Source organism: Gastrolobium bilobum, unplaced genomic scaffold (genome assembly GCF_033153095.1).
Source record: "Gastrolobium bilobum isolate Gb01-03AN ecotype WA unplaced genomic scaffold, APGP_CSIRO_Gbil_v1 utg5420, whole genome shotgun sequence".
In the NCBI taxonomy this organism is placed as follows: Eukaryota; Viridiplantae; Streptophyta; class Magnoliopsida; order Fabales; family Fabaceae; genus Gastrolobium; species Gastrolobium bilobum.
This window is the reverse complement of record NW_026898652.1, coordinates 134580-276521: the sequence shown is the minus strand read 5'-3', so window position 1 is coordinate 276521 and position 141942 is coordinate 134580. Positions and strand designations below refer to the sequence as shown.

Genomic DNA, 141942 nt, shown 5'->3' with positions numbered 1-141942 from the left:
ACATTTTTGGAATTTGAATTTATATGATATTAAGTATATTACATATTTTTAAATTATTTTTTTATTATATCTCTGTATTTTATACAAAAACCAAGGTAGTTAAAAATGAAATTTTACGCAGAAATGAAAAGGGGATAAAAAATCGCAAAAACATAAAAATGCTTAGAATATTGGTAAAAATGTTTTAATATTTTTACCAAAAAAACATTTTAATGAATAAAAATATAGTGTTTAATTGAGATTTTAACTACCATGCAAAAAATCGAACAAATAATACACGATATGTATTGCGATTCAACAAAGTTCGTATAAAGTATTTAAAATTAAGTATTTGTAAAAAGAAATCTCCTTATTCTTATTCTCAATTTCACATATTTTAATATTAATATTATTTTTCGGTAAAAAGAATTGATTTTAGGAGGGTGTATTGGATTAGGATTTTAAGAGAATTTTTTGAAATAAAAAATCTTACAGATTTTAAAAGACATTTTAGAATTTGAGAGACTTTATAGACTTTTTTAAAAGACTTTTTTTACAATCAAGTTTTCATAGGATTTGATTTTAAAGTATTTTAATAGAATTTATAAGATTTGAAAGGACAATATGGATTTATAAGATTTTAAAAAACTATATGAATTTTTAACAAATATTCAAAATTACACGAGTCAATAAAAACAAATAACAAAGAAATGTAATGATATTAATAAAAAAAAGTAAACTTAACAACGGGTTGAAAATTATCTCAAAAATTACTAAGCAACAACTCTTCACATATCAATAAAATTTAATATAATTTTCTCAATGAGTTTGAGTTTGATTTGCGAAAATAATAACCATATATCAACGGTTAACTTTCAAATTAAATATTAATTAATGGATTTAATTTGCGAAAGTAATAACCATTGATTGACGAAAATCAACGGTTAAGATATGATTGTAAAATGTTGTAAACAAAAATAGATTATAAGTATAATATTCCCCATAAAAAAAAAAGAAATGCAATGAAATTAATAAAAAAAGTAAAAAACTAATATAATTTTCTCAATCAGTAAAACATAATATAATTTTTAACAAACATTGAAAACTACTAAACAACAGCTTTTTACATATCTAATGGGTTGAAAATTATCTTCTTCATTTGGTATCAAAGTTGTGCATATATGATTATAAGACTCGAATTTTTTTAATTATAAAAATAATTCTAAATTTGCATATAGAACCTAAAGTTCATGATAAAATTTCGTTTAGAATTTTTTTCCAATTGATCTTGAAAACCTTGGGATTTTTGTTTTACGTTATGAGAGTTTTCTAACCATATATTATATGGATATTTTCATTGAATATTCTAAGAAAATTTTGAATCTGAAATTTTTGGTTTAATTACATGAAAGTTTAGAAAATTTCTCAAATTTTTTTCAGTCAATACATTGAAACAAGTTTTGGGGCTTTTGAGAAACAAGAAAAATTGTTTGAAATCGTTTCCTATAGTGAAGGAATTTCGTTCATGAATGTATTGTTACGAAATATAAGGTTCATAACTTCATATTATGAAAGTTTCAATCTTTCTTTAAATTGATATTGTTTAATTTCTGTAAAACGAAAATTGGTTTGAGGGTTTTAGTTCCCCTGTTATTTTTTCACTGTTTTATGTTGTTTTTAATACAAAAATCACACGTTTTTGTGCTAAAAAAATCGTGACGCATAGCTTAAAAAATCACTTTTTAAACTTCCAAAATTTCTAAAAAAATGGCTCAAAATTATGTTATTTTTGAGATAGATTATATTAAAATCTTGTTGATTTGTTGTTTCTTAGTTATTTTGTGATGAAAATCGCTCAAAAGTATGCTTTTTTTTTTTTAGTGTTGATGAAGCTCCCATGTCGGAACTCAATTTCGAGCAATTAACCTGCCAAAGGAATAAGAAAACACAGCAATAAAAGCATCGTAATTATATTTTTCACTAAAAAGTCTCGTGAAATTCACACCAATAGAAAATTCATTAAAATCGTCGGATTTTTAAATACACGATATTATGATTCCATTGTTTAAAATCTTGATTGAATACCAACGGATTTGGACAAATTCTAAAATAATCTTTTAAAATCCTAATCGAATAATACGTGACTTTTTTCAATCCATTAAAATTCTAATCGAATACCAATGGATTTTTTTTCAAAAACAATCCATTAAAATTCTTTAAAATTTCAATCCCCTTAGATTTTGTATTTGTTGAGTCGCAAGAGATTTCTTTAAATAATATATAAAAATAGTGGGTTTAATAATAATAATTTGGGGGTGCATGTGACGATGAAAAAGATGAATGGACATAGTAATAATCGGAGTGAATGAGTTTTGTAGAGGGAAAAAGGAGAAGAAGGTGCCTTCCGCAGAACCGAACAAGACAAGACAAGACAAGAGAGAGAGAGAGAGAGAGAGAGAGAGAGCGAGTCATTGTTGTTTTCAATTTGAAAATCACAACACATTGCAGAGACACAGACACAGACACAGACATGATCGTTGCAAGCAGATCGCTGCTGAGTTTCCTCCTTGCCTGCTCTTTACAATTCATTCTTGGTTCCTCTCTCTCTCTCTCTCTCTCTCTCTCTCTCTCTCTCTCTCTCTCTCTCTCTCTCTCTCTCAATTTCGCCTTATTTATTTATTTATTTACTTGCTTCCAAACATATGAATGAATCCTTTGATCCCTCCTCTCCTAATGCTTATAATTTAATTTAACTTATATTTCTCTTTCTATCTATGCTCTATGTTTACCTAAAATTTCAGACTTTCAACCTCTATCATTATTATTATTATTATTCTTATTTTTGGATTTTCACTGAAATGAATGACGACAAAATTGTTCTTCTGCAATATTTCTCCCTGCTTAAGTTGAAGATTTTGTACCCATCTTAATCATTTTAATTTCTTCACAATGTTGCTTTTACACAACAGGGACTCTACAGAATATGAATATCTGATTTTTCCCTTTTGGGTGTTTGTTTCCTCAGGCTTTTCTGATGACTCGCCTGGTTCTAAAGATGCTACAAAAACTGAAGCTCATACCCACAGCACTCGTTCTATGATTGTCATTTTGTTAATTGTGCTTGTGGTATTTTCTTTGTTATCTTTTTTACTTTTTAAGTTGTGGCGGAAGAAGAAAAGGGAAGAGCAATATGCTCGTCTTTTGAAATTGTTTGAAGAGGATGACGAGTTGGAGCTTGAGCTTGGCCTAAGGGACTGACCTACCTTTCTAATTCAATATCATTCATTGTATTGTAGTCAAGGTTCGTATTTTCTCACTCATCCAAACTTTATTTGTAAATACTAGAGACTAGAGAGGATTGAAACTTGAAACCTTAAATACATGTGTTGTGTGGCACCTGTTGGGGATCAGAATAATCAGTAAAATGGAATTTCTCCTTTGGTGGTATTTGATGCTACTTCTCAAGTTATGTCAAGTTTTTCTTTACACCATCCATCCATAGAGCCCAAAAAGCCTTTTGCTTGCTGAATGTCTGCGAACCTACTCTGGATCCAGGCTTGGGCTGAATGATCCAGTTGAAATCTGGATCTTGATTATGTCTGCTTTCCCATGGTTGACACTGGTAGCTGTAATGTGAAAAAGTAGAGGTACATGAAATAAAGGACTCCAACGCTGAAGTCAATAATTGTCTGAGTAAGTTTACAAAGGAATTAGAGTGTTTTACCTGTGAGGGGTTCATCCCCATTTATAGGCTGGATAAAAACTCTAATTCATTTGTAAACTTGCTCGGAAATTTACTGACTATCATCGACAAACTTTTCCTCATTGCAATTATCATTGTCAACCTTGGGAGAGCAAACATAATCAAGGTTCAACTCTCAACCCTTATTCAACCAAAGCCTGGATCCAGAGAAGGTTTGGAGAATGCTGAGCATCTAAATGCCACTAGTGTAAAAATACCTTCCAATGAAGAGTTTTGTTATTATATAATATTTCCAATAATCCTCCTAATACTTAATAAAGATAGTATCAAATGAAAAAGTGTATTTAAAATCTTGGGAACATAAAAAACATTCAATGCTTTCTTTACATAGTAATTAGGATTATTATTAGGAAAATTGGTTAGGAATATTTACAATTATTCTTCAATGAATCTTAACACCCCAAATTTTCCACTTATAATAATCTTTTTGCAAAAATATTTTGTCTAGTTCATGTAAGAATTGGAAATGAGATATGTTATTGGTTGCTTAGAAATAATCTTGTCCCGATGCCTTTCTTCTCTTTTATTTATATATTTATTAGGGTTTATTTTTTGAAGCACAAGAGTGGGTTATTTTTTCAGTATACATTTGTGGTAATTGTTAATCCTTTTAAATGTTCTAATTGCAGGCTTGGGTGAATTTGTTTGTTTTGAAAATTTTGCTTCTTGCATAGCCAAGATGAATATGGCATCCTATGAGGAGGTTAAGACTTTTTTGAGGAGAAGAACTATGATTGTTTGTAATGCTATTCAATGATTTTTTTTTTTTTTGCGTAGATATTTATTTGTCTACATAGTAGGTGAAGAGAGGGCAAACTCTGCACAAAATGATTGGACGTTGTCTTCTAGAGTATGATACTCTTGAAATCTGTTGATATGTATGATATTGTAGTCTTGACATGTTAAAGGTAATCTATGGTGTCCAGGAATGAGTGCCTTGTTATATGTTGAGGGCTTTTGCTTTCTAAAATGACAAAGGTGAGACGGATGAAGAGGATCTGTATTAAATAACTTGTTTGCTTTTGGTTATAGTTATGGTCTCTTGTGGAAGGATCTTTGATGCATCCATACCATGCGCAAGGCCGTTTTCATGTTTGAATTTGAAGTAATGCAAGTGACGTGACTTTTTTTCATATATATACTTAATTCAGTAGTTGCATAGCATTCAAAAGATTTGTTATTGTGATGAACTCTGGATGAGGCAAAATCCCCAATTTTAAGTAGTGGTGATGATGGTGCTTACAATACTGGATTCACAACCTTGAACCAATGTATAATTGGCAGCATTTGAATTTCCGTGGCTTCACTTGGACCTTATTTAGTAGTGGTTCATTAACAATTTTTGCGGTCATCGATATGCATAATTATATAAATGGCTCGCAGATCTTTCCTTTCAAAACTTGAGATAAAATCCCCTGTATTTTTTGAGTATAACTGCATGAATAAATAAAACTATCTCCTTGCTTTTATGTGGTATAGAGCTAGACATGGGACGAGTGCAGCGACCTATCTCATTACAATACCAATTTCTAATTTGCTAAGGACTAACATTTGCTCGTGATTTCATCAACGTTACACAACATGATTATAAAGAGAAGTAAATAAATGGACAGAAAATTCAAAAAAATTATAGTAATAGTGAATTGGCAACATGGTATCTGTATGTGGGGGGGAATACGAGCTACAGACTCATGTTGATTGCTCGACACTAAAGAAAAATTATAAGTTTCTAGCATGTCTTGATTTCACGGTAGGAAGGACCCAAATTTTCTTCTGTTTTCCTAGACTGGTCTTCCTGCGTAATGATTTATTTCAACCAATTATTTTTATTACAATATCAATAATGTCAAAGAAATTGATTCCATCGCAATTCTGGCATTTGAAACCTTGCTTCTCTCTTTTGAAATGGTACTTTATCCTTCTGGCTGTGACTATGTTAGAACTGGATTAGAATGATACGGTAAAGTACGAGATATTTTGGGCCAGAAAGAATTCGAAAAGGGAAATGACTATTACAACTCAAAGAAAGCAAAACAGAGTGCAGAAATGAAAGTACATTGACTATTCCAATTACAGAAGTATTGACTAAAGAAAGAAGAAGAAATACAGATTCAGTACTTAAGAGGTACTAATCTCTCCAAGCCTAAGATTTCCAATTCCAAGCCTACTATTCCATGTTAACCAACTCATCAGTCACCTCATCAGAAAACGTCCTTTCTCTTCTAACAATATTTCCCCTCACCACCAGTATGTTATCATTTGCAATATTCCTCTCCCTAGCTGAGTTACCACAGGTATTATTTAATCCCCTGTAGCCCCTCCTAGCATACACCTTCAAAAGAGCCTTACCAGACTAGCAAACCGCTCTTGCGAGGTTAGTATATTATAAGGATACCTAGTGCCTGCCATTTAGCAGCTTGAATTGAGATATTAACCCATAAAATAGCCTTATGACCGTATGATGATTGAGAGCGCACTTGTTTTCATAGATCATCTTCAAATTCCAGTTGAGTACATTAAACTATACACAAATCACTTGCAAACTCAATAACAAATGAAGTAACAATCATTGAACAATAATACCAAAAGTATTCATGTCGCAATATAATCAAAGACACTTATTAGGTTTTCAGAGTCAATACCATGCATTATAGATGTACGCATGTATTTTATCTAATAATTTGACCCTAAAAAAAAGAACTAGGAGTATGCTACAAAGTAGCACCCGCAAATTAGTTAATACTAAGCAAAATGACAGTGAATGTTCTAGCGGTTAATACACCAAAGAATAGACGTCAAAGCGAAATAGACAAAATTAAGTGGATAAACCATCTGTCATCCCAGCAAGCTACTTGAGGTTCAGCTCCAAAGGTGTTTCTGGTGAATGATATCAGTGAAAAGACCACCGCAAATTCTAAGAGATCAGATGCTAATAACTTAGCTTGAGAAAAATGTATGATCCACCATTCACACATTGGGGTCATCTTCCTGTCTTTGCACGTTTCATTCCAGTACTGTTAAAAGGTGACATGCTTGGACTCATACTCGGGCTCATGCTTGGACTTTCCTCCCTCAAAGTACCATTGAGCATAGCTAACTCCCTCAATTGCTGTTTCTTATAGTGATCGAGAGATTCATCCTGGCAGGTTAGTTAACAAAGATTAGCAAGACTACCTCAGAAAAAAAGGGAGAAAGGCACAATTAATGCAGTTATTTATTATAATATTTTTATATACCACAGGCTTCAAAAGATTTTCTAATATTGCCACAGCATGATCCAACCGAGAATTGATTATATCCTCTGGAAACTCTGCCTCCACCAACACATGCAATGGCTCTTTAAGGTGCTCATATCCTGGTTTATCTTTAAGCTTCTCTTCCTATAATAAAAAGTTATGAAAGTTGAAACACATCATGAAAAATGACATATGTTGTGAAGGTCTTACTTTTTAGCATGAGAACTCCAAAAGATATTGTTAGTAATTGCATAAATCGGGGAGAAGAAAATCAAATACAAAATGCCAAGGTGAAGCAAGCAACCACTCGAGTTGGACAAGAACTGGCTAAATTTATTTAGGCAATATTAAGGAAAATAATGTATCGTGTGTTCACCACATCAGTTTGTGCACATCCGTGAGGAAATTTTTTCCTATGAGTATTAGAAAGTCACTAATAATGATTAAAAACATAAATAAAAGTAGCACAACACAAGTCTTCAAAGTGTATACTTACATACCGACTTTACCTTAATAGAATCTTTCACAGAGCCACAGCCTCTGATGTAAACCCTACATTCTGTCATGGCTTCCACTCTTTTCAATGAGTTCCCACGAGGTCCCAGAATTCGGCCAACAAAATTATACTGCTGTGATTTGAGTCAAAAAACTATTAAATTGAAAAGAAAAACTGATATATACTGGAATTAAAGACAAGATTTTGACTTACATTGGGATATTTGTCTACAGGGACATCAAGCCTAATAACTCTTTTCACAATAGGAGTAGTTGGAACTCCTTGTGTCCCAGGCCAACCCATTGGTGGCGCTTGAAATGATCCCATTCTTTGGAGATTTCCGTTGTCCTGCATGAAAAAATTGGTAATGTTTGAGAAATCCGTTTTTCTAAACCCAAGTTGTGATCACAACTCTCTTGCCACCAAGTTTCCTCACAGTTCAATAGACATTTTCATTACAAATTGTATATTGCCCATTTATAAGCATTTTATTTTTTCATTGTATGCGCTAAAGCATCTAATTGTGGCGAAGCACGCTGGAGTTTAAAGGATTCACGTTAAGCCGGAGCAAGACTGAGTATATGAAGTATGAGTTTTCTTAGGTAAGAGATGTAAACCAAGATCCCGTGCATCCAATTGGTCAAGAGGTACCCAAGAAAGATGCTTTTAGATACCTAGGATCCATTTTGCAAAAAGGCGGAGAGATTGATGAGGATGTAAATCATAGAATCAGAGCAGGGTGGATGAAATGACGTAGTGCTTCTAGGATTTTATGTGACCACAAAATTCCCCTTAAGCTAAAAGGAAAAATTCTATAGGACAGCAGTAAGGCCTGCAATGTTATATGGAGCTGAATGTTGGCCAGCACATAGGCAACTTGAACATAAAATGGGAGTAGCAGATATGAGGATGTTAAGGTGGATGTGTGGTATATGAGGATGGATAAGATAAGAAATGAAGATATTCGACATAAGGTAGGAGTACTACCGGTGGCTGAAAAGATGAGAAAACATAGATTGAGGTGGTTAGGGCACGTAATGAGAAGGCCCCTGGATGCTCCCATAAGAACAAAAGTTTGTTACCAAGAGCTCGACACAAAGAAAGGTAGAGGTAGACCGAAACTTACTTGGGGAAAGGTAGTAAAACAAGACTTAATGGAGTGAGATATAGATTGGCGGACGGTGTGCCTTAGGATGAAATGGAGAAAAGCTATTAGCATGGTGGAGGGTTAGACCCGTTGTTATTCCTATGTTTTAGATGATCCTTTTTTAGTCATTTTCCTCTTCATTCCCCTCCCTCTTCTTTTCCTTTATCTCTTTTCCCCTTCCCTATCTTTCTTCTTTTATTTATATTTATATTTATTTATTATTTTATTTTATATAATTATTTATTTTGTACACCCCATTTATTTTTACTTTTATTTTTATATATACTATTATTATTTTATTTATTTTTATCCTTTCGTACCTTTCATTTGGGTTCATTTATTGCGGACCCCAATTAGTTTGGGATAAATGTGTGGTTGATGTGCTAAAGCATCTACGATTTTAACACTTCAAAGAGCCAAAATCTAGAAACAAACTGCTACCATGATTATGCCCTAATAGTGTTAAGGAGATGATTGATGTGCAGGCATATGTACTGGTCCTAGGCAGATTAGGAGAGATAACAAGATTTACCTCTAAAACAGATTAAGTTTTGAAGAATTAAGGAAAGCTAAAAACTAAGATCAAGGTTTCAAAAAATGTCATTCAAAGTGCTGAATTCCTAGTTCTTCTATGTGTAATGCACAAAACTGCCATTAACCTGCAAGTTTTTTGTGATGAAATATTCTGAAAAACAACTTGCAATTGTGCATTCCAATGCACAAAAGATTTTCTCATAAAGATACTTTGGAAATACAAAGTGAATATGGTCTTTTATGAAGTTCTTTTGAATCCCTATTTTGCTCTTTGCCATGCACTGAATGTTAACACTTGTAATAAGTCACAATAATGCAGTAAGGAAATTCTGACTGGCAGAGAAGGAATCCCTTCTGTGAGGAAAATACCACAGGACTTCCTGACAGATTAGAGTTCTTACTATATGGATCTCATCTTCATCGCTGCTGATAGGATTAAAATCTGAAAATACTATTTCTCCAATAATGGTATAGAGTAAGCTTCAGGAAAGAAGACTATTGCTCTGGTAAGTGTCTCGATTCCAGTTGTTCACAAATTTTCAAATATGAATGAGCCAACCATATAAACAATTCTATCTAATAATTGGCTTTCACTGATTTCTTTTCACATGATAGAATGACTCTCCAGTCAAAACTGATAAAGATGCCATTTTGTTATGCTCTGATATTTCTATACATGAGAAATGGAAAACACAACCCCAACTGCTAAATGTTGGATAGTTTTAGTCAATAAATTGAAAGAACTTGAATTCTAAAGGACATGCACACAGTTGAAATTGCTTGAAAACACTACCCCGTGGCTTTAGAGCGGTTATCTCGCAGGTGGTGATCATGGGTGAGGGAGAGGAGATACAAGATTGTGGGTCACAGACCCACATCCCGGGCTGGTGCTCTTACACCGTAGCCAGCGGTGACTCCCTTGTCGGGAAGGTGCTGCCCGGTGCCAAGCATACCCGAGGAATCCAGGTGTCGTTCTGAATCCTCCTCGGAACAAAAATATGACTAAAAAAAAAGAAGACCCTAAAGCAGATGAAATTGATGATCAACAAATATGAAATAATAATTAAATTCAAGAATTACTAGGCAGGCATAACTGACAGGTATGAAGTAGCAATACCTCTATCGGTACAGCAGGCCATCCCTCCAAATCCATTGGTCTACTATTTGGATGTTGACCTAAGGACCTATATGGACTGTCTGGCTCAAGTCTTTCATGATCCATGAAACCTTGATTAAAACCGGATATGCGTCTGATTTCTGCTATCCACAAAAAAATGGCTGTTTATATGATTGAAAGCACCAAAAAGACATGAAATACCAGGGCAAACAAGCATAGGAAACCAGCATCTGAATTGTTTCAACCATTCAAGTTTGCTTAATTTTGCTATTAAAACATCATTGATATTGTCTGATAATTATTATCATTATTTGGGATTATTCATTAGTATCTGCATTGAACATCAATGTCCCCTGAGTTGCAAGCACTAATACGTAACAGAGTAGTAATACAAAACTAAAATTCAATTGGAAGTTTTGATTGTTTTGAAAAATCTTAAAAAATATTAAAAGGGGTTTCTTCTATTATTTAAAAGAGAGAGAGAGATCGTTAAAATATCAAATTATAAAGATATTTATAATTTAGAAATCGGAGAAGCTATTGCTAAAGAGCAGATAGATGATTTATAAACCTTGAGTTAAGAGCCTGGTACATTGCGGTAGAACTTGCAGAAACGGTCCCAACTTTTGCCTCTCTGCCAGTAATTCAGCCAAATATCTGCAAGTTATTCCCAATCAATTATGCATCCCATATATCAGCACTCACAAAGCAGAAGTGGATTACACTAGAGAAATGAATGACAAATCGCAACCTTTCAACAGCAACATCACCAGGATAATTTGATTAAATATAGCATATCACACTTCAACGATTACACTTAATAACATTAATAAATAAGTAATATTTTCTGCTAGATTTGCTTAAACAACAGAAGCAAGCATTGTCAGGCATACAGATCACATGAATCAAAACAAGTGAGCCAGAAAAACAAAAACACAATATCATCCATTGATGCGAAATGGGAATCAAAGATGCACATAGGGAGCGTACAAGAAAACCCCACTACGAACCAAGAAGAAGGAAGAACTCCCATACAAAAATTACTATCCCTAAAACCGCAAGAAATTTGTGTAGTGGGATAATGTGACCAGATCTCCAACTATGGACCCATGGTTTGGGCCCTTATGCGGCTCACCTCCACTAAAGGACAAAACATACACATCACAATATCGTCTCCCCTTTATCCATTAACATTCCACTATGGCGACGCGTTTGTCTCCACAATCCGCACCTGCAGTAACCACCCACTCCATTACTCGTATTATGCAATCTTCACAACTATCTATATAGTATACATAGGGCTCATGCCCTCGGGTATGGATCTTCTCCATTTTGCATTACTCCACCTCTCCCATTTTATTGAGTTGGGCGTATGAGTTCCTGCAGGTAAACCACCACCCGGAGGAGTAACCTGCCAAATACCTCAGACAACCATCAAAGGAGAGCAGACTCAAAGCAGAGAACCAATCCCTCCACCATGGACTAAACAAGATGTATCAAAAATATACACCTGCCCCCAAACACCCTCGTAAATCCAGCCAGAAACAAGTAAAGTAAACAACAAATGATACATGTCTTCAAATTCTTCAACCCTCGAGACTCTAGGCCCAAGCTTTATTTTAATCAATCACCAACAAGGGGGGCTAATTAATTGTTGGCAGAAAATGAAGTCATATCATATCAACTGCATTTTGTTAAAATGGTGAAGTGGCAGCTCAAACTAGAATGCATCTATCCTTCTCGGAGACGTGTTTATATTCTACTTTGGATGCAACCCCCGATAATTTTTAACCAAGTATGTTACAAATTATATTTCATGACGTAGATCGCTGGAGAGGAAAAGGAAGCACTACCGAACGGTGACTTTTACTAAACAAAAAATATTTCAGAAAATCGATGTCAAAATTCACAATCAAGTTAACATATATATGCATAGAATGATGCTCAACCAAAACTAAAAAGATAAAAAACTTACCTTTCGCGATCTGAAGAAATAGAGGAGGACCTAATAGGAGATGGAGGAACTCCAGGAGGAGGGAACTGGAAATAACTCCCAGATGGGATCCTCTCTCCCATCTATCTACTCTGCACGCCAATCCAAACAAAACCTAGTTAGTAGTTAGCAAACATCACCAGGTCAAATAGAAATGGCACCAGTTGACCGTAAAACACTTATTCAGAGAGATGCCAAACACGAAGCAAATAACACCCAGATGAACAAAATATAGAAAAACAGAGACAATACAATAAAAACGGAGACTTTGATACATTAGTGACGCTAAAAACAAAAGAAGAGGCTTACTGAATAAAAAGCAGAGAGATTGAAGAGTTGTGAAAATGGAGAGTGGCGAGTGTGCGGTGCGGAGCCCTACCACCAAAGGAGAAAAGAGAAGAGAAATGACACACTCTAATCTATCATCACTCTCTTTTATAATTCACCGCATCCCCTCTTTCACTCGTTGCGCCAAAATCTATCTTTCACCCCATTCTTTACGTACTACTGTTACTTTGGTTTTTTTCCTCAACTACATGCTTCACGTGTCTACCCTCCTCATTTTTTTCACCCAAAAAACAATGGTTTTTTACATTAATTAATAAAAAATGTTGATTTTTTCTAAAATTATTTTAGATATTTTTATTTAATGTAAAAATAAATTTATTTTAATTAATAAAAGCATGATGTACTTAATAATTTTAATTTATTTTAAGATTATAATAATCTTTGTTATTCTAATTGTTAAATTTTTCAATTCAAAATTAATATCGTTTTGGTGAATATTAAATAAAATTGTCTAAAGTAACATTAAACATTTTTCCCCTAATAAAAACAAAACAAATTTTATATGGGATTAGTGTTTGTCCTTTCAAGAGACATAGAAATATAAAATTATATTATTTTAAATGAAAAAAATATATAGATAAATGAGGAGAGAGAGAGTGAAAAACTTTTTTTTTAATTTAAATTTTAAATAAAAAACACAACTTTCAACTTTAAAGGACCATCCTTTAAAAGAATATAATTTTTTTTTCGGTGTTTGTGCTTTTTAAGGACAGAGAATTATGGATTTATGAGAAAAAGAGATATACAATGAAAATAATGGGGAGAGTGGATGCTTTTTTTAATTTAAATTTTAACTTAAAAAATGTTAGTTTTAACTAAAATGACCATCTTTTTAAGGACAAATATTTTTTTTCATATTATATGGATTTTATTGCCTACACATACATGAATTAACGTTTCACATATTATAGGAGATAATTTTATCTCCTACGCATAAATAAAAGCATGTGAGGCCATGTGAAGATAAAAGAGAAAAATAAAATACGGGTCTCGTATATATATATATATATATATATATATATATATATATATGAGATTGATGTTTATCCTTTCAAATGACATAAAATTGTGTAATTTTAAATGAGAGGAAGAGATATACAATGGAAATCATATTGGAGAAAGTGGGAGGATTTTTTTTAATTTGAATTTTAAATTAAAAACAATAAATTAACTAAAATGACAATCCTGTAAAAGGACAAATATTTTATATATATAAAAATATAAGATTAATATTTCTCATGATGTAAGATATAATTTTCTGCTCCATATACATATAAAAGTATATGGGGCCATGTGGGGCTATGTGAAGAGAAAATAGAGAGAGAAAATATGAGAATCACATACTTACTTTCATGTGGATGTAAGAGACAAAATTATCTTTTATAATATAAACAGTAATGTATATGGCTTTAATGTTTCTAAAGTGAATGTAGATAAGTTATCTACATTCGCTCTCAAAACGATGTCGTTTTGAGTTGAAAAATTATAAAATTATGATGAAAAAGACTATTATAACCCTGAAATAAAATATAATTACAAAAATACCTTGATTTCCGCCTCAAAACGACGTCGTTTTGGACTCAATATAGATAAGTTATCTACATTGACCGTAGAAAAAGCGAACCCTATGTATATATAGGGTTTGACATTTGTCATTTTAAAGTACATATATAATTAAATAATTTTAAGTGAGAGAAGATACATAAGAGAAATTATGGGGCGAAAATTAGTATTTTTTTAATTTAAATTTTAAATAGAAAATATTAGTTTTAACTAAAATGATCATTTTTTAAAAGGATAAATATTTTTTTTAAGTGATATAACTTTATGCCATTTTAGATCACAATCGTTGATTTTCGTCAATCAACGGTTCAGATTTATTAGATTTTATTGCGAATTACTAATTACTTAATAAGTTTGACCCAATAAATTATAACCGTTGATTGAAAAAAATTAGCGGTGATGATCTAAAATGATACAAAATTTTACCCTTTGAAAGGACAAAGATTTTCCCTATATATATAAGGGTTTGATGTTTGTCATTTTAAATGACACAAGTTATGTCATTTTAAGAGAGATAGATACAAAAAATGAAAATGACAAATATTTTTCTCTATATATATAAATTTATTTTTACAACCGGCTTTACATACAATAATAACATATGTATAGTTATAATTTTCCATATTAAATGCTTTCCATATTAAATGCTTTCATTCTTTACATAGTTATGATTCACTGCTATTTGACAAAATAAAGTGGGCCATCGGTTTTTTGAAAAAAAAAAGTGAGGCTCAGTTTTCGATAAGAAAAGAGTAAGAGAGAACAGTCTCGTGTAGTATAAGAAAACAATTTTCGATATACATATATATTCGGATTTCCGATATATATATATATATATATATATGGCAAAATAATTTCTGCAGCCGCTACACCTACAGCTAGCGAGGATTCGCATGCGGATCCTACGATACGGCATCGGAGAATTGTTTTTTTTTTTTAAATGTTGTGGGCCCACTTTTCTGTGTCAGCTATAGAGAATATTATCTACGGCGGCTGCAGAAATGATAAGCTATATATATATATATATATATATATATATGGGTTTAGTGAGTATCAAGTGACTTGATCTAAATTAGGTCCAGTGCACTATATTCTCCCGCGAGAATATAGTGCACAAATTTTTTTGCCTATGTTCTCCCGGGAGAACACCTGCACAACACCATTGTAATGTTTTTGCACTATATTCTCGCGGAAGAATATAGTCAAAATTCACTCACTGAATAGTGCAGTGACTGAATTTTGGATTTTCGTATATATATACTAGTGAATTACCTGTGCGATGCCTGGGGGAAAAAACAAAATATTTATCGTCCGCCGTGGTTAGTTAATCGCACTGCAAACCTTATACTTACAAAAACCTGTGTTGTTATCTTATTCTATATTTCTGGTGGAAAAAATTACAGCATTGACACAGAACTTTGCAAATATCAATCATAAACAAAAATCTGCTATCGAGAGTGATCAATATTATGCAAATCAAATATAGTTATCTACTCGATGAGTTATGTAAGAAATAAATACGCCACAGTAGACTATGTTAAAATGAGGATGGGTAAAAAAGAAAAATGCATACAACTTATTGCTAACTATAACAGCACTAATAAAATCAAGGTAACAAACATACCAAGCAAATATGGAATTAAAAGATCAGCCTGTACCTCTAATAAGAAAACACTATTAATTCAGTGTCATTCTGTAGCAATCATTGGAGGAATGAGTTCAACACATATCAAACATGTGATTTCCTATGTTTATGCATTACCAGGGACATCCTCTTCTACCATCATATTTATGCCTACGATACAAAGTGCAAATACTCATTAAATAAATTACGCTAATATGTTAACACCCAGAAGTAATAATCTCAGGAAAAAATGAGTAATTTTTTTTTAGATCCCAGAAAACGTTGTCTAAAAGGGATTTGAAAGCAAATTAACCAAATAATCATGTATGAGTCATTTTTTTTGCTTACATTGGAACAAATGTGTCTAAACAGCATCAAATCTATACACATGCTAAAAACTTGTAACAATATAAAGAACCCACAATGATAAATTTTTAAAAAACAACAACATACATTTGGGTCCACCAAAGACTTAAAGAATGAGGTGACAATAGCTTCGCTGCTTCAAACACCAAATTATGAAAATGTTTGGTAGGCCGCCCCTCCGGGCCGAGCCCAGTTTGTCACCTATAACTATTAGCATATAATAGATTTTTATATTTATTCACAAAAAAGCTCTTATTCACAAACTAATGCATATGTCTGTCACTAATTAATGCTGAACTCTTTTCTTGGGATCTTTTGGTTTTTTTATAAATATGCAAAAAAGCATTAAATATTTTTTAAAATGATAGTTAACAATTCTCATGTAGAAAATAATAGAAATTTAATACAGCTGTTTCTGACTAAAAAATGTTAAACTCTTTCCCCACTTATACAATTTTGAATTCTAAAAAAGAAATGGGATATTAATGCACCTGTCTACTACTAATTAATGCTTATTTTCGCACTAACTATTTAGAATTATAAAAACATTATTAATGTTTTTGTTATTAATAATAAAAATATATTAAATTGAAGAAAGAATACAAACCAAAAGAGCACTAACAGTACTTCTCTGCCTGAATCGCAAAATGACATGCATACTTTAAGACTCTTCCTGAATCGCAATAACAACGCCAAGAATATTATAAGTCAATTTTTTTTTTGGTAGGCTATTATAAGTCAAATTAAACTTTTTATTAACGTAGACATTTACTTTTTGGTAGCCAAGAATAATAGAATTTTTTTATTTACGAAATAAAAAATATTTCTAAAAGAAGTAACTTTTCAAACTATCTCCGGTGTGAACACAAAGCTGAGAATTAAGGAGAAAATGACACGTCAACAAAGTTTCTAAAGTTTGGTTCTCCTTTCTATATATTATTATTATTATCCTTTCTATATATTATTATTATTAAGAATATATATATATATATATATATATATTATATATATATATATACTGTGAATCAAAAGTCAAAATGACAAAGCGAAGCGATCCGCAAAACGCAAACGTATATGCTTTTTACTTGCAACTCGCAAGTTCCTTTGAAACACGCACAATCTCTCTCTCTCTCTTAAAGTTGGGTTAGGCGCATGGCAATTTGGGGCTTTTCCATCGAATTAGGGCACACGTTTTTTCTTGATTGATCCTCACAAGCAGTGGAGAAGATGTGATCCCACCGAGATTTTCGTTCATTATTTCTCTTAGATTAATTGTTTTTTCAAGTGATAAAACTGTAACAGTAAGTGTCGAAACCTGTCTTCTAGGGTTTGGGTTTTTGGCATGAAGGGTGAGCTGGATCGAACGAAGGTCGTGCTGCGGCACTTGCCCCCTACGATTTCTGAGGACACGCTTTTGGCCCAAATTGACGCCGCCTTTGCTGGCCGCTACAACTGGTTCTCTTTTCGTCCTGGAAAATTCAGGTTTGAGATTTCGCATTACTGCTCTTCCAACTTACAACGTTTTAATATATATTTTTCTTTTACTCTTCTGTTTTTGTCTATTGTTTCTTGTCGTGTTTTCCCATGTTCTTGAATAGTTGTGACTGAATTTTGATTTTGAGCCGTCGATTTAGTGAATGCTTATTCTTGGGAAAAATTGTCTTTTTTATTTTTGGGTATGTTTTCCCTCTTGCATTCACTGGTCACAGTGTGAGTGCAGTAGTGATAGACATGAAATTTGCCTTCGGAAATCATCCCTATACTTTTTATTCGTCTTAAATCTTACATGGTTAGTTGGTTGCATGGTTATTTCTATTACATTAGCCAAGTGACCGTGGATGGGGTGTTGCCTCTGGGATTCTCAGTAATTGAAGAATAGCATAAACTATGTTTCAACTTTGCTTTTACACTGGGTATATTGTGTGCCTCTTGTTTATCACATTATTGCTCATTTTAATTGTAGTTATTTGTTACTTTTTTGTGACTATTTCAGGTAACTCTCATTCTTATGGGTGTTTTATGAAAAAAGCTGAACGTCTGTAATTTGAATTATGATATAAATGGGTGGATACTTAGAATTTACATACTATATCCTTATCATGTTAAGGACGTTCTTTTTAACTTTATATTTTCTTTTTGAATGGATTTTCAGCCAGAAGCATATATCACATTCTAGAGCCTACATTGACTTCAAGAGGCCAGAGGACGTTATTGAGTTTGCTGATTTCTTTAATGGGCACGTCTTCGTAAATGAAAAGGGTAACTAATGAGACCATCTGAAGTGGTTGAGTAGGCATGCTTATGATCTTGCTAAAGTTGTTATCATCATCATCATTGTCATCTTTATTATTATTGGAATTTAGGCCAGTGCCTTTTAACCGAGAGTGGAAATGGAATTCTCTCTAGTCCCAAAGTGGGTTCCATTTCAGCCAATGGGTGGACTATCCTAAGTGCACTGCAATTCATGGAAAGTGGGAGGGGGTGTTCTCATTGTGTAGCTCAATGTTTAAAGGATCAAGAAATAGTCTTGTTTCCATTTGGGTTGTTCATGGCAAGACAATCTATGTTTAGAATCTATTTTGGATTTCTATTTTGTACTTCTCAAATTATATTTTGTGCATTTTACATATTTTGCAAGGATAAGCCTTGGGAATTGTGATGTTAGATACTGAATTTGGTTCTTTGTTTTGCTATTTTCCTTCCCAGGAACTCAGTTCAAAGTCATTGTTGAATATGCTCCTTCACAACGTGTTCCAAGACAGTGGTCTAAAAAGGATGGTCGTGACGGAACCATATATAAAGGTGCCACTTAGACAAAGATTAAAGTAAATTACAAGGGATATATGTTCCTCAATAGGAATTATATGTATAGAGTCTTTTCCTTTTGATAAATATAAGTATTTTCATGGTGAACATCTAGATTCTGAGTATTTGGAGTTTCTTGAACTACTTGCCAAACCTGTTGAGAATCTTCCTAGCGCTGAGATACAATTGGAGAAGAGGGAAGCAGAACGATCTGGTTAGTCAATTAATGCAGAATATATATATAGTAAAAATTTTAAGTTTGAAAGTGGAGAAACATAAAATCACACATACACAGAATGGGCAGGTAGAGTACTATTTTCTGTATTCTTTACTTATTGGGTTTATGCCCCTTTAGCAGGTACTGTAAAAGATATTCCTATAGTTACACCACTGATGGACTTTGTGCGCCAGAAAAGGGCTGCCAAGGGACCTCAGGTATCTTTGCATATGATTAGTGTATGAAGTTTTAAACAAACTTATATGGTTGTCAAATGTCATTATGTCTGCATTTCTGAGCATTTGTGTGTGTTCATCAGTGCTTGTTTAGGGAGATGAGTGCGAGTGCATTTTGTGCTGAGCAAGTCCCTCATTAATATCCTTTTCTTTTTTATCTATAAGCACCATTGGTATGTTGCTTACCTAATGTACGTCATGTTTGTGAAGAGATCATCGTCTAATGGAAAAGTGAGTAGAAGAGCTGGCACATCGTCAAATGGGATTCCTAGTTCTGCCGCATCACGACGAGGTTCTGGAAAGAAGAGGGTTTCCACCACAATGGTATTATGCTTATAGCTTTGATTTGTTCACGAGTTCACAAAGAAAAAAAATTATTTTTCTTTACTATCACAAAAAATCACAATTTGCATTTGGTAGCTGGGATGAATAATTTCTTTTCACTTACCTGGTTTTGTCAGATTGCATATTTTACTTTCAATGTCTGTTTGGCTAGAAAAGATTTTCACTTTCTATTTATGGTTTAGGCTACATGAGCATAAAATGAGAGTAGTGGGAATGAGGATATTATGATAGATATGTGGTCATACAAGGATGTGTTCGAAGATCCGTAGATGTTCTCCTAAGAATAGAAGTTTGTGGCAGCATGACAAAGAGAGGAAGAGATAGACCGGATTTACTTGGGGGTATGTAGTAAAATAAGACTTAATGGAGTGAGAAATAAATTGACGGATGTTGTATCTTAGGACCGAGTGCAGGAAAGCTATTAGCAATGTGGAGGGGGTAGACCCATTTTTTCTACGTTTCAGACAACTCTTTTTAGTCCTTGTTTTCTATATTTATTTATTAATTTATCTTACTCTCAAATTTACTTTCTTTTCTCATATTTATTTTTTTGTCTTATTAAAAAAAATTAATTTTTTTCTTCAATCTTTTATTTTTTATTTGGTTTCATTGACTAGTGACTCTAACTTGTTTGAAATAAAGGTATTGTTGATGTTGGCTCTTAGGAGAAGTCAAATACTAGAGGTCTAGAACTGAATGAGATAAAATTACTTTCTACCTGGTGTACTAGGTTTTCTTCGTGAAGTTAGTTTTATGGTCACTATCTTCCTTCGATTAGAGGCATAGCTTCTTGGAAAGTGTTTGACACCAACATCCACTTTACAGTGCATCCGAAGAACTTGTAACAGGTGAATTTGTCCTGTTATCAAGCTACATGAATTATCATTGAATGTTCGGCTTTAAGAAACTTCCCATAGGGACATTTTGCAACCTGAATTTTCTTTTTTTGGGGAAGGGGATTTATTAATGCCTTTTTGATTTAGGGTACCACACTATCAGTGTGGTTTGTCTTATCTAGCTTGAGTGGTGGTGATGTGATCAACATAGTAGTTAATTGCGTCGCAAGTTGCGCCGTATGGGTGTTGCGGTTCCTCTCCGCAAGAAACTGCGCCGCGCCGCACCGGAACGCAATAGCGGCCATTGCGATTGCATTTGCGGCCATTGCGATTGCATTTGCGGCCAAATTGCGACCATATTGCTGTCATAAGGCAAAATGTCAATTTTGTCCTAAATTTAAATGTGTAAAAGAAAAAATTTAAGGATTTTTTAGTCTATCCGCGTCTCTCTCTGTCACTTCTGCTATCTCTGCCTTTAAAACATGTTTCTTTTTGTCATTATTTCTGTCATATATCCATTCCGCTATTTCCACAACCGCAACCCGCTATAACGCTATAGCGTTTTTCGGAGTTGGTCGCGACATGCCGCAATCCGCATTTGATAACTATGGTGATCAATACATGCGTGTTTGTTTGTGTTTGTGTGTGGGTATAACGAATTGTGGTGCAGATTGACAGGTTTTGACAGGTTCTTCAAGTATAGGTCTACATATCTTTCTCATGAGCAATGAGATCAGATTTTTGGTGGACTTGCCTGGTTTTTCTTTGAAGGAACTAGTTGACTTGGTTTATGGTTAGAGCAGAGTAGGCATTAAATTTTGGATCTAGTTGAAGCAACTTGTGGCCGGTGGCAAAAACCTTTAGGCTGTATGCCATGAAGGGATTAGTCACATCCAAATTGGTGGGGACACCACTTGGAAACCCAAAAAAAAAAATTTGGAACTAGTTGTACTTTTGTTGTGTACAGCATATTGCTGCACATGTGTTTGCATGCATGCATATGATGTATAAACACTTGGTTCTTACTCTTGTGTTTAAACATGTCTAATTTTTGCTTTTATAATGAGCAGTACGTTGCAAGGGACCCAGGGAAAAGTTCTACTGTTAAAGACAAATCAAACTACATTTTGGTTCCGCGGCAAGGTGATCAGCATCTTTCAAATAAAACTTCAATTATGGCTTCTGCAGATGGACATCAAACATTTGATGAGAATGGTAAGGTTGATATTTTTGTTCAAAATTTCAAGTGATAATTTTCTTTTTTTCTTTTTTGGGTTTTATTTTGTGGCCTGGAGGTAACGTTTAAAAATATACATATGGTTTACTTTGATGATTTGTAAAACTTTTTCTTCTAAACTTATTATTTAATATGATTTCGGATATCAAATATCTCTTAAGTCTTACCCTTCTGGTGTCTCCCTCTCCCATACCCTTTTTTCTTTGAGGGAGCGTGGAAATAGCTCCTCTGATTCCATGAACATTCTGGTGTCTTCGGTATTCTCTGTTAAGTAATTGTCTATTTTTATATCAATTGGTAGTCAATTCTGTATTCTTGAATTACTGTTGCTTTTAATGGGAATTAGCTTACCATTTTGTCCATGTTTTTTGCAGGAGTTGCTGGAAATAATGATGCTGGGAAGAAAAAAGTACTGCTTCTTAAAGGGAAAGAAAGAGAGATAATTACGGTAAAAGCATCTGATTTTTATCTTCATAATCTATTTCTATTTATATGCTGCACATGATGCAAAAGGATTGATCTCAATCCCTAAGCTTAGTTGACTAAAATGCTTATCTGATGTACGTTAAGCTGTAGTATACTTCCAGTTTCCTTTTGAATGTTGACATGTACCAATGGACCGCCATGGCTTAAGCTGAATGCAAAGTACTTAATTGTTCTTATTCTGATTGGAACAACTTGGATTTATTTCCTTCCTAGAAGCACTCTACCCTCCTTTCCTGTCTCATATTTGGTGTACGCTAAGCTGCAGTATACTTCCAGTTTCCTTTTGAAAGTTGACATGTACCAATGGACAGCCATGGCTTAAGCTGAATGCAAAGTTGTTAATTGTTCTTATTCTGATTGGAACAATTTGGATTTATTATTTTCTTAGAAGCACTCTACCCTCCTTTTCTGTCTCATTTTCTTGAACATCTTGTTTCTTTTTGTTGGTGACTTCAATGTTGGCGAGTTGTCATTGATCCCATCTAGTTTGCATGAATTGGTTTGTGAATTTTTTACTTAAGTTGTATATTGATTTATTTATTCATTAATCAATAATATGCAAATTTCTTGGTGCATAGTAATCCTTAAATTGCCCCATTAATGTGCAGAATTGATGATAAACTTTGGTTTTAATGTAACCTTACTCCCTTAAGAATGACAGTCAGAGAGATCCAAGGTTAATATGATATTGGCTACCAGTCTTACTTTACACATGTCAATGAATAAATACAAAGGTCAATGTACTTTAGAGAACCACTAGGAAGGAAGTGAAGGTATGATGATACAAATGATTTGGTAGGTAGTTGCTAAAGTGACTGCCAGGATTTGTTTCCTGCAACCTGCTGCCTTATTGTATGAAATATGATGAATTAGTAATTTGGTATTAATTCGGGTATGGATTGTATTTTAGTTCATTAATTGTATCCTTGGTGGATTCATCTTGGAGGATCACGTTATGACTACAGTTCTGCTAATAGTCTGCTTTTGTTTGTTTCTTATTATGCAGGTATCTGATTTAGGTAGCATGTTACAGCATCACAGCATAACATCTTCAGCTAAAACAATTCTCGGTTCAACAGCTCTGAAGCAGAATCAGCGGCATGAAGGTAGTGGAAGGATTATTAGAAGCATACTCTCAAACAAGGATTTCCGTCAAAGTCAGTCTTCCAGGGCCCATTCTGACCAGCAAATTCAAACATCTAATCTAGAAAAGGAAAAACAACCCCCTCGCCCCTTACATGTGCAATTGATTTTGAAGGGGAGTAATGGGACACCAGAGAATAGGATTGGTGTGCATGATTTACATGTTTCTAGTGAAAGGCCGGAGAGACGTGTTAGACATAAGGATAGACCTGATCGTGGTGTATGGACAAATCGTTCCAATGGAGGCGATGATTCTTTGTCATCGTCTGCTTCCTCACAAGTAGATCCTTTGGAAGGTATATGCTTTATTTTTTATCTATGATTTTGTTTTGGCAATTGTGGATTAATCCTTTGTTCTTGTGTAAAAAGGGGAAAAAAATCAAAAAGCACTTGTGACTAACTATACAACCGATGTATTAATACACAATATTATCGTTGTCTGTTGGAAATATGTTACAGCCTGCTTACATGTTCCTCATGATGAATTTTTTTACATGTATTATATGTGAAACAGGAGGTCATGCAGAGTTGAAACACGAAGTAAAATCTCACGCAAGTGTCCGTGCCAGTCATTCATCAGAAAATGGTTGGTATCTGGCGTTGGAAAGCAGATTATTTGATAGTCTAAAACTTATATTCGGGTTTGTTTCTGCTTAAATTTCACTGTTCATGTATATTTAGGTTTCAGTAAGCATTTTGGCCGCCGTGGACTGACACATGGGGTGAAGGATGTTGATGGCTATTCGATTTCAAGTGAGGGGAAGCATCCTAGAAGATCTAGCTCCTCTGCTTATGGTTCCAACGAGGTGCCTTTTGATTTCTGCATGGCCATACACCATTTTCTTTTCTGGTTCATTAAATGATCAGTATCTCTTCTTTAAACTGCAGAAACAAGTTTGGGTTCAGAAAGCAAGTTCTGGGACCTAGTATTTAGATTGGTGAGATACGTTCTCTTGATCAGACCTGTAGTTGTATAGCTTAGATTGATGCTTGTTGATGAGTCAACCCAAGGACTTACCTAAGTGATATTCTTTATGACCTTTTGGAATTTCTCTTGGTGTGGCATCAACAATTTAGGATAATATTTGAGTTCATATCATATTGCTCTGGTTCTAGTTATCATTGATTTTCTGTGAATTTAACTATCACACAACCAATTTTCTCAATTATATTAGTTATTTACTATGATGTCAGTTTTGTGAAATTTTGTTTGTAAACTGTAAAGAGTGGTTTTACTGTGCTTTTAATAGAAATATAGGTGATAGACTTGTGGCTTGACTTTCTTTAATATGTGATTTTATGATGTAGCTTCATAACTTTTGGTGTATTCTTTTCCTTTTTTTAGTAACCCTTAACTTTGATTCCTTCCTCTAGAAGTTGCAATAATAATGAAATGATTGCATTATGTTTTTTACTAACCCTATATGGTAAATCTATATTGTGTTCAAGTGCTCGTGTTAGTAGAAGTTATTTTTCTTGTATTTTCTTGTGTCAAGGTTGATGATTTTCCCTTGCAGTGCTAAGCTTGCTGATTTACAATTTTGGAGCATCCATTTGCTAGCTGCTGGATTCTGTCTCTTTTTGGTTGACAGATTCTTATAAAGTAAATGAGTTTGTGTGGTTGGAAAAAAAAATTCTTTTACAAAACAAGAAAGAGAAGTACTGTGATGAATTTGATTTGGCTTAAAATATTCAAACGTAACTTCATTGAAGATGGCTCGGAGTAAAGGGAGAAATTAAAACAGGGGTACCCCAATTGCCTGGTGTACCATTTACAAGTTGTTGCCTGTTTGAAGAATTTTGGATAGATTTGCATAGCAAGTACTGTGATGCATTTGTTTCCTGGCAAGTTGACAAGTATATGCGCAGTCTGGGTTTCTAAACAGTTATCTTCAGTAGTTTTAATGTAGATATAAATCCAGGGTATTGTGTATCTGCTTCCTTAGTTCCTATATATACAATCCCTTATTAGGGGTATTGTGAATCTGTTTCCTTTGTTCCTATATACAATACGTTATTAGCTGTCAGCCAAATACAAGTGAGCGCTTGCTTATGATCCTGGATAATTTTGGACTACCTTGCTCATTATTCCAAAGGAACACTCCATGGACAACCTTGCAGGCTTGCCATGTCTTCAGTCTTTCGTTGACAGTGGAGTTTCTTGTCGAGCTCGGATTCCTGAATGCAGTGGATGGTGTCTTACTAAGGATTAATAAGGGTCTTGCTGGGAGTTGTTACTGTGTGGATATTGATTTGGCTCTAAAGTATCATTGTACAGTGTGGTGTTGCGTTTCTCAGCATAACATAGCTGTTACATTGCTGGTTCTGATATTTTGTCAATTAATTTTGTGAATTGCTGCTTCCTGTGCAAGTGTTAGATTTATAATCTATGTTAAGATTATCGTAGACATTACATCTTTCCCTAAGAGCTTTATGGTAAAAGTTTAAATTCAAGTTGACAGCCCCAAGATTTTTTTGTTCTTGTTGGACATAGGGAAGAAAAAATTGTAAATTGGGCGTTGCATACACCACGTGCCAATTTCTACAAAGTTTAAAGTTTACTTCAATTAAACATTTATTCGGTTTATCCTGTCTCAAATTTGGAAGATCATTATTAACTTATTTGGAATTCATAAACATGACAATAGGTATATCTTGGTTGCAATTTTCCTTTTAATCTGTAAAAGACAGGTGGTCTATTGCATTTATTAGTAGGAGAAAGCGGATTGAAAGTAGCATTTGCCACTGCTGCAATTATCCAAGATACTACATATGAAGATATCTGTCAAACAAGTGCTGAGGACCTAATCATCAATTATTCCCATCAGTTAATGTGGAGACGCAAATCAGTTATTAATTTTATTTTAAATCAGTTAATGTGGAGAGGCGTAGGAGCAGAGAGAAATGTCAAGTCAATTGATTTGGAAGTCAAATATAACATATCAAAGGATTTTAAGGAGTAAACATATGGGCTGTACAAGCTGGTACAAGTACCTTTCCTTGACATTCAACAGGACAGGACCCCCAAACCAATTCCTATAATACAGCTGCACAGCATATATATTTCCAACAAAAAAAAGCAGCATATATGCATTCACTCCGTTGTGTTGTAATTTTCACATGCACCCTTGAAGGTGCTAGATATTTCTACAGCCCCCAAGTCAACAGGAAAGTGGAAAATTTGCTTAAGTTGGTCTAGTTGTTTTCTGAAACAAAGTAAAATTGGTTACTGGTATGGATTTTCTGTGGTCCTCGGATAAATTATCTTTGATGTCCTCATTTCTTAAAGAAGGCACAATGTTTTGGTGATTGCTGTTATGTTGGTTTTGTTTCATTGAAAAGTTTCTCCACCCTCATCTTTTTAATTGTTTAACTTGTCAATCATAAGGCTTAAGCAGTGAAATAGGAAAGGAGTGGCGGTCTTTGTCTCTGTCATTGAATTTGCTTTTCCTTTAATTGATCTTACAATACAAAGTACTGTAGACTGTAGTAATTAGTCAGCCTGAAGGGGGACCCCTTTTTTTGGTTTCATGCGCGCACATGCTTTCCCACATAAAAGATACTTATAGCATCTTTTTTGTACTTTCAATGGTTCCCTCTTCATCAGATTGAAACTTGGCATACCATTCCTTGAGTAATTAAGAACTTCTCACAACCCGTTAATCTTTCAACTCTCTGTAAAAACTAAGCTCTTTTTATATATTAAAGTCCAAAAATTTACAGGGGAATGCTTACATTACATCTCATGCCTCATGTATAGTATATCAGTTTCCAACACTACCAGAACATATAACAGATCCTTTTTTTGTGTGTTTTTATATGATTGTGCTGAACTGTCCAATGAGTCACATAAAGTATTCTTTTTAGCCATTATCATATACCCCACTTTGACCTAAACTTTTATGCTCTCTACCTTTCTTGTTTTCTAGTTCTATTCTATCGGTTTGAGTTGGACCAGTACTACTATATATATATATATATGGGATTTAAGTTTCTCCTTTAACATAAGAATAGAATCATTCCTACACTAACATCGAATCTTGTGCCAAATCTTTATACTTTTATATTTTTTTTCAAAACAGGTGGGACCCATCAATTATGTTTCACTCACATGAGATATCAATTCTCCTTTTAAAGGAGAAATGTTTAACCTTATATATATATATATATATATATATATATATACAACTCTCCGGTTTAGTTTTCAATGCTGGGAGAGGATTAGTGTGGCTTGCTAATGATGTAGCTCATCCAAGTGGAGGACCTATGCCCATATCATAATGGAATGACTTTTTCAAACTGCTTTTATAAGATTTACCCTAATGCACATGAAGCATGCAGCCGGCAAATATTCTGCATTTTCCTTCAGCAATTTCTTTGAATTATAATATAGGTACAGTGCTTGTTTGACTCTTAAAATTGAATCTTTGAGAGTCTGTTTGATTGTGTCTACATTTATGAATTGTCGAGAGGAGAAAGGACAAAGCAACATATGAGTCGGTTCCTGGTTTTGATGACAAATACATTCTACAAAATTGATATAAAAAAATATATCAAATTCATGATTACTTGATGCTTGATTGTTACTTGAAATTTTAAATTAAATATCATATTGACAAGTATGTAATTCAGGCTTAAAGCTAGTTGTTTATAATTTTGTTTGTATATTTGAATATTATAATCGATAAATGTGTCAAATAATTGAGAATTGGATTAAATAATGGAGCCTATATCATTCTTTTGTTGCTAGACTGCACCAAATATTTAACAAGCATGCATGATGGTCACCAACGCCAAGCCAATAAAAAAAATGCATGGCACTCTGATTGATTGATTGATTGATTCAATGAATAAAATGAACTCGTTCAACAAATTATTATTTAAATTAAAATAACTCACTAATTGTTTTATCTGAATATATTAGATGTGCCGCTGATAATGTAACTGACCACATTAGATAACATAAAATAAATATATTGTTACTGTGAAATAATGTTAATATCAATATTATTATTATATTTTAATCGTTGATTTTTGTTAATTTACGGTTATTATTTTCACAAATTAAATTTATTAATTAATTATTAATTAACAATAAATGATAAATATTGATTGACAAAATCAACGGTTAAAATTTGATGATAATAATGTTATTTGATAGTAACTTTTAAGAGGAATTTAAAGCCTAAATTCTGGAACTACTCCAAATCGAATTAGTTATGAAGTAACGAACTGATTAACATATTTTAAAAAAAAATATATAATAATAACATTGATAATAATATTAGTCTGTAGTAACCATATCTTATTTCTTGATTTTTAATTTTCTGAAAAAAAGCATATTAGAAAAAAGCAGGTGGTCCTACACTACATCAGTGACTTGTGGGACCCTCCCTTGTCGCCATGCTTAATGTCTTGAGGTCAGGAATATATTATTAACAAATAAGAAAACAATTAGATAATGGTGGGGACCACAGTGAGAACCACCGATTAGGATGGAGTACGCGTGGCGGTGCCTCGGCGCCCGGTGGTGATTGTAATCATGGTTTATGATAGATAGTTTAGTTTAGTGGGAGTGGCATTACGTTACAATTCATGAAGCCCTTTGCCCGTTTGCTTTATCTTCCTCAAAGCCTTGTGTTTCACTGGCGTGTTTGATAGAAGGTGAAAATAATAATAAAAAAAACAGGAAAATGAAGTGTGAAAATTATTTGTTTGTCTATGTTTGATAAGAAGTGAAGTAAAAATATGATTGGAAAATTTCTTTTTCATTTGTTTTTCTATGTAAAATAGTTGGGAGAAATTACAATTAAAGGGGTGAAATTATTTTTTTCTATATAATGAGAAAATTAACACACAACATCAGTAAAATTAACTCAATATTCTCAGAAAAATTTTGACCTACCAAACACTTTTTAGTAACTTACCAGGAAAAAAAATTTCATCGTATTCTTGAAAATTATTTTTCCCGGTAAAAATAAATTTCTCCTCTACCAAACACACATCAAATATATTTTAGGAATAAGAATGCATTTGACACTATTTAAATATAATTTTATGGATTTTATGTTTGACATGTTATATGACCTAATTCCACTTTTCTACACACAGTAAAAACGAGAGAGAAAGTGAAATGATGAAAGAGAGAAATTTTTTTGTGAATCCCACCTCTTTAATGTGTGTATAGAAAAAGGGGAAGGATTATTTGACTCAATATAAGTCTTACTCTTCGTCTTAACCCTTGATTTCTGTCCATCCAACGGTTATAATTTAGGAAGTCATATTAATTAATTAATTATTAATTATTTGACTCATATAACATAACAAATATAAAACTCTAATTTTATACATATTCAATACTCTCTTAGCATTACTTTTTATTAGTTAATAATATCTGATTCTTACTATTTCCGGCGCTATTTCTCCCAGTTAACAAGAAAATATCAAATTCAAATAGGTACTATTTTTTTTTTTGGATTACGTCCGGGTATCCCCAGAGCTGATAGCCATGAAACTAATCTCTTTCTCTTTATTTATTTCATTTTCATTTTCGTAATCTTTTTAATAGAGTTTGAGATAACCATCTCGCAGTTTCACTTAAATTTTTTGTATCACAGCCTTTTTCTTGTATGGACGATCTTCAAATAAAATTTTCTAAACATAAAGTAATAGCATTAAATTACTTTTACCATCAGCTCATTTAACATTAAATAGTTATAATTTTCCATTTAGTTTAGAAGAGTTACTTTAATACATCGCTTTCTTTTTCATAATTATATATGACTCATTAATTTAATCATTGCATAAGCTACCAGAATTCATCTAGTGCTGAAGAATTTGGATATATTATATTAGGTTATGTGTTCAATTTATATTTGTATTAAAAAATAAATAAAAAATCATTGCATATAAAAAGTGAATCAACAACAAATTTTGCACAAGGTAAATTACCACACTTTATGTTAAACAAATGGAATATAAAAGTGATATAAGAAAATTATCCGCCAGCTCAATTAATCTCAAATATTTTGTTTTCTCAGGGTGTGTGGTCATAATGTGATTACTAATCTGTCTCACTATCAAAAACTTTTATTAATTTGAGGGGGGAATGAGATCTAAATAGCTGGAATTTGTTGTGCCAATTTAATGAACCTGGTCAAATATATTGGGGGTTAGCCAACACATGGCTGCTAGAACTTGAACTAATGTCATGTATAATACAAGTTTTAACATTTTCCCCTTATGGAAGTTTTAAATTATAATTTCTTATAACTTACTCAAATCTTTCATTAATACTTAATTTTTAGTAGCTCAAGAGTTAATATAAATAGGCATAGCAATAATGTAATGTCAGCAACTTCAATTGCATTCTTCTAACCATGTGAAAATAAAAAACTTTTACAATTCATTTTGAAAATAATATCAATCTAAAAAATTGCTTAATTTATGCAAGAATTATTATTATTATTATTATTTTTTTATTATTTATTGATGATATATATTTATTAATTAAGTAATAAAAATAAAATAACATAATATGAATACAAAATAGAAACTTATATACCTAAAATCACTTCCAACAAAAGAAGGAATAGCACAATAACGCCCGTAAAATCCTAAGAATCAAACTAAAAGGGTTTAAATGAAACGAAGTATTAAGATATATCAAACCTTTTCATCAAACTCAATCATGCTTTAAATAAATTTCCTGTGCTAAGGCCTTTCATTTTTGTAATGCTTTTGTAGTTTTGCCCAAAAATTTTAGAAGTTTAATTATTTCCTAAAGTCAAAAAGCATGTAATCAATATCACTAATCTATTGAGACTGAAGTGTCATAATTTTGCTGCAGATAGATTTTAATTTTTTTGGTATCTATTTTTTATTTTTTTAATTTACCATCGAGAGTTCCAACTCCTTATTTTTTTTGTCGTACTTATGTTCATTGTAACATCCTCTAGAACTGATTAGGATAGTGGATATTACATTAATTTTTAAATCTTATGAGGTGTATTGGATTAAGATTTTAAAAGAACTTTTTTTTAGCTAAAAAATCTTATAGATTTTAAAAGACTATTTAGAATTGGAGAGACTTTAAATACTTTTTTAAAAGATTTTTTTACAAATCAAGATTTCATAAGATTGGATTTTAAAGGATTTTGATAGGATTTATAAGATTTGAAAGAACAATATGGATTTATAAGTTTTTCGAATTTTTAACAAACATTCAAAATTACAAGAGTCAATAAAAAGGGAAATGTTATACTTACAACCTGTTTTTGTTTACAACATTTTACAATCATATCTTAATTGTTGATTTCCGTCAATCAACAGTTATCATTCATTGCAAATTAAATATTAATTAATGAGTTTGATTTACGAAAATAATAACCGTTGATTGACGGAAATCAACGGTTAAGATATGGTTGTAAAAGGTTGTAAACAAAAATAAATTGTAAGTATAATCTTTCTCATAAAAAAATAACAAAGATATGCAATAAAATTAATAAAAAAAAACCTAATATAATTTTCTCAATCAGTAAAACATAATATAATTTTTGACAAACATTTAAAATTACTAGACAGCTTTTCATATATCTAATGAGTTAAAAATTATCTTCTTCATTTGATATTAAAGCTATGCATATATGATTATAAGACTCAATTTTTTTTAATTATAAAAATAATTCTAAATTTGCATATAGAATCTAAAGTTCATGATAAAATTTCCTTTGAAATTTTTTGTCATTGATCTTGAAAACCTTGTGATTTTTATTTTAAGTGATGAGAGTTTTCTAACCATATATCATATGCATATTTTAATTGAATATTATAGAAAAATTTCGAATCTGAAATTTTGGGTTTAATTACATAAAAGTTTAAAAAATTTCTCAATTTTTTTTCAATCGATACATTGAAACCTTAAATTGCTTTGGGACTTTTGAGAAACAAGTTTTAGTTATCTATTGACGCAAAAATTATTTGAAATCGTTTCCTATAGTGAAGGAATTTCGTTCATGAATGTATTATTACGAAATATAGGGTTTATATTATGAAAGTTTCAATCTTTCTTTAAATTGATATTGTTTCATTGATGTAAAACGAAAATTGGTTTGAGGGTTTTAGTTTCCCTATTATTATTTTTTTCACTGTTTTATGTTATTTTTGATATAAAAATTCACACGTTTTTTTGTGCCAAGAAAAACCGCGACTCATAGTTTGAAAAATTACTTTTTAAACTTTCAAAATTTCTCAAAAATGGCTCAAAAATATGTTATTTTTGAGATATATTATATTAAAATCTCGTTGGTTTGTTGTTTACGGGTTATTTTGTGATGAAAATCGCTCAAAGATATGCTTTCTTTTAGTTTTGACGAAGCTCCCATGGCGAAATGCAATTTCGAGCAGTTAACCTGGCAAAGGAAGAAAAAAAGACTGTAATAATAGAATCTCAATAAATCCTAGGGATTAGGGTGAGATTATGAGAGAGACATCCTATTTATATTTTCCACTAAAAAGTTTCACGAAATTCACACCAATAGAAAATCCATTAAAATCGTCGGATTTTTGAATACCACGATATTATTATTCCATTGTTTAAAATTGTGATTGAATACCAACGGATTTGGACGGATTCTAAAATAATCCTTTAAAATCCTAATCGAATACCACGTGACTTTTTTTCAAATAATTAAAATCATAATCGAATACTAACGGATTTTTTATCCAAAAATAATCCATTAAAATCCTTTGAAATCTGAATCCAATACATTCTCTAAAAAATACAAAAGTAAAAAGCGCAAAATGCAGGTTTATGGGTTTCGACGATAATGGATTGTTTGTTTGGATTTTTTTTTTTTTGGCTGAATGTTGATTTTTGTTTCTTCAGGATCGATTATGTCAAAATTTCATTTTAGTTTTGAAATATTTCAATTGGTTCGTCGCTTCGCGACTAGTCTAATTCGGGGCAGGTCTAAAATTAAGGTTTTAAACTTCTTCCAAAGATGATACTAGAGAGGATCGAACACATGCTCTTACCACTCAGCTCTAATGCGCCAATTGAGCTACCACCATTTGAGAAATTTCATTTTAATTTTAAATTATACAAGTTTTGAAGATTAAGTTAGTTTTGTAAAATCACCCCACATTTTTAACAATATTTAATAATCAACTAAATATAAAATCAAAAATTTTGAGTAATTTTCTATATTTTAACCTACTAAACACCTAAATAGCGGTGAGATTGGTGTATATTATAATTTCAATAAATTCATTTCCAGATAAACATTTGGAAGTGAAAGAATGACAGGGGAAGGTATGATTAAAGAAGGACCACTTCACAGTTTCTCATTTTGCTATATCTTTCCACAAAGCACCATATGTTAGGTTCATCACTTCATCTCACCTTTTTATGTAACGTTACCTTTTTCTCCTTGATACGCGCTGAAATGATCCACTCGTTAGAGGCTTTGGTTAAAAGAAAATGATACTATACTATTCTAATTTGAAAACAACATGCCAAAGGAATCAAAACTGCCTCCATGATTGAGAATATGTCACTCTCGGTTTTTTGATATCCAGAATATGCCATTTCACAGTTTAGACCAAACGCTTCAATTTGCCCTTCTTTTTTAATTTTATTATTAACGCAAGTTTGCAAAATACTTAATTAGCACTACTCTATAAAATAGAATTAAAAAAAAATGTATTTGTATACAATTTACAATACACCTAAAATATAATCCCTAATCCTTTGCAAAATGCCATTTCTTAATTTTTTTTATTAGCAATTACAATTTTGCAATTTATTTTTTAAAGTGTACCAATGATTTTAGAAAATTCAACTCCATTTTATTGTCGTGATTTGTACATTACGTTTATTTAATTGCATAACTTTAATGAGTTAGCAGAACTCATGCATACATTTTGACTTATATGTAAAGGAAAATTTACCCTAAAGTAGAAACAATAATTAGAGTTCCAAATAAATATATCTCGTTTGTAAAACATTAACTTAACATACAATATTCTCTTTATAATTACATATTTACTTACAAATATATTTATGTCTCCATATATATTTATGTCTCCATATAAATAGAATGAAATATTGTAAATGGATGGTCTTTGATGCTGTTATAAAGAACCAATTCAACACAAAAATTTAAGTTATTGGATGAGACTATATTAATAATTTTATATTTTCTAACATATCCCCTTGTACGAGAGAATCTATTAGGCTTGAAGGGTTGATAATGCATCAGACGCAATCTATCTATGCTAAGAGATTTCACATTTCACAATACGCAAATATTTATTAACTAAAATGAATGTGACGAGTATCGAACTCGTGATTATTTAATCAGAGAAGCTCTGATACCATGTAAAAACAATAATGTTGTCTTATGAGAATATTTTGTCTAATATTTTCTTCATTTACATGGATAACTATATACATAAATAAATAAGAACTTTAAATCAATTACAATTAGCTGCAAATAAGGAAACGAAATAACTTTTAAACAACAATTTGAAATTTGTTCTTATTTCTATTTAATATAAATTTTCTATGATTATACAATAATATAATCAATGATATCATAGAATAAAAAACTTCAGTCATGTTGAAGTAATATTATTTTACATAAGTTTGAGCACGAAATTTATTATGAATATTTTATAATAAATTATAATTAAAGAAAATAGAAAGTGAAAAAGTAACTAACAAAACAGTATAATTTTTGTGAGTGAGAAATATATTAATAGTTTTTAGTATTTGATTCTAGAAAAAGAAAAGATATGAAATGGAAAGTAGGTATAGCCAAAGGCGAAGTAGGGTGATGAAGCATTTGGAAGGCTTAGGGAAAGGATATATGTGGGAAATTCTAATAATGTTTTAAAAAAGTAGAATAAATAATAATAATAAGAGAGAATACGAAACCGAAGAGAAGAAACACGAGAGAGAATGAGTGCCAAAATTGAAAGAGAGAGAGAGAGAGAGAGAGAGAGAGAGAGAGAGAGAGAGAGAGTGAAGAAAATTGAATTTGCGATCGCCGAAGTCTGATCCATATCGTTGGAAGTTAAGTTAAGAGAATAATTGAAACTGAAAGTAAAATGCAAAACCTCTGCTCCCATTCTTATCACAACCATCGCTTCCAGTTCCAGTTCCAATTCCAGTTCCAGGTCAGTGTCACTGTCAATTTTCAACTCTCAACTGCGCAACCAAACACCTTTTTTCTTTATTTCGTTTTTTGTGTGTGTGGATAATATCATGCCTGATTGTTTCGATTTTATGGATCTCCTCGAGTGTGGAAATTCTCGTCTTTTTTTGTTTTTTTTGTTTTACGGGCTTTAAGGGATTGGATCTGATCAAATCTAATATTATTTTTCTTTCTTTGTTGGTTAATGTAATCCTTTTTTTGTCTTGGGGGCGTGTTTGAATGGATTCTTACAGTTACAGGGTGAGCAGTGCTTGGAGGAAATCGGAAACAAGAGAGCAGAGTATTCAGAAAGCAGCAGACAGTAGCGTTTGTGGGCTGTGCGAGTCATTAATGGCGTCTGCTAGCCTTGGAAATGGTGGGGTTGGCAGTTCCAGGTCTGTTAGTAGTGGCTTCAGGGGTTCATCTAGTTCTGTGGATTGGCTTGGGAGAGAGATGCTTGAGATGTCCTTGAGGGACAAGGTCGACCATGATGACGACAGAGTATGTTCTAATATCCTTTAAAAATGAAAAAAGAAAGAAAAAAGAAAAAGTATCAGTTATTGCAATTCTCAGAATGGGTGTATTTCCTATTGTGATTGATAACTGGCATACAGCAGAGTTGTTGTTAACTGATTTCTTTTCTCTGAGAGCACTTTTGCCTCATTCCCAAAATAAAATTTAAAAAGATGCTGCAATCCAAATTTACTGCTACTGAATTTGGAATTTTTTCTAGCCTTTTTCTTGTTTTTTGTTTCAATCAATTTGACTTGCCACTGTTTTATACTTTCCAGGATAGCGAGCCTGATATCATTGATGGTGTGGGTGCTGAAACAGGACATGTGATAAGAACCAGCATTGGTGGCCGAAATGGTCAATCTAAGCAGGTAAAAAAAAAATTCTGGGTCATTTGGTATTAGAAAAACTCTTTTGTTTATGCTGTTATAGTTGAACTATTGACAACTAACAACTTCCCTGACATTTTTTTTTGGTTTGAGTTGACAGAATATTAGTTATATAGCGGAACACGTGGTTGGAACGGGCTCTTTCGGTGTTGTTTTTCAAGTGAGGCAGAACCACCTAGTTTGCTTTTGATATTTTTTGTAAATGCCATCCTGTTGATGTATGACATACTTATACCTTTTTTCTTTCCATTAATGCTTTTATCAGGCAAAATGTAGAGAAACAGGAGAGATTGTAGCCATCAAGAAGGTTCTCCAGGACAAGCGCTACAAGAATAGAGAGTTACAAATTATGCAAATGCTGGATCATCCAAATATTGTTGCCCTTAGACATTGTTTCTTTTCAACCACCGACAAAGAAGAAGTTTACTTGAATCTTGTGCTTGAATATGTTCCTGAAACTGTGAATCGTAGTGCAAGGAACTATAGCAGGATCAACCAGCGAATGCCTTTAATATACGTGAAGCTTTATACCTACCAGGTATGTAGTTGTTTGCTTCTCAGTTAGATCTGGGAATGTAAAACTGGAAATAAATATAAGAATAGAAAGAGGCAATCCTCCGAAGCATTTGATGATTATAAGAAACCTGCATGTATTAAGCTGTTGTTAAAATTAATATATGATTGGTTCATGACATGCTAACTCGTCTCTTTTAATCCCTGCCTAATTGTTTTTCGTAAATTTTGATAAAGTTCATCAACCTTAGATTCATATGTTCTGAAGAATGAGTCCCAGTTTCACATATGGAATTGTTTTTGAAAAGAATTGCGAAAACAAGGAAAATAAAATAAAATAATGGATATTGCTTTTTGTATATGGGTAATAGACTATCTGAAGGAAAGAAAGATAAAGAATTGTGCAACTTACACATGTTAAATCCCTGTTAGTTTCTTGTCTATTGACTTAATTCTTTCTTTTCTGATTTTTTCTGCAGATTTGCAGAGCCCTTGCTTATATCCATAATTGCATTGGTATATGTCATCGTGACATCAAACCTCAGAACCTGCTTGTAAGACATTTCTTTGAGTTATTGATTTTTTTTTTACGTGAAACTCATTTGGTAAATTCAGTGCCTCATAATGGGCTCGTTTATTATGATTTTTTTTTTATGCTGATGCTAATTATTTTAGAATTTCAAACACTTTTAACACTATCACATCTATATAAATCCACACTGAAAGGAAACATTACTGAAAAAACAAAAAAAAAACCACTTCCCGTTAAATCCGACTAGCTCGTGGTCATTAAATTTTAATTGCATTTCAGTAATGTTGAAAGAAACATTACTAAAATGCAATTAAAATTTAATGACCACGAACAAATAATTAATTGAAAATTGTTATTCATACAGCTTGTTCTGTACAATTTTCATTTTATTTTTGGTGAATTGTATGCATGCTTGGTTTTAATTTTATACGACCATAGCAATTGTCCATGTCAAAGCATGCATACATTTCAGTAATAACATGTGCAAATAATGGCATTTAAGGTATTCCTAGATGACTAAAAAGTCTTTTAAAAGTTTAAGTTAGTGGGTGGAGGCCCAATAATGACATTATATCACTAATAACATGTCCTCACACAAACCCTTTGGGCTTGATGTGTGAATAAAGCATAGTTCCACTCAAATCTTCTGCCGAAGTTATAATTTAATGAGAACAATGGAGGTAGTAAGGATCAAACTCCTAATGTAAAATTATCGGCCGCTTCAAGAATCAATGACTATCTCCACATACTAACACTAGACTTTTCAGTGTGCTTTTTCCTCACTCACACACTTCCTGGGAAAACTTCCCAGGAGGTCACCCATCCCAGAATTACTGCAAGTCAAGCACGCTTAACTATGGATTTCTTCCGTTCCGGGCTATCAAAAAGTATATGCATCTTGTTAGTATAGGTAATACCAATTAATTCTTATAAGCTATCCCCAACTGTGCAGTCTCATACCTGCACAGTCTTTGAAATCTCTCTCTTTCGGGTGTCGATTCGATTCATCCATGTAACCTCCCGCTGGAAGCCTGTTAGGAGCCGCTCCTTGTCTGTGCCCTTTCGCACCATGCCCTTTCGTATCGGCGATTACTCTCCGCCCTCGTCAGCGCTCGGGATGTTACACCTAACACCTAATCATTTGGTAAAAGAACTTGGTGGGCATGTCATGAACCAACTTACTAAAAGCTTGAGCTATATTAGGTGGAGGCACCAGCTGCACAACAATGGCTTTATAGTTTCTAAAGCTAACAGTATATATGTCGCATCTTTATGCATGCTGGTAGTCTTATTTCACTGTTTTCTGGTTGAAATTTTTGGAGTTCAGATTACTCGAATTGTCCCACTTTTGCGTTTTAAAATTTTAATATCTCGCCTGCTCTCTTGGAGTCTATTCTTCTAATGTGAAAGATATGTTGAGATGCCTAGTAATTTTAATTTAAGAACTGCATTATGGAGAGCATCTTGCTAAACAAACCTGAGGCTGTTGTTATTTTTGTTTCTTGCATTTTTTTCTCTATCCAATTGAATGCAGGAGAGGGTGACTTGGGGCCACCATGTAAGAAATCTGACTTGTAGGGGAAATTAGGAGGTTTCTGGAATAATTAGATACTTCCTGCTCTTGCTCTATGATAATGGCAGCTCTGGCTAGAGGGTTTTTTTTTTTGTTATTTATTTATTTAATTTTTTTAGTTAAGTGTTGAAGGAGAGGATTGACTTTGGATACGTCTTGATTATCTGAAAATTCATTGTATTATGAAATCTGAGTTTACATTACAGCTATTCCACCTTATATATCATGGTGTCAAGCAGAAGAATCAATAATGAGTATAACAAACTTCCAACTATACACAACAGATTCCTAACCGTGTAACAAACTGGATACAGTTACAAACTAACTTTAACTGCATCTCTTTCCACGTCAGCGTTAGTTACTTCATTAGGATATATTAACATCCTCCCACAAGTGGGACTATATATGTTGAAGAGTCCCAACTTGGACACAACTCTTTGAAACGCAGTAACATGTAATGGTTTTGTAAAGACATCCGCAATTTGTGCTGAAGAAGAAACAGGCAACAGATGAACAAGCTTCTGAGCTACTTTTTCGCGAACGACATGACAGTCCAACTCAACATGTTTCGTTCGTTCGTGAAATGTTGGATTGTGTGTGAGATATATCGCGGATTTGTTATCACAATAAACTGATATGGGATGAGATAAAGGAAAGCATAAATCCTTGAGAAGATAGGAGAGCCATTGCAGCTCACAAGAGAGGCTAGCCAATGCTCTGTATTCTGCCTCACATGATGACCTTGAGACAATCGTTTGCTTTTTGGATTTCCAGGAAATAAGAGCGGAGCCTAGGAAGACACATTGTCCAGTGACTGAACGCCTAGTATCTGGGCAGCAAGCCCGATCTGAATCTGAGAACCCTGAAAGTTTCAAGTTATTCTTTGAAGGAAAGAAGAGACCAGTGCCAGGGGAATTCTTAATATATCTGAGAACTCGAAGTGCAGCAGAGTGATGAACGTCCGTAGGATTGGAAACGAATTGACTTAATTGTTGAACTGGAAACATGATATCGGGTCTTGTAGTAGTTAAGTATAGGAGCCTCCCCACAAGACGACGATAGGGAGATGGATCAGTTAAAGGGACACCCAGGGAGCGCTGAAGCTTCGAAGATGCATCCATGGGTGTAGATGATGGTTTGGCAGCAAGAAGACCGCTATCTGACAAAAGTTCCAAGGCATACTTGCGTTGATTCAACACAATCCCCTTATTCGACCGAGAAATCTCCAGGCCAAGAAAGAACCTTAAAGTGCCAAGGTTTTTGATTTTGAACTGATTATCCAGAGAAGTCTTCACACGACGAATTTCATCCATACAATTGCCAGTCAACACAATATCATCAACATATATGAGTAAAGCTGTGAAGAGAGAACCAACCTTAAGCGTAAATAGAGAATAATCAGCGGATGACTGCACATAGCCCAAAGAAGACAAGGCAGATGTAAGTTTAGAATGCCACTGACGACTTGCTTGTTTAAGGCCATAGAGGGACTTTAATAACTTGCAGACTTGATTGGGTTTGCTGGCAGTAACCCCTTGTGGCAGAACCATGTAAACCTCCTCATCCAAATCGCCATGGAGGAAGGCATTATTGACATCCAATTGTTCAAGGTGCCAATTGTTAGCAGCAGCAAGGGCCAAGAGGGTGCGAACAGTAGTGAGCTTAGCTACTGGGGAGAATGTATCGAAGTAGTCTATCCCTTCCACTTGTGTATAGCCTTTGGCAACAAGCCTGGCTTTGTGCCTTTCGATTGACCCATCAGCAAAGTGTTTAGTTTTGTATACCCATTTGCAACCAATGGGTGTCTTCTCAGGTGGTAAATCAACTAGCTTCCAAGTGTGGTTTAATTCAAGAGCTTTTAATTCAGTGAGCATAACATCCTGCCAACAACGATGCTTAACAGCCTCAGTATAAGAAGTTGGTTCTGTTTGCAGAGACACATTAGAACAGAAATTGTGAAATTTGGAAGAACAATGTTCATATGAGATGACATCATGTAATGGGTATTTGATAGGAAGGTTAGTGGTGTTTATTGTGTTACAGTGAAAATCTTGGAGATAAGAAGGAGGGTTTCGGGCTCTAAAGGAACGTCGAGGTGGTACTGGAGTGTCAGTATGATTGTTATTAGTATGATTGTTATCAGTGAGGATGGGCGAATTGGCTATGGCAGGGATTTGAAAATCATGTGTGGATGGGTGTGAAGGAAAATCTAGTGGAGGTAATGGTTGAGGTGAAACAGATATGGGTGAGGGTGATTCATCTAAAGGTGGAGTAGAGGTGGCAAATGGAAAGATAGATTCATATAAAACAGTATTTCGGGAGAAGAAAACTTGTTTAGAGGTTAAATCATAAAGGATATGGCCTTTGGTATTAGGTGGTTCTCCCAAATACACACATTTTCTTGCTCGAGGAGAGAGTTTATTTCTATGGGAATTAAGGGTAGAGGCATATGTGAGGGAACCAAAAACTCGAAGATTGGATAGTAGGGGTGGTTTAGAGTGAAGAATCTCATATGGAGATTTGTATTTCAACAATGGGGTAGGCAAACTGTTAATGATTAACACAGCTTGTGAAACTGCATAATTCCAAAGTGAGTGAGGGATGGATGCTTGGAAAGCTAGTGCTCTTGTTACATTCATAATGTGCTGGTGTTTTCTTTCCACCAACCCATTTTGTTGTGGTGTCTCTACACAGCTGGTTTGGTGGACAATTCCATGCTGAGAATAAAATTCTGGCATAATGAACTCTTTCCCATTGTCGGTTCTAATGCACTTCAAGGAAGTATTAAATTGGTTCTCAGTGAGTTTGATGAAATTTTGTAAAAGCTGTCTTGTTTCACTTTTGTAGACCATGAAAATGACCCAAGTAAACCGAGAGAATTCATCAACTAAAGTCAAGAAATATCTATATCCATGAATAGCAGGAACCATAAATGGCCCCCAAATATCAACATGTAGTCTTTCAAAAACTTTATTCACAGACGAGTTGCTAACAGGAAATGGTAACTTCTTGTGCTTAGCAAAGTGGCAAATGTCACAGGGTTTGACATGCCTATTTGGTATAAAGGAAAATTGAGAAGCAACATGCTTCAAAATATTCTCTGAAATATGGCCCAATCTAAGGTGCCATAATCGAAAATCATTATTTTTATTACACAAGTAACATCTATGACAATGACAGACTTGGAAACTCGAATTGAGTTGTGCAGATCCAGTTGTCATGACAAACAGTCCTCCTCTTCTTCTAGCTGTACCAATCGTCCTCAAATTGGTTTTCTGTTTAATCAAGCAATGTGTTGCATGAAAAACCAAGAAATAGTCAGCATTTTCAAGCAATCTTGTGACAGATATCAGATTCACCTTGAATTTTGGAATATATAATACATCCGTTAAGGTAAGGGTGGAAGAAATGTCCACATTTCCAGCATATGAAGCAATGACAGATGATCCATCAGGCAAGAAAACAGATATAGGTGTAATCTTGTGAATGGATGTGAATATGGATTGAATATGTGTGATGTGATCTGTGGCCCCTGTATCTAAAAGCCATTGCATCGAAATTTTACCTGTCATAGGAAGGTTCTCATTGACTGCCATGTTGGTGGAATGGACATGATTGTTTTGCTGCATATAAGCCATATAGTCCTCATATTTCTCCTTTGAAACAGACATCAGTGGAGCTGATACATCATGATCTCTGACCACAGTATTTGCATTCTGTTCAGTTAGAACTGCATTACTTGATCCTTGAATGTTCTTTGACCTGTAGCCTTGGGGAAAGCCATGCTTGAAGTAGCATGTGTCAATGGTGTGATTTGTCTTCTTGCAATTAGTACAATACTTGTTGCTATTACTTGAACTGCGTCCACCAATGAATCTTCCTCTTCCTCTGTATGAAGGTCCATGACCACGTGGATTCTCTGATGAACTAGCAAATGCCTTTGCTTCACTTACATTATCACTGTATGAATCAGTTCGCAGCTGTCTTTCTTGTTGTTGCACGAAAGAAAATGCTTTGTTTATATTTGGAAGAGGAGACATGAGCATTATTTGGGATCGAACTTGTGCAAAATTTTCATTAAGGCCTCTTAAGAACCTTATGACCTGATCTGTCTCCCTATGTTCTCGTGATTGAATCAAAGTTCCACATGTGCATTGTGGAAGTGGTCTAAGATTATTCAGTTCATCCCAAAGTGCCTTCAAAACTGTAAAATAATCGGATACTGTTTTATCACCTTGATTAGTTTGAACCAGATCTTCTTGTAAATCTGCAATGCGAAAAGTGTCTGCTTGGGAAAACCGATCTTTCAAGTCATTCCATACATCATAAGCTTTGTCAATCCAAAGAATAGATTGGACAACCGACTGAGCTATAGACTTGTGAAGCCATGAGAGGACCATTGTGTTGCATCTCTCCCAGGAAGGAAAGATTGCATCATCTTCTGCAGGAGCAGTGATAGTGCCATTGACAAACACTATCTTGTTCTTGGAAATCAAAGCCACTTTCATGGCTCTTGACCACGCATGATAGTTCTTTCCATTCATTAATGGAGAAACAAGAACTAAAGATGGTGATTCGTTGGGATGAAGATAGTATGGATCTGATAATTGGTTTTGTTCTGCCATGACTATGAACAGAAACGAAAGATTGATTGAAGAAGAAGATTAGATGAACAAGAAACAGAAAGAAGATGAACAAAGAACAGAGAGCTAAAATTGCATCACGGAATGTGGTTGATGGCCCAGAGCTATTGCTCTGATACCATCTTGATTATCTGAAAATTCATTGTATTATGAAATCTGAGTTTACATTACAGCTATTCCACCTTATATATCATGGTGTCAAGCAGAAGAATCAATAATGAGTATAACAAACTTCCAACTATACACAACAGATTCCTAACCGTGTAACAAACTGGATACAGTTACAAACTAACTTTAACTGCATCTCTTTCCACGTCAACGTTAGTTACTTCATTAGGATATATTAACAATACGGCGCACCTTAAGGGGAGTATCCTGTTCCTAGGATATTTTCGAGCCTTACAATCACCTCTGTCTTCTAGCAACCATTATGAATTTAAGTTTTGCTTAACCTAGCTGAAAGATGGTAGAATATATACGGGGTATACCTGTGTTGGTATCAGTTTCTATTTTTTATGCTCAAATGCATGTTACTCATGGCAGGTGAACCCACACACTCATCAGCTGAAACTATGCGATTTTGGGAGTGCAAAAGTGTTGGTAAGAAATTTAGCTAAGTGCACTGGTGGCTGATGGAAGCTATTTTTTTTTTTCTTACTAGTTTCATCAATGTTCTAATTCATCAGGTGAAAGGAGAACCTAATGTTTCTTACATCTGTTCAAGATACTATCGTGCCCCAGAACTTATATTTGGTGCCACTGAATACACAACTGCCATAGATATATGGTCAACTGGTTGTGTAATGGCTGAATTACTTCTTGGACAGGTAATTTGATGCTTAAATAAACTTGTGACTATTTTTCTCATTTCATCATTTCATAGTTTTCTTTTGTATTTTTTGTTTTCCCTGAAATTCAATTTATTTTGCAGCCCTTGTTTCCTGGAGAGAGTGGAGTTGATCAACTAGTTGAAATAATCAAGGTGAGGACTTACCATCCATATTTTTCAAATAATCTGGATTTGGCTATCCTAGAATTATGTAATTCTGGAATAGTCAATAAACACTGAAATATTTTATTTATAACTTATATGTTGGGTAAATTCAGTTGGGTCTGCCAGAGATGATATATGTTCTGTGCGTAGTTGTCTTGTCAGTATGGATTTCCAGTCTGGCTCAAGGAAAGGGATATATTTATTTTGTTTTTGTGCAATGATTTCCAGTCTTGAATATAAAGATGCTTTTCTATGCTTGATTATCTCTTCTTGGTTTGAGTAAGATAGAGTAAAGAAAAAGCAAATTTTCCTTTGCAAATGTTCTGTTATTTGTTCGAATGATATAACAGTTTTGTAGTTCACTATTCCCCCAAAGGAGTCATGAAAAGTTACAATCCAATTATTTTTATTTCAGGTCTTGGGAACTCCAACCAGGGAGGAGATAAAGTGCATGAACCCAAATTATACAGAATTTAAGTTTCCGCAGATAAAACCTCATCCATGGCACAAGGTTCACTCTCTTGTTCTTTGCTTAAGTTCTGTAGTTTATTGTGAACGCTTGTATTAATTCAGGATTTAGGCTGGTTAAATAAATCTGTTTATGCAAATTCTTTCCCTAGATGAGCTAGATTTTAATCATTGTTGAGACTATACCTGTACAAGATATTTCTTAAGTGATATTTGTGTCAACATGGGTTCATTTGATGACATTTGCATGCTTTTCCTCCAGTGGTTCCAAGTAATTGGCAAAGCTGGGTAATTGAGCTGCTAGAATTAATTTGATTCTTAATTTCTAGGATGTGATAAATTCTGTCTCATTAACATTGAGTATCTTGAATGTAGATTGTTCTTTATGTGATTAAGGAAGATGTTTCATGTTAAAAAAATAAAAATGATGACAGAGATGGGAAGCATCATCCTTTCTACATTTGTATTTCTTCCCTATCTCAACAGCCTTTCTTTCACCCAATAAAACAGAACAATCGTTCTACTATTCTACATTTTGAAAAATAAAATTATTTTGGAAGTTAGTATTGATGAAGTAGTCTTCTTTGTGCGAGGAATTTACTATGAGATTATTTTAGTTTGACAGACCTTTCTGAAATGTTTTCTCCCTAAAGCAGTTGACTTTGCCTCTACTCTACTTATTTTCTGCACTTTTATCCTAACACATTTCTTTATTCGATCCATGTATGCATGTGCCACTTCCTAGTCTTAGTTTTACTGTTTACTGTACATGTTTCAGGATGATATAAATTAATGTGGTCCTGAGTTATTATGGCGTTAGATAGGATTGGGTGTGGATCAAGGTGTCAGCTTATTTCTTTTTTGAGTTTGATATGTCTACCGCACTGGATTCTTGGCCTGATATGGCATGGGATTGGATCAGTCTTGACAAATTTCAAGGACTATGAGATTAATGCAGTAATACTAGATTAGTGTAGATATTGGGCCTTATTGACACTTCCTAGCTTCTTGTCCAGAAATGTCAGAGAGGCACAACAGTGCTTTGTCAGAAGTTAAAATTGTTATAGGCTTCATTTTTAAAATTGGTTGCAGTTTCCCAATGGTTTGTAAGGGACGTTTTTAGACATCCCAAATTCAGGGATAGGCAAAAATGTCCGCTTTGAATCAATATATTGTTATAAATTTGTCCCTGCAATGCACGTGGATGTGAAGCTAATCAATTTTGAGATTATATGCAAAGTATTGGTAAAACTTGTGTGCATGTGTAACTTACATTACGTAATAGGATTCTTATTTGCATGAGGGATTTACTATGATATATACTAATTTGACAGGTCTTTCAGAAACGTTTACCCCCAGAAGCAGTGGACCTTGTCTGTAGGTTCTTTCAGTACTCTCCCAATTTGCGATGCACTGCTGTATGTTTGACCTCTCCATTTTTTGTACTGGTTTTCTTTTTTCATCTTGGATATCTGCAATTATTATAAAATTATTTGAATCTCACCATATTATGGCACTGCAGTTGGAAGCTTGCATTCATCCCTTCTTTGATGAATTGAGGGACCCAAACACCCGCCTTCCTAATGGTCGCCCACTTCCTCCTCTGTTTAATTTTAAACCTCAGGGTGAGTTAAGGATCAGCACATTGAAGTTATTTGAAAGAGCTTCAATTAAAGCAGCAAGGCAATAATATAATTGTCTCACAACATTGACGTGATTCGTTAGTAAATTGTGTACTAAGAAAAATAAAAAACAATGTTTTAGTCCCATAATTGGAGGTCAGGATCATAAGGGGGAAATTGTGTATGGTACAAGTTGTTAATATTTATAGTACAAATAAAGATGAGTTTTATGATAATCGGCATTTTAGCATGTCACTTACCATGTCTTAGCCGCAGGAGGGCACGACACAAGGTTTTTTCACCTGTGTTCACGACTTTCCATCCTAGACCCCGATTATATTCCCAAAAGAATGAGCCTTTTGGTTTTGCATTTATCATTACATATTCTTTAATTTCCTGTCTTTGAATAAATTTTGCCTGTTTGACCCTCTGATATGTTTTTAAGTAATAGGCTAAAAAATCTTTGGAAGAAACTAGTATTTGCGTGCATTGATATTTATTTTATTTCCTATTCCTGACATTTTATGTTGTTCTTTTTTGCAGAACTTTCTGGTATACCCCCTGACGTTATCAATCGACTTGTTCCAGAGCATGCTCGTAAACAGAACTTATTTATGGCTTTGCACACCTAGCAAGTTTTATTTTTTCCTCCCTTCACTTACTAGCAGGCTGTAAATTATCCGGTGCATCTTGAGAAAGAATGCCACAGAAAGAGTTCGTAGGATTATATTATATAATATGAAAAGTTTCAATATTTTGAATTTCATGTCAAGGGAGTTGTTTTCTTCTTGCTCACATGACAACGTTTTCCATGTATATTTATCTGATTATCTTGTGTGCGCTATCGGTTAGTTTAGGTCTTTGGTTCATCGCGTAGGATAAGCATGATAGTATTAGGTGTGATAAAATAGTACAAGTTATATATTGCATTAGTTTTTATGCTATAGACGTTTGGCGTGTCACGAATGGTTGAATAATTTTATCTATTCAGTATTTGTTGTCCAAACATATAAGCATATAAGCTCTCATAGGATAAAAAAAAGTTATGAACAAAAACAACCTTATACATAAATTTTTGCTTTTGCTCACATAGTTTTTGGTTTAATTAATAAATTGCCTTGCACTCTGTCTGATAAGAATATTAGTTGTTATTCATGTGGCTCTTGTAAATTATCGACTCACATCGAAAAAGAAGATTTTTAGGGTGAAAATGTCATAATACTCCATGTTGAGTTCAAGATTAGAGAGAATAAGATTTTACCAACACTTAAAAAGGAAACGAGATGACAGATTTTCAGGAAAATGATACTTCTGATGTTCTTGCTTCCTCGAAGTGGAAAGAAAATAAAAGATGACAAACTTTATTAATCACTCGTTAACAATTGGTTATTCTCCTTCAACTAATTGTTACTCGACAGAAACACAATTATGTTGCACGAAGCACCTAAAGCTCTGATCTGTCAGCCCTTGGGTGTTCAGGCATTCAATCCTCAACCAGGCCCCCGTTCTATACCCACGTGGTCTTATAATCTGATAAAACCATAAAGAAGAAGAAGAAAGGAATAGTTTTAGAGGACCTCACGTTAAACAAAAGTTGGTAATAAACATGATCGATGGGGTGCCTAACTTGCAAATTTTGTAACAAGTATGAAAGAAATAGTAGGGTAGCTCCACTCCATATCATGTTCGAATTTCTCAAGCCATCGTCGTTTTCAATTCAAGCAAAGAAAAGAAAAGAAAGCAGTATTTACAATTCGCTGTTCAATCTTTCGTAGCTTGCCCTCCTCCTACAAATCATATATGAACACGATGATACAACACCTATACACAAAATAATTGAGAAGGTAGGGAGAGGCGTAACCTCTCCTCGGCTATTCCCATATAGACTTTCTAGGACTCCGAGGCACACTATTGACTCTTTCAACCAAAAAATGACCATAAGGTGCAGAATCATCTGGGTATGCGTACCCCTTGAGGGGTCTGGTCGTCGAGTAATAATAGTTAAAACCCCTATTATTAATAATATCCGTCTTCCCCATTGTGATAATTGGTGGCGGCCTTCCCATCCCAATCCCAATCCCAATCCCTAGTTGAGGAGGATCCTGTTGTGGTCTCGATGAAGAAGGATAATTAGGCGAAGGGTGATGTGTGTCGACATGAAAGGCATTGCTGCTGCTGCTGCTGCTGTTACTGCCAAGGTTTGTTAGGCTCGGAGAGCTTCTGACTTTATGCATTGCAAGTCGATTGCCGTGGAATGGTGATGAATCAGCAGCAGCAGTATGAGTATGAGTATGAGTATGAGCATCTGGAGAAACGGATTTTGGGGAAGAACAAGCAGAAAAAGCATGCTGCTTATTATTATTAGGGGTCCTTTCCCTTGGGCTTGTACGTACGATGCCATTGATGGCATCAATATAACGTTGTTCTAACAAATAAGGTTCGGATGTCTGCTTATCAAGCAAAAGCGGGTTGGAAGGAAAGAGGAAAGCACGAAGCATACCACTGTCGTGTCGATCGTGTTCGTCAATCATGTGCTTCATATCTTCATCTGTTTTGACCGACACCAATGCATCGAGATCTTCGGGGACTAGCTGGTACTTTAGCACAATCTCACCCTCAACCATGCCGCTCACCTTCTTCATCAGTTCTGAAATATTCATTCAAATGAATCCATCATATATATATATATACATTTATTTAATCATTTGATTAATTAATTTTATTTATTTAACCATTGGTTGTTTTGTTTGTTGGTTGTTGGAAATTGGAATGGAGAGGAAAAGGGAAAGAGAAAGAGAAAAGGAATACATACATACCAGAGAAAGTGATGTCGCGAGGGACGGAAATGACACGAGTCTCGCCGCCGACATACTTGAGGAGGCCATCGGAGGGTCGGGGAAGAACCTTTCCGCCATGGCTGCACAAGAACTTCACTTTATTCTTGGGTGACTCATCCCCCATTCTTTCTTTCTTTCTTCCTTTCTTTTGCTGTTTGTTTGTTTCAATTTCAATCGAGAAAATTGGTGGAAAAAGGAAGGATAGATAGATATCAGAGGATGAATTAGCCTTTACTATTTACTGTTTTATTTTTGTGTTTGTGCGTGTGTGCCTCTCTCTCTCTCTTTCTCTTTTAAATTCCCATTTATCTATTATTCGCACTCACACTTTTCTTTCCTTTCAATTCAAGTTCCTAAATAACTTCCCCCCAAAATCTCTCTCCTTTGAATGTCAAACACGAATACCAAAATTCCCGTTTCTTAAATTCGCATCTATTCTACATATTTACACGTTTACCCTTTCACATCATATTTAGTCAGGTAAATTACCTATTTATATATAATTTTAATTTTTGAGTAAAAAAAATAAAAAAAATTGCCTATATATTTTTCCCGTGTAAATAGCATTTTTTTTTTTTTTGTAAATTAAATAGCATTTTATTGTCTCTACACTCTGACGACAATCTCTCCGCCCTCCCATTCATTCTCTCAAACACGATAACGGCATCGCATATAAATCAATTAATTCACACTCAAGCCTTGACTGCAATTGCACCTTCAAACAACAGTAGCATTTTTTCGAAATTAATATTTAATTTTTTTAATTTCCCAAATAGCCCTACTTTTTTTTGACAAAATTTCCTCAAATACTCTTGCTTTTAATTGCGCAAGAGTGGACTTTTCGTAAATTAAAAACTACAATAAAGGTATCCAAAAAAACCCTATAATTCAAGTAATAATTTAAAAAAATCGATATGCATATTGTAAATTATGAACAAGGAAAGAAAAATATATACCTATATACAATATTTAGCACAGTTAAAGGAATTTTAGATAACGTTGTAAATTAAGAAAAATAAAAATGAATCCTTTTATGTCTTATTTAACATGACCATTAAGCTGTTTGTGTAGGAGCAGAGCTAGGCTTGTATCCCTTAAAAGTGTGAAATATGTCACTATGAAGGTGCTTTTAGAGACAATGATATGAACCGAAATTCTTATAGAGAACTGACTCTGTGAGTATCTCAGTGAGGACCGAGAGAAGGAGATTAGGTAAGGGCAAGTTGGTTCAATATTAAGAACTTATATTTATATATAGGTGAAAAATATTCTCTAATGATGAAAGAGAGTCATATCTCTTTTGTCCAAGACCCCTATGTTCTAGTGAGGTAGCGCACCACAAACATATATCATGATGAGTTGTGCAAAGAGTGAGAAATCATCAATTATGAAGGACTAAAAGTCTCGGATATGGATCCTATCATGTTTATAAGTGGTAAGGTGGTCATGTTGTTTGATCACAAGTCACAACCATTCATTGGTGATGAAATAAGATAGAGTAAAGTGTGTGATTTTATAAATAAGTGATTGTGATCAAACAATATAATCATATAACCACTTTTAAACATGAGAAGATCCAAATTCAAAAGTCTCACTTTAGGGAGATAAGGGAGTGAACCCTTAAATGAGTCTCGAAGGGCCAGCCCATGGCTTTGAGCTATGTGAATTAATATCTTAATTATTAATTGACAAATTAACGATTATCTTTTTGTCACTCCATATCCTCATATTTTTTCTTTGTCATTTCTCATTATCGTTGATTCTTTTATGAATGGTTAAGATATTTCAGATGACCTAATCATGTCAAATTACACAAGAAAAAACTCATTTCCAAAAAAAAAAATGTGAAAAAAGTTTTTTTTTGAAAATTGATAACATGATCAGTTTTCTCTTATACAATGATCAGTATTATTAAGATGTAAATAAGTCAAATTTGACCTAACCTAAGTAGTAAAACAAAATAGGCCCGAAGAGGGTAAAAAACCCTACTTAGGAATTAGTCCATTTTTGAAAACTGTCTCAAAGCATATAAGTCAACCTATAAACTTTTACGATGAATTTTTATTATTATATGATAATACTTTTGCTATTTGGAGTGGTTTATAATATTTTAAGTTAAATATTCAAATCTGTGAAGATAGATTTATTTTTCCTTAAATCATCATAAATGAGGGTTTTGAAGGGATTAATAAATAATTATAATTTATTCTTGCGTTATGGTTTCTTTAAGTAAAATATGGTTGATCTCTTACCATTGAAAATATAGTAAATTTGGTAGGCCATAGGCCATACCTTTTAATTTGAAAAATTAGGTCAGGTTAAACCAAACCTTTTATTTTGAAAAAACAGGTTAGGGTAGGCCTAAATTTAGCCTCTAAGGTCATATTAGACCACACTCAAAATATTCTGCACAAACTTAGCGAATTTAGGTTAAAATTTAACTTGACTAAGCCCTAAGTGCCCCGCAATATATTTTATTGTTACACGCACAAAGTTCAATTAATATTAGCGTTTGTAATTTGTCAATATTTAAAACCGCATTATAAGAGCTAAGTCGTGAGTTATGGATTTCAATGACTAACATTCTCAAGTTAAGCATTATATTTTAAATATATGCTTTTTGTCCACCGTTTATAGTTTACAATATATATAGCCCATATATATATATATATATATATATATATATATATATATATAATCTTATTTTAAATAATATTTTTCATTTTCGTTATTAAAAAACATGTTAATAAGTGAATTTATGAGAAACTCGCTACTTAGCATGTAGAGAAAAAGTTTAACATTAGAAAGATGGTTAGAAACATACCGGTTTCTTAATGCATTTATTCTTCTTCTTCTTTTTTTTTTAAAGGAAGGGACATAAATCAACTTCCCAATGTCATTAAAAGATTATCTCCTACACTTATATTTTTTAATTAGGTCCCATAAATTTTTTTTTCTCTTACCTCCAACTCTTTTCTCTCTCTTATTTATTGTAGATAGTATTTTTCTTATGCAATATACAAAAAATATTACCCTTAAAAGAAAGAGTAATTTGAAAATGGGAAAATATACTCTTATGTTGTAGAAGAGTATTTTTCTCTCCTATACATACATCGACTTCCGTGTGACTTTTTTTTTTTTTTTATTATTATAAGTGAGTGAGTCCCACACATAACTATCTCTATGACATAAAAAAGCTTCTCTTATGTTGCATGAGATTAATAAAGCCCTTTGAAAATTATTGTCAGAAATAAAAAAGTATTAATTCCGTAAAAAAAGCCTAACATTATTCTGATTAGACAACTAAAACCCGTAGTTAAAATATTTCATGTTAGGATGGTAGGCGTGTGATGTTTTGTTTTGGTTTGGTTTGGTTGGTTCTACTTTTCTTGTCATGCTATAATGGAATTTACACTCAACTCCTCTGATGTCTCACTCAATATTTTTTCCTGCTTCACATTCATTATCCTTCCTATAATTCCCTACATATTCTTGAGGAAAAAAAAAGGTTAATTGCTTTCCTTTCTTCTGCCTTTCTGTTTTACAATTTCGCACGACTTGATACCCTTTTTTTCAATGGAATAAAATAAATGTAAGAGAATAAGTCATTACACAACTAACCAAAGTAAATCACTATTAGTAATGATAACTCGAATTCCGTCTAATAACACCATTATTGGCACCTCCTGTTTGATGAGTCTTGTTTGAGTACATGAACGAACGCTTAGATTTGATTTTGCAGCGTGATATATTAAGTAAACTGCAAGCACAGCAGGTTTGGTAGATTATTCTCAATCTTGAGATAATTAGTTGAAGTTCACTTTTTTTAGAAATGGAACTTTGAATCCTTACACAAACCGACACAATTTAATGATGATCATTTCACCTCAACTTCCTACCCATATAAAAGTAGACTTTAAATGTAACAGCTGATAGAATGAATAGAAGTAGTTATTTGGAGATTTTGCCAAAATAAAATATACATACTTAAATTATAGAAAAGAAATTATGCAAAAATAAAAATAAAGTTGTGAATTCAGAGTTCTGTAAACAAAACTGTAAAGCAGATTTGCAGTGTTATTAATTATAATGAGAGAGAGAGAGAGAGAGAGAGAGAGAGAGGAGTAAACTAATTAAAGTCGAAGCAGGCGCTTACAGGCTTTGAGGATCTTGCCTCCCCTCTGCTTCTTCTTCACAGATCTAATTCTTTCTCCGTCTGTTTCTTCTCCAATAGGTGATGCTATTGCCATGTACTGATCATGGATCCTACAGTACCTCTCCGAAACCGATGAGGATCTTCTCATTGAGAATGCCCTCTTCATTGTAGCCTGAAACCCAGATGCTGCAGAAACTGAACCACTCCTGCCCATCATCATCATCCCAAATCTCATCTCTCCATTATTGCCACCACCTCCTCCTTCTTCCCTCTCATCAGCCTCAGGGGATGAATTCTGGGTCTTGATCTTCTTAACCTTGTTATCATCAGGTTCCCCATGTTTGGCCATGCTTGGTTTTGGGGTTTGAGGAAATGAGAAAAAATCTGAAAAATCTATAGATCTTGATTTGTGGGCAGTGCCAGTACTAATCTTGGAATACCCATTCATTTTCTGATTATTTCTGCCTTGGAGTTGGAGGAGAAGGAGGTAGGATAGAGGGTAACCCAACCTGTTTGTGTGTGTATAAGGATTAAGGACAGACAGTGAAGCTGTATGTATATAAATTTATAACAAGTGAGGGACCAATTAGTATTTGACCAAAATGTCCGATACGGCAAGCAAGTGAATAGTATATGTGGTTGAGACCTCAGCTCACATTGATATATAAATAAGAGTAAACACATTTTTTAGTCCCTAGTAATATCTACGAAATCCTTTTTAGTCCCTGGCAATAAAAAAGGATCAAATTGGTACCTAACAGTATGTAAAAAGGGCCATGTTAGTGACGGAGGAGTTGACATAAGGACTATCATGGCCCTTTTTTCATAATTTTAGGGATCAAGTTGATCTTTTTTTATTGCCAGGGATTAAAAAGAATTTCGTAGATACTTTCACGAATCAAAAAAGTGTTTACTCTATAAATAAATATATGTGACTGACTGGTGAGATAGATTCGGAATTTAAAAAACAAAAAAACAAAGGGTAGTTGGATTTGGTAATCTAAAATCAAACATAGCCTATAGGTACTTTACTTAGATGTCAAAAAGCTGAGTGAGAGTGAGGAATTTTCTACAGTTTTGACAGATAATATTCCGAAAGTGTGATAAATGAAATTGCAATTTCGCACGCATGGGCACGGGCATGGGCTTAGTAACAAAAATGTTGAAGATAGCTTTTAACCATTATTATTGATGTAAAAAGGCCACAAGGGATAGTACTGTCGGAAGTCACATGTCCATGTGAGGCATTCACGAATTATGCATCTGAACTGAGAACTGAGAACTGAGGACGGTAGTTAATGAACACGTGGATATCCACTTTGCCCTGTCATAATGGGCAAATCATTCACTGTCGGTTTGACCATGCCATGATTCTTCATTGTTTGGCCGATTAACTATATCATATAAATGTCATCGCTAAATCAATTTTATTTTTTATATTATTGATACATTATACATACACCACTTAACAAAATTTTAATTATTAATTGATGTAACATTAGTACGAATATTTAATGTGCAAAAAACTGTCTAGTCAAAGTCAACGTCGTAATAGTAATTAGACATAAATGCAAATAATGGATGGATGCTACTTTTACAATAATAAAAGTCATCCCAATTTATTTTTAATATTATCGTTAATTCGTGTGAAGAACAGTAAATGTGACTGCCGTTAATCTTGTTCATTCATTATTGATAACAAGAGTCGTTTTCTTGTTTTAAATGAAGAATTTTGGGTCAGCATTATACAGCTTTCTGTAAAGAACTTTGAGGTCACCACCTCAAAAGCTAGCTCAAGGGGTGGGAGTGCCCAAGGCCTTATAAATGCCATATTAGTTGCCCATCCAATCAATGTGGGACTATATATCTCAACACGCCCCCTCACGCAAGAGCCTTTTTAGGCTAGAAGCGTGGAATTGCACAGGCCCAATTTTTTGTTTACCTTTTGTGCTATTTTTATTTATTTTAATTCCACTTTAAAGCGGGGGACGGTGAGGCTCTGATACCATTTAAAGAACCTTGAGGTCACCACCCCAAAAGCTAGCTCAAGGGGTGGGAGTGCCCAAGGCCTTATAAAGGCCATACTTTCATCTCGTAACTACGGATGGAAATGAGATTACTAAAAGAGAACTGATGAATTAATGAGATGGGACGGAACAAACCATCATAATTCATGTTCAGTGTGATGTTTTTTTTTTTTTTTTTTTTTCAAGTTTGATTTTGATGCATTTTTTCCTTAATTTTTTTTAATGATATCACTCAATTATTTGCAGAAATTATTGAAAAAATTGAAATTTTTAATAATTTAGCTTAACGAGAATTCTATAATCAATTAATCATTTTGTATATTCTTATTAACATTAGTATTAAATCAAAATTACTTTTAAGTTTTAACTATAGTAAATCTAACTATTCTTTTACCAAAAATAAAAAATAAAAAATACCAATGTGACCAACAAGTTAAGTACATGATGTTTAAAATTCATCGTTTAAATTTTTAGTGGTTACATTATCTATCAATTGACATTTAGATGTAAATTTTTTTCCATATACATAATTTAAATAAAAAGAGTGATCGTATTTATTTTAATATGGTAATTTAATTTTTTTAAGACATTAAAAAAATATTTATATTTATTTTTTTGGTTTTATAAAATAATTTTTTAACTCCATCTTAATTATATTTAGATAACTTTACCTTAAAGACACTAAATATTGATCAAAACTTTTATTTATTATGTTATCTCGAATTTATTAAATTTTATAAACACATTTATTTTAATTTTATAATTTATGCGCTCCAAATCTTAATTTGAAGCGTGCAAACTGGATTTCAAAAATAACATATTGAATAAAATTAGGATTTGGCGGTATTTGAATATAATTTGGATTTTTTAAATTCTGATTTGAAAAATTTTAACTAAGCTAAATCATAAATTGCAAAATAGAATCTAATAAGTGAACTTAATCGATCCAAGTATCATTTTCTACGGAATTACTGTTCATCTTCGAAGTGTAATCTTTTTTTTATATATATATATATAAATCAAAGTGTAGTCTTTTGATATGATGGTGGTCTGAACTGTGAATCCCTCCAAAGTGTAATCTTAATATTGCAAAACAAATCATGCCTTACTTGAAGTATTCATTACTTTGGTTAAAGGTTAAAAATTTTATTAAGTCTACAAAATTTCCAGTTCCAACTCAACTTTCTCGCTCCTCCTCCTTTACTCTCTCTCTCTCTCTCTCTCTCTCTGATTTCCTTCCCCCCTTAAAAATGCAATCTTTACGTTAGGGTTTCGAAATCCCAGATACAAACCAAACACTGCTCAGCCCGATCGCCTATTATCGAACTTAGCTATTTCCCGCCTCCGTTTTTACGGGTTTCACTCCGATTCCGAGCCTAGAAACAGTGATGAGCTCTTATGCACCGTAATTATGTATGGTTTTTGCAACAAATCTTGGTTTAAACTGCAAATTTTGCTTAATTAAAAGTTTTGACTAAGAATGCATTTGTTTTGAAGTACATGGTGGCCTCTGAATGTGCTGGGGTGGGACATGAAATGTCTGAATTGTAGCCAAGCATAAATCATTGACTTGTACGAAACTTTTGATTATTATTATTATTAGTTTTGATTTTAGTTTTGATTTTGGTTTTGAAGTACATGGTGGCCTCTGAATTGTGGATTTTGGTTTTGATTTCATTGGAGGAGAGTGATGTGCTGAGTTATGGCACTTAAAGTTCCAGCTCCTAAAGCTGCTGAGATTGCGATTGGGTCCATCGGGCGTGGTTATGATATATGTACTGATCTAAGGCTTAAGTATTGTAAAGGAGATTCCATAAATTCACGTTTGATTGAGATAGATGAGGATGATGTTAGAGAGGTGGTTTTACCTGGCGGAGTTTCAATACCAAATGTTTCCAAATCAATAAAATGTGATAAAGGGGAACGCACGAGGTTCAGGTCTGATGTTCTGTCTTTTCAACAGGTAAATTTTTCTGTTTTTTTTTCAAGAGGAAAATTCCGTACACTTTTGTTGCTTGAATGAAATTTTTGGCTGTTAAATTAGAAGTAAATCATGAGCAGTGTCATGCATCACTGTACTCATTTCCTTTCATATTTTAGGGCGTTGCTTGTGATCTCCTTATTGGAGTACACTTTTCCTTCTTTGCTAGATAATAAATGGATCAAATAGATTCCTTGACAACCTAATTAGTTACTGTGGAAATTTAGTTTTGAATTAACTGAAATGTAGGAAGTTCATTACCTGGCCTCAGCCATTGGAAAGAATCCTCCCCCTCTTATTATTGTGTTTTGTTTGTAACTCTCTCCTTCTGGTCATTTGGCGATGAAATTTGTATTGAAAATGACGAGTCCCTGTTACGTTGCTTTAACACTCACTGTCCAAAGCCAATGAGGATTGGCTCAACTGGTAGGATCGAATTGAAATATATTGGGTTTGATTTCTGTTGGTAATCCTTCCTTGGTAGGTCATCTGTAAGTAACCACTGTAAGTCGTCATTAAGGCTCGTGGTATGTCCTAACCTTGGAACGGGACAAAGTTCTGTTCTGCCTAATCTTTTCCACACACACACACACACACGCATACACACACACACGCACACACACATATATATAACCCTAAGTAGCCAAAACATCTTAGAATTATGAATCTCTCTGAAGGCTGTTGAATTGTATTTCTGAATGCTTTTGAAGGGGCAGATAAATTATTTCTTTTATTTATAATTTGTAATTTAACAGTGGTGATGAGATTTCTTCTTGTCAACAATTTAAGTTTTGAAGAATGTGTGCATTGTCTCCCTTTCACTGGCTGGTTGCTTCTTTTAAATGTTTTCAGATGTCAGAGCAGTTCAATCAGGAATTATCTTTGGCTGGCAAAATTCCCTCAGGGCTTTTCAATGCAATGTTTGAATTTTCTGGTAGTTGGCAGAAAGATGCAGCCCATACCAAGACCCTTGCTTTTGATGGAGTGTTAATTACCCTTTACACTGTTGCACTAGAGAAGTCTCAGATGGTACTCTGCGATCATGTCAAAAATGCTGTACCACCATCATGGGACCCACCTACATTAGCAAGGTGAATTGAGCTTTTAAAATATAATCTTCTTCAAATCGTGAAACTATTTTCAATTTTCATGTCAAGTGAAATATTTTTACCTTCTGAATTCCAGTTTTGACATCTTGGTCAGTTCTTGGAATTACGGGTACCTGCTCTGGTTTGAGCTTATGAGCCTTAGTCTCACTTCATATAAAGATTCATTGTATCAAAAAGACGGAAAATACCTTTAATAATTATTGAATATACATAAATTCTTAACTCGAATTCAGTAGAGGCTTCTCTAATATATCATCTGTTATTTTACGACTCAGGATTTAAATATTTGTGATTTGTATTTTCACCCCTATATGTTATGCACACGTGGTAGAAAATTTCTGATAGTGACAGTATGAATGAGCTTAATGACTTGAGTTTCACTTTAGCCAGGGAGTTAGATGTAATACCAGATTTATGTCAGCCTGTGGTTACATATATCTGATTATTTTTTCAATGAGATTCAATTTTATTAATTTAACATCATTTTACTCCCACTTTTCCTTGCTCATCAACATCTTTTTATATAGAAAAATTTGACTTGGGCTTATAAATAATAATAATAATATCTAGCCAGGGCATAGTTGATGGGTGCCAATTATAAGCCAATTTTATGTGATACAAACTTATTTTGGCATGTAGATTCTCTGGTTTTGGTTGTATATTTGCATTTAAATTTAGAATATAAGGCTTCATAAATGGTTGTTATCAAATTAGGACTGATTTGGATGTGTAATCTTCTCTTCATTTAGTTTTTTAGTTTCAAATTTTTCTTTACATTGGTTGAATGCACCTGTCATGTTGAGACTAACTAGAGGGTGCACCACTTAAATTGACTGTCTTAAAAATTTATTTGGTTCTATTAGGATTAACTATTACCATTTATCTATTAACTATATTTTGATTTGAGACTCTGGCCAACTGTTTCTATTCACAATTGTTCCAGGTTTATTGAGACCTTTGGCACCCATATTATTGTTGGTATGAAGATGGGGGGAAAAGATGTAATATATTTGAAGCAGCAGCATTCATCAACTCTCCAACCTGCTGATGTTCAGAAAAGATTGAAAGAGATGGCAGATAGAAGGTTTCTGGATTCCAATGGCCAATTTAGCATTGCTTCCGATCAAGTTTTCCCAAATGACAAGGTTTGTAAAAAACTTCACTATGCTTTTCCTTTTATGATACATTTAACATCAAAATATTGAAAATCATTGTTATGCATCTTTCTTTTACCTTGTATCTGAATTTAGGAGTAGTGTTTCACGTTGCATTTACAATTATACAGATAATGCCTAAAAAAAATACATGAATGCATATATCTATTATCTTCTAGTCTTACATAAATTTCTATACCTTAATTTTTTAGCAATTAGACTCTCTTTATCACAAAGTTCTTCCATGAAAAGAATCAAAGATAAAATATGAAAGCAGTAACTTTGTACTGTGCCATTTTTGCTGCATGAATTTCATGTCCCGAAGAGACTTCAACTAAGGCTTTTAGCCATGTGTAGGCTATGAGTAAAAAATTAGAGGCCCAATTTTCGGGAATGAAAAAAGGTATTTCTAGATCCAAGAAAATGTGTGGTTTGAATGGACTTGTTAGAGGAAATGTTTGGAGTTTTGAGCCCAGGGACAGATCATTGCTCATCCTGCTATGTAGATATTGCTATTTCATGAAAACATCAGAATATGATTTCTTTGGAGTGGATGCTTCTGAGATTTAAATAAGTCCTACCCTGTGTTGTGCTTTGATATTTCATGCATTTAACAATGGTTCCAAGGCCCCCACTTCCACATATATTATTTTAAACAATGTAAAAACAATACTTGCACAGACTATGCGAGGTATATGTACAATTTGGGCCATTCAGAACATGTTACAGTGGGACCAAGATGTTATCCAATGACTTGCATTGGAGTCCATGAGGAGTATGATAGTATAAGTTTGTGCGGGAGTCATTGCTCTAAAATAAATTATTATTTACTTGCAAGGTTTGTGAATTGCAATCGTTGTGTCAAATTAATTGATCTCAAATAATAATCTCCTCTTTGTAATGTTAATTCATGTCAACTCTCAGTTCGGATTGGAGGTATCTAATCAATTTTGCTTCCCCTCAGTTTGGAATCAGGGAGCAGAGGCTAACATTTGCCAATATTAGTCCATCAAGTTCTTATTCACATAAGGAGGTGTGCTTAGAACATTTAACCTTCAAAATATTTTTAATATTTATATTTACAATAGCAATTGTTCTTAAATTATTTTTTATTGCAGGACATTGTAAGCATTTGGAAGAGGAGGGGTGGAAGTGATGGCAGAAATATATCCCATAATGAGTGGTTGCAGACTGTTCAGTTGGAGCCTGATGTGATCTCAATGTCCTTCATTCCAATTACGTCTCTATTGAATGGAGTGCCAGGGAGTGGATTCTTGAGCCATGCCATAAACCTTTACTTACGATGTGAGCAAAATTACTACTTTTATTTGCATGTATTCTATGCGAATAACATTAGCATATGCTATTTGATTATAACTGTTGCCCACAATGTGGTAGACCAAGCTCTTCTATTAGGTACAAAATTTTAAGGAGATCATGTAGTTTATGGTTCATTTGTGATAGCTGATAATAGATTAATAAACTTGTAAAGGCCAGTAGGCCCCCGCGCACTTTTGTACCTCTGAGAAGCGATTCTTGAAAGTTGTATTAACTTCAAAGCAGTTTATGCATATGAAAAATATATCTATTTTTCTGCAAACAAGCTATCATAGACTGTTAGTTGTATTGTAGGATGATCTCCAGCCCCTCCTGTACCTTTAACTGTTCTTGTTGCATGACCATAAATACTTGCAATCTTTGTCTGAATGGACTCAGACTTTCCTTTACACATTGAAAGTTGATTGTCTTCTGGTCTAATGCATAATATCATCACAGAGTTAGCATATCCCCAGGAGTCTTATGAATTTGATTGATCAACAACCACTGTGAAAATATACACTAGTGTGAGTATTTTTCACAGCTTGTGGTATTTGGAGTTGTGCTTCCTCTAAAAGCTTAAAACTCAGTGAATCAGCCTTTTTGTTTTTAATTTTTTTATGCATACGGTTTCCTACATCACTCTGATCTTCCTGAGTGCCTCCTGTGACACAGGGAGACCTTTCTCTAGCCTTTTTTTTTTTTTTTTTTTTTTTTTTTTTTTTTTTTTTTTTTTTTTTTTTACCATTACTAGTTTATTTTGAGACTAATGAAGATTATTTTTTTCAAAAAAATGCTTTAGAAAAAAAATGTTATTGAATTTATAAAGGACATAAACATATCCATTCTTCTGGACCAGCAAATATTTCCTGCCATTATGTTTGTATTAAGAGATACTCAGAATGATATAAAGATAATTACATTTTAGATCAGTGCTTCTGTAGATGTATAGTTTAACTATTACCCTTTATTCAATTATCTAATATTCTACAGAAAGCAAAAATACCCCACCTAGTGGGAAAAGGCTTTTGTTGTTGATGTTGCTACAGAGAACAAGAATCCCATGATGGCATGGCATTGTTCATGCTAAGTTATAACAAATTTAATTTGTAGAATAAAAGGGAAAAACAATTGATTTCAATAAATGGCATATTTTGTGGCTTGACCATTTTCACAAAGCACAAAATTTGGCAGTGTGGTTTTATAGGCTAGCCTAGAGCATCTTTCATATCTGTCATGGTTTAAAATGGATGCTGGAGAATGAGAAATGCTTTCTGATTCAATACTTTTGTGCTTCTAATAGACGTTTCATATATAATGGTTGTGTTTATGAAATGAAGAATCCATATTATGATGAAGTTGACTACAAATTCTCGCGCAAATACTCATGGATTTTTGGATTCACCCATTTCCTCTTCTCTTGTTGGCTGTGAAGGATAAACGATTAGTCAACAGAAGAGAAGAGAAGCATTCAACCTTCGTTTTTAAAAGTTTTATTTCATTTTAGAATTTAATTTGATTGGCTTTGAATGAACCTAATATCATATAAAATACTTTAAGATCCATATTCCCAAACCAAATGACGTTTTGTTGGAGAAATATGTGTGCTTGCTTCAGGAGTGTGTATAGATGGCTCCCACAACGATTTAAAAATGTTGAAGCATTGCTCTGCAATACCAAGTGCTGAAACATAAGAAAGGATGCCCTTATTATTAGAATAGCAATTAAATGTCAGTATGATTCATGTACATTGTGCATTGTCCAAGGCCTGGATTTTTTGCTCCTTGAAATTAAATTCCCATGAATCACCTTTTTTAATTTGTTTGTCTTTATTGTTGGTTGATTTCACATAAATTATCTTAGCTAGTTCAAAATGCTTAATTTTCTGCATTGATTCTTGCAGATAAACCACCAATTGAAGAGCTGCACCAATTCTTGGAATTCCAGCTTCCAAGGCAGTGGGCACCTGTATTCAGTGAACTTCCTCTTGGTCCACAACGGAAGCAACGTAGCTCTGCATCTTTGCAGTTTAGCTTCATGGGGCCAAAGCTTTATGTAAACACGATACAGGTAAATGCTTGTTCTTCTTGGTCCTGGACGTCTCGGTACTCAGTGGCTGTGCCTCTATAGATCATAGGAAATCATGTTCATGTCATTTGGTTGGTTATTCAGGAGGACCAAGAAGGAAAAATATGTGATTGGAAAATTTATGGGAAGATTTTAGGATTTATTTTTAGTAGAGCATGTACTGGAACCTAGAATTGCAAATAAAGAGGCATCTTTATAGTTCATGTGGTATAAACTAAAACTATTGATGTATTTTATTACCATTCATCAGTTCAGTATTTTTCTAACTTGGACATTCTTAAGTTTTCGGTCTTTGATTCTCTTTTTTTATTTTGTTTTTGGGTGGAACTTGGGTGACTTTATTCTTTATTTGTTTTAATAGTCCACCACACTTAAGTTCTTTGAAAGCATTGTACTAATACTTATGAATCATGGTATTAGTAACTTGTGATTTTTGTGCTAAGGCCTGGGAAAAACTTTTGTCATTTTTTTACAGGTTGATGTGGGCAAGAGGCCAGTGACTGGTCTCCGTCTTTATCTCGAAGGTAAGAAAAGCAATCGGTTGGCCATCCATTTGCAACACCTTTCATCTCTTCCAAAAATCTTCCAGCTTGAGGATGATCCAAATGATAACTTTCGGCGGGAGTCCTATGATAGGAGATTCTATGAGAAGGTTCAATGGAAGAATTTCTCCCACGTGTGCACTGCTCCTGTGGAATCTGAGGAGGATCTTGCAATAGTAACAGGAGCACAATTGCAAGTTGAAAATTATGGCATAAAAAATATACTATTCTTAAGACTTCGATTCTCAACTGTATTGGGAGCTAAAGTGGTAAAGCATCCTGAGTGGGATGGATCTCCTGGGCTGGGAGCCAAGTCAGGACTCATATCCACTCTAATTAGCCAACACTTCACAGCAACATTTCAGAAACCACCTCCGCGTCCAGCAGATGTTAATATAAATTCTGCTGTGTATCCGGGTGGCCCTCCCGTGCCTGTCCAAGCTCCCAAGCTTCTCAAATTTGTTGACACAACTGAGATGACCAGAGGACCACAAGAGACTCCTGGCTATTGGGTTGTCTCTGGAGCTAGACTTCTTGTTGAGAAGGGCAAAATTTCTCTCCGGGTTAAGTATTCTTTGTTGACTATGGTATTACCAGATGAAGAGTTGTTGGATGATCAGTAGCTGATTCGTCCTTCTTTAGGTCTTGCCTGCAGCAGAACTCTGTAAGTATTCATCATCGAGGAGTCGGAGAGAAAAGGGGAGGGAAGTTATCATCAAGAAAACTGATTTTAGTTTTGCTAATCAGGGAGGCCTTCTTACAGTGAAAGCACATTGTATAAGGAGTGCAGCAGCTTTTCTCTCCTATTTTAGTCCTACTTTTAATGTATACTTTTACAGTCCAGCACAATGACTTAATGAAATTTACTAGTAGAAATCAACTCACTGCCTTTTCTTGTGTTGATAAGATCACCTTGAGAAACTATGGTGTAAACACTTAAGTATATATCAATTTGATACGTTGAGAAATTATGTCATCTTTCTTAATATTCTTATTACTGATTTGAGGTTAGCTGGTACTTGAGCAAAACTTTTCTAATAATGGAGAGGATGGACAAACACCTATGGTGATCCGTAAATATTAAAGATGAATGGTAAAGCTGGACTCAACGTATCATATCTTGTCACCTTGCCGTTCATACGTGCTGGCTAATATTCTTTTGGTATATCACTTGTTACTGTTTGCTGCTTGTTTCTATACTGAAGTTTGCAAACTATTAGTTTCATGGAAAATGGTAGGCACGGCACTCGGTGCATGTTCAGTTTTGGAGATTTTTTTTTTTTTAAATCTCTTTTAATAAGTTTTTGATCATACAATGTTTGGAATTGTAAGATGTGGATGACCATATATTACTGGGATGCGAGTGATATGGCACTAATTTTTTATTGAATATGCAAAGCTGCTTACATCAAAGTAGCAGTTCACAATGATTTGATATATACATCAGTAAATATTTTTTGTATTATACGGATATTTTTAAATTTGAATAAAATATAAAAAAATATATTTTAAAAGAAAAGAATACTTAAGAAAAAAGTACGATTACAAAGGAGGTAAATATAACTAACTTAAATAAAAATTAATTATAAATAAGGTATATATAATTAATTCAATAAAATTTAGATTCAAAATAAAGTATTCATTTTCTTATATTGTTCTATGGTCTCACATTTCTTATTATGTTTGTATTATTGGAAAGATGAAATGAAGGAAAAGGAAACGAAATGACATTACTTGCCATTCTTTGAATTATTGATAATGTAGTGGAATGGAACGAATGGAATATGATGAAATCTATTTTAATTTATTCCATGTAATACTTCTTCTATTTTTGTTTCTCATTTTGAGGGTATGAGATGGAATTAACTTATTTTTTTTTATTAATTTCCTTACCATTCCGTTTAAGTGTCAAACAATACAGTGTACATTTTTATTTTTATTTTCATTCCATCATAAAATATCTAAACAATGGTATACTAAATTTATTCTATTTCATTCCACCTTTTATCATTTCACTACACTCATCATTAAATATCCAACCATAACCTAAGTAGATACATATCATTTTATTCATTTTTAAAAACATATCCCTGTGGCTGTAGTTCTCCTTTCTCATTGAAAATGCACAAAGAAAACATATGTGATGGGGAAGAGGAGGGACGACAAGTGGTGACAATGAGAAAAAATGCTGCAGAGATTGATAGGAGAGTAAAAAGGAAACATAGCATGCTACACAATCAAATATTGAAGGACGTTTATGCAGCAACTTCAGACCAAAATTATATTGCAAGTTCACAAATTTGAAGGGCTTCCCTTACTCGGTCATGTTGGAGGACAACCAACATGGAAAAAGCAGGTTTCACATTTTGATATATAAAATACAGTAAGTATATATGGAAAAAATTGACTTAAGTTGGTAGTCTCTGAGTAACTGTTTGCATAGAAATTCACTAATAAATATATTGTAGGTTAGAAAAATTTGCGCTAATTAAATACAAAATGATGTTCATGAGAAGGCCAATAAGTCCCTTCCCTTGGACAAGGCAGAGGAGCAGGTTGGGCGATGTAGGTAGGATATTGCTGCCCTGGCATCAATACTGATAGATCAGACGCATAAGATGATGGAACCTGTTACACACACACACACACTCATATTTGTTAACACTGTCCCTCATTAACGTCCATATAGATGTTAAAACGTGAAGCACATAACAAGAGACTATAATTTCCAAAATATAATGGTCACTTTTTATAATGAAGTAATAACCAACTTTTTATAGTCAAAATAACAAATGCTCAAATTTTGAAGAGTTAAACAAGATCATATATCTCAGAAATCAAGTTAGATATTGTAAAGAACCTTCAGGTCACCACCTCAAAAGCTAGCTCAAAGGATGAAAGTGCCCAAGGTCTTATAAAGACCACATTCGTTGCACATACAAAACCAATATGGGACTATATATCTCAACACGCCTAGGGGTGTCAATATGGGTTTTGACACGCGGGTCGACCCGCGACACGACACGAAAATTCGTGTTCGGGTTGACCCGTAAAAAAATTCGTGTCGTGTTCGTGTTGGGAAAAATGACACGCAAAAAATTCGTGTCGTGTTCGTGTCGACCCGTATTTTTTTTTAATTATTATTTTTTAATTTTTATTTTATTTTCGATCTATTTTTTAATTTTTTTTGTCAATTACCGTTTTGACCCCTATTTTGCGTGTTATTCGTGTCGTGTCGTGTCAACCCGTAAAAAATTCGTGTCGTGTCAGTGTTGAAGATTTTGACACGAATAAAAATTCGTGTCGTGTTCGTGTTGATGTATTCGTGTCGTGTCAACCCATATTGACACCCCTAAACACGCCCCCTCACACAAGAGCCCATTGGGCTTGAAGAATGGACAATGCAACAGGACTAACCTACCTGTGCTAAGAAACGCCACAAGAGAAAGTGGAGGGTGGCGAAACTCTGATACCATGTAAAGAACCTTGGGATACACCACTCCAAAAGCTAGCTCAAAGGGTGGGAGTGCCCAAGGTCTTATAAAGACCACATTCGTTGCACATACAACCAATGTGGGACTATATATCTCAACAGATATCTTCAATTTTATGCCTTTATAAAAGTGAATAATTATTTTGTTACACGGGTTAATTGTCAAAACTATTTTTTTTTCCCATGCATGAAAATGAAGTTTAGAGAGATGCCAGGTTCTAGAAACACCATCATATGATAATAAAACCAAGGTAAAACATTATGAAGAGGCTTACTGTTTGTGTATTTCCTTGTTTTCCTGGTGGTACTGAGTGCTCCTGATAACCTCCAGGCATAGCTCTTGGTGTGGAAAACTGTGGGCTCGGTTTAAACAAATGTTCAAAAATGGCCATTATAAGAAACATTGAAATCAAAATGGCCGTGGCAACAAAACCAAAAGAAATAGCACTCATAGATGTCCCAAAGCTTTTCCATGGAGCTTCCTCATCAACTCCAGTTTGTGATGGACCTGGGTTTGAAGCTGTGTATATGTCCCATGGCTTTGATCTTTCAATGTTTAAATCGCTCATAGTAGAGGTTACTAAATATTTTTCCTTTTCAATCTGTCAAATTTTGTTTTTTTTTCCTTCTAAAGAGAAAAAGAACAGAAAAAGAATCACTGGCTGCAAGTAACCATAAGTATCGTGGAAGCTAAGTTAGATGAGGCTGCGGCTTACAAGATCTTTTTTCAATATATCTTAAGTTGATTTGAAGAGAAATTCTGTCCTGAAACAAATGAAAAGAGAAAGCATCAATACTCTCTTATATAGAGAAGTTCAGTGAAGAAATGGGAAAATTTTGAAGATGCAAAGTAACATCAAACATTTCTTAAGAGGCATTATTTTACACCAAATTTTCTCTTTTATCTTTTATTTGATACTTGTGGGCAACACTCTATTCCACAATTAAAATCGTCAAGGGGAAATACAAACATCACCAAGCACAGGATAACTCTTGAGTGCTCCAGTAAATAAATCATCAAGTTGTGTATGGTTAAGGCTAAAATTTAGTGAAAACTACAATATCCAGAGATCCCCTTGTAAAGTTAATTATATATATGAATCTGGAACGAAGTGGCATATAATATTTGCATTAGTTAATGCATTATCTAGCATCTACAAATAAGAGAAGATTCAAAACGGGAAAGAGTGGAGAGAAATGAAAGCCACATATGTAAAGCTAACAACTCATCAATTTTGAAGGCTATGAAGTCATTGACACTGGACGAATAGAAGTAACCATGAGAAGTCTTAAAAGGCACGATAATATGAACACTCCAAATAAAGTAATTTCAAGAAAAAATAAGCGCTTGTTTGGCCAACAAAACAAATTGATTAATTTCAAAGGACATGATAAATTCAGACACAGCAACTCTAAGAAAAGTTAAAATTACCCAGAAAATGCAGCAGAACAGGTTATAAATAAAGCATTTAGAAATGCCATTGGAATAATAAAAGCAAGATTAGCACAGTGCCCATCCTTGACGATAATTGGTTCCATGTCAATAGACAGTGTGTCATTCTCCAGTAAGTAAACAGAAATAACAGAAGAGAATATTAACTTACTTTTCAGTTTTTCTTTGTGATATGGGATCAGCATGGAGCATGGTGTTCCAGTTTCTTAACTGCCATCTTTTAAAGCAAGAGTTTAGAGCACACTTGTCTATGCGATTATGCTTCACACAAACATGATGCTCAGCACGGTTAGCTTTATACCCAATAGAAAAATGTAAAGACAAAGGTGTATGATAATCCTATTGGGACGCTTTTCTATTTATGTTCCCATGTCGATGATCTTGATGCCTAACTTATTGAATACTATACCTTGTCAGAAGAAGCAAACTTTAAGAAATAAAAAAGAATGGGCCTTACTGTCTGGAGAGCCACAACAAGATTTTTCAATTGCTGTTTTTAAAACTAAAAGTAATCCAAATAACAAGGTTGTTATGGTTAATCCAATCCTTTAAGTCACATGAATAGTGTCTCTTGGTGGGACAAGTGCAAGCAATAATTTCCAACCACCCCTATTAGAATTGACAACATTCCTTAGATGAATATGAATCTAATAGTTTTATACATTTTAAAAGCAACCATTTTCATCATAAACATAGTTATTTCTATAATTAAAATTAATACAGCAATACACCCAATAAAAGAAGATAGGCACAGGTTTGGGAAGTAAGAGAAAATATTAAAAGTGGAGGCATGAGCCTTTTCATGACATCTTTGAGGATTAAAGCTTAAAGATCCCTCTTTGATAGTAATATTAATATTTCCAACATAACCATTCAAATGTAATCATGAGGAAAATTGCACTCTGAATCTTTCATAATCTCATAAAATCTCCACTGATTAAAAGATATAAAAAGAAGAGAAAAAGGCTGCTGCAATGTCATGCAAATACCAAGTCATACATTACAAAAAATAAAATAAAAACGAATACAGTACAAGTAAAATAATAGTAATGATTATTATATAATAAAATAATTAGGAAAAGGTAGAGGGAGAAGGAAAGTTGAACATCTTACAGCTAAGCAGTAGCAGAATAGCCATGATTCAAGTGAAGAAAGAAATGTGTTTATAGGGGAAAAAGAAACAAAGCAAGTAAAAGCGGTGATGTAGACCACTTTCATTCCTCATGTTCAGCCCAAAATAACCTGGTTAAGGGAAAACCATAGCTTTTGTCAGAATCACTAGCGGTCAAGAGCCAATGACTAATACCATCTGCAAAGTTTTATGTTGAATAAAATGCACAAATAACACGCATTTCTGTTATAATTTATCCCCAAAATCCAAAGTAATTACAGAAAAGAATGAAGCAATAATTAATAGAAAAATGATTGAAAGAAATGCATTGAGTAAACATCTTTTGTCAACGAGGCAATCACACTGTCTGAGGAATTAGAAAGCATCAACAACTATCTAAATAACCAACCAAACCCAAAAAGAAAAGAAAAGATGAATTTGAGGAGACTAGGAGGGAAAGAGATGCAAACATCACTTTCACCTTACAGCATGACAATCAATTGGTTTTGGAAGACATTGTATTAACTACCACTAACAATTATTGCCAAGTTGACACGGATGTAGGGATAAATTGTGGGGTTACTCCTCAGGTTCTCTCAGTACTTGCAGCATTTGAAGTAATGCAAAATATAAAAGAGTACGAATTCTCAGTTATTTGATGGAGAATCAAATTACATACCCTGTTTCAAAGCATAAGAGATAAAAGGACAGTTCAAGAAAAAGAAGACTGTTCGCCATTTGCATGTAAGACATGTTTTTAACAAAAGAAGATGGACCCCATGACAAGAAAGCGCACTAAAGAAAATGTTGAAAAACAGATTGAAACATATATGTCTTCATCTTAAGCAACCTTGACTTTTACAACAAAGAATAAATCTACATACATAGTCCAAACAAGATAATATAATTCGTTAAATTGATGAATATGGAGTGCAGGCTGTGCTGTGCAGTGCAGTGCTGCACTCCCAATATTTTATGATCAATTTACATCTCTGTCACGTTCATGCTCTCTGCTTGTTCAGATCACCATGAGACCCCAACTTCACACAGCCTTCTTGCAAGTTTCACATTATTCTAACACTAATAATAACACTTCTTTTATTACTTTTCATTAAACAAATTTAATTTTTATAAAACTTTCTATACCATATAATTCAGTAATTGTATACAACCCTTTGCATTATTAGTATACACAAAAAGTTATGATGTTAAAAATGATTTATCCGCTTATTTGCCACTCCCGCGCTAGTGATCAAGAATATGAAAATGAAAATGAACCAAAAAAATTGTAACTAAATTTACGATTTCTGGTTGGTGAGGATATTTTATTTCATATTCAGTTCAAAAAGAATTATGATTTAAATAGAATTTTTTATGCATACGTACTGTGAATTGGAATTGCAGCTATAGAGTGGATGATGGATCGGAAACTGCATGGTATGTCATATTGGATTGGGCTCCATGGAAAGATGTGTCCCAGTCACACAACAAAATGAGTTAGCCCATTAAATAAGTTGTGGACTTAAGGATGAGATCCTCAGCACCCAAAAAAGATTTTGTACATTGAATAATAAATAAAAGTGTTCATTAGTAAAGGTAAATAAACAAAAAAGGGAATACTATGTTATGAGACGTGTCGTGAATAAGTATGGCACATGTTGATGTATCTTTCATCCCATGTTTTTCTATTTGTCTTTGTATTAAATTGATGATTTTTATTGATCAGAAGTTGTCACTTGTAGTATGAAGTTTTGTTATGAAAGAAGTACAAAAGCAAATAGAAAAGGAATACATCATTTGTGTCGATCGATGAGATAGAATCATGCACATCTTTACACCTAAATCTTAAAGAAAACGAGTGGGGCCTAAGCCCAAAGAAAAGAAACAACAAAACTGAAAGAAGTAAAGTATGTTGTTGCTTCCAATTCCAATATACAACCCAATTTCATTGAGAGTCCAACTCTTGTTGAAAGAGGTTGATCCAATAAAGCTATAAAATTACTCAATCTGCAAATAATGGTTGATGTCCATATATCATGCCAACCCAGATTGAGGCCTAGAGCAAAGCCCATATACAATGCCAAAATCCTTTGAGAAGTGATGTTTAGACTTTAGACACGTTCATTCTTCAAGGTTTAGTGAGTAGAACTCAAGTATGTGATCCGAGGCTATTTATTAATCAGTCTAGACCAGGTTATCGTGAACATCGTTGTTTCTATTATGGACAAATGCTTATATATTCTAGAAATATTACACCACTTTCCTGAAAATATAATATGTCATATAAAGCTTTATTAAATCAAGTTTAAACGGTTACAAAATTGTTCAAAGTATAATTATAACATTTATCTTAGAATTTCTCAAATAGATGATATATGTTTTAGTGCATGGTAGTTTAATGATATGTAGCTCTCATGCAGATGGGAAAAAGTACAGCAACACTTATTTTTCTCAGGAGACGCATACGGATCTTGATGTTTTTTTTTTTTTTTAGGTCAGGATATGACCACGTATCTTAGTGTTAAAAATTTGTTACAACTTTTCTCATCAGCAGTGAAAGTAGAACCGACGATCCCTTAATCTTTATACAAAAAATTATTTTTCAAAAAACTATTTCCGTAAGATTTCAATTATAAATTCTTTTAATACAAAATAAACAATTATTATTTTACTCCTTTTAGGAAATTATTTACTAAATTATTTTATTTTAAAGTTGACTGTGTGGGTGAAACGCATAGTTTTTTTTTAGGATAGGGGCATTTTATTCTTTCTATTTAAAAAAAGAAAAGAAAAGGGGTTCGTTGTCGGAACTCGGAATCCCTTCCCTCATTTCGCTTCGTCACCTTACATTTTTTCTTCCTCTTCATTTATTTTCCCTTTTTTCACCAAATCTCTAAATTGAAAGCTTGATGAAACCTTGAAACTTTATCATTTTTTTTTTTTTCTTTTTCTTTTCTTTTTGAAGGTAGATTTTTGGGGTGATTTCTAAAGTTGCAGAAGGTGCTTTAAGTGAAAATGGTGCAACCCACACCTCAAGATTTGATTTTTCTGACTCTTTGAGGTAAATCTATTATCTAAGGCTTTGAGAAAATCTATAAATCTATATGGGTTTGCTTGAGGTGGTTGTATTCTTGAGCTTTGAGACAAAATTTAGGGTTTTTATCTATCTCTTTATTATCCATTTTTTTACTCTTAAATAATTTCTAAGGCATTGTTAAAATATTTGTGAAGCTCATATTTTATTAAAACATAGTTCAATTGCTTATCCAGAGTCATTTGAAGTGCTTTAGTTGGTTCCTCAGAGCTGTAAGCGGATGATAATTATATACGATGACATGTTTTATTTTTATTATTATAGTTTAATAACAAAAGCATGTGGAAACAAATATTTTAAAATATGACTAGTCAAATTTTTGCATTTTAAAATTACATGATATGGAATTTTATATAATGACATTATATTTATGATTTTTGGCATTTGTAATTATTTTATAAATTTTGGTTATAGATTTTATTATGAAATATTTAATTTATGATGTTAAGATTTTAGAATTTATTTTTATTGTGGTCTTAGGAGGAAAGGACTATTAGTGAGGTAGAGCTGCCATTACTTGATTCTGTTATGTGTGATCCCCGTCATATTAAACTTATGATTTCGTGATGTTTTGTAAATGTTCATTATATCATTCAAAAAAAATTTGATTTCTTATTCATGTATCTATGTTGTTGATTTTGATTTACATTATTTACTTTCATTATTCGAATATATATGTTTATGTTTAAAAGGGTAAAGCACTCATCTTATTTTGTTTCATTTTTCTTTTCATTGTAATTATTACGCCTTCATTGAGTTGGTGTGACCTTTATTTTTATTTTACTATCCGGATCGCCAGGCAGCTGAGTAGCAATTGCTAGGAGGTGCATATCTTTTCGTAGCATATTTTGATAACTCTTTTTTTGGATAGGATGTCATTGCTCAGTTTCATATTTCATAAAAGGAATGATATTCATAAATAATATTGGAAATTACCCGCTCAAATTCATGTTGGAAATTGTGCGCTGGTCATGGCTCGGATCGTGACAATAGATTATATAAAAAAACTCCAATTTTACATGTGGCGTAATCTCATTCATCTTTGATGAGGCTCACAAGGTTAATTTTGGTCAAAAGATAAATATGATCACGTCATATATAAAATTACAATATTTTACGAGATTCACATTATCAACTTAAGATATATCAATAAATTATTTGTAAAGTGTGGTCAATTGATAATTTTTTTTTTTAAATAAAATAAAATAAGAGCACTTTGCTGAATCAAGTGCACATTGGCAGAATGGCACGACATTCGAGTATGGCACAGAGCCAAAATATATATATCATACATAGGGCTTCAAATATTCCTTAAAATTACAATACATCCGCTAACCTCATCGTGTGTCACATTAAAATTTTCAAAGATTCCAAGAAAAGGAAACCTCTAAACCCTACTATTTCTGAGTCTACAAATTAGAGAGAAGGTGAAAGAAATAGATGAAATTATACTTTCTTTTTCCAGGTTAAAAAAAGGAATGATATTCATAAGCGGAAGAGAAAGAAAATGAAGAACATGCAAAGGAAACCCCTATACCCTAACTTATCGGTCAAAATATGGAGCCGAACGTTTTGTTTTGTGGGCCACGGCCACATCTTCGTTAATGCTTTCATCGCATTGCACATCTGTTATAATAATGGACTAATGGTTTATAATGATTCAAACGTGGGCTTCAATTGGCGTATTATCACTCATGACCCACCACAATGATGAACCAGTTTTCCAACTTGTTTAGTGCTTACTAAGTAGTAAGTACTAACCTTCACAGTTAAACAAGTTTATAGCGCTAAGAGGCTGTTTGTTTGGCCTTCTAAAAAAAATAGTTTTTATCTTTTTCTTATTTTAAAAGTATTTTTTTATAAAAGTTAAAGTTTTTTATATTTTTATAAAAATATTTAGTTTTTAAAAAAATAATTGATTTTTGATTTCTGTTTTTTTTTAAAATTAAAATTCTTATCTTCTAAAAAATGTAGATTTTTGACTTTTTTTGCAACTTTTGATTTTTTTTAAAGGCACACATCCAAACGAATTTAAAATGAGAAGTACTTTTTTTCTTGTAAAAAAACATTTATAGGTAAAGGCATGCCACAAGCTCATTTCAAAAAGTCGTCCTAATTATATTTTTATAATTTTTCTTTACAAATATTATATGAAGAAAGTGTGTATCATTTTAAAGGATATAAAATTGTGTCATTTTAAGTGAGAGAAAGAGATAAATCATGGGGGAGAGAGTGGAATAATTTTTTTTTTAAAGATGTGAATCCCACCTCTTTGTGAGAGTAAAAAGATGTAAGGTGTGTCATTTAAAATGACACACTTTTTTTCCATATTATATACTAGGTTACTAGCCAAAAAATTTATTTACTATGTTATCTTATATTTATTAAAAAAATTATGCATCTTACATAGTATAAATAAAATAAAAATATATTATTAATGAAAGAGAATAATATTTCTCTTATAAGATGAAAATAAATTTATCTCTTGCACTCACATAAAATGAATAGAATCCTACGAGGAGAGGAGAGATATAGATAAAAGGTGGGTCGCGCCCATTTTCGGTGTAATATTCCCTTAATGAAATATACATAAACTAAATAAAGTTCTAATATTATTTTTAAAAAAATTTAGTTACAAGCAAACAAACAAAAGGTTTAAATGGATTCAATTATATATAAGTTTAATAGTATGAAAACACGTAGAGCAAGAGTAAGTGAAGTGATATTAATTTCTGTAATAAATTTCTTTCAATTTTTTATATATTAAGTTTGTATTGTATTTCAAGTACTTTTATTTATGATATAGTATTTTTTATTTTCGCCCCCTTATTAAAATTCATGCGTCCGCCACTGATTGCGACTCAACTGGACCGATGATGGAGGAAGAAGCAAATGTTCCAACTTTCAATAATGGAGATTGAGGTTTGAGAGGAGATGAATCAATATGTAGATGCAAACAATGGTTGTCGAATAAAGCTCTCTGCTGTTAGGTTTGGATAATGAAGATGGAGGAGAAAAAAAAACTCACGGGAAAATAAAATAGAATGAGGAAAATTAAAGCTCGTAACAACCAATTAGGGTTACTACCAATCAATTTCACCGTTAAATCGATTATGTTGATCCAACAGTTATATTTATTTCTATCTTTGTATGGTTATGATCCCCATATTTAATGTAAAAGTATTAAATATGAAAAATCATAACCATACAAAGGTAGAAATAAATATAAAGTATTAAATATGGGGAATCATAACCATACAAAGATGAAAATAAATATAACCGTTAGATCAACATAATGAATCTAACGGTGAAATTGATTGGGATGAAAATAAATATAACCGTTGGATTAACATAATCAATATAACGGTGAAATACGGTGAAATTGATTGGTAGTAACATTGCTAGTAACCCTAATTAGTTGTTACAATATCCTACTCCGAAATTAAATTGGAAAAACTTGAATTTTAAGAAAAGAATACTTTTGTATTTTTGCATCATAATTTAAGGGTGGGCACTTGCCCCCCTTCTCTTCAACCTACATCCGCCTCAGCCTGTACCTATATATTTTGGAATTTAATTTATGTGCAGTTTATATAAAACTTGTAAGTTGTTAAAATCATTAAATAATCAGTGAATATTATATTATGTAATAATACATTAAAAAAATTATAATAACTCATTAAAATTAAACTTTTTTTTTCTGTGGATGTCAATAGACAAAGTAAGATGTATTGTTGAATATTATAGACAAAGTTAGAGGTTACTTATAAGTATAAGGGGGTGTATTGGATTAGAATTTTTTGAGCTAAATTTTTTGAGCTAATTTTTTTAATAGATTTTAAAAGACTATTTAGAATTAGAGAGACTTTAAGGACTTTTTTTACCAAAAAAAAGAGACTTTTTTTACAATCAAGATTTCAAGATTTGAAAGGACAATATGGATTTATAAGATTTTAAAAATCATATGAATTTTTAACAAACATTCAAAATTACAAGAGTCAATAAAAAAGGAAAAGGTTATACTTACAACCTATTTTTGTTTATAACATCTTACAATCATATCTTAACCGTTGATTGACAGCAATCAACAGTTATCATTCATTGCAAATTAAATATTAATTAATGAGTTTGATTTGCGAAAATAATAATCGTTGATTGACGGAAATCAATGGTTAAAATATGATTATAAAATGTTGTAAGTATAATCTTCCCCATAAAAAAATAACAAAGAAATGCAATGAAATTAATAAAAAAAAGTAAAACCTAATATAATTTTCTCAATTAGTAAAACATTATATAAATTTTAACAAACATTCAAAATTACTAAACAACAACTTTTCACATATCTAATGGGTTGAAAATTATCTTCTTCATTTGGTATCAAAACTATGCATATATGATTATAAGACCCAATTTTTTAAATTATAAAAATAATTCTAAATTTGCATACAGAACCTAAAGTTCATGATAAAATTTTGTTTGGTATTTTTTGCAATTGATCTAGAAAACCTTGGGATTTTTATTTTACGTGATGAGAGTTTTCTAACCATATATCATATGCATATTTTCATTGAATATTCTAAGAAAATTTCGAATATGAAATTTTGGGTTTAATTACATGAAAGTTTAGAAAATTTCTCAAAAAATTTTCAATCGATACATTGAAACCTTAAATAGCTTTGGAGCTTTTGAGAAACAAACTTTTAGTTATCTATTGACACAAAACTTGTTTGAGATCGTTACCTATAGTGAAGGAATTTTGTTCATGAATGTATTGTTACGAAATATAGAGTTCATATTATGAAAGTTTCAATCTTTTTTTAAATTGATATAGTTTCTCTGATGTAAAATGAAAATTGGTTTGAGGGTTTTAGTTCCCCTTTATTTTTTCACTGTTTTGTGTTATTTTTTGTTATGGACCCGTATAATGGGCCCATTAAGTAGCAAGCCCAACAAGGGGCAATCCAAGATATGGATTGATACTAATAAAGGATAGATATCCATCAAGGATACTAATCATAATACGACAGCATAGCTATCAGGCCTGGACCCTCACAAGAGGAACCAAAGGCCCATCCACACTACCCACTGGTAACCTCTATAAATACAAAGGTAAACCCTAAAGGTACGTACGCTCTCTCTCTTACTGTTATGCTGTCACTGTGCGCACACACACCCCATTGGCTAACGCCGTTATAGTATTCTGTGCACAGTGATCTGCTTAACTCAAGGGTATCTCCTTCATAGATACCTTGGAGAGGGCACTAGATCCAATATCAACGTACTAGCCTATTGGGCTAGACATCTCTGTCTCCAGGACAGAACATTTTTAATACAAAAATCACGTTTTTGTGCCAAGAAAAACCGCGACTCATAGCTTGAAAAATCACTTTTTAAACTTCTAAAATTTCTCAAAAATGGCTCAATAATATGTTATTTTTGAGAGATTATATTAAAATCTCGTTGGTTTGTTGTTTCTGGGTTGTTTTGTGATGAAAATCGCTCAAAAATATACTTTTTTTTAGTTTTGACGAAGCTCCCATGGCGGAATCCAATTTCGAGCAGTCAATCTGCCAAAGGATGAAGAAAACACTGCAATAGAAGAATCTCAAAAAATCCTAGGGGTGAGAGTCAGATTGTGAAAAAGACTTCCTATTTATATTTTTCACTAAAAAGTCTCACGAAATCCACAACACTAGAAAATCCATTAAAATTGTCGGATTTTTTAATACCATGAGATCGAGATTATGATTCCATTGTTTAAAATCTTGATTGAATACCAACGAATTTGGACAGATTCTAAAACAATCCTTTAAAATCCTAATCGAATACCAACAGATTTTTTTGCCAAAAACAATCCATTAAAATCTTTTGATATCTCAATCCAATACACCCCCTAAGTTAGGCTAAACAGATTTTGAGAAAAACTTTTGTAATGAAAAGCTTTTTTTGTATAATGGAGAAAGAAAAAGCTAAAAGCTACTAGGAGGGACTTTTTTAAACTCTTATCTACTTTTCTTGAATTATGTGTTTTTTTTATAATAAAGAGCTATAGAGATAGAGAGAGATAATTTTCTTGAAATATATGTTTTTAATATAAAAAATTTATATAATTACCGAACAATTTTTAACTTTTTTTTTTCTAAGCTCTTTTTTGAGCTTTAGCTTATAAAATCATCTAGCTTAAAAAAAAAAAAACCAAACATGCTCTTAACAAAATTTAAATACTGTCATAAAATGCTAATGAATTTTTTTTATTAAATCATAATATTAATGCATTTCCCATTAAGAGAATCATCAGTCAAAGGCTTGGTATACCCTTCTTTCATAAAAGGATTGGCAACTCAAGGATTATGTGGTGGTCTTGACGTATGTGTCCCATATAGTTTGTTCTTATTTCTCTTATATATAAAAATACAAAAAGTTAAATCAAATTATAGTATCCCAGTATGAATTGTCAAGAATTAATAAAATAAAATGAATTGTCAAATCACAGTATCCCAGTGTAAAAAAAAAATTACGTTACTCATGAATCAAAATCAGGCATAGTCAACAGAAGTTCAACGAAATTATAATATCCCAGTCTTCAAATTGTGTCACGGTAAAACGGGTTAAATAAAATGGCAATGAGTGTAACAAAATTTCAAGTTAATAATAAATCAAAATTAAATTCATTATAAAGTTAAGTAATATTTTTTTAAAGAAATATAAACAACTATAATATATATAAAAAAAAAAATCACGCATGTACATAAATTCATATGTAGGAGCTGTTGATCACATCATCTCTTAGACACTCAATTCAACTGTTGACATGTATAACAACATTTTTTAAAGATTGATAAAATTCTAAACATGAGCAACACATCTTCATACATGTTTAATATTAAATAAGTGTCTATGATAGAGAGTACCTACTAAAAAATTTCTCCATGTATATGTTATATCAAGTAACAATGGAACGAATATAAGCAACTAAAAAACCTGGCATTAAACAATTTCATAGCGGAATCTAACACAACACAGGCAATCATTTAAAACATTTAAAGATCTTAACAACTATGTAGTCAAATTTGTCACAAGAATTCCTTTGAGATTAGACCTATACATGTAACTGTAGTGTTATCCAAAAGCTCCATGTCAAGTCTAAGATTATACACTCGGTTGAGACAGGGAATGCTAGAAATAGATTCACAAAAGGATTAGATTCAGAATTGTTTTTCCTCTCAATCAGCTGCAACACCCACCTCTTGCAGAAACAGTTCCATATCTGGAACCTGCTTGACTTTGGGGTCTTCCATAACAAACTTTTATACCAGATGACTGCAATAATAGATTCATTTCTTAAGGGTAGGTCATCCAGTTTGACAGTTAAAAAAAATAAAAAATTACTCCCCATAAATCCCCGAGGTGATGACAATCTTTATATGCACAGTTTTACCTTTGCATATTTGCAAAGAGACTATTTTTCGGATTTGAACCTGTGACCTTTCAATCACAAAGGTAGTTTAACCACTGCTCCAATCCCAATCTCATTGCAAGATAAAAACATCACATGAAAGAATATGCACTAACAACCAAAGTTCAAGATATTATCACAACTACTGACTTCTCATAACTTTTTACATGAAACTCACGGTAGATAATTACCTCATTGGACACATCAAAGACACCTTCCTGAATATTCTGAAGAATCTTTGCAGCAGTCTTTAAAAAAGGCTGCAGAATATGCACTCTAAGTTACTATTGAGGGGTATTGAAAATCACAATATCATTGAGGCTGCAAAACACGGATAAATCTTTGGTACAACAGTTGTACCTAAGTGGGTACAACTTTTTTCCACTTTTGGAAAAAAGTGCAACATGGCGGGAAAAATAAATTTTAATTTTTTTGAAAAGTGTTAATTTTTTTTCTAAAAGTGGAAAAAAGTTGTACCCACTTGGGTACAACTGTTGTACCAAAGATTTATCCGCAAAACACATATCATGTATCTTGCTTGCTATTGATTTGAGATAAATCATCTCTTCCACATTTTGAGCTGTCCTGGCAGAAGCCTCAAAGAATAAAAGTCCATTTTCCTTTGCAAATTGCTCGCCCTCCTCTTTGCTCACTGCCCTTCGGTGAGACATATCACTTTTGTTCCCTATGAGCATGATTGACATGTTAGGATTGGCATGCTGCCGGGCATCTTCTAGCCAACTTGCTAAATGATTAAATGTCTCTCTCCTGATCAACAAAAGAAGCTTCTGGTTTTCAGTTGATGGCACGATTAGAAAAATGAAAAAACCTCAGATTTAAGCCCCAAAATCACATAAAAGAAAAAGGAAACCGGATTGGACATAATATTTATTTGTATTACATGAAAAGGGATACACATAAACATACATTCATACACTTATATACAGACAAAAAAAACAGACCCCCATGGCAACATGTTGCAACCATCCTTCGTATTATTTTCAAGAAAAAAAAATGCATTCTGCATCAGTATTTAGATGTATGGGCCACACCCTCAATCTCTATTTTCAAGAAAAAAAAAGAAACATCCTCCGTATTATTTTCAAGAAAAAAAAAAGGAAAGGAAAGAACACAGTCAAATATCAGCAAGAAACCCACATACTCAATCTTTTCAAGCAAGAAATATCAGCACATAATCAAATATTTTCAAGAAAAAAAGAAAAGAAAAGAAAAGAAAAGAAAAGAAAGGGCAGAAGTACCATACCTAGGTATTGACACCTTTGTAGGAGTTTTACCAAACAATACAGGCTGGTTGGGTCATCATCTACTTGCATCCCATCTCCCATATTCATCCTCATCTTCTTCCATCTTCTCAGCTTCATCCTCATCTTCATCCTCCATGGCAACATGTTGCAACCATCAGTGCTAGCGCTAATGAGGTATTGGAAAACTGAAAAATCATATAACGTGGTTTAAACTTTAAACTTTGAAAATAAACTAAGACACAAATGTTCTAGACTTTTAAATCAAAAGAATAGAAACGTAACAAAACATTTATAGAGCATTTCACTTCTATTGCAGGCAATATCAAAGCTTCACTCAGCCCATAAAGTTTGCAAACACGTAACAGCACAATTATACAGCATTTCACTTCTATCGCACACATATTGAACATCTCAGAACACTTAACATGCATAAAAGTAGAAGTGCAGACCATAAGTTCTATTTCAAAATAACAATAGCACCACCCACCTTGTAATGTCATAAACTAGAAGTTCCCCCGCTGCTCCTTTGTAGTAAGATCTAGTGATGGATCTAAAAGTCTCTTGCCCATCTTACAGATAAACAATGCATTCTGCATCAGTATTTAGATGTAAGGGCCACACCCTCAATCTCTATTTTCAAGAAGAAAAAAAGAAACATCCTCCGTATTATTTTCAAGAAAAAAAAAAGAAAAGGAAAGGAAAGAACACATTCGAATATCAGCAAGAAACCCACATACTCAATCTTTTCAAGTAAGAAATATCAGCACATAATCAAACATTTTCAAGAAAAAAAAGAAAAGAAAAGAAAGGGCAGAAGTACCATACCTAGGTATTGACACCTTTGTAGGATTGTTGCCAAACAATACAGGCTGGTTGGGTCATCATCTACTTGCATCCCATCTCCCATTGCATCCTATCTCCCATATTCATCCCCATCTTCTTCCATCTTCTCAACTTCATCCTCATCTTCATCCTCTTACATCTTCCCAGCTTCATCCTTTTCTACTTGCATCCCATCTCCCATTGCATCTCATCTCTCATATTCATCATCATCTTCTTCCATCATCTCATCTTCATCCTCTTCCATCTTCTCAGCTTCATCCTCATCTACTTGCATCCCATCTCCCATTGCATCCCATCTCCCATATTCATCCTCATCTTCTTCCATCATCTCAGCTTCATCCTCATCTTCATCCTCTTCCATCTTCTCAGCTTCATCCTCATCTTCATCCTCTTCCATCTTCTCAGCTTCATCCTCATCCACTTGCATCCCATCTCCCATTGCATCCCATCTCCCATATTCATCCTCGTCTTCTTCCATCATCTCAGCTTCATCCTCATCTTCATCCTCTTCCATCTTCTCAGCTTCATCCTCATCTTCATCCTCTTCCATCATCTCAGCTTCATCCTCTTCATCTTCTCAGCTTCATCCTCATCTTCTTCCATCTTCTCAGCTTTTTCATCATCTTCAACATGATGAAAAACCAACATGTTATCATTCCAATCGAAACCATAGATATTTAAAAAATAAATAAAATAGAAAACCCACATATCTAAATATATCCAATGTTAGTTTTGTTAAATAAAACACCAACTGAAAAAATTAACAAACTCAACTAGACAAAATCAAAAGAAAAGAAAAGAAACGAAATCAAAAGAAAAGAAAAGCAAGAACATAATGGAAAAGCCACACCCTCAATATTGCCAGAATAATAAAGAAAAAGAAAGAAAGAAACATATATTTCATATGGTATTGACAAGCAACTGTTGACAAGCCACACCCTCAATCTTCTATTTTCAAGAAAAAAAAAGAAACATATTGTATTTTCAAGAAAAGAAAAAAGAAAAGAAAAACGAAATCAAAAGAAAAGAAAAGCAAGAACATAATGGAAAAGTCACACCCTCAATATTGCCAGAATAATAAAGAAAAAGAAAGAAAGAAACATATATTTCATATGGTATTGACAAGCAACTGTTGACAAGCCACACCCTCAATCTTCTATTTTCAAGAAAAAAAAAGAAACATACTGTATTTTCAAGAAAAGAAGAAAGAAAAGAAAAACGAAATCAAAAGAAAAGAAAAGCAAGAAGCCACACCCTCAATATTGCCAGAATAATAAAGAAAAAGAAAGAAAGAAACATATATTTCATATGGTATTGACAAGCAACTGTTGACAAGCCACACCCTCAATCTTCTATTTTCAAGAAAAAAAAAGAAACATGCTGTATTTTCAAGAAAAGATAAAAGAAAAGAAAAACAAGAACATAATGGAAAAGCCACACCCTCAATCTTCTATTTTCAAGAAAAAAAAGAAACATACTGTATTTTCAAGAAAAGAAAAAAGAACACAATCGAATATCAGCAAGAAATATCAGCAAGAATATGATGTCTGGGCAGACAGAAACAAAAGCATACAATCGAACATCCACAGTTATCAAGAAAAAAAAAGAAACGAAATCAAAAGAAAAGAAAAGCAAGAACATAATGGAAAAACCACACCCTCAATATTGCCAGAATAATAAAGAAAAAGAAAGAAAGAAACATATATTTCATATGGTATTGACAAGCAACTGTTGACAAGCCACACCCTCAATCTTCTATTTTCAAGAAAAAAAAGAAACATACTGTATTTTCAAGAAAAAAAAAAAGAAAAGAAAAGCAAGAACATAATGGAAAAGCCACACCCTCAATATTGCCAGAATAATAAAGAAAAAGAAAGAAAGAAACATATATTTCATATGGTATTGACAAGCAACTGTTGACAAGCCACACCCTCAATCTTCTATTTTCAAGAAAAAAAAGAAACATACTGTATTTTCAAGAAAAGAAAAAAGAAAAGAAAAGCAAGAACATAATGGAAAAGCCACACCCTCAATATTGCCAGAATAATAAAGAAAAAGAAAGAAAGAAACATATATTTCATATGGTATTGACAAGCAACTGTTGACAAGCCACACCCTCAATCTTCTCTTTTCAAGAAAAGAAAAAGAAATATACTGTATTTTCAAGAAAAGAAAAAAGAAAAGAAAAAAGAACACAGTCGAATATCAGCAAGAAATATCAGCAAGAAACCCACATACTCAATCTTTTCAAGCAAGAAATATCAGCACATAATCAAACATTTTCAAGAAAAAAAGAAAAGAAAAGAGAAGAAAAGAAAGGGCAGAAGTAACATACTTAGGTATTGACACCTTTGTAGAAGTGTTGCCAAACAATACAGGCTGGTTGGGTCATCATCTACTTGTCCCATCTCCCATATTCACCAATTCCATTGTCTTGATAAAACAATCCAAGAACAAGAGAAGAAAACAAGCAAGAACAAGAGAAAGAAACTAGGAAACCCAAAGAAACCAAGAAAACTTTAAGAAGGAGTGAAAACAGAGAAAGAAACCCTAAGAAAACCTTAAGAAGGAGTGAAAACATAGAAAGAAACCCTAAGAAAACCTTAAGAAGTAGTGAAAATAGAGAAAGAAAATTTTTAATTTATATTTTTTGGCGGCAAAACTATGATGACCGTTGTATTCTCTTAACTCTTAACTCGTAAGTTATTTCCGTCCCTCTGAAGTTCTAATTTAGCTACTCTTAAAATTTATTATATTTACTAATTTATATTAGCTAATGTATATACATATTAAAAAATATATGTGTGGATGGACAACTGAGAAATATATATTCTATTTTTAAGGAAATAAAATTCATTTTAATTATTAAAAATATGAGATTAAAATTGTGCCATTATGATACTGTGATAGGACATTACCCTTCCTATGCGCTTGGGAAGGGAAACTATCAGTATCGATGAGAAAATACCAGCTTCTAGAAATCCAAATACACAATGGCATGCAAAGTGGCCTTCCAATTCATTTATTTCTCAACCAATTGATGATTTACACACCTGATGCTGACACCATGGTATGACAATAGAGTGACCATGATAATTTAAAAAAATATCATAAACACTTTTTGATGGGTCCTCCATTCATTGTCAAGGAGGTCATATTGCTCATATAAATCTTTTCCTCAATATGTTGTTTAATAATTAATGCCAAAGCCACCTCATATAACTCTTATACAGCCTTCCATTTACCATTTTCAGCTATCATTTATAAGAAACCCAAAATATACATTTACATATAAAGCTAGATATATCATATGCAGTAAATTAGTACCAAAAAGTTAAATTGCAAGCACCAAAACTATGGGTCAGATTGTGCCAAAGTGGGGAAGGCATCTCTTGTTTTGCATGTAAACCAATCCAAAGTTGGTAGTCTGTGGTTGGGAAACCTATACAGGGCTGAATACAATTTGGAGTCCCACTGGCCAGTGTACTGTTGCAGTCTAGAACAGTGGCAAGCACTGATGGCAGTACTCACTTTCCATTTTTTTGTTTTTTTCTATTATGTAGAATGATATTCATCTTAACACAATGACTGGGCAATTCAGCCATTTTGAATCAGTGAAAGTGCAATTCCATCACCTCTCTTATTCAAAGCAATGAAGAGGCATTCTTTGATTAAAGCTAAAGGGCATCTTTGCCATACGATTGAGGAAAGAAAGTGAGCATCAACCTTTACTTTTTGTTGCCCTAATCTAAACTTTAAATTTCTGTTATCCAATGGCTTTTTTTTAAAAAAAAAAAAGAAAAAGAAGAAAAAAAAAGAGAAAAGAGAAAAGAAATAGTTCATTTGTTTCCTCCATTAAACAATTTTTAGAAACCATCCCTTCCCTTTCTTTCCTTTTCTTGTGCTTTTCTTTTCCTCTGCCTTTGAGCTTTTCCTAATAAAACCATAAAGCAAATATAGATAACAAGTATAGCCATTTCTGCCAGAATTCATCATCTTCTCGTTCTCTGCTCTCAAAGAAAAGATAAGAAAAGAAAGGAAAAGAGAAAGAGAGAAAGAGAGAAAAGGAGGGGCTTAGCTTCTTCCTTGTATTTGAAGACTCTTTGTGTGAAGATGTTTGATTCCATAAGTCCTTCCACACTCGAAGTTTCCCAGATTCCCGTCACTTTTCTTCCCTTTAACCGAGCGTTTAAAACCTGTCGTCTTTGCTTCGAGTACTTCCAAACTCAATCCTATTAAAACATATTCCAACAAAAACATGGTCCCCTTGACCTTGATTGTTGTCACCGTGTTTTCTCTTTTGGGTTCCTTTGTTTGTGCTTCATCCTTGCTCAGTGATTTCCATGTCCTAATCTCACTTAGAGAAGGATTTCAATTCCCACACCCACTTCTAAACACTTGGAACCCCTCCAATTTCAGCTCAGTTTGTTCATGGGCTGGAATTCAATGCCACAGGGAACGAGTTGTGTCGGTGGACTTAACAGATATGAACCCAGTCTCTCCTTCAATTTCAACCCTTGATAGACTCACCCATCTTTCCCTTGCAGGCAACAACTTAACTGGCACCATTCACATCGCCAACTTGACCAGCCTTCAATTTCTCAACATCTCCAATAACCAGTTCAGTGGCCATTTGGACTGGAACTACTCCACCATGGACGACTTACAAGTATTTGATGCCTACAACAATAACTTCACTTCCTTGCTTCCTGTGGGGCTTCAGAGTTTGAAGAGGCTCAGGTATTTGGATCTTGGTGGGAACTTTTTCAATGGTGAAATCCCAGAAAGCTATGGAAATTTAGTTGGGCTGGAATATTTGTCACTGGCAGGGAATGATATTCGTGGGAAAATCCCAGGTGAGTTGGGCAATCTCACTGACTTGAGGGAGATTTACTTGGGCTAGTATAATTCCTTTGAAAATGGGATTCCGATGGAGTTTGGAAAGTTGGTAAATCTAGTTCACATGGATATCTCAAGCTGTGATTTGGATGGTCCAATTCCAAAAGAGTTGGGAAACTTGAAGGAGCTGGACACTCTTTACTTGCATATCAATCAGCTTTCGGGTTCTATACCAAAACAACTGGGCAACTTGACCAACTTGGTGAACCTTGATCTTTCTGGCAATGCACTCACTGGAGAAATCCCGTTTGAGTTCATCAACCTCAACAAACTCAAGCTTTTCAATCTTTTCTTGAACAGGTTACACGGTTCCATACCGAACTACATTGCAGACTTGCCGGATTTAGAGACACTTGGTCTGTGGATGAACAACTTCACGGGAGAAATTCCACAGAACCTTGGCCTTACTGGGAAGCTACAAGTACTTAATTTGTCCTCCAATAAGCTCACTGGTGTAATTCCACCTCACTTGTGTTCCTCAAATCAGCTCAGGATTTTGATTCTCCTCAATAATTTCCTTTTTGGGCCCATACCTCAAGGTATGGGAACATGTTACAGTCTCACTAGAGTAAGGTTAGGAAAGAATTACCTGAATGGTAGCATTCCAAATGGCTTTCTATACCTTCCCAAGCTAAATTTAGCAGAGTTACAGAACAACTATTTGTCAGGAACTTTGTTAGAAAACGATAATAGTTCCTCTCAGCCTGTTAATTTAGTCCAACTCGATTTGTCAAACAATGCCCTGTCCGGTCTTTTACCACATTCCATGTCAAACTTCTCTTCCATTCAAATCCTTTTGCTTAGCGGAAACCAATTCTCGGGTCCAATCCCACCTTCCATTGGAGGACTCAATCAAGTGCTAAAGCTTGATCTTAGCAGAAATTCATTATCTGGAGAAATTCCACCTGAAATTGGGTATTGTGTCCATCTTACTTACCTTGACATGAGCCAGAACAATCTCTCCGGTTCCATCCCGCCCATGATTTCCAATATCCGTATTCTGAATTACCTGAACTTGTCACGAAACCATTTGAACCAAACCATCCCAAGATCAATCGGGACCATGAAAAGCCTCACCATTGCTGATTTCTCCTTCAATGAACTCTCTGGTAAATTGCCAGAGTCAGGGCAATTTGCCTTCTTCAATGCATCATCTTTCGCGGGTAATCCTCAACTGTGCGGTTCTCTCTTGAACAATCCTTGTAATATGACCAGAATCACACCCTCACCTGGAAAAAGCCCCGCAGATTTTAAGCTAATATTTGCCCTTGGCCTATTGGTATGCTCCCTAGTATTTGCCATTGCAGCTATAATTAAGGCCAAGACATTCAAAACTTAAAATTTGTATATGTGATTATATTCTTTAAGATTACATATTAATTAAGGTAATTTATTACTATTAATTCATTAACTAATATATAATTTGGTTGATCAACGATTGCAGAATATGCTTATACATTGAGGGTTGATGAAAAGAGTGATGTTTATAGTTTTGGAGTTGTTCTATTAGAGCTTCTAACAAGGAGGAGACCGGTGGGGGATTTCGGCGAAGGTGTGGATCTCGTACAATGGTGCAAGAAAGCAACCAATGGGCGCAAAGAAGAGGTTATGAACATAGTTGATTTAAGGCTCACGGTGGTGCCTAAAGAGGAAGCAATGCACATGTTCTTCATTGCAATGTTATGCTTAGAAGAAAACAGTGTGGAGAGACCCACCACGAGGGAAGTGGTTCAGATGCTATCAGAATTTCCTCGGCGCTCATCATCCGAGTATCAATCTTCTTCCTCTTATTCCAATACACATCCACAGAGCAAAAAACTTGAGAAAGAGAAACCTTGTCCTCCCATTTTTAAACAAGACCTTTTGGTTTAATTATAATGTAATTTCTTTTTTATTTCCTTTTTCCTTTGGGTAATTAATGTTCAATTTCATTATTATATGGCTTTGTTTTGTAATAGCATTGTTATGTGGAACATAAATCTTACTTTTTTTTTTTTTTTTTGGGTGGGGGTTAGGTTTTACTTTAGTCATATAGAGATTTGGTAACCATAAAGAGGTGTAGGAATAATTAGTAGTACCTTGTGCACTTCTTTTAAAGGAGTGCTCTAGTTTAGGTTAACGAGGCTCAAAATCACAGTGGGTTCGTGCACGTTCTTTCTTTGTATTTATGTTGTTATATGTATAATAATAATATATACATGCCGAATTTGATTGTCCTATACATTGCCTTACCCATTTCCTTACATTTTGGATTCATTTGTTAGGGTTTTTTTTTTACTTTCTTGTCGACAATGTGCGATTACATCCTAAGCGTTACTCAAAATTTATCGCTTATTACAGGAAATTATTACAAAAATAAAATAAAATAACCTCAGCAGTATCGTTGGCAACATAATGCGACTAGGAAACTTTTTAGCTTAATTTCTGTCAAGAAATATATCACAAAAAAGAAACAAATTAAGTGCACGTGCTGCATGCGAGAGGTATATGGCCTGATTCTGGAATGTTTTCTTCTTGGACCTACTCTTGTTTAAGCAACATGAGCTTTTTTTAGTCCTAGCCCATTTTACTGACCAAGGTTTATCCTAAAGAGAGCGAAGCCGGCCCAAGTCCAAAATCCAGCCTTCACTTCTGATAAGATTAGGAAGATATTTCGTTATAAACAAAAGAATCTTTTTAGATCTACATAATTTTAAAAGTGGAGGGATTTTATCGTTACGGTATAAATGTTGAGAATGGTACGGGGAGCCCAAAACCCATTGTAAGGGATACATCCATGGGCCAAGCGATAAATCACAATAAGTGGGCCGACACCACATTTTAACCCAAAACCTTAAGGCTGTAGGTTTATGGGTCTTTTTGCACTTATATAGTCATCACTTAGTCTATGTCTAGTCGATGTGGTACTTCTTTATAACTCATACTTGAATACTTCCAACATCTTCCCCTCAAGTATGAGACCCAACATTATGCTCCCCCTTAAGGGCAACTTCGGCCCAGCCAAACCTTTGGCTCTGATACCACTGTTGAGAATGGTACGGGGAGCCCAAAACCCATTGCAAGGGATACATCCATGGGCCAAGCGATAAACCACAATAAGTGGGCCGACACCACATTTTAACCCAAAACCTTAAGGCTGTAGGTTTATGGGTTTTTTTGCACTTATATAGTCATCACTTGGTCTATGTCTAGTCGATGTGATACTTCTTTATAACTCATACTTGAATACTTCCAAGAATAAAATTAAGAAGAAGTCGTCTTACACTCTTACTCTTCACTTTTTAATCTTGTACCACAGTCAAAAGATTCCCCCTCATTCTAAAATACTCCAAACCAAATTACTCCAATTCTAATAAGCCAATATTGCACATGTACCCAAAAAAATGTCAATGTCATATAATTATAGGTTAGTCCGAAGATTAACGTGCAAGATTGGAACAGCGAACGATATCAGCTTGCGTGTGAGCCGAATGAATAAGTTAGAAGACGCATCAATTTTTAATTGAGATAGATGTGTCGATTAAAAAGAAACAAATTAAGATAGATGCATGTGTCGTGACGTGCCCTCAAAGTCAACATATATATATATATATATATATATATATATATATAAGCTATTATTAAATAATAAAACAAACAAGTGAGGGTGGTTGTTTAAAACTATAATCCACAACCCAATTTGATTCCTGCAAGTCATTTAATAACCCAGAAAATGGGATAAAAATATCACTTGATCAAAAGAATGGTGTGGGAGTTAAATAATTAATATTAATTAATATAGATATAGATAAAAGTGATAGAGAGGGATTATTCGAAAGAATATACTGTGCGTAACGTTAATTAACAACAAAAAGGAAAAGGGAAAGGAAACATTTAATATTTGGGAAATGAAAAAAGAGATGGAATTTATTTGCCGGATGTAACAGGGAAGCCAATCCCATGCCTGGTGGTGGGAAAAACAACAAAGAGCAAAGCGGAGATAAGGCCAATCCCAACGGGAACAATATCAAGCACCTCCTGAGTTTCATGCTCTGGCTTTGGGTAAAAGCAGCTTAACAAATTCTTGTCCTTGAGAGCAACGGCACAGAACACCAGCACAGACAACAGGGCATGGACAAAATCAATGAACCTCACCTTGTACTTCCTCAAGTCGGGTAGCCCGGATGTAGATGGATCCGGGTCCGGGTAATCAAAGAGCCAGAGTCCATTGAAGGTGGCGAAGCCATGGTAGACCTGTCCGTCTGATGTCTTGACGGTGTCAGTGAAGCAAGCGACGAAGCAAGACAGTCCCAAAAGGAGGAGGAGCCCCATGGTGAGTGGGCGCGTCACCGAGTCACAGAAACCGTTGTTGGTGAATACCGGCGTCAGCATCTGGAATGCAAGGAGTGTACCCGTTGGAAGCAGGTTGGCCAAGTTGGCCGTACACGATAGAGTTTGTGAGAGTGCACGTCTTGTTTTTGGTTTAGATTTAGATTTAGATTTAGGTGGTTGTTGTTGTTGCTGTGGTGATGTTCCTCTGGGTGTGGTGTTGTCCTCCTCAACATTACCTAATGTGTCGGATAATGTGTCGGATGTGGAGGCTTGCTTCGTGGGTGTTGGTGTTGGTCTTTGTCTAACTGACTTTGATGACATTGTTTGAGGTCTCTCTCTGTGTGTGTGTGTAATTCAACAGATCGATGGATGCTTGTAATTTAGGAGAGAAGAGGGTAAGGTATGGTTGGGGGAGCTGAGTAGGCTAAATTTGAAATACAAGTTGATTAATGGGCAATGTATATCCTCTACTGTTCTATATATATATAAAGAGAGATAGAGAGGAATGGATCATTACTTAACGTGTTTGCTTGTCTTCGTGGGTTATGTTGTTTCCATTGAGTTTCCTTCTTGCCAAACCTCCGACAATCTCGTATTCAACGTTCATGTGCTGCCTCTAAATTGAACTTGGACGCGTGCGTGCTTATAATGCATGTTTGTATTCTTTTTTAAATAATATACGTAGTTGTTACCGGGGGAAAAAAAAATACATATGGTGTTTATTTAATTTGGTCATATGTATTTCAAAGATTCCTCTCGGTACTTCTTTTTCCACGAAATAGAGTATTTGCAAATTTTCACGACCTAGCTTTTCAATAAATAAACAATTACATTTGTTGCCCGTTAATAAAACTCTTGTACTATTTTTTAAGGGTTTTATAATTCTCATTCAACATGAGAATTCAAATTTTCCTACACACCCTTCGATTTTCGTGTTAACATGGGTCCTACATATAATTTTTTCTAACACGTGGGTCCCACATGTTTTTTATCTCTACAACATGAGAATTGAATTCTCATTCAACATGAGAAAATCAAACCCCATTTTTTAATATTATTAATTATTAAACTCGTTATTGACTCGGCCCACTGGCCCAATCCGGTCCAGTTTTTATCAGAGTGCAATTTTTAATTCTTGATTTTGTTTTAATTTAAGAGACCAAAATTAAATTAGTTAATTAAGAATAAATAATGTGGACTCTCATTTGAACAAAATGAATGAGATTATATATATGAAGAAACTCTACATTCATTGAGTTCATAACGTTAAAAAAATTAATAATTAAAGCGATTATCACATGTGATTTCTTTCTAAACCGGTAAATAATTTCTGATTTTAGACTCGATTTAAAAAGTAATTTTAAAAAATGCATTGCTTTTATCAGAATGCTATGACCAAAATGCGTGTCGTGTGGGAATGCTACGTACGTTCAATGGGACAGATTTTAGGGCGGTTAGGGGAATCATCTGTTTCGCTTAAATAAAACAATTTTAGTGTTGCAAGTAACTGGCTGGAGGAAACTTCAGTAACGTTTGACTTCTAACGTGGAATCCTATGACCCTAAATTTCTCCAAATACCAGTTACCTAACTCTTGGCAGCATAGTTTTGGGGGAAGGGGGGAAACATCACTAATCATACGAAATCTCTATTATTGAGTAACCAGAAAATTTTCTTACTAACACAAGTCTTTTTGCAAACTTGAATCCTAATAATTAATACATTTGTTGAGAGGTTTAAGGCACTTCAATATGTTTATAAGAGTGTTGCAAACCCTATATCGCTAAATAAGTGAAATTATCAAAAGAAAATTCAATCCCAATTATAAACACTTTCCTCGAAACAAGTTCAAATATTGAATACGTTAAATCATATGTTTGCATACCAAAAAAAAAAATAAAAAAAAATCATATGTTTGCAATATGCGCTGCGCACACGGCTTTTAATTGCGTAATCCTCTAAATTTAAGATACGTGTCTTGAATCCACAATAGTAGACTACGAAACTAAAAAGGATAAAACCGAAACAAAAACGCAACTTTCGTACAAGCTTTGCACCCAGTAGCCTCACAAATAACATGCGAAAACGTAAGAAGGGGACCAAAAAGGTTTTAGAACCTATGGTTCTTATTCCATGATTGAATGCTATCAAAGATTTTGTTGGTTTTTTATAGTTGGGGGAAGAAAAGCACATTTGTGGTAGATTTGTCATTGCTTAATGAGTTCTGTCAATATCATCGTGTCAAGGTTCCAACTTGATGCAGCAGATTACAGTTAATATAAGCCTTTTTTTCTAATCGTGGGCACAAACAATTAAATATAAACAATTTGTTTCCCCTGTTTTTATCCTTTCTCTACAATTTAATATCTTCTCAAATGTAATCTCTATTCAATTTTTTGTCATATATATTAACTAATATATAAAAGCAAATTTCAAAACTGATAAAACCAAACATTTAGATATGCTAATGGATATAGATGTTCTTAAAAGAAGATAATTTATTTTTTCATTGGCATATCCATTAACTAATATACAGGATTTGCGGGAAAGCATACAAGAATATTTCTTGTGTGTAACATGGGGACTTTTTGTCCAACACGTACAAACCACGTGGAGTTTACCAAAGTAAAAAGAAAAATAAAAACTAAGGGATCTATTGAATTGAGATTTTAATGGATTATTTTTGGATAAAAAAATTTATTAGTGTTCAATTAGGATTTTAAAGGAAAGTAAAAAAGTCACCTAATATTCAATCAAGATTTTGAACAAAAGAAAAATAATCTTGTTGTATTCAAAAATTTGTCGATTTTAATGAATTTTTTATTAGTGTGAATTTTGTGAGACGTTTAGTGAGAAATATAAATAGTATGTCTTTCTCACAATCTCACCCTAACTCTTGAGATTTTTTGAGGTTTTTCTATTACATTGTCTTACAATCTACCCTAACATTTTCTCAAAGCTAAAGTGTGTTACTCTCATGTATTTTCTCTGATTTTGACATTCCTGTTTTATGAAATAAACATAGATCCAAAGGACATATTCCATATGAAGAATTCAAATTTGTATTGTGGACTTAGCTAATACGCGAGATGAAATGTTGAAAGCATAGATCCAAAAAAAAGGGAAAGACACCAAATAGTGGTAGTTGTTGGTAGCAAAGGAGCTAAGTAAATGGAAAGAAAAAGACTTCGGTTCGATCCACATATGCTATTTTTGGAAGGAGTTTAAATATTTTTATCTCTGACTCGAAATCGACTTAAAAAGAGTCTAAGCTTGTGAAGATATCAAAAAGAGTTAACTCGTTTCAAAGAAATAACTAGGGTTAACTTCAAAAAAAGAACAAGACTCCTGCATTATCAAGCATGTTCCCCTAGTTTTATTCGTAGCAAGGTTGGCCCAAAATTTTATGACTATAACATCGAAGTTACCATCTTTATTTATTTTTTTCAAATATTTTAATTGGTTATAGCTTTACGATTAGTTCGATTCAAGGAGGGTCTCAGAATTAAGAATTTAATTCTCTTCCAAAGATGATACTGAGATAATCAGCTATCATATTCTCTAATCATTATCATTATTTTCAATAACAAATGCATACTTTATGAACATGTTTTTGACACTTCCATTAATCAATGCATAAAAATGACATGGAAGCATTAAAAATATGGTTAAAAGGAAAGGAAATATTTTATAAATTATTAGTTTAGAATGTATATAACATATGGGAAAAAAGTATCTAATGTTACTTTAGACAATTTTGTCTAAGGTTCACAGAAGCGACGTCATTTTAAGGTTGAAAAATTAAAAAATTAGAATGATAAAGACTATTATAACCCTGAAATATATTAAAATTACAAATATACCATGATTTTCGTCCCAAAACGACATCGTTTCGATGAACATTAGATAAAGTTGTCTAAAATAACTTTAGAAAAAACGAACCCATAATATATATCCAAATGTATTCAGTAAGTTATGCACAATTCTTAAAGAAAAATATCTTTAAAGGATATAAGATTTATCTCCGTTGAAGAAATACTTGCATTATTCTTGCAAATTGTTGACCAAAAGTATTCAATATTGTCTAAATACATTTAGCTGATCACAATTTGCTGCAAGTGAAAATAAGGGACTTGTTGTGAAGTCCTTGAATTTAATAACATCTAATTTGATGGTTCAACGAGGACTTGTTGTGCCTACTAAAATAAGAGATAGCACAAGGTTTTATCCTTATTTCAATGTATGTGATAATTATCTAATCATAATAATATTATATTATCATTTTTATTATTATAATATATATTTTCTTTAATATAGTTATTGTTCTATTAAAATATTAAGTTACATCAAATTACTATTTGAGAAAATTATATTTAATTTACTTTTTTATTAATATTATTGTATTTCTTTGTTATTTATCTTTTGACTATTGTAATTTTGAATATTTATTAAAAATTCATATGATTTTTTTAATCTTTTAAATCAATATTGTCATTTTAAATCTTATAAATTCTATTAAAATTCAACTTTACGAAAATTTAATAAAAAAATCTTTAAAATCATTCCAATTTTAAATAATCTTTAAAGATCTATAAAGAAATTTATTTCTTTTAAAAGAAAAACCTCTAGAACCTAATGAAACGTAGCGTTTAAAGCTGAGAAAGATTCAGATGGAGTTTCGTGTTCCTATGGCGTCGTGTTGTTCCCCCATGGACACCGTTAACTGAAAGGCTTGCAGCCACCGGTGCCGGTGCCTGTGCCTTACATCTAACGACTTTCTGAGACGCATCGAAATTCTCCGTAGTTACTTTTCGGTCACTTGTTCAATCGAAAGACACCCACATCTTCGTACGATATTTTTGTTCCTTGTAATTGCCCTGCTCAACTTTGTAATTTGTTTCCTTGTCTTCAAAGATATAATCTTTATTTGATGTTTTAATTGTCTTAGTTGATAATTTTAGTTTCATTTCGCTAAAATCATAACCTTTTCATTCACATCTTGGTTTTGTCCATGGGAAACGTATGTTAGTATGAAAATCACACAGGTTTTGTGCTTGGTACTTTGTTTTACAAGTTTCTAATGACATTGGGATGCATAAATTTTAGTACTTTTATAGTTTGGTGATTGAACTGTGGTCTCTAATTTGTTTTAGAGCAAAGGGGGTATTTGCTTAGAAATTAGAAGATGAAGCGCAAGCGTGGTCATAAGAAAGGGAAGCCAAAAGGAAGCACCAACCCTGTAATCAGTGGTAATCAACGTAAGGAAGAAAGCTCTGGTTTGGAAGAGTTTGGTAAAGATAAAGATAACTGTGGAATGGAAGTTGACACACCTTCTTCTACGGGGACTGATCAGCATTACAATGTTGCTAACATAAATCCTGACGGTTCCATTGATAAGGCTGCGGGGAAGACGGTAGGGCGTGTTAAGGTGAAGCTCAGGACACCAAAAATGCTGGACTCACAACACACCTCATCCGAAGCTCCCACACAAAGTGATACTGATAAGAGTAGCCAACAACTGGGGCTTGAGAAACGAGGTCTCAATGTGGAGAGAGTGGAAGATAGTGCTAATTCATTGCCTGATATAAAATTTGGTACTCCATCAAAGAGAGCTGGTAGTATAAAAATTAAGTCTTCAAAGGTCTTAGGATCAAATGCTGACCAGACAGGCAAAACTTTGTCAGTTTCCACGGAGATTACCCACCCAAAAGAAAGAAAGGCCCCTCAACAGAATCCCCGATATAATAAGCTGGAATTGGATGCTTCCTTAGTGGTATGATGGAGCTTTCATATTGGTTTTCCTTCTTATTTTAGTTTTTTTGGTTACCAAGCATTACATTTTCAATTATTAACGCATTCCAAGCGAGTAATTGTTTTTTTTTTTTTCTTTTTCTGTATAGGTCATAAGGAAGGTAATGAAAATGGATGCTGCTGAACCCTTCAATGTTCCTGTTAATCCTGAAGCTCTGGGAATTCCTGTAAGTACAAATGTCTTCAAGATACTTTTTCATGTTTTTTTAAAGGGTTCCCTTAAGTCATTAGATATTTTCCTTCCTCAACTTCCGCCCCTAAGCCTGATGTATGCACCCTTTTCAGTATTTTGTTTTGTTAAATTTCTTTTACTCAATCTTCTGCCTCATGCATACTCAGAGATTATGTTTAATTCTATAACTTCTCTTCACCCACCATGAAGGAAAAAGAAAAGTGAAAAGTAAAAGCAATTATATTACTAGATTTTATTTGACTTGCTTTCTGTGGACTCTGGATGGATATTGGTTATTGGTTAACATGTGCTAGCTGTCTTTATCTTTCTGGGTAGATATAGAGGTTATTCTACATGGATCTATATATTTTTTCAGTCATGGAGACTAATGTGATTCACTGTAAAACTTGGAACAAAAAAGTAGATTTTTTTTAATTTTTTTTTTTTTTAATTATGATTACTTGTTTCTAATTTCATAATGCTGTCTGGAACCAGGACTATTTTGATATCATAGACACACCAATGGATTTTGGAACTGTATGCAACAATATTGAAAAGAATGACAAATACATGAATTCCGAGGATGTCTTTAAGGATGTTCAATACATTTGGGACAACTGTTATAAATATAACAATAAGGGTGACTATATCTTGGATCTTATGAGGCGAGTAAAGAAGAACTTTATGAAGTACTGGACTGCAGCTGGGTTATACTGTGAACAACCAAAAGGGACAAAGGGTGAGGCGTTCATATATTAACTAATTAAAATGTTCCCCTTCATTTTTTTCTGTGAGGATGATAGATGTAAAGCATTTAGTGATGTCCCTCTTGGATGTGCTTTATCAGGATCTGCTTTGCATGAAATTTGTATGAATATATGTGTCTTTTCGTTCCTTTTTAATCTTGTTATACAATATTTGTTAGAGGAATCTTCTACTTGAATAGATGGTTGTGTAGGCTTCGTTTCTGTGTACATGTTTTCCCTCTGCCTTTGCCTTATGTGTGCTCCTCTTTTATTTTGTTTTTTTGTTTTTCTGTGGATGAGAGGCAATAAATGACAGATCTTATAATTTCGAAATTGAGAAATTTTAAGCAATATACCTTTTAAAGATTTCATTTTCATAAATCTACCACCAAAACTTACTGACATTTATGAATTTTTAGAATGATAATAAATTCTATTTCAACTTCCTCTTGAATTTTTTATATAAACTCGAGCTAGACCCTTGGAGACAATCTGCGATGCTCCTACCAAAGCAACCAATTCTCTTATCTGAACAGGTCATAACCCTACCCCACAAATTAAGAACAAAATTACTTTTGCAAGGGAAGAAGTGGAAAACAAATCATTCATGTTTCTTGTGTGTATTTTGTACCCTCTAGAGGAGATGAAGGATAGTGGTTTACTTTTGCATAATCTTCTGAAAACAGGCGATTTTTCATTTCAAGTAAAATATTACACCACGGTATTCTGATAGCAATGTGCGCATATGTTTTTGTTATGGATCAGGCTTAGAGAGCACTACAGCAGAAGATATTGCACTGTCTGGTGATGGAAAAGTAGGAAAGGGTAGTCAATTGAAGCAGAAGACAAAAAAACGTCATGGGTGTGTATTCCAAAACTGCAACTTAACCTTATTTATTTGATAGTATAATTCCTTATGTGGTAATTGCTCTTATAATGGAAATGACTGAGTTAATATCACGTAAACTAAATGAAATCTCTTGATAATGTGTTCGTGTGTATTATGATCAAGTCAACAATGCAAGTTCACAAATAGATTGTAGACTAATATACTTGTTTCCGAAAATTTGATAAATGCCTGATCGTGTATTTTTCATTAAAGTGAACTATAAATCTTAAGTAAGATAGAAGGAAAGAGAAACTTTTGTTTACTTTGGGAATTTGCATTTCCTTCAGCATCAGTTCTGTAAAATGTATCTTTTAGTTTTTTTGTAAACTTGGATGATTCTAAAACAGATATTAATTTCATAAATGATGAGCTTCTGATAAAGTTTACCTTGCTTTTAACTCATTTTCTCCATCCTTTCAGTTTCCGTTGTATTGATTGTGACAATTGTTAATGGATACTGGTTAAATGACTTACGTGCTTGAGTTTTATCATATTTGCAGAAGACACCATAAACATGATTGTTTATGTGCTATTTGTGTGCTAAAGCGCCGTAGGAAAGAACGGGAGGAGAATGCCCGAATTGCTAAAGGCAATTTTGGATATGGTGGTGATAAGCATGCTAAAGAGTTTAAGCAAGAGGTATTGTAATGGTTTATTGCCTACGTTTTATCCTTTCAAATTGATATCTGGAAATTTTGGAGGCTGTTTTAGGGTATGTATCATGTCTCACTATGGTAAAATTCTTGACTGAAAAGATGGATTGACGGCAACAGATTTACTTATTATATTTTATAGCTTGCATGTATTTTCCTGATATGATATTTTTCTTCATGGTTATTATACTGTAAATTCATTTAGAAAATGATAGAAAAGAATATGGCTGGATTGGCTTTATTTACCTGCCTTGGTGCTATTCATTATGCCAATTATCATTAAACAATGTTTTGTTAAGTGGCATGAAGATGATATTCTCCCGTTTGATTTCCATTACCTTTGGGAGTATCTAATCCCACAAATTAAATGAGGGTAGAGCACAAGCACTGAAGAAATCTAAGTATATACTTCTGTATTTGGCCATGAAATCCAAGTATTAACTAGCATGTAATATAAGTGGACAAATAACTTCAATAGTTTTATAACTTTTTTTTTTTTGAAGGAATCAATGCTTGTAGAGAGCCCTGGTGGGGAGGATTCGTCATCAAATACGGATGAATCTTTGGGCACTGATGGAGACGCACAGGAGGACAAAGGAGAGGTGGTGAAGATGGAGACTAGTGAGAAGCAGTGTAGCCCTTCTGAAGGAAAGCACGAGGACAATGATGTTGATGATGATGACAACGATGAGGATCATGGTCCAGAGGAAGGAGGGGAGGAGGAAGAGGAGGAGGATGGAGAGGAAGAAGAGGAGGAAGAGAACGAAATGGACAGTCAGAAGAGAGATACAGATGAAACTTTAAAGCATGGTGGAACCTTGGCAGAGAAATCAAATGTTGGAGATGCAACTGTTCTTCATGATGAATATAAATCGAAGCAACAAGAAGAACAAGCTCAAGTAATCCCGCAACAGAAGCACAAGGTATTGCAAACACTATTTGATCCAGGAAATTACAATATTTGCTTACCCTTCATGCAAGCAATTGCATCAAGTTAGTATTATGATTATTTGCATATCTGCAGTTGCAAGATGTACTTAATAATTTAAAATCTGTTTGTAGGAGTCACAAGATAAACATCAGAAAGCTAAGCTGCTTGAGAGCTTATGTTTTGAAAACCCAAAGCTTTCGAGCTTATGTGGAATTCTCTTCCCCAAAAATCAGTCTATCTGGAGTGGACCGCATTCACTAATACAGCAAAGAAATTCTGCTAGTACTAGTTCAATTCACGCAGCTATTGGGACTTTCATGAAGTAGCTTTTTTTGATTTAATCGCTTCACACTACTTTCTAGCAGCCTAAATTGCTAATATTTTAGGTGATAAGCCTTCATTGATAAGTGTATGATAATCACTATTTATTCAGAGCAATAGCAGATTTTGTGATGGGTTATGGGCCTAAAAGTTAGTGAATTAGTTAGTTTGATAGGGAAATTATTCTAGAATATTCCTAAAATATAGAATAAAAGGGAGGCTGAGTGTGTAGGGAGAGTATGCTTGTATTCAGAATATTTGGAGTGGAGTTTTGGGAAAGGATCTCTTGGGATCTCTTTAGCTTAGGTATATTGGCTTGAGGGTGAGTGAGGTCTTTTGGTGTTTAATTTCTGCATTTTATCTTGAATTAGTGTTTGTAATCTCTTGAATTAGTGTAGGGAGGGTATGCTTGTATTCAGAATATTTGGAGTGGAGTTTTGTGATAGGATCTCTTTAGTTTAGGTATATTGGCTTGAGGGTGAGTGAGGTCTTTTGGTGTTTAATTTCTGCATTTTATTTTGAATTAGTGTTTGTAATCTCTTGATTTAGTAAATACGTAGTTATAATTCTCTGGGTTCCATCATTTTGTAGTTTCCCTTTTCTGTTCGTTCTTTCCCTTCGTTTTCTTTTTACTTTGACATCAGCATAAGCATATTAATACCGTAACAAAAGCTAAAATTAATTTTCAGTTTTTTTCTTCTAAATTCTAAATTTGGAGTTATATTTTGTACGCAAGAATTTTACAGATAAGATAATATATAATATTGTAAAATCAATTTTTTTTTTGTTAGGTTAGAATCATAATTGATTGTTAAGTTTGATTATACTCAATTATTGTTTCTTGCTTTTCGGGTTAAAAATGAGAAATCTATACAAAAATTTGTGCATAATACCATTTTATTTAATAAAAGTATAATAGCACGCCACTTGCAATCATAGCTCAAGTAGTACTAAGTTTCATGCTGTCTGGTAATCTTGTTAATATTAAAGCGCTGGTCTATATTTTATTTTTTAAATAAAAATATTTACACTGTTTGACTAGCTTTGAGATTCTATACTTAAGCTTTTACTTAAACAGAAAAAGCACAAGAAGTTACATTTACTTTCTTTAAAATCTGATAACTGACGGCCTCTAAAGGCAAGGCAATGGATTGATTAGATAGATTCTAACTCGTTAATTTGCTTTTAACCCTTGAAGCTCTGCCGGCAGATATGAAATCCACAATCTTTTTAACTTTTCTATTTGCAATTTTTAGAAAAGGTATAACCGACCTAACCTAACGGCTCGCAAAGTTGGAGGAGTTTGCTAAAGACTTTTTATACAATTTTTTTTAATGGAATTGAATATTATGCTTATTTTTTTTATGCCAATGTTACTTATTCTAATCTAACGGTATTAGAGATGAGTAGGTAAGATAAACATAAAAAAAATATAAAAAATATACTATTCCTTTTTAATTTAAAAAAAGAAAGAAAGTAATCGTCAGGGTATTGTTATACGAAAATTGGAGATACAAAGGAAAAATTCCACTGCTAGTGGACTTTTGAATGAAATAAAATTCTTTCATAAATAGTACACTTAAACATTTGACTAATTCAGTACCATTGGTTTGACACCTAAATGGAGCTTGACTCGAGTCCATGGCGGGTTTCCGGGACCAAAATTGTCTGCTAACAAGGTAGATCATATTTTACCTCTCCCAGGTAGAGACCACATGCTGGGGCCATTGGACTTGCGGCTGTTACAGTCTTCGCATTCAAAATTCTTTCAACTGAAATGGTAAACCGTGTGAGATAATTTCTAGCCCAAATCAGCATATTAAAAATAAAATAAAAAATCAAGTGTCTATGGACATATATTAACACACGTGAATAGATATGAGAGGCATGAGTACCGTCTGGAATTGTCAAGTTTCCAGTGCCAACAGCTTTGAGAACACCAAGAAGTAGTCTAACCTGAAATGAATTAACAACTGTATTCAGATCAAAATGGACTGTGCATGCAGGATTAACTCACAACGCAGAACATAGAATTTAGAAGCCTAAATCAAAAGGAAAAAACCCAACCTGATGGTAAAGAAAAGAACGTGCACGTGCTGTTACCACCAAGCAACGATGCTGCCTTCTTTTGCCAAATCCTACATCTTCACATGATGTCGTTACTTTATCAATGCTGGCACTGGAGCTAAGAGGAATGTCACTTTCAGAGTTGCTGTGGCAGCCATGACAATCATTGCTGACTTTATTATGTCGTTCTCTATCCATTAGAGATGGAAAATATGGACTTTGAATTACCTCACTGACACTGAGTTCATCTAAAGTTCTAATTGGTGATTTCGCCTGTAATGGGGCAATTTTACGTTATAGGTTATGTATAGTTCAAATAGGCTTCACATGATATGATATAGAGCTTCAAAACAGGGATGCTAATTTCAAAAAGAAATACAAAGAGCATTAAACTAAAATAAATCCTTTAAATAACAACTCAATAATGACTGCTATTTGATAATTCTGAAGCTCATCAAACAAATCAATGTATGCAGTGCAGGCCCCATCATCCCTCAGAGGAATATAAAAGAGCGTTGCATCGAAAACTTTGAATTTTATCTTGATAAATTATTGTTTACAACATTGGAGAAAAGAAACAACCTGACAACCAGCTGCCCTGAAGGAACTAAAATCATGGTGTCCAACAAGAACTCTGCATGCTTCCTGCATGGATATCATTAATAACTCATCTATCAGGTAGTTCTGAGATCATAATAATCTAGTAAATATAAGGAACTGTTAACTGACTTGCATAGCGGGAAGATTAAGCTCCTCAGGTACATGCCATGCACGATCTTTCTCAAAGGTTGACAAAGGCTCTGGCCCAGACAGCAAGCGATAGAAGTATCTGAATGGAAGATCCAAATAATTATCAATTCCTACAAGTGATCATAAACAAAACAAAACGGAATTCTATGGCAATGCCTGGAAAAGTTTTCAGCATCATAAAATCTAAGATAAACTTCATTGTGATATTCTTAGCTGTCAAAATTATATACAACAAAGTACAATTTCATAGATCAAACAACTCCTCCATCTATAATCCACCAAATATCAGCAAAGAATGAAAGTCTTATATCAAATATAACTTTACAGAAGTCAGTGATTCTAGATATAATTAAGTACATTTATGAAATCAATAATCAATGCATGCATAACACAGATTTTGAAACAAAATCTAGATTCATCAGTACTCACGTGCGCTCTTGTGCTTTATATCTGGCATGAAAATCAGATGGAATACATCGTACATCGATAACCATTAAGTCACTGTCATGCTTCTAAAATAAATCAAATGGCAAAAAAATAAAGTCAGGAGCTTCTGAGCACAGACAATATACTCAAGTGACATCAGCTAATACATGAAATTTCAGAAACAGTGTAGGTTTTGGGAACTCTAACTCCAACTTTGTATTTTCAAGTAAAACATGGAGTTGATAAGAAACTTTGGCACACAAACTCTATAAGAATTATTAAATATCTTCCCGTGACATACATTATAAAGTTTAAGTTAAGCTCATTCTAAGCATAAGAATTAAGAATCCACACGGATGGAAAGCTATCACAAACAGCATGCCAACATCTACTCTTAAAAGGACAATTTCTGTAACAATGATTTAAAAGCATTAGCAAAATTCATATTGAATGTACAATAGACAATAACTCTGGCATTAGCTGTGGTGCAAGTTTAGGCCTACATGATGCACTTTGCAGACAGTTCAATAAGAGTGAGACACTTTCAAGCATAGGATGATGAAAAGTAAATTGCAATTTATATCAACTTATTTTGAGCCAATAACAAAAAATCCCATGGCTTAGGAATTGTTGGTGGATATTGCAACCATGCACTGTTTGCAGCCAGCTGAAATTCAAAAGCATGTTAGATGTCCCATTGAGTTATTATTTGTCATGGACATTGCTTAATGACAAATCACAACAAAATTGGACATAATCAGATATCAGTACTGGAGAGAGAAAAAGAAGATGCAGAACCAAACTGTCTTAGCATTTTCTTCTTCTACAATATGTAACAAGATCAAGCATTTGTGAAAGACAGAAGACACACCATATTTAAATCATCTAGAATTTACTAGATCATAAAAGAACACACCTGTAAGAAATGGTTCACAGCCCTTCTAACCACAGCAGGTTCATGAGGTGGTAACTATATTTTCACAAAAAGGAAGTTAGTAAGAAATAATACCAAAGGCATTCCCCTTTGTCAATTTAATCAATACACTCAATCAATAAATGAAAAAATAAAATAAAAAAATAGTGAAGTCAATTAGCAATTGAAAAATTGATGGGAGCCCACATCCTGCTTCATACACATATGGGGAAAATGCAAAACTGGCAGCCAAATAAGATTCTGAAACTAGCTGCTAAGCATCAATATGAATATTAATTAATACATTGAAGATGTTTATGAAAAACTAAGTCATAACAAGTTATTTCCCTCGTGCAGACAGAGTACTATTAATAAAAGATGGTTATAACAAGCATGGAGACCTTGTTTAGCTCAACTTTGTTGACAGAAGACACATTCCATTCTCCCAGTAGATTGAGGCAACATTTTGTCAAATGAAGTTGTTCATCACAAGAGAAACATATAATTGTTTGGGTCAAAGTTTTCACCCGAAGCAAGACAGACACTTGTGCAGAACAGAAAGAGACTTGAGTTTTATGTATCATTATTCATACCACTTCACCAGGCCTCCTTTTACTGATCCGTTCAATATCTACATGACAAACATTTGACAAGGCATGCACTCCAGCATCCTGCACTTACAATACTATTTTAATGCTAAATGATAGACAGATAGATAAAAAAACAGAAAGATAGGAACAGTGATACTCACAGTTCGACTTGAACAAGTGACAGAGACTGGCTGGCCAACAAATTTACAAAAAGCCTCCTACAGGAACAACCATAAAACATTTGACGAAATCATCAAATAGAAAGAATAAAAAACCACATTAATTTTGGGAAATGTGGGTGTGTTCAATGACGATATTGGATCAAAATTACCTCAAGAACACCGACGACGGTACGGCAAGTGAGCTGCTTCTGTGAACCAGAGAAGCGAGTACCAATATACTCAATTGCGACCAAATAACGTTGGATTCTAGGGTTTTGGCTCATGCTTTCCTCTTGCTTACCAATCACCGCCTTTTCTTCTTCTTCTTCTTCTTCTTCTTCTTCCTCTTCACTATCACGGTCACCGTCGCTAAGATACTCAATTCTTGATATCTTCGACGGCCTATCACTATTACCACTACATCCCACTCTGTGCTTCGGATTCTGTGTCATTGATTACTCAATTTTCAACTAACACCAACAACGCTTTGAGGGTTTTACTCAAACCTCACAACTACGCGATACCATTTTGTTGATGTCGTTGATGTTTTCCTTCATCTAAAATATAATTGAATAAAAAATAATTTAAAATTTATTCATTTTTTGTCATGTTGTTATTTATTTTATTAAAAAAAAAAAACAGGTTTGTTAACGCAAATAAGCGTATGGGAAAGGACAATTTTTTTTTATTCGGGAATCAGATTTTCAGAAATATGATAGGAAGATAAATTTTATGAGAATGTTACTAAAAAAGTGTTTCATAGACTAAAATATTCTCGGAAATATTAGATTAATTTTCTTAATGCTATGTTTAATTGTATTAAATTTTTTCTTGCTATAGAAATTCTAGAATACCACTCCCTGAATGGTATTCTGGATGGTATTTTCAAAAAAAATTACACACAAGAAAATCAGATTCTCGAAAAAATTTAAAAAAACTTGTTACCAAACGTGAATAAATATGATTATCACCCTTAATTTTTCGAAAATCCTAAAAAATAGCTCGTATCAAACGGCCCTAATAAGCATAATGCAGTGCATTTCTGTTTATCTCCAAAACTCAGCGTAGCCACGTCAGGAATTTGGACGGGTTGTATCACATCATGTGTTTAATTTCCATTTGTATATATATATAAAAAAAAAAAAAAAACTCAGCGCAGCCTTCAACAATTAAGGGAGGCCCTTCTAACGAATAATGGCCGAACGTAACACGCGAAAAATGCGAAATTAAAAATAGAAATTTGTTAGATACAATTTAACAAGTATGTTTGGCAAAAGAAACAATTATCTTCCTTACAAACAAATCCGGTTTGCTGTGGACAAACTTCAAGGTCTCCACTAATCAGGAGAGACTGGGAAAACTAATTTTTACACTCATAAGTAAAAAAAATCTACTTGCTTGATCCAAGTTTGATTCTTCTATTCGAGGGCAGACAATTCCTCAGTACTAAAAAAAAAAGAAGGAAGAAAGACCATCATATAAAACAAACAAAATTGTTGGCCAGGAGACATCGAACCATGATATCAAATACCTCCTTATTTTAAATAATCTTGTCAATGCCAAACATCAACATCAAATAATATAAAAATAATAAGTGGTCGAACTTAAAATATGCTATGACAATCTTTTTGACGTATCAAGTATATCATACCATATAAATAATAACTAGCAAAGAGACGAACGCGGGAGGAGCTCTAAACAAACCAAACCTCAATTCTGCAACTCTAAAAATGCCTATGTGCAGAAATAAAAAATCTAGCTATCTTTTCTTTCTAATTTTTGGTCATCTTGCAATCTGGTTGTTGGAAAACCTTGTTTTTCAGAGGGATTGAGAGAGAGATTCTCGGTAAGTTTGACCAGAGTAACTTGCTTGGTACCACTTGATTGCATATCTATTTTCTTCTCTCTTGCTTGGACAGTATTCTGCAGAAAATTAAAAGACAAACGATCACAAACGTACAACTCAACATAAGAACACACCAAAAAATGTTATTAAAGCATGCAAGGGAAGACCTAACGACTAATTTAATATGGCATTACAATATTCCAATTGTGTGTACTTAATGCAATCACATATCTTCTATGCTCCAATTGCAGGAATAATTAAGAAGCATTCCTGAATGGAAATGGGACTTACTTGGTGATTGTCATTGCCATATACCTCCTCCTGTTCTGGGCTTGTATGCTTGGTACTCCTTTGGGAACAAAATAACTTCTCTCGCTTCTCATAGAAGTCAAAATCATCCAATAGAGATGTCTTAGCCGGATAACTTTTAAAGATATTCAGCATCTCCAGACCCTCCTTCAGTCCAATCTGCAAACCAGATAATTACAAATTTAATGATAAACCATGTCTAACAAAACATTGAGTCAAAAACTAAAATAATATTCATATAAACAATGTAAATGCCATTATTTTATATACACCATCCTAACTGAAGGACGGATTGGAGGAAAGTTATTAGCATGATGGAGGGTTAGACCTGTTTTTTCTTCCTATGTTCCAAATGGTACATTTTTAGTCTTTTTCCCCTATATCTCACTTCATTTCTTTCTTTACCTCTCCCTTTTTCTTCTTTTTTTCCTCTCTTAATTTTTTTTTTTTATTATTTTTCTCTTATTTCTTTAATTTTTTTATTCCTATTTTTACTTACTTTTTCTTTTCTTTTTTCTCTTATGTATTTTTCTCTCTTATTTATCTTTATTTTCACTTATTTTATTTTAATTTTCTTTATAATTGTTTATTGCTATTTTTTTTTTAATTCAACTGTTATTTATATATTTTCTTTTTTAATATTATTTTATCCTCTCTTTTTTCCTCAATCTTTTCATATTTTTCATTTGGGTTCATCTGTCATTAAACCCAACTAGTTTCGGATAAAGGTGATATTAATGTTGATCCTATCTGTAGGAGGCAGCTTTGATACCAAGAAAAGAAGTGAAAATTAACGGAAGAAACAAAAGAAATAATAAAAGATCACAGTTCCTACAAAATCCAAAATAAATAAATAATTCTCCAGAAAAAATTGGAAATAATCAACACCTAGATTGTATTTGATGCATATAGAGATTTACCTTCCTTTTAAATAAATTTTTTCACTTAAAAGTCACAAGAACATTGACTCACTGTTGTATATGAGTTATGTCATTTACACAAACAGATTCTACACAGTACACACTACTCACAACCTTCTTTATCAGTCAGTAAATAACAACTAGACCCAACTTAAATAATTCAGGGTAGCTCAGATTTGGCACGATCTTTTCACAATTCAAGCATGTAAAGGTGCATTTTAACAACATCAAAAGTAAGAATTAGTGAATTACCTCTTGTGTGTCCCTAGTGTAAGTTACAGACTTGTTCTCATTGTTTTGAAGGATGATATGCTGCAACCGGTTGTTAGGAACATCTTTTATTATATGCCACTTAACTGGGAAGAACCCATTGTATTTATCAAGTTTCCAAAATTTCATGTCTTTATTGAAGTCCACCGGCCCAAACATCTCAGCTACTCCAACAAACTGCCTGCTGGCATTAACCTGATTTGATAACAGTACACAGCCCTGATCAATGAATATTTATAATCATAAAGATTTAAGAAAATGAACCCCTAATTCTACAATATATATCAGCTGATACATAATTGTCAATGACAAATAAAATAAACCTAGAACAGAGATATTCCTATTTTATAATTTGGAACAAAACATTTTTATTTTTACTTTTTTGGATATTTAATCAGATAATCCAAGAAGCGATGGATTTTTGGCAATTGCTAGACATAAATACAAAGGAAAACATGAACCGGTTCATCTTCTTCTAATGAGTTTCTAAGATAATTTAAATTCAATAAAGAGAATAAAATGAAGTAGAAGATACCTCCAAACAAGATATCAATATCTAAAATTTCTATTAAAAAATGAGTTTCTTTTTTCCATGTCACACTTCTTCTGAAGAAAAACAAGATACAACTTGTGGACAAAGATTAGAACTCACTGAGAAGAAGAGGAAGACTGGACATTTTGTGCCTGTCTGTCCCAATTTAGCTTCTGCATCAAGGAATGCTGAGTTCAACTTCTTATTTCCTGATGGAGTACTTGTCCAAACATCATATTTAATGCACTTATGAATGTCATCTTCATTGAAAGATTTAATCACGTAAAACTTTGCAGTTTCATATTCAGTTTGGAAATCTGAAAGGTTATATCGATCTCTACAGATTGTGATCGCAAACTCCTCCTTAACGGATGACGATTTTAGAGGAAAATTGCTGTAATGACCCCGAGGACCACGAGTCATTTCCATTGACATTTCAGATTGTCCACTCCTGAATTTGTCACTCAACAAAAATCTATCATTTACACTAGATACTCTCCCATTTGGCTGGTAGTTAGTAGAGGCATTTGGCCTGTAGTTTGTAGATGCATTTGGTCCGTAGGTAATAGAGGCATACGGCCTGCGGTTAGTAGGGGGGAAGACATTGTGTCTTGGGTTGGCTAATGATGAAAATTTTCCCATTTGGTCGTAGGTCCTTGGAAGACTGGCTGCTGTAAAATTAGAATGCAAATGAGGAGCCTGCAAAATAAAATATTCACACAATTAAAACATCATAGTTCTACAGCAGTTATCATGAAAATAAAAAATGCTTAAAAAATAAAGTTAGGTTTATGGAATTTTTTTATCTTTTTCTTATTTGGATAAGTAGATATAATATAGGTAAAACAAAAAATACTAATGGTGACAAACAAGGACCAGGAGAAAACTTTCCTTTTCAAATTATCCAAATAAATGAAGCGGATATTAACGACACAATGACAATAATACCTTTCTATGTATTCATAATGAAATCATGAACTCTACCATCCCACAAAATGAATTTATAAACAAGAAGCAGCGATAACTAGTGATATCATAAAATATCCGAAACATCATAATCTTCTAACTGATCACCTTGTTTAGAGTTTTGATATCTTTCTTTGTATCAGCCACAGTCTTGGATAATGCACTGGTTAAATTGCCATTTCTATTTGTAGAGTTTAAGCTATTTGGCTTGGCAAAACCAGAACATTTTGGATCATTTTTTGCAATTACGGAACCATTGACAGTTTCATTTTGTACACCAAAAGAAGTTGAGACTGATGAACAAGGCAGAACTTCCGATTCATGCAGACCTGGTTGTTGAAAATATCCAGTGGAAGAAAGGTAAGGTTGTTGATCAACACAATGGACATCAACACCCGCAAAGCCAGCAGCAACATCTCCAGTAGAGGTCACTGATGATGTCAAATCAGATGAGATACAATTTTTTACAGAAACCTGCAGAAATATTATGAAAAAATTATAAATAAGATGACATCATGAGACAGATGAAGTTAACAACAAAAATACAAGAACTGCTTATTAATGCAATTAGAAAATCAATCCCAGTCGGGGGCATTTAAAAAATTATATGTATCTGTTAGAAAATATTAAATATGATTAGATATGATTAGTCTGTAATTATTATGATTAGATATGATTAGTCTGTAATTAATTCTGATTGTATTAGGTTTGGGCCTTTCACTTAAGCCCATTAGAGTCTCTATATATTGTAACCCTCTAAATTAGATCAATACACAACATATTATTTTATATTCAAGTTGGTATCAGAGCTCTTTCGTTCTGAGGACCCTCGCTTCTGCTTAGAAACCTTGTTTTTTGCTTTAAAACCTAAGCCCACTGCTTAGGAGTCCTCTTTCTTGCCGTGCGTCCTTCCGGCAAGCCTTCTAGGGCTGTAAACAGCCTCTGAGTGATATTTCCAAACGCGTCAGCACCTCCGACGGCCACCGGAACCACCGCCCGCCGTCAGAATCACTGTTCAGGCCACCGGAGACTTTTTCCGGCGACTTTTCCGACCAAACTTCACGCGATCAAGACCCTCTCTTCCCGGCGACCAGGTCTGTGGTGGTCCGGTCAGCAACGCATCTCCCACGCGCCGTCACGCGCCACCTGTCTTCTCTGCGCGTGGGCTTCACGCGCCACCAGCCCACGCGCCACCTTCTGCCGGCGCGTGTGCACTACTCCGGCGGCTTTTTCCGGCCGGCCTTGGACAGAGAAGCTCGCCTTCTCCTCCCCTTTCTAGATCTGTGATTGTTTCTCTGTGGGTCTGACCTTAGACGCATGGTTCTCCTTGATTGGATATCGTTTTCCTTCGTTTACGGCTTTTATATTTTATCTTTAAATGGCAGCAGCATCTCTTGATCTCTCGGAGGTTAACTCTCCTTCTATTGTTGCAAATATAGCTCAGTCAGACAATGCATCATTTGGTTCAGGTTCGGACTATGCTGCACTCCAAACCCCTCTCAGGAAGGCTTCTCCTCAGTCTCAGCCTTATACTGGTAATCCCGTTGCTTGTGTTTCTCATTCTACATCACTTGGCACTTGGATATTTGACTCCGGTGCTACCGATCATCTCTGTGGTAATAAGGACCTCTTTACATCTCTTACTTATTCTGATCATTTACCGTCTTTTACCCTTGCGGATGGAACCAAAGCCCCAGTTCGTGGGATTGGACAAGCTCGTCCGACCTCTACCTTGGCCCTGACATCTGTCTATTACATTCCTGGCATCCCTTATAACTTAATTTCTATTAGTAAGTTGATCCTCTCCCTCACTTGCACCATTACTTTCTCTAACCATTCTGTTTCTGTGCAGGATCCGGGTACGGGGAAAATGATTGGAGTGGGTCGTGAGTCACGGGGGCTTTATTATCTGGATGTGCCTCGTCCTTCAATAGCATGCACTCTCACAGAATCTCCACAACTTATCCACAGTCGCCTTGGTCAGCCAAGTCTTTCAAAGTTGCAGAAAATGGTTCCTCTTTTGTCCGGTCTTCAGTCTTTAGATTGTGTGTCATGTCAACAAGGGAAGCATACACGCTCCTCTTTTGCCAGTCGAGTCAATAAACGAGCTGATGCCCCTTTCTCTCTTGTTCATTCAGATATCTGGGGTCCAAGTCGTACCTTGTCTTAGGTTTTCGGTATTTCGTTACCTTTATTGATGATTTTTCCCGTTGCACTGGGACCTATTTAATGAAAAATCGTTCTGAGTTATTTTCCATTTATAAAAAGTTTTCTACTGAGATCCATACTCAATTTGGTGTTTCTATTCGTATTCTACGTAGTGATAATGCTAAGGAATATGTTTCTATTGATTTTTCTAATTTCTTGGCCACACAAGGTACTTTACATCAAACTACTTGTCCTCACACTCCACAACAAAATGGGTTGGGTGAACGTAAAAACAGACATCTCATTGAAACTGCCCGTACCCTTCTTATTCATATGCAGGTTCCCCTTCACTTCTGGGCAGATGCTGTCCTCATCTCTTGTTTTCTCATCAATCGCATGCCTTCATCTGTGCTCCACAATGACATTCCTCATAATCTATTGCTTCCAGATGTTCCTCTTTATCCTCTAACTCCACATGTCTTTGGTTGTACTTGTTTTGTTCATGATCTTACTCCTGGTAAGGATAAGTTAACATTCAAAGCCTTTCAGTGTATCTTTCTTGGTTATTCTCGTCTTCAAAAGGGTTATCGTTGTTATTCTCCCGACCTTAAGCGTTACTTAGTTTCCGCTGATGTCACTTTTCTTGATCAACAACCCTTTAATTCTATCCCATCTCAGATGTCACAGGTTGATCATGTACTTCCTGTCTCTTTTCTTGACTTGTCTTTGCCAGCTGCAGGTGCTTCTATTCCAGATGAGCAACCTATTGCTACTATACCTGAGGACCGTCCACTTCTCACCTATCAGCGTCGCAAAATTGTGCCTCCTGTCGACTCGACTCTTGCTGACTCATCGCCCACTGCTGTTGCTTCTTCCCCTCCGGATCCTTCATCAGAGACTCTTCCCATTGCTCAAAGAAAAGGTACACGTACTACTCGTAACCCTTATCCTCTTTATACCTTTTTGAGTTATGACTGTCTTTCTTCACCTCATTTCACCTTTGTTTCTAGTCTTTCTTCTATTTCTATTCCTAAGACCACAGGTGAAGCACTTTCCCATCCAGGGTGGCGCCAAGCAATGCTTGATGAGATGACTGCACTTCATTCCAATGGCACTTGGGACCTTGTTTCTGCTCCTCCAGAGAAGTCTATAGTTGGTTGTCGCTGGGTTTTTACTGTGAAAGTTGGACCTGATGGCCATATTGATCGTCTCAAGGCACGTTTAGTTGCCAAGGGTTTTACTCAAATCTTTGGCCTTGATTATAGCGATACATTTTCACCGGTCGCTAAGATGGCGTCAGTCCGCCTCTTTCTTGCCCTTGCTGCTGTTCGTCACTGGCCACTCCTTCAACTTAACATCAAAAATGCCTTTCTTCATGGTGATTTACAAGAAGAAGTTTACATAGAGCAACCACCTGGTTTTGTTGCTCAGGGGGAGTCTGGAAAGGTGTGTCGTCTTCGGAAATCCTTATATGGTCTCAAGCAGTCTCCTCGAGCATGGTTCAGTCCGCCTCTTTCTTGCCCTTGCTGCTGTTCGTCACTGGCCACTCCTTCAACTTAACATCAAAAATGCCTTTCTTCATGGTGATTTACAAGAAGAAGTTTACATGGAGCAACCACCTGGTTTTGTTGCTCAGGGGGAGTCTGGAAAGGTGTGTCGTCTTCGGAAATCCTTATATGGTCTCAAGCAGTCTCCTCGAGCATGGTTCAGTCCGCCTCTTTCTTGCCCTTGCTGTTGTTCGTCACTGGCCACTCCTTCAACTTAACATCAAAAATGCCTTTCTTCATGGTGATTTACAAGAAGAAGTTTACATGGAGCAACCACCTGGTTTTGTTGCTCAGGGGGAGTCTGGAAAGGTGTGTCGTCTTCGGAAATCCTTATATGGTCTCAAGCAGTCTCCTCGAGCATGGTTCAGTCGCTTCAGTTCTGCTGTTCAGGCGTTTGGCTTAATCCGCAGTAAAGTTGACCATTCTGTGTTTTATAGGATTGCATCTCCTGATAAGTGTATCTATTTGTTAGTCTATGTTGACGACATCATTCTCACCGGAAGTGATCAAGACGGAATTCGTCAGTTAAAACAACATTTGTTTAGTACATTTCAAACAAAGGACCTTGGGAAGCTGCGTTACTTCTTGGGAATTGAGGTGGCGCAATCCAGACAGGGCATTTCTATCTGTCAAAGGAAATATGCCTTGGATATCCTAGAAGAAACTGGTATGTTGGGGAGTAAACCAGTTGATACACCTATGGATCCTAATGTCAAGTTATTGCCCGGACAGGAGGAGCCGTTATCTGATCCTGGACGTTATCAGAGGCTAATTGGGAAGCTCAACTATCTTACTGTGACTAGGCCAGATATTTCTTTTGCTGTTAGTACGGCTAGTCAGTTTCTTGATTCCCCTTGTGATTCACATTGGGATGCTGCTGTGAGGATCCTCCGATACATCAAAGGAGCACCAGAGAAAGGTTTGTTGTATTCAGATCAGGGAAATACAGAAATTTGTGGTTATTCAGATGCTAATTGGGCAGGATCACCCTCGGACAGGCGCTCTACTTCTGGCTATTGTGTCTTCTTTGGAGGAAACTTAATTTCGTGGAAGAGCAAGAAACAACCTGTTGTTTCTAGATCTAGTGCAGAAGCTGAGTATCGTGCAATGGCAAATGCTACCTGTGAGTTAGTCTGGTTAAAGCAGTTGATTCAGGAGCTTCATCTTTGTGAACAAAAACAACCCATGACACTCATCTGTGATAATCAAGCTGCGCTACATATATCCTCTAATCCTGTCTTTCATGAGAGGACCAAACATATAGAGATTGATTGTCACTTCATTCGAGAAAAGATTCAGTCAGGAGAAATCAAGACTGCTTTCGTCAACTCCTCTGATCAACTAGCGGATGTCTTCACTAAAGCTCTTAGAGGTCCTCGGGTTCAATATATTTGTAACAAGCTTGGTGCTCACAATATATACGCATCAGCTTGAGGGGGAGTGTTAGAATATATTAAATATGATTAGATATGATTAGTCTGTAATTATTATGATTAGATATGATTAGTCTGTAATTAATTCTGAGGTCTGGGCCTTTCACTTAAGCCCATTAGAGTCTCTATATATTGTAACCCTCTAAATTAGATCAATACACAACATATTATTTTATATTCAAGTGTATCCATAAAAAACTATTAGGTTCAAAGACTAAAGAGTGACTTATATGTGTAAAATGTAACACCCCGTTCTAGAACCGGTTTGTTAACATCGCCTTATGATATTAAGCGCAGTTACAATCACATGGGTTCAATTAAAATCCGGATAAATTTTTCATTTTAAAACATGCCGAATTTATAATACCCCATTTCGTGATCATAACCATATTACCTTGCGGAATCAGATAAATCAAGCTTAACATCACGTTCTTCTTCTGTTCCCTGGCCTCTCTAGGGAAATAGTTATCCAAGAACAATGTCTCGAACAACCGCCAGGTGATTTCCCGACCTTCGGCTTCTAGGGGTTGTACGGTATTAGTCCACCAATCCTCCGCTTCTTCTTCCAGCATGTACACGGAGTAGATTAACTTCATTGCGTCAGGGCATCTCATCACCCTGAAGATTTTCTCCATCGCTTGGAGCCATTTCGCAGCCGCCATTGGCTCATAACCTCCCTTAAAAGAAGGAGGTTTGTGTTTTCGGAAAGCCATCAATCTTCTTTCCTCCACTTCATGGTCACCGACATTCTCAACTCGAGGTTGACGAACCTCGGTGTGATGACTACGACTTCCAGAATGGTGACTACCCTCACCTTCATTGTTACCCGCTACACCCTCTTCTTGTGAAGGAGGTGGAGAAGGCATAGCAGTGTGAGGAGGAGGAGTGGGTTGCCGGTTCACGGGCCTAGGACCCCTCAACGTCCTCAACTCAGTCATCATTGCGGCCATGGCAGTCCGCGCATCCTCGTTAGTTTTCATCAAAATTTCATTGGCATGCCGACTAGCCGCCAATTCCCTTTGCATATCGACCATAGTGGCCGTCACAGGTTCAGGTTGACCACCTGTTGCCCCACGACCACTTCTGGGCCTAACAAGAGCAGCCAAAACAGGTTCTGGCTGAGCATCGGTGTTTGATGGTCCGGGGTTTTTTTCGGTGCCTCGTCATGTCACTACACATGTTACACAAAGAAGTGAGTTGATCAGGCCCACACTTAGTGATCACAAATGCATTAATCATAAAGAGTACTAAAACAACTATAAAGCATCAAACACTAAGCATACTCAACAATAACTAACAGTTATTCCCGACGAAACTGCTCTAATACCATAAGGCGATGTTAACATTCACCATGATATAGCAACCAATAAAGTATTTTCATGCTAAATACCAAACTGCAATTAGAGTTTTTCTCATACTTACGAACAGAAGCACTACCACACCTAAACAATGTGTTTTGTAGTCTGAACAAGATTATGACATTTCAATAGATTAAAGAGATGAAGAAGTTCAAGATAAATTTTAGAAAGAAAAAAAAAAGAAACATGCAAATTCATTGAGAGAGTCAATAAAGTGGAAAGAGGCAGTTGCCACATACCTCATCTGCCTCATTCTGCGGCTGACTAGAACCTGTTGTTCCTGTCGGCACAGACTGAGCTATATCACATGGTTAAGTATATCATAGATAAAACATGAATCTGAATCTGAAACTGGTCCAATGAGAGGGAAAAAAAATCACCCTGACTCACTAAAACCTAATACCAAACCACATCATGGAATTCGCTTCAGAATACTACATCCAAGTAACCATTTCAGACAGATATAAGTATTGCCTGTCTACTTTAACTCCTAAAAAGAGTGGGAAAAACAAAAATGATGCATGATGAATAGGAGTTACTAACGCTATTTGTACAGATAAATATTTTTTATTTTATTTTTTTGCAATTTAGGGGTTTTTCCTAATTTTAAGAAGCTATGTTTTTTTCTGGAATTAATAGTTATTAAGGTTTGACTAGGGATTTGACTACGTGACTACTCTTGGACTGTAAATGCTCCATTGTGTGCCCCGTGTTAGTAATAGTATCTCTATAAAATAAACAGGCTATTGTGATTATTGTGAGTTTATATTTCTTCATCAAAAAAAGAGAGGCGAGAAATTAATTGTTTATATGGACAAAACAAGCTCAAAAATAAGAAAATTTCGCATCATTTAGTAGCAAGTAAGGGGAAAAAGAAAAGCTGGAGAGTGAATTCTCTGCAAAAAACATAAATACAAGTTAGATATAATGTTCCAAAACTCTGTGCATTAAAGAGTGGTGCAGATGAATAAAATGTAATTCAATTCTGGAAATTCATCAAATACGGAAGATTTAACCTATAATAAAAACAGCGCAAGGGTCAATTAACAAAGGATACTTTTCTCAAACTCCTTGTCACAGCTCATGATCAACAATATCAATTATGTAAAACCAAGCTCAACCTAAAACAAAGGAGAAACAGGTTAGACACAGAGAAAAATAAAATGAACAGTTATCGCGAAAAATAAAACACAGACACGCACAGATATTTCTCAAAATTTAAATAATGCAACCACTATATTAAACTGTTTGGAAAGGAAAGGAAGAATTAACAGCAGGCGAGGGTAATACACAATCATCCACAGACGCAACAAAAACTGTGAATTAAAGAAAAATGTTGCAGAATTGAATGTGGTCTTAGTGTTAGTAAAGAGAAGAAGAAGCAAACCTAAAAAAGAAGCGCCTACGAGTAGCAAGAAATTAGGAAAACCACCAACCTAACAGGGAAGAATGTTTCCATGTGACATAGATAACGTCGTTTTGGGCTTGCAATTAAAATAGGGTTCGTTTTGGAAAATTTGTTTCTCTGAATTTTTTTTCCAAAATGTCTTTATTTTATTTTTTTCAAATTTTAAAATGATATCGGCTTTTTGTTACAAAAAATATTTTTATCACCTTTTTTTTTTTTGGAAATAAAAAATATTTTTATCACCTGATTCTAAAGGAGAAATATTAAATCCTTATTATTAACTATCGGTTAGGGATGTATGTAGTACAGGTTGTCGTTTTTTATTTCTCCTAAATTTCAAAATGATATGAGATAATTTTATCTAGTGATTATGAGTGGAAAAATATTAAATCTTTATTGTTAACTAATAGTTAGGGATGTAAGTAATGTAAGTCGTCTATCCTACCATGAATTTACAGTCTCCCACCTACATAAATCTCGGAAAAAATTAATATATATAGTAAAATAAATAAAAAATTAAAAAACAAGCTATAAACCTTATTTTATAAACCCGATTACGACTGATATATATAATATTATTTGTTTTAAATAAAACAAAATTATTTGTCATTTTTAAATAAAAATGGTATTATTTTAGTTATTTCTCAATCTGTCGTTCCTAACAACTAATTCATATTCATGCGTGACAAATTGGATCTTCAAAATTAATAATGAATCCTGAGATGGGACTGTTACGATTTTAAGGTCATCATCCTAAAAATTAGCTTAAAGGGTGAGAGTATCTAAGACTTTATAAATATTATATTAGTTGTATAGACAACTAATGTAGAACTTGTAATATTGTTATCCCTTTAAATATCGACGTCCATTGTGGTATTTACTTTATTAACAATGACCCGATAATAATCTTTACTTAATGGTATTCAGTGCCTAAAAGTGACTTAATCCAGCTTATAAGTAACTCTTTACGTGACTTCAATTCTCAATTAAAACACCATAGAGATTGCGAGGGATTGTAGAGCTATTATTAATGACAAAGTTGAAGAAAAAAAATGAGAGCAAAATTATAATATAATTATTTTTAAAATTAAAATAATTTATATGAGGAAAAAAGTACTTATAATTAAAGATTTTTATAAATTTTAAAAGAGAACGAATATTATAAATATAATAAAAATTAAAAATAATGTTCAAATTTAAATGATTATAAAAAAAGGGTAAACACTCTTTTTGATCCCTGGCAATATCTACGAAATCTTTTTTAGTCCCTGGCAATAAAAAAAGACCAAATTGGTCTCTAAAATTATGAAAAAAGGGCCACGTTAGTCCTAATATGAACTCATCCGTCACTTACGTGGCCCTCTTTACATACTGTTAGGGACCAATTTGGTCTTTTTTTACTGTGAAGGACTAAAAAGAATTTCATAGATATTATCACTTACCAAAAATGGTGTTTACACTAAAAAAAAATGAAGTTGGAGGAATGCCCCAACTATCCCATTTCTGGCTCCACAAGGATTAGTGAGGCTTGACGACATACCCAGCCACCACTTTCTGCCAGCAACGGCCACTGGAAAACGGCATCGTCCTTCTTCCGCGTTAGATATTTTTGTTCAGTTTCATCTCGCCCCTTCTCGACCCCCAATTCAAAGATCAACGCTCCATATCATGTGATTTGAGCGTGACGTGGAGCAATGGAGTTTTATACACATGACGTGCACGTGTATAATGTAAAACCATTTCATCTTGATAAATTATAGTTTTTAAATATCCTCTATAAATAATTTTTTTTTTATTAATATAAGATATTGTAACAACCAATTAGTATTACTATCAATGTTATTATCAATCAATTTCACCGTTATATAGATTATGTTGATTCAACGGCTATATTTATTTCAATATTTGTATGGTTATAATTCCTCATATTTAATGTGAAAGTATTAAATATAGGAAATCATAACCAGTGAAAATAAATATAAAATATCAAATCCGAAAAATCATAACCATACAAAGATGGAAATAAATATAAGCATTGGATCAACATAATCGATCTAACGGTGAAATTGATTGATAATAATATTAATAGTAACACGTTGTTACAATATCTTCTTTTTTTATTTACCATTTTGGGAAGGAAAAAAGTGTCAAAAGATGATTCATTTGAATTTTTTATATTTGAATTAGATCAATGAAAAGATTGCTGGGGAAAATTGAAACCCAATCTTAGGCTTGGATGCAAAACAAATCCAACGGCTATTAAGGGCGATGAAATAATATAATGGGAGATGAATCCCAGGTGAATAGGAAAAGTTACTTTATGAAATGTAGACAGATTTTAAGAATTAATATTGATTTGAAAAAAGGAAGATTCATATATGGTTTCCCTCCAAAGACAAGGAGGATGAGACATAAAGAATAAAACGAATGAAATAATGTAAAGAAGAATAAAAAAACTACATTGAAAATAATAAAAGAGTAAAGGAGGCATAAAAATAATGAAAGATTCTTTGCCATGAAAGATGACAGTTTGTTTTATGGGTTCCCACTAGTTGAGATTAGGACCACAGCTAAAAATGTGATTTTTCTCTCTCGAGACGCACTGCAGAAAAGAAATCCATGTTATGCGCCTAGCTTTTAACAAACAGTTTCCTGCTGAAAAAGGAGAAGATTATAATTTCCTAAACTCAAATGAATTATATTTACTATTAAGTGTAAAATTAAAAATAAAACTGTAAATATTTATGTATGCAGCTTCTTCTTCTTCTTTTTTTAAAAAAGTGTAAAGCCCTAGAATTAGAGAGGCTCATTATTTTCTTCAAAATTTCTCTCTTATTTGGCATGTTCATGAGCCATTAGTAATGTAATGGGTACTAGGGGTGTTAACGAGCCGAGTTTTGATCTTAACGGGCCAAGTCTGTATTTAAACGTGTTTAACTGGCTTTAGCCTGTTACCTGTTACGAATATAATATTGACATGTGGTCTTGTTTATTTACAAAAAATAAAAGTCTGTGTGAAGCCTGTCTTAGTCTGTTAGCATGTTAAAGAATACAAATAAGATAACAGAATTTCACAAAAAATCAATTTTCAGATAGAAACCTTAGCTTCAAATTTGCAGCAATAATTTACAAAGTCTACAATAAATAAATAAAATTAAAGTAAAAGAAGGTAGATAACATGTTATATTATCTTAGCCCATTATAAAAAAAGTGCCAACAAAAATAAAAATAAAATAAAATAAAATAGACACAAACGAGCAGTGCACAGTGGAACGAATGAGTTTTTGTGGGTTTGTTTGTGTGAAGGAGGATGAAGGATAATATAGAACAGTACTAGTAATTCCATAAATATACATAAATTCAATATATATCCAAATAGCATGATATAGAACAAAATTATTCAAAAAACTTGTTAAACCAATAAAATGGGGTGAAATAAATTGACGAGAGAGTTATTACAAGTAGTATAAAAAGTATAAATAAATATTTATATACTAAGCTAGCCTGGGAGGCTCGAAGGCCGAGCTTCTGAATTAGAGCCTGAGGCTTTTTATTAAACGAGCTTTTATACAAGTCCAAGTCTGGTTCCAACACGAGCTTTTATTAAACGAGCTCAGGCCTTTACGAGCCGAGCCAAAGACCCCTGAAAAACCCCTGATTCGTTTACCACCCGATGAGTATGTTATGTCACTCCTATTTTGATGTTTTTAGACCTTTGTGGTGTGCCCACTTGGGTAGCACATGCCGTTGTCTCCTAGGTGTATTGTATCTAATGTTTCATTGCAAAAAGTTTTCCTAGCTATAGGCATTCGTGGCCTGTTATTTAAAATTCACCTTCTGAACTTTTTAAATAAACTAATTCATTGTGTCTAGAATATTTTACGTCCTAATAATGTAAATTTCCTATAATTAAGCCTATGTTCATTTTAATTTTTTAGATATACTTTTTTTAAGTTTTCTAAAAAAAAATTCAAAATTCTTCCTACTCTTAAAATAAATCAATGTCAAACTAACATTTGACAGAAGTTGGGAAATGGAAAGTTTATAGTAGAGCAAAGGCAAGTAAAGCTACTCAATTGCTCTTTATTTCTAACTAGTAGGTAGTAACTAGTTGGGCTATTTGATCATTTTATCCTCGTTAATTAATTAATAATTATTTTGCCACTGATTTGAAATTATCTACTAATTTGTCCCTCTTTAATCGACTACTTTGCATTTTTAATTGACTAAATGGTTGTTGGGATATTTAATCGACTAAATCTCTCTACTTAATCGATTAAAATCATACTGACTTATTTTCCTTTGTTGTCAAATATGAAGATTTAGTCGACTAAATAGTGAGATTTAGTCGACTAAATCTCCCAACAACCATTTTTGTCTGTTTTGGCCGTTTAGTCGATTAAAAATGCAAGGTAGTCGATTAAAGAGGGACATATTGATAGATAGTTTCGAATCAGGGGCAAAATGACTATTAATTAATTAATAAGCGGTAAAAGGGTGAAAAAGTGAGAGAATATTTTTGGCTTTTTCACCCTTTTACCTCTCATTAATTATTTAATAATCATTTTGTCCCTTATTGAAAACTATCTACCAATTTGCCCCTCTTTAATCGATTTAAATTGAATATTTAATCGATTAAATTGTCAAATGAAGATTTAATCGATTAAATCTTCAACTTAATCGATTAAATCTTCCTCTTTACCAGAAGAACAACCTTATGTATGGTAGGTTTAATCGATTAAATGGGGAGATTTAATCGATTAAATCTTAAGTCAACGATTTTTGTCTATTTTGATTATTTAATCGATTAAATTTTTGGCTTAATCGATTAAAGAAGGGCAGATTGGTAAATAGTTTTGAGTAAGGGGCAAAATGATTATTAAATAATTAATGAGGGGCAAAAGGGTGAAAAAGCAAAACATTTTCCATAGCAACTATGAAGCATCGACACTTCAAAAATCCTGACGTGTCGTGTCCGACACTTCCTGACACTCTCCGACAATCCGACACTCTAATACACGTTTTAGAGACTCAAAAAAAGTTTCAAAGGTTGCGTTGCTTTTTTAGTTTCAACTATTAGATTTGTTGGATTACGGTTACCATTTTATTGAGTTTAATATAAATATTTGAAATATTTTATGTTTCTTTACAAAATTGATGGATATTATAAGTTTAACTTCATTTTTTCTTAAATTATTGAGTATTAAATATAATATACATTACATAAATTAAAAATAATATTTAATATCAAAACGTGTCCTAACGTGTTGAAATCTAACATTTTTTTAAAATTAACGTGTCGGAGTGTCGTGTCTGGTGTTCCGTGTCGGTATCGGTGTTACATAGGTAGGCAACTCTTCCATTGAGCAACTGACAATTGGATAAAAAAAATATTTTTCTTTTTTATACGTATAATATCATAGTGGTTCATGAATTTCTATTGGCTGATAGCTCCAAAAAAATATGCACAATAGCATATTAGATATTTCCGCAATATGGAAGTCCACGCGATGTAGCGTTGAATTTGTGTACCGCAGAAGATACGAGTTGACTAAACTGGAAAAAAAAACTTTTATAAACTTTTTAAGAATATCAAATCAAATTATATATATAATTCTCACTATAAAAACTGCTTTCTTATGAGTTTTTTTCTTTCTTTTTTTGGATATTGGTATCTATGTTTCATTAATTTCAATTTGGTCGAAGAGATAAAATTCTAGGAAATTAGAAACTAATAATTTATTAAAAAATGAAAATTATCACCTAAATTATTGAGTTAAAAAAAAATACTAAGATCGATACTTTAACAGTAGAAATTAAAATATAAATGAGTGAAAATACAGGGATTGATATATAAAAAATAAAAGTATAGAGTAAAGCCCTTCTGGATCCCTACCAAAAATATGGTCTCCTCTTTAGTCCCTTACAAAATAAAATTAGTCTCGTGGTTCTTATAAATTCAAAATGAACCAATTTTAGTCCCTTTGAGGGATTAAGGTGAATTTTTTTTGAATTTGTAAAGGACCACGATTTCAACTAAATGAGTTCACTTTAAATTTTTTAAGGACCTCGGGACTATTTTTTTTTTTTTGTAAGGGATGAAGGTGAAGATCATATTTTTTGATAGGGACCCAAAAGAGGTTTTACTCAAAAGTATAATAACAAAAACTAAATGAGTAATATATATTCTTACCAAAACAAAATCATAATTAATTATAACTCACATGAATAATTATATAATCTAATATACTTCACTAGTTAACTATAAAGTGAAAATTTTAAATTTTAAATTTTAATATATTTTGAATTAACTATGTATGTTTGATAACGAAGCAAAGTCTTAACACAATAATTAATGTTATTGTCATATGACTCAAGCCGCATGTTTGTTTTGTGTAATCATTTTTATTTCTAACGAATCTAATGAGAAAATAATTATAATAGACTATATGTACGTAAATATATTTTTGAATTCAAATTTTAAAAGTAATGATAAAGTAAACATCTCAATCTTTCACATACTTAAAATTATATTTGTGAGAAATTGACTTGCATTGATTATATATGTAGGAAAATATATATCTATTTTTGGTTCAATTTTTTTTTTCTATCACACTCACATAAAAGTGAGTGAGTCCTACAAATATTTTATTTCTCTTCTCTTTATAATAGGATTCACTTATTTTTATTTGAGTATGATGTGATTTTTTTTTCTGCAATAAAAACAGAAACATTAAACACATGTATAAAAAATGTAACCTTAAAATCAAATTCACTTAGAGAGTTGGTTTATTAGTTCAGCAAACAAAAACCAGGCAAAGAAATAAAATTGAATAAAAAACTACAATTTTTTTTTTTTATTCTGATTTAATTTTTTTTTATCTAATTCATCGATTTCGATTAAAAAATGATCAAGATGTTTTATAAGACCAATTAACGAAACAGTACTTAAATTTATTATCAAGGGATTCATCATTATAATATTTAAAAAAAAATATGAATCAATATATTTTCTTGAAAATTGAATAAAAAACCACGGATTTGTCATCAGTTCATATATTTTAATTGGAGGTAATATTTGTGAATGGAGAAGGAAAAAAAAGGTGTAAACTGAAAAAACTGAAATTTGAAAAAGGGGGTTAGTTCCAGTATAGTAGAGCCCACCTAGACCCGACCCCATGAGCATGAAAGGGTCCCACGAAAGAGTGATTAAAATAATGTTTGCGCTTTCGCTCTCTAAAACTCACACAGAGCACTCAGCAATCAGAACCAGAGAGAGAGAGAGAGAGAGGGTTTTTTACTTTTACTTGGAGTTGCACTTGCAGTCCAACAATTCCATTGTAGATCCCACCCACCCCTACCCATGGCCATGAGGAGTATGATGAACACGTTCGTTCAGAGTCATGAGTATTCAGTATTCAGTATTCAGAAATAGTATCACACAATTTCACAAGCCCCAACAATAAACAATAAACCTTTCTCTTTCTCTCCTTTACTCCCAAGTCATCCACCCACCAAGCAAGCATAAGAATTAAGAATGCCAAAGAGCAATGGCGATTCTATGAAGCCACCATTGAAGAGGACCAAGACACTTCAACCCTCTGCAGCACCTCCAATTAATGCCGATTTCTCAGACGAGCAATGGAACTACCCTTCTTTCCTTGGCACAGCCACCAAGACCAGAAGAAGAAGACCCTCCTCCTCATCCCTCAACACCACCCACAACCTCCTTCCTCATCCTCTACGCTTGGATGCAAACCCTCCTCACTCCGACCACAACCTTCCCAAAACCTCCTCACTTATTCCTCCTTCTCCTCCTCATACTCCTCCCCCTTCCTACATCACCGGACCACAACACTATAAGCGCTCTCCCATCTTGTACCTGGTTAGTTACTTTTCTCAAAGTTTCAATTTTTTTTTTTTTTCCAATTAGATTCTCTCGGGAAAAAAGTGGTTATTATGTTCTACTAGAGGGTATCGACACTTGTGAGGGACATAGTTCCTATGGGGTTTTTTTCGCATTAATAAAGTATTCAGCCACCCTTGCTTGGTGTTTTGGCTTTATCGTAGTCTAGTCATGTATTATCCCTTTCTACAACCCTAGTTATTGTACTGGCTTTGTGAACCATTCTTTGATATGCACTATAGACTGTCAACACTTGATAACCACAACTAATATGCATTTATCAGTTGCTACGGTGGATAAGTTTTTCCACATAGCCATTTTGGACAAAGTTTTATATGATTCTCTCTTGTATTGAACGTGCATGACAGAGGAAGTTATAGACCTATAACCACTGTTTTTGTTTTCTCTTCTGCGAGATAATTCTATGAATACTTTATTTTGAAACTTTCTTTTTGGGTGCAGCTCGTTATCACTTGTATTATTTTTGTACCTCATTCCGCTCTTCTACAATATAGGCTTGCAAAACTGGAGGTAGGCTTGCAATTGGAGAAATCTAATACTGTGATTGACTTCTTGTTTATGCTGGATAGATTATTTATCAGTTTCTTTCGTTGCAGGATGAGAAACTTCACCTGTGTTGTGAAATTGATTTTTGTTCCGGTAATGGAAGAAAATCTTTAGAGAAAGATGATGGCTCATTTTCTTACGTCCTGAATGCAGACAGTAGAACAGTTTCTTTGTATATTGTGATGTTCACGCTCATTTTGCCTTTTGTGTTGTACAAATATATTGACTACCTTCCTCAAATAATGAATTTCTTGAGGAGAACGGACAATAACAAGGAAGATGTACCATTAAAGAAGAGAGTTGCTTATATGGTAGATGTATTTTTCTCCATACATCCTTATGCAAAGCTGCTTGCCCTTCTCTTTGCAACTCTATTTCTTATAGGATTTGGTGGTTTAGCATTGTATGCGGTGACTGGTGGTAGCTTTGCTGAAGCCCTTTGGCATTCTTGGACTTATGTTGCTGACTCGGGAAATCATGCTGAAACAGAAGGAACCGGGCAGAGGATTGTCTCTGTCTCGATCAGTTCTGGTGGCATGCTGATATTTGCTATGATGCTTGGGCTTGTTTCAGATGCTATATCAGAGAAGGTGGATTCACTCAGAAAAGGGAAGAGTGAAGTGATTGAAAGAAACCACATACTCATTCTTGGGTGGAGTGATAAATTGGTAATCTCCTCAATGGTTTTCCATGAACTGTTTTGAGTTTGAGATTTGACTTGGAATATATGTGTTGATTGTTATGTTGGGGGATTTGTTTTGTCTGATAGTTCTATGTTGTTTCAGCTCAATATGGATTATCTAGTGGAATTATGCTTCCTTACATATAAACATGCATTATGAAACTTTTTCCTCTGTATGAGCTCTGTGCATCTGTTTTGCATTCGTAAACAGGATAAATAGAGGCTGATGAGTGATATTTGATTGCAGGGTTCACTTTTGAAGCAGCTAGCAATAGCAAATAAGAGTGTTGGTGGAGGTGTTATTGTGGTGCTTGCAGAAAAAGAAAAGGAGGAAATGGAAATGGATATAGCAAAGCTGGAATTTGATTTCATGGGGACGTCTGTAATTTGTAGAAGTGGCAGTCCTCTTATACTGGCTGACCTAAAGAAGGTACTGATGTGGTATCTGTTTTATTTTTGGGGAAAGGAGAACTTTTAACAGAATCTCTGTTCACAATATGTTTTGAGCTGTTTATCTCTAGCTTCCTTCTTGTTAACTCTTCTATGCCCTCTCAAATTTAATTTTTATTTGAAGGTTTCAGTTTCAAAGGCACGTGCAATCATTGTATTAGCTTCAGATGAAAATGCAGATCAGGTCATTTACATAATTCATTACCCCTTTGTTTGTTTTTCTTGTTGGCTAACTCTTCCTGAGGAAATTCTTCTTAGTCAATGTTTTTCTCAATTCTCTGTCTCCAGAGTGATGCTCGTGCTTTGAGAGTTGTACTTAGCCTCACAGGTGTAAAGGAGGGTTTAAGGGGGCATGTTGTTGTCGAGATGAGTGACCTTGACAATGAACCCCTAGTGAAACTTGTTGGCGGAGAACTCATTGAAACAGTTGTTGCACATGATGTAATTGGACGTTTGATGATTCAGTGTGCTCTGCAGCCTGGCCTTGCACAGGTTATTCAAATATCTCGATCCCTCTAGTAGCGTTACTGAAATTGTTAGCCCTGACTCTTCGGGGCGATAACTTGGTGAACTAGCTCTCTTCCACCCTCCCCCGTGACGGGTTGCTTGCCTTTTCTTCATATGTGTTTACAATAAATAGAGTGTGCTTGCTAAGTCACATACACAATGACTCATGAATCCTGCCTCTTACCAGATGAATTTCTGCACACACTCTTTTCATTTTTAATATAAAGCCTGTTGCTAGATACAGAAACTGACAACCATTTTTCTGTCCTTTTAGTGGTTCAAATGTTATGGACACTATGACTTCTCTGTTGCATTTGGCTCCCATATACCTAACCTTGCTATCATTCAGTTTTGGCTCATTTGTTTTCTTCTCTTGGCCAGATATGGGAGGATATTCTGGGATTTGAGAATGCTGAATTTTACATCAAAAAATGGCCTGAACTGAATGGTCTGTGTTTCAAAGACTTATTAATTTCATTTCCTGATGCGATACCCTGTGGAATTAAGGTTGCTGCAGATAAGGGGAAGATTATCATAAATCCAGATGATAGTTATGTCCTCAGAGATGGGGATGAAGTCCTTGTCATAGCTGAGGATGATGACACTTATGCTCCAGGTCCTCTTCCAGAGGTTATCTTTCTGTTCTAACTCCTCTTGCAGCTCTTGGTTCATTTAGGATGTTTGCCTAATTGGAAAACATGCTGATTAGTTGCTTAGAATGTAGTATATCTTGCACCTTGTCTTGGATTTATTAAATCAATATGATAATAGGTGATTTATGTGATAAATTTCTGTAGTCAGCATGTTTTTTTTTATGTTGTGTACTTCGAACAGGTACAGAAGGGCTTTTACCCCAGGATCTCTGATCCACCTAAATACCCAGAGAAGATATTATTTTGTGGCTGGCGCCGTGATATTGATGATATGATCATGGTAATTCCCTAAATTTTGTACGCTCCATATTGCTGCCTTAAATATCCTTACCTTTTTAGACATTGCCATTATTGAACTATCATATTGATGTGTAGGAAGAACTAATTTACCCTTTGAAGAAACAAAAAATAGGCCAAATTAACTCATGTTAATTTTCTTGATTACTATTGAATTACTAAAGAAGAATGAATTTTGAAACTCTCAAAGGTCGCTGCAACATATGCCAAGCACATAAGGGTCCTGTGATTGAATATTTTTTATTTTAAGTGATCTACTATGCCCACAAGGAATGGATTTGTGATTATCGGTATCAAATCAGGTAGACAACATATAACACCAAAAAACAGCATTGGAGTAATCCCTTTGTAGACATCATAAAATCAGTTTCAGCAAGCCATGCTAATTGTTTAATTCTCTGAAAGGGAGACTGCTCATTTTTTATTTTCTTCTGCTCTACTAAACGAGTGAGGAATGTTAGATTAGGAATTGAGTCTCAAGAAATGCTTAAAAGTTAGAGAAAATAAGTTTTCAAGAGTGAGAGATGGAAAGGATACAGAAATGCTGTAGATTGAAGCATAATGTGTTTTAATTGGCCTCAGCCTACACCTCTATTAGATGCTAGAGGAATATTGCTAGGTGCTAGAGGAATATTACAAGCAGATTTTGTCAATTAATCTTCCCTCAACCAAGCCTCTAATTAATTACCCTTGATTTTAGGGTCTGGAATTCCTTAATTCATTAGACTTTTAATTAGTAGTTTTCTGTACTCTTAACGAACAATTGGAACTGATGTTTTTTCCCCCCACTCGGTTGGAAGCTTTGGCTTTGTCACAAGTTCAAGTGGGTTTTAAACCCCTGCAAGGTGGTGATTTAATCCTTAGCCATCCTGCCGAACAAAATCTTGTCTTAATTAACAGATTTATGGAACAAATTTCCAGTATCTACGATGTAGTTGACATTCTTTGTCTAAGTTACTGCACCTAACGCATGTTAAATTGGATATCTTTTGGTAAAAGATATGCAAAAGTGGCAGAATACAAAAGTATCCAATTTATTGTTTTTCATCCGTGAAGAAACTACATCCAATAATCTCTAGTAGTCTAATTAATTGAGGTTCAATGTTATGACTTGCAATAGTTTAGGGAAACATCAGAACAATACTTTTATGACTGTCATACACGAATTAAGATATTACTCGGTAAGAAACTGCCTTGAATTATGCTCTTCATCCTTCCACTGTGGTAATGGCAAATATTCACACAACTTTAATTAATAGATCGATCTCCTACACTATACCACTTAATTCTAGCTTCATAATCCTCTAAAATGTCCTTGATCATTGTTGTTTCCTAGGTTTTAGAAGCATTGTTGGCTCATGGTTCAGAACTTTGGATGTTCAATGAGGTTCCTGAAATCGAAAGAGAGAAGAAGCTTGTTGATGGTGGGCTTGAAATCCTAGAGAACATAAAGCTTGTCCACAGGGAGGGAAATGCTGTCATTAGGCGGCACTTGGAGAGTCTTCCATTGGAGACTTTTGATTCTGTAAGTTTTAAATCTTCTTCTCTTTAAATTTATTGCATCTAAAACTTGAAATGAATCAGTGTTCCTTGAGGTAGGAATCCTCTAGCATTTATGCACCATTTGAATATTGAGAGGTTGTTGTCAAGAATAACCAAAAAGTAAAGTTGGAAATTAATAGATGATCAGATTTTATGCTGATTGACTCAAATAAGAAATATGGATAACTGACTGAGTTGGCTTCTATTTGTAATTATTAACAATGTCCTGCTTCCTTCAAAAAAGTGATCTAATCAGAATGATTGTCACCGTGTGATTGGTGGATGGGACAAAATAACCATGCTGTCAAAATATAATTATGAGCAAAGTAAGTGTTGAAGTAGGAATTTAAGTGTCATTAAATATCTCAACATTAAAGACAGTCAAGCAAAGTAAATGAAAATTTTCCTCTACTGTATACTAACTCTAAGAGGACAGATCCTTATTCTTGCAGATGAGTCAGTGGAGGACTCTGTTGCTCATTCCGACTCAAGATCTCTAGCTACCCTTCTGCTGATTCGTGATATACAGGTATCCAGTTTTGTTGCATTTCAGATTAGGGTTATGATGTTCCTGTTACTGACTACTGCAGCATTGTTTGTGAAAAATTGCTCCCTCCACCCTGTAGTCGAAACGTCTACCATACAAAGACACAAAGTCAGCTTCTCTGAGGTTATCTGGGTTCTCTCACAGCTCTTGGATCCGTGAAATGCAGCAAGCTTCAGATAAATCAATTATAATTAGTGAAATTTTGGATTCTAGGACTAGAAATCTAGTGTCTGTGTCCAGAATCAGTGATTATGTGTTATCTAATGAGCTGGTTAGCATGGCACTAGCTATGGTGGCTGAAGACAAGCAAATCAACCGTGTTCTTGAGGAATTATTTGCGGAGGAGGTAGCGCTCGTTTGAACTCATTCCTGTTATTTCTCAATGTTGATGGATCTCAGTTGAATTTCAATTTCTTTGGTCATATCCCATTTGGATCGTTTAATGTCTCTGGAATTTTCAATTCTCTAAACTTTATTCTAGTTTAGCATTTTTTAGAATTTTGTTTAATTTATATGGTTTTGCATTACAAGATTAAAGTTGCATATATGTTGGACTTTTGGTTCATTTATGGCAGGGGAACGAGATGTGTATTAAACCAGCAGAGTTCTATTTATTTGACCAGCAAGAACTGTGTTTTTATGATATAATGATTAGGGGTCGTGCAAGGAAGGAGATTGTTATAGGCTATCGCCTGGCTAGCCAAGAACGCGCTGTTATCAACCCTTCAGAAAAGTCAGTGCCAAGAAAATGGTCCCTTGATGATGTTTTTGTCGTTATTGCCTCAGGCGATTGACAAGGGAATTCTACCATTCTTGTTCCTTATGTCTTGATGATCCATGCTTACACTGCACCCTTATGAATATGATTTCATGGCCCTCCCTTTCCCCTTTACCGTCTCAAACTTGCCAAAGGGGTACTAGTTCGTAGCAGCTGGGAATTTGGAGACTCCTAAAATTTGAAAGGAACTGAGATTTTGCCCGTTCAAAGATTCTTGAAGATATTGGTTAATCTCCTGTGATTTAATGTGGAATATTAAATATTTGTTACGTTCTGCAACTTGTAAAATTATTTTTCTTATTATAGAGACGTTAGGTGACCGGGGAGGAGTTCAAGTTGTGGAGGATAACTCTTTAACATATATGTAGAAACTATAACTCACTGTTCAATGAGAAAGATTTTGCTGTAATTGGAGGAGGCCTAAATAAAATGCACTTTCTTTTGTCTATTTTCATGTTAAGTAAGCAGCAGCCAGCAGGTAGTGAGAAAAGGGGGAAAAAAAAGAACAAAAAATTCAATTTTATTTTAATATTTTTGAAAACTCAAATTTATTACATTAGCTCAATTGTCAGGTCAAGTCATGTATTTAGCACTGTTTCCGTTCCCGAAGGATTCCGAATTCAATTTTAATTCAACGGTTTTTGTGAAATTGAAGTATGGCATGAAGGGTGCACTTATATATATATATATAATTTTATTTTCAGTTCCTAAATCATAACTGTTATGGATATGAATATCATATCCCAACTACCTACCAGGGTATCTAGTAAAAGATAGAATCACCAGCATCTCAACAACTCTAAACAGTCAAAGGACACAAGATGAGGATCACATTCCAACAGGAAGAGAGTTGAATTCTATTGCAATTGGGGAGCTCAAAAGGCCTAAGCCTAATAAGGTAATCCTTATAAATAAGAGCCTAAGGACCCTAGGTAAACACTTTTAACCTATTTACTGATACTGCCCACACTGTGCACACACTCACCCCTTGGCTATAAGTCTATTGCTTGTGCGCAATGATTGAGACCTCGGCTATAAGCCTAGTATACACCTGATATACACTATCTCTGAGCGCATACCTCACGGTATAGCAATACGGTCAATCCATGACCGAACAATAACCATACAAAGATGAATCAATGGTGATAAAGAAAGAGAAAAAAAAGGAATCATAACCATTTAAAGGTGAGTCAATTAATATAAGAAAATAAATAAATAAAATGACGTAGTTTTGGGGTGGACAGAGATAAATATATCTCAAGCTGCTTGAGAAATATTTTTCTCATATATATATATGGGAAAAAAGTTTTCGATGTTACTTTAGATAACTTTATTTAATGTTCATTGAAACGACGTCGTTTTAGGGTTGAAAAATTAAAAAATTAGAGTGATAAAGACTATTATAACCCTGAAATAAATTAAAATTACAAAAATACCATGATTTTTGTCCCAAAACGACGTCGTTTTGATGAACATTAGATAAAGTTATCTAAAGTAGCATCAGCAAAAAACAAACCCTATATATATATATATATATATTTGAATTTATGGATCTTTAAGTTCCTCACGAATTTTATATAATTATTTAGGAAAAAGTGTGTGTCATTTAAAAGGATGTAAAATTGTGTCATTTTAAGAGAGAGAAAGAGATAGATAAAGAAGGAGAGAGAGAGAGGGAGTTGACAAAAAAAATAAAAGTGTGGGTCCCACCTCTTTGTGAGAGTGAAAGGATATAAGTTGTGTCATTTAAAAAGATAAACATTTTTCCCAATTATTTAACTTATTTTCTTTCCTTTGCATAAATGTTATTTGTGTAGTTTCTTTTTAGGAAAAATTTCAAAAAAAAATCGAATGAGTTTTCTTAATTATCACTTAACTTCTTGCAACTCGATAAGAATATGTTGGTGTAGGATTAGTATTCCCTCACGGGAGGAGATAGCTTAGAAGGTAATAGATCATTATAGAAGATTTGTTTGGAGTAGTTTTTTAATCTAAAAATTGTTTTTTTTTTCAAAAAAAATAATTTTTTATTTTAAGTTTGTTTGGATATCTATTTTAAAAAAAATAAAAATCACAATAAAAGTCAAAAACTTATTTTTTTTGAAAGATAAAAATTCTAGTTTATAAAAAAAGCATAAGTCAAATATTTTTTTCAAAAACTCAATATTTTTTAAAAATATAAATAGTTTTAAATTTTGTTAAAAACACTTATAAAATAAAAAGACATAAAAACTATTTTTTTTAAGGGAAAAGTTCACCAATGCCCTTATAGTTTACTCCAGAATCACTTATGTCCCTGTGATTTTTTTCTTATCGCATATGCCCCTGTGGTTTGTAAAAAGGTATGTTTTTTTTTTTTTTTTTGTAAATAAAAGGTATGTTTTTTATCACATATGTCCCTGTGGTTTCTTAGTTTTTACAAAGCACAGGGGCATAAGTGATTCTGGAGTAAACCACAGGGACATTGGTGAACTTTTCCCTTTATTTAAAGGTCAAACAAACGGACTCGTATTATAATAGATGGTATAACCAAATTATGAAGCATGTGTACGGTTATAGCTAATAGTGAAAATTCAAAACTGTGTAACTAGGGGTGTTAACGGGCCGAGCCGGGTCGAGCTAAGCCTGTATTTAATGTGTCAGCCTGACCAAGCTTGTTACCTGTTATAAATATAATTATCGGTCTGTGGTCTGACTTATTTATAAAAAATAAAAGCCTGATTTAGCCTATTATCCTGTTTGAAAAAAAATAAAAAAATAAAAATTTAGTCAAACAGAATATACAATCAACAACACTAGTAATTTCATAAATATTCATAAATTCAATGTATATCAAAACAGCATAATATAGAATAAAATCATTCAAAAAGTCTGTTTAACCAATAAAATAGGGTGAAATGGATTGAGGAGAAAGAGATGGTTATTACAAGTAGTATAAAAAATATAAAATATAAATAAAAAATAATATACAAGGCTAACCTGAAAGGCTCTAAGTCCGAGCTTTTGAATTGAAGCCTGGAGCCTTTTTATTAAACGAGCTTTTATACAAGTTCAAACATGGTGCCAACAACTAATTTTACACATGTAAGCTCAAGCCTTCACAAACTGAGCGAAAAGCGCCTTCTGATTTGTTTAGCACCCCTATGTGTACCTATAAGATTAATCTCTTAATTATAGATAATTTACCGGTGAGTAATAAAATTTTGGATCTTTTATAAATATTGAAAACAGTACTTGATTCGTAATTCGTTGAAGATTGATATTAGTTATAAAGATCTTTTTTTATTTTTCTCTTAGTTATTTATACTTATTGGACTCTTTATTACGTGGACCCATAGGTTTAGTCCATAACACGTGGTTTACCGACACTCAGTCTGATTGAGCATTGCAGGACAATGACCATATTGTCACCTTTTAGGCAAAAATTTACCTGATTGTCACGTCTTAAAAAAATTTTGTCAAAATGACACGTCACAATCTCGCTGGTCTGACAAACGGGAATTGACTGGACACGTGTCAGCGTCTAAATAGTCAACCATTCTCGCTGGGCTGCCTAGCTAAAATGACAGAATGCTGACACGTGGCAAAAGTACGTGCATTCTCTGGGTGTCTGTACTTTTGCCACGTATTAGCATTCTGTCATTCTAACTTGGCAGTCCAGCGAGAATGGTTGACCATTCAGACGTTGACACGTGTCCAGTCCATTCGCGCTTGTCAGACCAGCGAGATTGTGACGTGACATTTTGAAAAAAAAAATTTCAAACATAACAATTAGATAAATTTGTATTAAAGAGGTGACAATATGGTCAAAATCCCGAGCATGGGCCAATCGTTTTCTGCAAGTTTCAACTTTGTTACGTCAGAACTCAAAAATCATAGCCACGTGCTATGAACAAAAAATAATAAATTTCAACGTTAATTCGACTATAAAAAAATAAAAACAAGAATGTTTTATTTTTTATTTAATTTACAATATATCATAATTTTAATTTTGTTAAATTAAAATTATTTTTATTCAGATATTTTAATAATTTTAGTCCAAAAAAATAAAAAATAATTTTTGGTTTAATAAAGTCTCCATCTACCATACCACCTTCATTAATAATAGCCTTGAAGGCTTGAACCACAACCACAATTGCGGTATGGATGCCATGTCAGCGTGACACAGCAAATTGGCATCACATCACATCAATGCGTTCAAGCTGTCTCGATTTCAATCCAACGTTTCCATATCAAATAAGGACAGTTTCATATCAAAACTCTGAAAACTGTCCTCTGCCCCATCCATGATAACCTAATTTGGTCCAATATTCGCTTATATAAAAGTAAAACACTTATGTACAAAAAAAAAAAGGACTAATTATGCCAAAGAAATAAAAAGTGTTCACAAAAAAAAAAATCCTTATATCTTTTTCCTTTAAAAAAATTCTTTCTCTTAAAGTAAAAACACCCTAAACATTGAATCTTCATAGAGTAAATATCATTTTGAGTCCTTAACAAAAAATACGGTCCATATTTTAGTTTTGTACAAAAATAAATTAGTCAGTAAGTCCCTAACAAATTCAAAGTGGACCAATTTTAGTCCTTTTGAGGGATTAATGTGTGTCTTTTTTGAATTTGTGAGGGACCACGATTTCAACTAAATGGGTCTACTTTGAATTTGTTAGGGACTAACTGACTAATTTATTTTTGTAAGAAACTAAAGTGGATACCATATTTTTTGTTAGGGACCCAAAATGATATTTACTTAATCTTCAATAAGACTTACATAATTAACACAACTCAAATAAATTTAAAGATGGTGATAATTTATGAAAGATGAAAATACTTGGTCTTAAAAGGGAAATTTTTTCTCTAAAAATGGTGTGCCCATCTAGTATCTTATTTATTATACAAATTGTATTTTTTTTTGGCTGTTTATCCACGTAAATTTGGTTTAGATAGTTATTAGAGTATTTTATTTTTGAGGAATTTTATATTTACAACAAATTTTTCTTTACAATTTTTTATAATTATTTTTTTTGATCATTGGATATAACTGAATCAATGGTTTATAACTGATGATTCGATTATGATCCAAAGTCAAAGAAAGTGAATATATGAAAAAATGGGTTATTTTTTTATTTTAATTTATATTTAAATTAATTAATGTAAAGTATTCATTATTTAATTTATATAAAATTTAAACATTTTCTTGCTGAAAAAAGAACTAAATAAATTAAAATTTAAAAACTGATTAAAAAAATAAAAAAATGATAGTAACAAGTAATAAACAAGAGTTTGATAGCAAATATAATAACAAATAAATAATATTTTTCAATGTTAAAAGCATATATCACAAAAAAATAATATATAAATTTTTTTCTCACTACCGATCGAGATTCTGTTTATTTATATAAACAGTGATTTTAAATTTTATGCTATCCTTGTTTACTATCCATTTGTATTTTTGTATTTTTTTTAATAAAAAAAATTCAACAATTGCGTATCCTCGTAATTTTTGTCTTCCACATACACTATGTATCCATGTGATTTTAACTTTTTTTAATATATATTACTGAATTCATTATTTGTGTCACTCTTTTTATAGTCGAATTTAATATTTGGGGTGAATTGTTGATACGCTTCTTGACTCCGGAAGGTCTTTTTTCCCGTTCGTGGGATATCCGGATGAATTATTTTCTGAGCAAGTTTAATTATTATTTTTTCACATTTCATGAAATTTTATATATTTTATATTTTTACATTTGAATTATATTTATGATATTGTTTCGAACAATGAAGCATGAAAACCAGTCATGGCAGTCAAGCATAACTTAATAGGAGCAAGGCTTATTTTTAAAAAATAAAAACTTGAACTTGATATACCGCCAAACATAAGCCGCTTTTTTTTTCTTTCTCTTTTCTCTTTTAAGCCAACCAGATTTGAAAGCCTTATAAAGTCATAATTTGAAGGGAAAAGTGTGTATAATTTTGAAGGATGTAAAGTTGTGTCATTTTAAGAGAGAGAAAGAGATAGATAAAGGAGGAGAGAGAGTTGACAAAAAAAAAATAAAGTTGTGGGTCCCACCTCTTTGTGAGAGTGAAAAGATGTAAGTTGTGTAATTTAAAAGTATAGACACTTTTCCCTAATTTGAATTATGGTTTTCAAATAAACCACATATTAAAAAAATATATATTCTTGTTTTCTAACTTCATAAATAAATATCCTGAATGACGATTACCAAAAAAAATATATCTTGAATGAGTAAATGAAATCCAAAGTTCAAAAGACTGAGGTTGATTATAAAAAAGGAGAAGATAAACTCCCAGTACAAAATCGGGCACTCAAACAAAATAAAAAAATTATGCCCTTTGCACAATTACTATCACACTTCACAATTAAAATTCAATACTATTCACAAATAGATTCATTTTGATCGGATTTACTCGTACACATTTTTTCCACTTTTCTTCCTTCAGATAAGAAGGCTTTCACAAAAATTTATACTAAATGATTTAGGAAATTACATCAACCCCTAGTAAACTCTCATATTGAAATCTTCAACATATTTATCAACAAATTCTCCATCATCAGCATAGCTTCTTCCGTAGAGCAGTTCATCTTCAAGGTTCCTTCTCCTGCAAAATGGAAAATATCCAAATAGAGAACAATCACTTCCATTACTCAATCGAGTCCTTGAAGCATTCCTCTAGTTTTAAGAAACCAAAAAAGAATTGGGGGAAGAGTAGAAGAAAGCATACCATAGAAAGATGGTGCTTGATCATTTGCATAGTTGGTACTAGGCAGCTTTAGAGGGCACGAAGAAATTGGAAGCACAGGTAGATTTTGACAATTGCATATTTCAATCATATATCCATCTGGGTCATGGAAGAATAGCTGATCAACTTGAATTCCACCCTCTTCCACAATTGCTGTCACATACTCAATATTCATTGCTTCAAGTTTCTGCATTATAAGCTTCATATCTGAGCTTTGAAAGGAGATATGATTTTCTTTGGGGTTGATCTCTCCTTTTTTCACCGGAACCTTGTCTGACTCAAGTAGGTGAATGCCGATGCCATAATTGAATAACCTGAATAATATTCATGTTATTAACCATAAAAGCTATCCTAGTTACGTTACTGAACATTGGCAGTTGTGCATAATTATGTATATAAATGATGTGTCATAATGTTGTTTTTATAATTTAAATAATAAAATCCGATTTTACATAATGATTTTTTTTTATTGCATGTTTATGAATGTCCAACTAGTTTGGGGACAAAGTCGTTGTTGATGTTGAATTTATTTATGAATGTGGAAGACTCTCGGTGTCATGTACAAATGGCAGCATATAATTTGTTTAATATAGCTTTTCTAGATGAATCACATTGACTGGATTCACTCTCTGCGAGTGGAATGATCCGTTTATAAATTTTTTTACAAATTACACTAAGTATGATCGATCATACACTCTTGATTGAAATATGACCGATCATAATTAATGTAGTTTGTAAGAGTTTATAAAAAAAAAAAAATTAAAATCTTCAAAATATGCATAACACCAACACTCTGGTCAGGTCCTGAGAAATCATAATATGAAAAATCCATGGAAGAGTAGTTTATTTATTTGGAGAACTTACCAAGCTCCTTCAAATTTGAAAGAAGAAGGCCTTTTGATGAGCACAAATCCCAAGACATTCTCATAGAAGTTCACAGACTCACTCACGCTCTTGCATACAAACGAGACGTGGTTCAGCGAAAGCAGAGGTAGAGGCACCTCTTTTGATGAATTAGCTGAAGCCAATGACTCTATTTCCGCATTCCCCATCTCTCTCTCTCTCTTTCTTGTTTCAGTGTAAATAATTGTTGTGTTGCAGAGGAAGCAATACCACTATGAACTTATATAGACCCAAAAGTGGTCGCTTACAGCTAGAGCTCTTTTAATTTCCACACGCTTTACACATTAACTTTTAGGTTTATTTAAACTACACTTCAAATTCTGATTTCATGTTTAATTTTTATATTTGAGATAAATAAAAAATTAAAATATTTAATTGGAGGATATGATAGTCAAAAGTCACCCTTAATTGCAAAATCGATACCAGCAGCAATAAAGGGATACTCACCAAAATGTCACTGTTCACCAATTTTTTTACCTAAATGCCACGCGAACAGTGTTATTTTCCAATCTGCCACGGAGGCAAGTTCGCTTCTGACACAAGCGACCTCGGTTTGTTGACGTGTCACATTTTTAGTGGATAATAAGTATTAAATTTTAAAAAAAAAATTAAAAAAAATGAAGTTCGCATACCATGCGAACTTGATTAAAATATTGTTAGAACCGAGGTCGCCTGTGTCAGAAGCGAACTCTGACACCACCAGGAAGCTGACACGTCAGCAAACCGAGGTCGCTTGGTCAGAAGCGAACTTGCCTTCGTGACAGATTGGAAAATAACACTGTTCGCGTGGCATTTAAGTAAAAAAATTGGTGAAGAGTGGCACAATAGTCACTGTTCCCAGCAATAAATTGGCTATAAGCAACAACAGTTATCAGAATTTGTCATTGAAGTATGGAAGCAGCAAATATAATAAATATTAAATATTATTTTTATATCATTGAATTTAAATTAAAAGGATGAATAATTCCAAATCCATTATCATATCATACACCACACGAAAAGAAAAATATCTGCCCACTCCTTATCAATTTTATTCTCTTAGACAGCCACCCACCCCTATCTTCTTTCGCCGTTGGGTCTAAATATCATCTTATCAGCAAAAGGTGGCCATCTTATCTTATTACAAAA

General features: G+C 33.7%; 15 protein-coding genes and 1 pseudogene across 28 annotated transcripts; 7 read left to right on the top strand and 9 right to left on the bottom strand.

Annotated features, from left to right (window-relative positions):
• Positions 1–2358: 2358 nt before the first annotated feature.
• Positions 2359–4787, top strand: LOC133318095 (uncharacterized). The gene is made up of 3 exons (XM_061520043.1): positions 2359–2573; positions 3005–3280; positions 4372–4787. The coding sequence occupies exons 1-2, from the start codon at positions 2510–2512 to the stop codon at positions 3235–3237; spliced, it is 297 nt and encodes a 98-aa protein (XP_061376027.1). The 5' UTR covers positions 2359–2509; the 3' UTR covers positions 3238–3280; positions 4372–4787.
• A 1532-nt stretch (positions 4788–6319) lies between these two features.
• On the bottom strand, positions 6320–12712 carry LOC133318045 (KH domain-containing protein At1g09660/At1g09670). Of its 4 annotated transcripts, none has more exons than XM_061519976.1 (8): positions 12575–12712; positions 12248–12357; positions 10844–10929; positions 10273–10412; positions 7688–7822; positions 7479–7607; positions 6979–7122; positions 6320–6881 (listed from the first exon to the last, which is right to left on the bottom strand). In XM_061519976.1, the coding sequence occupies exons 2-8, from the start codon at positions 12346–12348 to the stop codon at positions 6723–6725; spliced, it is 894 nt and encodes a 297-aa protein (XP_061375960.1). In that variant the 5' UTR covers positions 12349–12357; positions 12575–12712; the 3' UTR covers positions 6320–6722. The 4 variants fall into 4 exon arrangements, with proteins under 4 accessions (XP_061375960.1, XP_061375961.1, XP_061375962.1 ...); XM_061519977.1 differs by having other exon boundaries at positions 7479–7604; XM_061519978.1 differs by having other exon boundaries at positions 6321–6881; positions 7488–7607.
• Positions 12713–17218: 4506 nt separating this feature from the next.
• On the top strand, positions 17219–25986 carry LOC133318068 (regulator of nonsense transcripts UPF3-like). The gene is made up of 14 exons (XM_061520009.1): positions 17219–17395; positions 17493–17648; positions 18319–18425; positions 18873–18968; positions 19087–19185; positions 19327–19406; positions 19635–19748; positions 21676–21820; positions 22217–22290; positions 23335–23767; positions 23986–24057; positions 24153–24277; positions 24360–24409; positions 24989–25986. Coding segments are annotated over exons 1-13 (1542 nt in total). The 5' UTR covers positions 17219–17393; the 3' UTR covers positions 24399–24409; positions 24989–25986.
• A 9415-nt stretch (positions 25987–35401) lies between these two features.
• On the top strand, positions 35402–47681 carry LOC133318079 (shaggy-related protein kinase kappa). Of its 2 annotated transcripts, none has more exons than XM_061520024.1 (13): positions 35402–35651; positions 35929–36169; positions 36460–36552; positions 36671–36730; positions 36836–37108; positions 37563–37637; positions 44375–44431; positions 44518–44658; positions 44763–44813; positions 45241–45336; positions 46628–46711; positions 46816–46918; positions 47459–47681. In XM_061520024.1, the coding sequence occupies exons 2-13, from the start codon at positions 36020–36022 to the stop codon at positions 47545–47547; spliced, it is 1272 nt and encodes a 423-aa protein (XP_061376008.1). In that variant the 5' UTR covers positions 35402–35651; positions 35929–36019; the 3' UTR covers positions 47548–47681. The 2 variants fall into 2 exon arrangements, with proteins under 2 accessions (XP_061376008.1, XP_061376006.1); XM_061520022.1 differs by having other exon boundaries at positions 35923–36169.
• Positions 47682–48786: 1105 nt separating this feature from the next.
• On the bottom strand, positions 48787–50486 carry LOC133318059 (uncharacterized). The gene is made up of 3 exons (XM_061519999.1): positions 50451–50486; positions 49732–49903; positions 48787–49562 (listed from the first exon to the last, which is right to left on the bottom strand). The coding sequence occupies exons 1-3, from the start codon at positions 50484–50486 to the stop codon at positions 48787–48789; spliced, it is 984 nt and encodes a 327-aa protein (XP_061375983.1).
• A 3308-nt stretch (positions 50487–53794) lies between these two features.
• LOC133318091 (uncharacterized) lies at positions 53795–54459 on the bottom strand. Its single transcript, XM_061520041.1, has one exon. The coding sequence runs from the start codon at positions 54354–54356 to the stop codon at positions 53886–53888; it is 471 nt and encodes a 156-aa protein (XP_061376025.1). The 5' UTR covers positions 54357–54459; the 3' UTR covers positions 53795–53885.
• A 2652-nt stretch (positions 54460–57111) lies between these two features.
• LOC133318051 (MACPF domain-containing protein At4g24290) lies at positions 57112–65086 on the top strand. Of its 4 annotated transcripts, none has more exons than XM_061519991.1 (9): positions 57112–57348; positions 57433–57473; positions 57571–57898; positions 58769–59007; positions 59969–60170; positions 61144–61212; positions 61298–61484; positions 63400–63566; positions 64060–65086. In XM_061519991.1, the coding sequence occupies exons 3-9, from the start codon at positions 57638–57640 to the stop codon at positions 64747–64749; spliced, it is 1815 nt and encodes a 604-aa protein (XP_061375975.1). In that variant the 5' UTR covers positions 57112–57348; positions 57433–57473; positions 57571–57637; the 3' UTR covers positions 64750–65086. The 4 variants fall into 4 exon arrangements, with proteins under 4 accessions (XP_061375975.1, XP_061375973.1, XP_061375974.1 ...); XM_061519989.1 differs by having other exon boundaries at positions 57433–57507; positions 57619–57898; XM_061519990.1 differs by lacking the exon at positions 57433–57473.
• A 1459-nt stretch (positions 65087–66545) lies between these two features.
• LOC133318092 (uncharacterized) lies at positions 66546–69944 on the bottom strand. The gene is made up of 4 exons (XM_061520042.1): positions 69224–69944; positions 68336–68384; positions 67895–68247; positions 66546–66754 (listed from the first exon to the last, which is right to left on the bottom strand). The coding sequence occupies exons 3-4, from the start codon at positions 68186–68188 to the stop codon at positions 66611–66613; spliced, it is 438 nt and encodes a 145-aa protein (XP_061376026.1). The 5' UTR covers positions 68189–68247; positions 68336–68384; positions 69224–69944; the 3' UTR covers positions 66546–66610.
• A 10563-nt stretch (positions 69945–80507) lies between these two features.
• Positions 80508–87104, bottom strand: LOC133318058 (ras-related protein RABB1b-like). The gene is made up of 6 exons (XM_061519998.1): positions 87041–87104; positions 86719–86778; positions 82489–82570; positions 81299–81504; positions 80928–80995; positions 80508–80600 (listed from the first exon to the last, which is right to left on the bottom strand). The coding sequence occupies exons 1-6, from the start codon at positions 87102–87104 to the stop codon at positions 80508–80510; spliced, it is 573 nt and encodes a 190-aa protein (XP_061375982.1).
• On the top strand, positions 87103–89615 carry LOC133318057 (leucine-rich repeat receptor-like serine/threonine-protein kinase BAM3; annotated as a pseudogene).
• Positions 89616–91649: 2034 nt separating this feature from the next.
• LOC133318056 (protein DMP3-like) lies at positions 91650–92375 on the bottom strand. The gene has a single exon (XM_061519997.1). The coding sequence runs from the start codon at positions 92373–92375 to the stop codon at positions 91650–91652; it is 726 nt and encodes a 241-aa protein (XP_061375981.1).
• A 4335-nt stretch (positions 92376–96710) lies between these two features.
• LOC133318070 (uncharacterized) lies at positions 96711–102143 on the top strand. Of its 2 annotated transcripts, none has more exons than XM_061520013.1 (8): positions 96711–96901; positions 97207–97826; positions 97954–98031; positions 98532–98775; positions 99548–99644; positions 100172–100310; positions 100828–101247; positions 101387–102143. In XM_061520013.1, the coding sequence occupies exons 2-8, from the start codon at positions 97239–97241 to the stop codon at positions 101579–101581; spliced, it is 1761 nt and encodes a 586-aa protein (XP_061375997.1). In that variant the 5' UTR covers positions 96711–96901; positions 97207–97238; the 3' UTR covers positions 101582–102143. The 2 variants fall into 2 exon arrangements, with proteins under 2 accessions (XP_061375997.1, XP_061375996.1); XM_061520012.1 differs by having other exon boundaries at positions 96711–96921.
• A 918-nt stretch (positions 102144–103061) lies between these two features.
• Positions 103062–107016, bottom strand: LOC133318081 (uncharacterized). Of its 4 annotated transcripts, none has more exons than XM_061520028.1 (11): positions 106848–107016; positions 106654–106817; positions 106484–106540; positions 106326–106403; positions 105736–105789; positions 104823–104905; positions 104373–104472; positions 104226–104288; positions 103644–103916; positions 103472–103532; positions 103062–103348 (listed from the first exon to the last, which is right to left on the bottom strand). In XM_061520028.1, the coding sequence occupies exons 1-11, from the start codon at positions 106933–106935 to the stop codon at positions 103248–103250; spliced, it is 1122 nt and encodes a 373-aa protein (XP_061376012.1). In that variant the 5' UTR covers positions 106936–107016; the 3' UTR covers positions 103062–103247. The 4 variants fall into 4 exon arrangements, with proteins under 4 accessions (XP_061376012.1, XP_061376013.1, XP_061376010.1 ...); XM_061520029.1 differs by having other exon boundaries at positions 106654–106775; XM_061520026.1 differs by having other exon boundaries at positions 106654–107016.
• An 894-nt stretch (positions 107017–107910) lies between these two features.
• LOC133318082 (YTH domain-containing protein ECT4-like) lies at positions 107911–119276 on the bottom strand. 2 transcript variants are annotated; one of them, XM_061520030.1, is made up of 8 exons: positions 119200–119276; positions 118870–118933; positions 118052–118110; positions 111435–111800; positions 110481–111059; positions 109811–110023; positions 108621–108797; positions 107911–108406 (listed from the first exon to the last, which is right to left on the bottom strand). In XM_061520030.1, exons 2-8 carry the CDS (start codon positions 118895–118897, stop codon positions 108239–108241), a joined length of 1590 nt encoding a protein of 529 aa, XP_061376014.1. In that variant the 5' UTR covers positions 118898–118933; positions 119200–119276; the 3' UTR covers positions 107911–108238. The 2 variants fall into 2 exon arrangements, with proteins under 2 accessions (XP_061376014.1, XP_061376015.1); XM_061520031.1 differs by lacking the exon at positions 119200–119276 and having other exon boundaries at positions 118870–119138.
• A 7232-nt stretch (positions 119277–126508) lies between these two features.
• Positions 126509–133564, top strand: LOC133318047 (probable ion channel SYM8). Of its 2 annotated transcripts, XM_061519982.1 has the most exons (12): positions 126509–127105; positions 127589–127657; positions 127744–128361; positions 128623–128805; positions 128950–129009; positions 129114–129317; positions 129714–129962; positions 130167–130265; positions 131619–131807; positions 132261–132353; positions 132451–132717; positions 132947–133564. In XM_061519982.1, the coding sequence occupies exons 1-12, from the start codon at positions 126758–126760 to the stop codon at positions 133163–133165; spliced, it is 2598 nt and encodes an 865-aa protein (XP_061375966.1). In that variant the 5' UTR covers positions 126509–126757; the 3' UTR covers positions 133166–133564. The 2 variants fall into 2 exon arrangements, with proteins under 2 accessions (XP_061375966.1, XP_061375967.1); XM_061519983.1 differs by lacking the exon at positions 132947–133564 and having other exon boundaries at positions 132277–132353; positions 132451–132538.
• A 6095-nt stretch (positions 133565–139659) lies between these two features.
• On the bottom strand, positions 139660–140963 carry LOC133318055 (glyoxylase I 4-like). The gene is made up of 3 exons (XM_061519996.1): positions 140776–140963; positions 139894–140225; positions 139660–139770 (listed from the first exon to the last, which is right to left on the bottom strand). The coding sequence occupies exons 1-3, from the start codon at positions 140961–140963 to the stop codon at positions 139679–139681; spliced, it is 612 nt and encodes a 203-aa protein (XP_061375980.1). The 3' UTR covers positions 139660–139678.
• Positions 140964–141942: the final 979 nt, after the last annotated feature.

Excerpts from the sequence above, each read along its gene's own strand:
- LOC133318091 (XM_061520041.1), bottom strand. The coding sequence starts at position 54,356 with ATGAATGGGTATTCCAAGATTAGTACTGGCACTGCCCACAAATCAAGA.
- LOC133318079 (XM_061520024.1), top strand. The coding sequence starts at position 36,020 with ATGGCGTCTGCTAGCCTTGGAAATGGTGGGGTTGGCAGTTCCAGGTCT. Across the intron at positions 37,109-37,562 it reads TGAAGCTTTATACCTACCAG|ATTTGCAGAGCCCTTGCTTA; the intron begins GTATGTAGTTGT and ends TTTTTTCTGCAG. Across the intron at positions 46,919-47,458 it reads GTTTAATTTTAAACCTCAGG|AACTTTCTGGTATACCCCCT; the intron begins GTGAGTTAAGGA and ends TCTTTTTTGCAG.
- LOC133318092 (XM_061520042.1), bottom strand. The coding sequence starts at position 68,188 with ATGAGCGATTTAAACATTGAAAGATCAAAGCCATGGGACATATACACA. Across the intron at positions 66,755-67,894 it reads AACAAGGAAATACACAAACA|GTTCCATCATCTTATGCGTC; the intron begins GTAAGCCTCTTC and ends TGTGTGTAACAG.
- LOC133318051 (XM_061519990.1), top strand. The coding sequence starts at position 57,638 with ATGGCACTTAAAGTTCCAGCTCCTAAAGCTGCTGAGATTGCGATTGGG. Across the intron at positions 59,008-59,968 it reads GACCCACCTACATTAGCAAG|GTTTATTGAGACCTTTGGCA; the intron begins GTGAATTGAGCT and ends CAATTGTTCCAG. Across the intron at positions 60,171-61,143 it reads AAGTTTTCCCAAATGACAAG|TTTGGAATCAGGGAGCAGAG; the intron begins GTTTGTAAAAAA and ends GCTTCCCCTCAG.
- LOC133318082 (XM_061520030.1), bottom strand. The coding sequence starts at position 118,897 with ATGAGCTGTGACAAGGAGTTTGAGAAAA. Across the intron at positions 111,060-111,434 it reads ATATCAAAACTCTAAACAAG|GCTCCTCATTTGCATTCTAA; the intron begins GTGATCAGTTAG and ends TTTATTTTGCAG. Across the intron at positions 108,407-108,620 it reads ATGGCAATGACAATCACCAA|AATACTGTCCAAGCAAGAGA; the intron begins GTAAGTCCCATT and ends AATTTTCTGCAG.
- LOC133318055 (XM_061519996.1), bottom strand. The coding sequence starts at position 140,963 with ATGGGGAATGCGGAAATAGAGTCATTGGCTTCAGCTAATTCATCAAAA. Across the intron at positions 140,226-140,775 it reads TTCAAATTTGAAGGAGCTTG|GTTATTCAATTATGGCATCG; the intron begins GTAAGTTCTCCA and ends AATATTATTCAG. Across the intron at positions 139,771-139,893 it reads TCAAGCACCATCTTTCTATG|GAGAAGGAACCTTGAAGATG; the intron begins GTATGCTTTCTT and ends TCCATTTTGCAG.
- LOC133318068 (XM_061520009.1), top strand. Across the intron at positions 19,749-21,675 it reads AGAGGGTTTCCACCACAATG|TACGTTGCAAGGGACCCAGG; the intron begins GTATTATGCTTA and ends TATAATGAGCAG. Across the intron at positions 22,291-23,334 it reads AAGAAAGAGAGATAATTACG|GTATCTGATTTAGGTAGCAT; the intron begins GTAAAAGCATCT and ends CTTATTATGCAG.
- LOC133318081 (XM_061520026.1), bottom strand. The coding sequence starts at position 106,935 with ATGACACAGAATCCGAAGCACAGAGTGGGATGTAGTGGTAATAGTGAT. Across the intron at positions 104,473-104,822 it reads TATAAAGCACAAGAGCGCAC|ATACTTCTATCGCTTGCTGT; the intron begins GTGAGTACTGAT and ends TCTTCCATTCAG. Across the intron at positions 103,533-103,643 it reads GTTCTTTTCTTTACCATCAG|GTTAGACTACTTCTTGGTGT; the intron begins GTTGGGTTTTTT and ends AATTCATTTCAG.
- LOC133318045 (XM_061519976.1), bottom strand. The coding sequence starts at position 12,348 with ATGGGAGAGAGGATCCCATCTGGGAGTTATTTCCAGTTCCCTCCTCCT. Across the intron at positions 7,823-10,272 it reads GGCCTGCTGTACCGATAGAG|GACAACGGAAATCTCCAAAG; the intron begins GTATTGCTACTT and ends TTTTTCATGCAG. Across the intron at positions 7,608-7,687 it reads CTGTAGACAAATATCCCAAT|CAGTATAATTTTGTTGGCCG; the intron begins GTAAGTCAAAAT and ends CTCAAATCACAG.
- LOC133318056 (XM_061519997.1), bottom strand. The coding sequence starts at position 92,375 with ATGTCATCAAAGTCAGTTAGACAAAGACCAACACCAACACCCACGAAG.
- LOC133318047 (XM_061519982.1), top strand. The coding sequence starts at position 126,758 with ATGCCAAAGAGCAATGGCGATTCTATGAAGCCACCATTGAAGAGGACC. Across the intron at positions 130,266-131,618 it reads ATATTGATGATATGATCATG|GTTTTAGAAGCATTGTTGGC; the intron begins GTAATTCCCTAA and ends GTTGTTTCCTAG. Across the intron at positions 131,808-132,260 it reads CATTGGAGACTTTTGATTCT|ATCCTTATTCTTGCAGATGA; the intron begins GTAAGTTTTAAA and ends CTAAGAGGACAG.
- LOC133318070 (XM_061520013.1), top strand. The coding sequence starts at position 97,239 with ATGAAGCGCAAGCGTGGTCATAAGAAAGGGAAGCCAAAAGGAAGCACC. Across the intron at positions 98,032-98,531 it reads CTGAAGCTCTGGGAATTCCT|GACTATTTTGATATCATAGA; the intron begins GTAAGTACAAAT and ends GTCTGGAACCAG. Across the intron at positions 99,645-100,171 it reads AAGACAAAAAAACGTCATGG|AAGACACCATAAACATGATT; the intron begins GTGTGTATTCCA and ends TCATATTTGCAG.
- LOC133318058 (XM_061519998.1), bottom strand. The coding sequence starts at position 87,104 with ATGTTTTTGTTGGAATATGTTTTAATAGGATTGAGTTTGGAAGTACTC. Across the intron at positions 86,779-87,040 it reads ACTCGAAGCAAAGACGACAG|GAAAAGCTCAAAGGCAGAGG; the intron begins GTTTTAAACGCT and ends TGGTTTTATTAG. Across the intron at positions 80,601-80,927 it reads TCTTTGATGTGTCCAATGAG|TCATCTGGTATAAAAGTTTG; the intron begins GTAATTATCTAC and ends CTATTATTGCAG.
- LOC133318059 (XM_061519999.1), bottom strand. The coding sequence starts at position 50,486 with ATGCTACTGTTGTTTGAAGGTGCAATTGCAGTCAAG. Across the intron at positions 49,904-50,450 it reads AAGGTGCAATTGCAGTCAAG|CAAAAGAAAGGAAGAAAGAA; the intron begins GCTTGAGTGTGA and ends ACAAACAAACAG. Across the intron at positions 49,563-49,731 it reads TCGCGACATCACTTTCTCTG|AACTGATGAAGAAGGTGAGC; the intron begins GTATGTATGTAT and ends TGAATATTTCAG.
- LOC133318095 (XM_061520043.1), top strand. The coding sequence starts at position 2,510 with ATGATCGTTGCAAGCAGATCGCTGCTGAGTTTCCTCCTTGCCTGCTCT. Across the intron at positions 2,574-3,004 it reads CTCTTTACAATTCATTCTTG|GCTTTTCTGATGACTCGCCT; the intron begins GTTCCTCTCTCT and ends TTGTTTCCTCAG.